The sequence below is a fragment of the Neofelis nebulosa genome, chromosome 8 (genome assembly GCF_028018385.1).
Source record: "Neofelis nebulosa isolate mNeoNeb1 chromosome 8, mNeoNeb1.pri, whole genome shotgun sequence".
Lineage (NCBI taxonomy): Eukaryota > Metazoa > Chordata > Mammalia > Carnivora > Felidae > Neofelis > Neofelis nebulosa.
In genome coordinates this window covers 16,066,671-16,180,488 of record NC_080789.1, presented here as the reverse complement: position 1 = coordinate 16,180,488, position 113,818 = coordinate 16,066,671, and the positions used below count along the sequence as shown (strand labels likewise).

The following is a 113,818-nucleotide window of genomic DNA, read 5'->3' as shown; positions in this document are numbered from 1 at the left end:
CTCTACTGTCCTTGCTTCTTTGCCTAATTTGCTCAAGATTCAAAGTCCCAGGTATGAACAAGCTGTTAGAAGAATCTAGGCCAAGTTCCCAGGCTCTGATTTGCAGGAGATGGAAGGAGTGAATAGCTGACCCTTGGACTCCCATGGTCCCATCAAGGTCACCCAACTAGAGATTACTTCCAAATGGAAAAGAGTTGTTGAGGAGCAGAAAGAGAAAAAAAATCCATAAAATACACATTTGTGAGGGCTTTAAAATTTGGATGTGAGAAATGTGTGTGACCACCCACCCAATCCCACATTGCCTCTGAGAATAATGCTAAAAGATGATTCAAGGAAGGGCAGCGGCATGTGAAGTCGACCATTATGGGTGTGTGTGTAGATGAACTGCCAAACAAATAGCTCCCAGATCTCAGTGGCCTCATATACCCACATTTCTCAAATTATAGTTCAAAGCAGGGGTAGGGTGGTGGGCTGGGGGAGGCGCTACTCCATTCAGTAGTAGAAGCAGCCCAACTTCCAACCGTCCTGTGACTGCTGTCCCCTAGCTCTTCAAAGTCTCCATTCCCTCAGAAGATAAGGAAAGAAAAGGATTGTTCACTTTTACCCATGGTTCATTGGCCACAACTCTATCATGCGGACTCATCTAACTGCAAGGGAGGCAAGATTATGGGTCAAGGAAGAAGAGGCTGATATGTTGGTAAGCATTAGCAATCTCTACCTCTGGTCCCTCCAGCTTTCTTAAATAAGCCCCATGAATCTTCTTTTCATGAAAATAGGTTTAAAACCATGTGCCCTTTCTGATCTTTTAATAGTAGTTCTCCAGAGCGCCATGTTGAGAGGATTTTGAAGCCAGATCCATGGTGAGCAGTAAAGAGTTCTGTGCCTGGTTGGCAAAGTATGCCATGGGTGTGGAGTGCGCCACCTTTGTGCAACATATTTTTATTTCTAACTCAAACCCTTCTCGAGACGAAAGTTCAACCTGTTCCACCTCTGGGGATGTTAAGTTCCAAAATTTTCTACTCATGGCTTAGTAAAAGTAGCATGGGACTGAGAATCACAAGACCGGAGTTTGAATTCATTTCCTCTACTTAATAGCTCTATGAACTCAAGCCAGTTTTTTAAATCTCCTTGAGCCTCTGTTTCCTACCCTACCTCACAAGAGATGTTGTGAGAATCAAATGAGATAATGTATTCAAAATCATCTGCGAACTCTGAAGCATAATGTAGTCAGAATACATTAAAATAACTGTAATTTATTAGTCCTAAATCTCTTTCAAGCTTCAGGAGGTTTTAGTATTGTGAGATGTGATGGTCAGGTACTTAAGTACACAAGAGCAGAAATTGTCATACCTCATCAGAACCATGGTTCGTTAAGCCCAAGATTGTCATTGGCAGAGAAACTCAAGGGTATGAAGAAGGCTGCAGTTATTGTCCTTAGTGCCAACTGCAAAGGAAAGTGACAAACCCAACATGTTCTTATTTTACTTGGTAATCACTAATGACTTTATCCTCCATGATTTAATCTAACCTTTTAGAAAGTACGTTTGCTATTACTGACTTGTGTCTTCTTGTTCTCTATTTTTGGGGTGAAGCTTTATCTTGTTCATTTCTAAGTTTATGTGTCTTTCAGATTTCAAGGGAAGGAACCGAGGGATTTATTGCAAAGCTTTAAAAAGAAGAAAGAAAACACAGGAATCTGTCTCACCAGCTGCACTTGCAGGCTTGATGGAGGATCTGAATATAATTCTTTATTTTTTATTATTTACAGAGTGTGGGTGGGAAGAGAGAGAGAGAGAGAGAGAGAAAGAGGGAGAATCCCATGACCCTGAGATCATGACCTGAGCTGAAATCAAGAGTTGGATACTCAAATGACTGAACCACCCAGGTGCCCTTAATTCTTTTTTCTTTCAAGTAAAATAATAATAGCCACTGAGCACTTACCATATGGCAAGGAATACCCTAAGCGCTTCATACACATGATCTCCTATAACTGCAGAACACCCTGTAGGGCAGGCTTTATCTTTATTTCTATAGATGCAAATGAAGCTCAGATTAGCTACAGAAGTTGTCCAAGGTTACAGAGCTGGTGGGTGTCTTTAAACCCACCAAAGAGTCTAACCCTGGAATGTGTGCGCTAAAACCTTTTGCTATATTGGTTTCTCTAGGTCATCCGATCAAAAGTACTTCTCACTGTTGTGATGCTACCAAATGCTTCCTTGGTGTTTTACTTCACTACTTCTTTCTGCGGCCGCCCTCCCTTTTGGTACCTCTTAATTAATAACGTCCCAGGAGAGAAGTGATTGGGTCTAACTGCCATTAGTCAGTACAGACACTCCTCTTCCCTACTCTCCTGCACTGGGTAGGGGCCACGTCAGCTCCCCTACATGGCTGTCTTTGGCAGGTTCCTGACCCAATCAGTTCTTACAGCATGGTTGGGTCCCATGACACAATGCAAGGCTGTTTCAGAGAAGGGCTTTGTGGCCATGTCAGGCAGCAAAAGGCTTCAGACCATCCACCCTTGATCAAAACGTAAGCTGTTTTTTCAGATTACAGTAGAGGTTTCGGCCCGTGTTCACCCTCACCTTGCTGTTTATGAAATGATAGGCTTCACAGAAGCCCTCTTTGCCCTTGCCTTTTCAGACTGAAGAGCCCATATTCTTTCTCCAACATTGTTCTAGCCTTTTCTAGTTCTATTGTGAATTTACTCAAGTTTGGAAACCAGGATCACACATGTTTTCTCCCAGTCTGGATGCATCAAGGTTTTGAAGACAGGATAATCCTTTTTTGTTTACAGTGTCTTCATGTTGAAGCCTCTCAGAATAAGGTCTTATTTCTTTAACATGGCATAAGGGCTAACAATGGCCCAGTCCCAATGGATCTTTCTAGTGTCACCTACAGACACTTCCTTATAGACAAGCCCTATGGAGATCACACTCAATTGCCAGAATGTGGTCCTATGTAAAGTCCTCAAGCCATTGGTCATGCTGTTTTTCTCTGCTTGAAATATCTTCTGCCACTCCATCCATCCAGGGTGCTATTATGATAGAGCAATTGAAAGCATGTCAGATAATTATGGATTTAAATTCTAGCTCTGCTTGGCGAATTTCTTAATCCCTGTGAACCTTAGTCCTCTTCGCCTGTCAAGTGGAGATAATCATACTTACCTCCCTGCGGTTGATCATTAAATCAGAGAATGCACACGAAGTGGTTATTCCAATGCCTAGCAATGAGTAAATGCTCAGTCAGTAAATGGAAGCCCAGCTTGGACACCTCTGCTTCCCCCTTTCTTTTGCTGTCCTTTAACCAATGCCCCTTTTTCCTTACCCACTTCTCCACCGCATCAGTCACCTTCTCATCTGGCTACTGCAACACTATATACTTAATTGATGGTACAATATTCCAAGATGTCAGCCATTTTTCTTTCTGTGATTTCCCTTCCCCAAATGCCCAGCCTTCTATTCAAACCACGAATCTTTTTGTACTAATATCTCAGGAAAAGAATGTGACAGCAGAAAACAGAAGAGTCAGGAGACTGTTCCTGGCTTTATGGTTTTTAAAATTCAGTTCCCTAGGGAATCAGAAGTCACGGGTTGACCTGGGGGCAAGTGCTGATACCTGGTAGGGGTGAGAGAGGGGAGGCAGGGGTAATAAGGGAAGGATTGCAAGGATTGTAGCAGCTGTGGTCTAAGCGCCCCAACACCACTCAGTGTCAGCTAACTGTTGCCAGTGTGGACTCTGGGTTCACTGCTACCTGATTCACCTCTTTTCAAGAGAAACAAACAAATCAAGGGTTTTTCTAAATGTGAAATACAATATCAAGTTTATTATCACTCACTACATTATTTTCTTTCAAATAATTTATTCAACAAAAATTTATTCAGGGGCAAACAGTGAGTTAGAACCTGGGAGTACAAAGACAGACAAGATGGTTTCTGTTCCAGGAGCTCCTGGTGTAAAGAATTAGATGCATAAACATAGGATATGGTATCAAGTGATATGTCTTATGTTAAAGAGTGATTTCCAAAGTGTGATCACTGGGCCAGCAGCAGCAGCAGCATCACCTGGGAACTTACTGTAAATGCAAATTTGCAGGCCCTGGCCCAAACCCGCCTAATATGCAAGCTGAGGTTGTTTTAACAAGCTCTGCAGGTGATTCAGATGCATGCTAAAACTGGAAAATCACTTTGAGAATGAAAAGCCAAGAGGACTTTGGAGCAGTAAGCCAACACATCTGAGCCAACCTTGAGATCTCTGCCATCTAAAAATCACTTCATAGTCCCTTCCAGCCTAGATTCTAAATAGGTTGCTCTCTGGTAATTCACAAGGATGATACAAAAGTATATGTGTCCTTTTAAGTGAACGCATAAGATCTTCAAGAATGGGGTTTTTAATCAACCTTTAAAATTTTTCTTTCCCTTCTCCTACTTTCAGATTTCAGCACAATACTTTGGAGATACAGGCACTGAAATTTACTTGAAGCAGCTAATTTGGAAATTAACCTCATGAAAGAGTTATACAGTCACGATGAGAAAATGGCATTTGTGTATTTACAAATTTTCATAATTTACTGTGGCAAAATATACAGAAAAGTTAACCATTTTTTAAAAAGTTTTATTTACTTTTGAGAGAGAAGGTGAGAGTGAGCAAACTAGTGGGGTAGGAGCAGAGAGAGAATCCCAAACAGGCTGCCAGCTGCCAGCACAGAGCCCGATGTGGGGCTTGAATTCAGGAACCACAAGATCATGACTTGAGCCAAAATCAAGACAGATGCTTAACCTACTGTGCCACCCAGGTGCATTAGAACCATTTTTAAGGGTGCAGTTCAGTGCCCTTAAGTACATTCATGATGTTGTACAACCATCACCACTGCTCCATTCCATAATTTTTGCATCTTCCCAAACTGAAACTGTGCACCAATTATACAATTGTTGATATCTTTTGCCTTGTTCTCTTCCAATGGGAGTTTTTTCTATTGATCTGAGTTCATTCTAAATTACGGCTATCAATCCTTTGTCTTCTTCCAACTCATGTTTTTAAAGGGCTCTATTCATGGTGAATTTTAAAAATATGTTCAGAAAATTCTGCATTTTCATGGAATAATAAAACTGTGGTTACAATTATATTATCAAACCTATGAATATTTTCCTTTAGGATTTCTGTGTTGCTGTCCTTGAAGGCTTTCACAACCTCAATCTTATGAATACACTTAATCCATAGAGGATTTAGATGTTTTTTTCTAAATGGCTAATCAGCTATTCCGACATCATTTATTGGATAACTTGTCTTTGCCTACTGATTTAAAATGTCATATTTTCGGGGCGCCTGGGTGGCGCAGTCGGTTAAGCGTCCGACTTCAGCCAGGTCACGATCTCGCGGTCCGTGAGTTCGAGCCCCGCGTCAGGCTCTGGGCTGATGGCTCGGAGCCTGGAGCCTGTTTCCGATTCTGTGTCTCCCTCTCTCTCTGCCCCTCCCCCGTTCATGCTCTGTCTCTCTCTGTCCCAAAAATAAATAAAAAACGTTGAAAAAAAAAATTAAAAAAAAAATGTCATATTTTCATACTAAATTTTTCTGCGTCCTGATCTTTTCTCTAGTCCTTCGAGAATATAACACAGCCTTAATTACCGTCCTGTTATGCTCTACTCTCCAGGGAGTTAAATCCCCCTCACTTTATGTCATTTTGATGGTTGTATAATATGCCATCACATGCACATAATTTTTTTAACCAACCTCTTAATACTAAGCATTTGTTAAATTTCCTATTTTCCAATACCATACAACCTGTAGTTTTGGATTGGATTAAACAAAAATCTCTGCAGCCGTGGCTCAAGTTGTGCAAATTACCCGTTTACCCTTTTCTCTGAACTGTTTAAACAATTAGAACGAATACGCTTTACTGGTCTGAATTATGGGATAATTGGCACCGAATCCGTCCCTGGTCAACATTATCCGACAGAGACTTCCAAGTGACACCAGGGGGCGCAGTTTCCCAGCTCCGCCTCAGCCACATCCGGGTTCCACCGCAGGTTCGGGCCGGGAGCAGGCGGAACGTTTCTATCACGCCACCAATTAACCTGCGCGGCGGGGACCATTTAGGCCTTCGCGCACCGCTCTTACCCGGCGCTGCGGTTTGCTTGGGGCAGCCGAAAGCGGGTGCGGCGGCTTTGCTGGCTTCTCCCTTCGTCGTGAGCAGCACAGCATGGACGTGCTTGCGGAAGAGTTTGGGAACCTGACGCCGGAGCAACTGGCTGCGCCCATCTCCACTGTAGAGGTGAGGGCTGGGCACGCGGAGAGCGGAAGGGGCCGGGAGCGTCCGCAGGAGGCGTTGCCCGAAGAGCTCGCGTGGCGGAGGGGGGTGGGGGGGCGGCGGCGGCGGCGGCTTCTGCGCATGCTCAGCGCGATGGAGCGGGTCTCTTCCGGAGCGGGCCGCCGAGTGCACGTGGAGGGGCAGAGCTCGGAGGAGCGGGACAGCCGCCCGCGCTCGGGGCCTTCGGCTGGGGTGGGGGTGGGGGCCTTTTCAGGGGTCGTGTGTGTCCGGGAAGGATTGGCCCTCGCTCCCACCTAGTGGGACGTAGTGCACGCTCCCGGGTTAGAGAAGACACTGAGGTCCAGGGAGCTTAGGCCACCTTCGTGGGGTCCCACTTTTGCCGGTGGTGGTGAAAGCAAATCGTCTGAATCCCAGGCTAGTAATCCTTTTAACTTGGAATTCAAGTTTGGGCTTTAGGAGTATTTTAAACGCCCTGGAAATTTACTCACAACACTTTGAAAAAAGAAATTGTGTATCAGAAGTTAGAGATAACTGCCCTCCAGTGAGCTGTCTAGAGAAGTTCAGCTGTGGACGTAGTCTTATTTTCTGGAAAACCACATGTAAACCCTCTGGGCCTCAGAGGCTTTACCGTCATGGAATGGGGGAAATGGAGAAATCGTGAAGGGAAAGCTTTCAGGTAGAGGAACAGGACACTTGAATATCGGTAGGTGACATAGTAGGTCAGACCGCCTGATGTTTTCCAGGAACTACGGTAGTATTAGAGTGAAGAAAAGTGGAGGAAGAGAGATGAAAAATAGGTCGGCGAGGGTCCTGATTATGAAAGGTTTTGATTTTTCATAGACCTCCGAAGGAGCTATGAAATGCTATTGAAGGGATTAAGCCGGAGAGTGACATGATCGGTGAATCTATTGGATTGTAATCTTTTCTTTACATTTATTTGACCGATTAATGAGGTTATGATTAGTCTGTCAGATTCAATACATGAGTGCCTACAACACATTGATGATCATCAGGCAATACTGGATTTTTAACTCTTTAAGAGTTAATAGTAAGAGCCAGCATTTACTGACCACTTGCTATGTGGCAGGTTCTGTTTAAGCCTAATATGCATTGTGTTACTGATTTTCTGAAATAAGCACTGTTTTCACCCATTTTGCCAATGAAAGACTTTGGAGGCCCAGAGAGGTTACATAATTAATCCAGTGTCAGAAAGCTGTTAAGTAGCTGATTTGGATTTTGGACTCTGCCAGTCTGATTTTAGTCTTCATCCTTAAGATGAAAAGACTGCCTTTTCAAAGACCTGAAGGAATAAGCTTAGAGGATTTGTAAATCTTGCCTGACTTCGCACAGCTGTGAAGGGACCAGAACCACAGTTCCAGGCTTCTGATTCAGGAATAAAAATTCCTCTTCCTGACCCCCTGTGTCCAATCCACCATCACATCTTTAGGCTCCTGCCTAGTAAACCCATTCAAGTCTGAAGCTTCATTTCTGCTATTGTCCAGTCTGCAGTCAAATGCTCTACCCCTGAGCTATACCCCCACACACAGCTATTGTCCAATCTGGAACCACTGTCCTGTCCTACTTCCTAGGCTGCCAACTTGTCTCACTCCAACCTGTTCTCTGCTCTGTAGCCAGAGCCATTAGTTTAAATGATCATATTGCTTCCTTGGTTAAAATTCTTCAATCTCTGCCCTGTGCTCTTAGGGCAAAATCTAACGTCTTGACCATGTTTATAAGGCTGTCCTCAGTCGGGTCATTATTTACTTACTTCTCCAGCCTCTTTTCCCACCACTTTCTCCATCCTGCCCTGAGATCTTTCTACTCTACTTTGGATTTTTCTCTCATTCCTCATTATAGATTTACATACAACAAAATGTACAGATACCAAGTGTTCAGTTACATTTGTTTTGACAGTTATGTATACCCAAATAACTACCACTCAGTACAAGATCTAGAACATTTCCATCACCCTAGAAAGTTCCCTTGTGAACCCTTTTGAGTTTATAGCCCAAGCACCTTTACTATTTATTTATTTATTTAAGACAGAGAAAAGGAGAAGGGGGAGGGGAGAGAATGAATGAATCCCAAGCAGGCTCCATGCCCAACGCAGGGCTTGATCCCAAGACCCTGGGATCGTGACCTGGGCCAAAATCAAGAGTAGGATGCCCAACTGACTGAATCACCCAGGCACCCCTCCTCCAAGTGTACTTTTTGATTTCTGTCATCATAGATTAGTTTTGACTGACTCCCTTCTTTTTGTTAGTAGACTAACTTTTTTTAGAGTAGTTTTAGGGCCGCAGCAAAATTGAGAGGAAGATACAGATCTATATACTCCACAAATCCCCTGCCCCCACGTCTCCTCTTTCTTGAAGAATGTTTTTTACTTTCTCCAGATTGTTTGCTTCCCTCCCTGAGCACTCCCTGCCACCCCTTTTTGCTGGACCTGTCTTTTGCTCAGGAGGTGTCCTGAGAATAAAATAAAGTATGAAGAATGCTTGGATCATCAAGAGATTAAAGTATATTCTGTTTAAGAAATCTGTGGTGTAGGGGCGCCTGGGTGGCTCAGTCGGTTAAGCGACCGACTTCGGCTCAGGTCACGATCTCGCGGTCCGTGAGTTTGAGCCCCGCGTCGGGCTCTGGGCTGATGGCTCGGAGCCTGGGGCCTGCTTCAGATTCTGTGCCTCCCTCTCTCTCTGACCCTCCCTCGTTCATGCTGTGTCTCTCTCTGTCTCAAAAATAAACATTAAAAAAAAAAAAAAAAAAAATCTGTGGTGTATGTGTGTGTGTGTGTGTGTGTGTGTGTATACATACATATACATATGTATGTATGTATATATATATGTGCATACACATATATGATTTCCATAAAAGTGGTTAAAATTTTAAAATTGTTCTTTTCATTTTGATTTATTTTCTTTTTCTGTGATAAAGTAAGTCATTTTTGGTATATTAAAATAACTTGTTGTAAAAATACTGTGATTGCAGCCACAGAGTTCTGATATTCTTGTTTTGCTTCACAGGAAAAATGGAGGCTGCTTCCAGCATTTTTAAAGGTAATTGTGTAATATTTAATACTAGTGGTTATTTTTCAGATGAAAAAGGGCAAATTCATCTTTTTTCAAAGATTAAATGTTTATCATCAACTAATAATTTTTGACTTTGCACAACTATGTGATTTGTTATATTTTGGAAATACAAGGAATTAGACCATGACTTAACCTATGTCTAAGGTGCTAGTTGGATGAGTGGTAATCTAATTTTAGAGAAAGGCTGTAGTATATGCAGTAGCACAGTGGTGTTGGCAAAAGTGGTGATGCTCCAGGTGGTCAGAGAAGGTCTCCCAAAGGAGGTGAGACATAAACCACATCTCGGGAGGACAGGATTTAAGCAAGCAAAAAAGGTATAATACCGAGAGCATGCCTTGATAAAAGTGCTCAAGTGGAGCCTCCACGGCATCTGTAGGGACCAATGACCAGTCTGTTTGGCTGGAACGGATGAGTGGATAGTCACAGAGACCGCTGAATATAAGGTTAGTCTAGGATCTAATTCAATTTTCAAGAGCTTATGCTAAGAAGTAAGGGGTACCACAGTGATAGATCATTTGACACCCACTAGGATGGCAGTGATCAAAAAGAAAGGTAACAAGTGTTGATGAGGATGTGGGGAACTTGGAAGTTTCCTGGTGGGAATGTAAAATGTTGCTTTGGACAACAGCCTGGCAGGTCCTCAAATGGCTAAACAGAGTTATCATGTGATCCAGCAATTTTCCTTATTTACTCAAGAGAAATGAAAACACGTCTTCACACAAAAACTTGTACACAAATGTTCATAGTGGCCAAAAAATGGACACAACCCAAATGACGGATCAACTGATGGATGGATAAATAATATGGTTTATCCATACGGTGGACTATTTGGCTGTAAGAAATCAAGTGCTGGTTTACTACAGCGTGGATGGGTGTTGAAAGCATGTTAAATGAAAGAATGGAGACTTGAAAAATGAGTAGAGTCTTATCTGACTTAGTTCTGTGTTACAGGCAGAAGGGAGAGTGCTGGGAGGGGATGCGGGGGAAGCTGTCAGGGTCGGAATTCTGACCAGATTTGAAAGCCATGTTAAGGACTTTGGCTTTTCTTCTAACAGCAATAGGAAGCTATCTGAGAGGTTTTAAGAAGAGTGACCAAGAATGAAATAAAGTTGTAATAAGGTCAAGGGAAACCTTTTTTTAGTTATAACTCTTTTTTTTTTTTTTTTTTTTTTTAAAGAAACTATATATAAGCAGAGGAGAAAGGGTGATTTATCATTCAAAAAAAGAGGACACAATTGGTGGCACAAGGTCCAAGAAGAGATAGAGGGTTCAATACAGACATAAGATTGGTTATTTCATTCATTCGTTCATTCATTCATTCATGCATTCAAAGTTGGGATTCTCCTTTACTCGCACCACCTTGACATTTATTTGTCCAAGAATAAAGGTATGATGATTTTAGTATATAACTGGAGACAGGAACACAAAGCTTATGAGGCTGCCAGTGCTGTTGGTCAACAGAATCAAGGCTCTGTTCTTGGGCTGGGATGGCACCTGTGAAGAGGGACAAACATACTTAGTTTTGTACAAGTACCGGATTGGGTGTGTTTGACTTAATAGCATTGCTTTACGAAGATAAAAATTACCTTTTGTGTTTTAAGTTGATGAGTCTGTAAGGTGGCCTTGATTTTTTTATAGTGGTGGTGTAATATCCAGAATGAGGGAGGCAGTGGCCCCATGGTGTGTTGGTCAGACTGTTGAGAACATTGTCCATGAGTTCAGGGTGCCCGTGTTAGGAGGAACACTGACCAACTGGAGCATGCCCAGGAGCAGGCCATCTGCTGTCGAAGGGTCTGGAAAGCGTGCATGTGAGACATAGTTGAATAGTTCCTGTTTGGCCTGGACATGACAACATGAAGGAGAGTTACAGTAAATAAACAGACTGTCGAGAGCAGGCCTTTCTCTCCAGAAGGACAGTTAAGTCCAAGGGCTGGAAACTGGAGGAAGGCAGACCTCAGATCAACATAAGGTTGAATTTCTTCCCCCAATAATTAGGACTGCTTCTGAATGGGATGGTTTCTTTGTAAACCAGTGAGATCCCAAAAAGGAAGTGTAATTAAAGCAAAGGCTCTATGATTATGTGTTAGGAATGTTCTAGCAGTGCTGAACTCAATTGTGCTTGAAGATTAATACTAAAAAAAGAGAATACATACGGTCCTTTTAAATTCTGACATTTTGGAGTCTTTGTTATTGTTTCAGTGTTCTCAGTAGCAGGACATGTAGTATCTCTGCAAATTCAAAGTATGCAGAGAAAATCTTGCCTTATTTGTTGGCTTATGGAGAGTCGTTAGGTATATTCAGATATTCCTATCTTGAATTCCAAGTGTCGGGCTGATTCTCAGGGAGGAAAATTTGAGGGGTATTAGTAGGATGGGGGAGAGATGGAATGAGGACACATACGTGTAAAATTCTAAGTGAAATTCATGGATTTTTTTTTCTGTCTTTGGTTTTGAGAAAAATCTGAAGAACATCTGTGGTTAGAGTCGGTAACATAGGGTGTTAATTTGTCACTAACCTACTTTTTATTTTTTGTCTGTTTAGGTGAAAGGCCTCGTGAAACAGCATATAGATTCATTCAACTATTTCATTAATGTGGAGGTAAGCAGCAGGGCCTAGAAGTAGAGAGAGGGGCGCCTGGTTGGCTCAGTTGGTGGAACATGCGACTTCTGATCTCAGGGTCATGAGTTGGAGCCCCATGTTGGATGTGGAGCCTACTTAAAAAAAAAAAGTAGAGAGGAGAATTGATTTAAGCTAGAGACATTCCTAATGGTGTTCTTTTCCCTACAGATAAAGAAGATAATGAAAGCCAATGAAAAGGTTACAAGTGATGCTGACCCCATGTGGTACTTGAAGTAAGGAATCAACTACTCTTGATTTGCTACTTTGATTACATCTAACATTTTTTTTTTTTTTCAACATTTTTTATTTTATTTTTGGGACAGAGAGAGACAGAGCATGAACGGGGGAGGGGCAGAGAGAGAGGGAGACACAGAATCGGAAACAGGCTCCAGGCTCCGAGCCGTCAGCCCAGAGCCTGACGCGGGGCTCGAACTCACGGACCGCGAGATCGTGACCTGGCTGAAGTCGGACGCTTAACCGACTGCGCCACCCAGGCGCCCCCGTCTAACATTTTTTAAAGTGAATGTGGTTGTTACCAAAACTCTATGAAAATAACTCTCCTTATCTGTTTAATAAGGAGGTAATTATCAAGTGCTCAGTTTTGAATCAGTAAACTAATTATAACAAGTAGAGTTATGGTTGAGAAGTACTGAAACTATTAAGGTTTAAACATTTTTTAGAACAATATTGAACTGCAAGAAAAATTACCGAAGTAATAGAGTTCCATATTATCCTGCGCGCAGCCTATGCTGATATTAACATCATACAGAACCATACCATAATTAGCAAACCCAGGAAATTAGCACTGATAATAATACTGTCAACTAATCTGCATGTCTTATTTCCAGTTTTCCCGCTCAAGTCTTTTTTTCAGGCCCAGGATTCCGTCCAGGGCTCTACGTGATGATTAGTTCTCAGGTCTCTCCTTAGTCTCCCCAAGCCTGTGACTGTTCCTCACACTTCCTTGGTCTTTTATCACCTTGTCACTTTTGAAGAATTTTGATCCAGCGTTTTGTAGGAAGCTCTTCAGTCTGAGTTTGTATGATGTTTGCTCATGATTCGATTGGGTTGTGCATTTTGGCACAGAAGTAACGTTTCGTGCCATTCTCACTGCATCATATCAGGGTACAGGTGTCAGTATATTTTACTATTGGTGGTTTTAACTTTTCACTTGATTAAGATGGTATATGCAGGTTCGTCCACTATAAAGTTACTATTTTTCTTTTTGTAATAAGTGCCTTAGGGGGAGATCCTTTGATTGATACTATGCAAATACCTACTGACTTTAGCCTGCAAGGACAGGTCTTACAAGTTATTGCTGTGTATTTGCCTGTTGGTGAGGATTTCTTGCTATCGTTCCTTATCCAGTAATACTGGAATTCTGTTGTAAGGAAGAGCTTTTTCTTCCCTTTATTTATCTCTTGAACTTTATTTATATTAATGTGAACTCTTGTATATTTTAATCTATGGATCGTAATCCAGCAGTATCATTTTATTGCTTAACTTGTCCCAGCTTTGCCCAAGGGAGAGGCTTCAGGTTGATTTCCATGTCCTTTTGGCACACTGCTGCTTATTTTCAAGCACTCCTTTACTTTCTGGCACCATGAGATGTGGTTGATCTGGTATTTTCCCTGTCTTAGCCTGGAATCCACTATTTTCCCAAGAAGCCCTACTCTTTTTTTTGGATAATAGTGTTTAAAAACCAAGAGAGGGATACTAAAGCCTTGATAGGCAGAGTAAGGAAATATATGTGTATATACTAACCTATGCATCCACACATCAATATTTCTATGTCTTACTCATTTTTACATATATTTTTAAAATCCCACTGTACGAACACCTCCTGTTTCAGTCCACCTCTGCAGGACTCATTCTAACTAACCTCTTTCCTTATTTGTAACTTTTATGTCTAAAATGAGAAACCTGGCTCTCATTGACCACTCTATTTTTACTTATTTATTCAATCCTAGAATATACGTAGTTTCAGAATAGCTAACTCATACCTCTGTGAGAATAAAATTTAATTAGAGTACAATATTCGTGTATTGCTTTTTTGTCTTTATCTTTACAATATCCAGCAGCATGCTGTTTCCAAAGCTACTTAGATTTGTCATTTCCTTTCTCACCTTCTCAGGGCAGTTACTTATGCATTTGTAAGGCAGGAAGGTTTGTTTTCCATTTTGGGTCCCCTTCTGCATCCTGATAGGTTTTAATTATGCATTTAACTTTTGGACTATGTGAAACATGGTTGTAAGAGTGAGAGCTATATAAAAAAGTATTTTCAGGGAATTGTCACTCCATTCCCAGTTCTTTCCACACTGTTGCCAGACTCCCAGTAGGTAACCAATCTCCTTAGTTTCTGTTTTCTTCCTGTGTTTCTTTTGCCATAACGAGCATATACAGATGGTCCCTGACTTACAGTGCTTCAACGTAAGAATTTTTCAACTTAACGATGGTGTGAAAGCTATATGCATTCATAGAAGTTGTACTTTGAATTTTGAATTTTGATCTTTTCCCAGGTTAGCAACATGCAGTACAATCCCGTCTTGTGATGCTGGGCGGCGACAGCCACAGCTCCCCAGTCGGCCCCGCAGTCACCAGGGTCAACAACGATACAGTTACGATCCTTCTGTTTTTCACTTTCTGTACATATTCAATGAATTCCATGAGATATTTAACATTATATTTTAAAACAGGCTCTGTGTTCTATGATCTTGCCCAAATGTAAGCTAATGTAATTTTTCTGAGCACGTTTAAGATAGGCTAAGCTAAGCTGTGATGGTTGGTAGGTTATGTATATTAAATGAATTTTCAACTTAACAACTTTTCAACTTATGTTGGGTTTATTGGGCTGTAGCCAGACTGTAGGTCAAGGAAGAGCTGTATCTTTTTTCCTCTTATAACCTCTTCTTTCTTATATGAATAATAGCTCTTTTCATTAAATAATCATCTTCAGGGAGCTATCTTTCCAGTATTTTTTAAAAAGAGATTTATAGCAATTTCTTTAAAAATACTCTGATAGTATTTTCCTTCCTTTGTAGAACTGTACGTACTATGACTTCAAGATCTCCCAATTATAATTTTTAATTTGTCGTTCTTAGCAAGATAAGTATTTGTCAAAGTGTAATCTTTGCATTTGGGAGGAAAATAGCTTGTTTATATGTTCGTTGAAAAGCTGTAACTGGTAATGGAATAATTTGCTTTTCAGATATCTTAATATCTATGTCGGGCTCCCTGATGTTGAAGAAAGCTTCAATGTAACTAGACCGGTATCCCCCCATGAGGTAATTATCTACCTTACCATGATTGAATTTGTTTGCCTTAACTCAGAGTCTGTGCCCTTAATATATGTTCTTGAAATGACTTTAAAATAGGGGAAAATATCTCTTATGAGACAAAGCTAACCAAAATAAATTAGCACTTGTATAATACTATATTAGGAAACAATTCTGCAGTGTTTAGTTTTTCATTTAATCCTAGTGAATCTGTGCTGTCATATAGGTATGTCTCCTGTTCGTGTCCTGTTCTGAGCTTTTGGGCAGCCGTCCCCCCTGCCCGCACTTGTTCCCTGCCCCAGCCAGCCACTTGTGCCTGGTACCATGTGCTGTCCATCTGCACAGGTGACTGAGCACATGTTTTGAGGGTCAGCAAGCATTGTGTTAGGCAGAGGAGACCAAGGACAGGGGCTCACAGACCATTAGAAGAGATAGGTGGGTAGGAAGAAAATTTAATTACCAGGATTTTAGCAGAGCTACAGACAAAGGGTTGTGGAACAGGTCTGTTGGCTTTTAACACATTCCACATTCTTCTTGAAATTCTTCTACTTGGTGTCCATAATTGGGAATTGATTCAGGAAAGAAAATGATTTTTGTAGATTTATCTAGTTTGTGTCGATGTAGAACTAAAATGTAAAGCAATTAGGGAAAGTAGCAGAGTAATCTTCATTAAACAAGTAAGTTAGAAAGCTAGGGTTGTTGTCTGAGCATTGTTAAACAGGAAGTACGATCAAGTAACCAGATATTTCACACAGGTAAATTTTGTTACTTAATCACCAAGTTTCGAGTGTCAGTTGAACATTTGTCTTGTGCCTCAGCATTGAGAGATGTACAAAAGAAATGAGACCCTCTCCTTCCTCAAGGAGCGCATACACTTGTGGAGAGCGTAAACTAACAGAATACTTGAAACAGACACCAGGGCTTGCACACTTGACTGCCTGGAAGGGTAAGATAGGTACAGTAAGTGAAGTTGTGTTGAGGTTTGGAATGTTGGAAAATGTGTGCACCAGTATGGCTTTCCCCGCTTCCCCATTCCTTCTCCATTTGCTGGAGTTTTCTAATTATTTTAGAACTAGGCAGCCAATTAGCAAATTCCACGTCCTTTTCTGAACTACATCACTGAGCATGAGAAGAGAGAAGGCAAAGTAGTTTGAAGTAGTTTGAGAAGCCTGAGACTGCAGTTGTCATAATTTTTCTTCCTGATGGTGGAGAAAACATACGGGCATTATTGCAGTAAGAGAGAAAGGGCATGAAGATTCTTGGAGGGATTTTGATCCTTGGAGAGATGGGGAGAGTCGGAGAGCAGGTGGGTGGGCAGCCAGGGCACCCACAGCAGGAGTGGGGGGGGGGCGCGGCTGCAGAGCCCCCAGCACAGCCCAGTCCTGTGATAACAGAGAGGCTGAGGGCGGCAGAGGGAGCTCACGGGAGTAGTTTGGGGCCTGTGGAGAGGGTCCCTGTGTTTACCACATCTGTTGAATTTCATTTCCATTTGAAGGAGAGGAGTTTGTTAAAACACACACATGTTTACCTATCATGGGTGTTACATTAGATTTTTAATAAAAATGAGATTCTGTCTGTAAGGTAGCCTGTACCAGGAACTATTCTAAAAATATGTCTTTATATCCTCGGGAATTAAAATGATTCTCATTCCCTTTGTACGTAGGAGGAGACCAAGGTGCAGAACTGAAGTGGTACAGCCAGTGTTTGGGCATAGACGGCAGGGTGCACACTCTGAGCCTCTAGGCCACACCGCCTTTGGAGTGGCCTGAAGGAGACAGCTCAATCTAATTAAATATAAAATACTCATCAGTAATAAGGGTATCTAATATTTTTGGATCTCGGGCATTGGGAAAGAAAGGCAGAAAAAGTTTAAACCTAACTGTCTTTGGTTCACTTGAAGCCAGAGGGAGGATTCAGTACCATGAATTGTATGGTTGACATTCAGAGAGATTCTCTTTTTGAGAGTACAAGCCACCTGATCACCATCAGTAAACAGGGAAGTCGTTGAAGATTTGGTGGAGTGTGCCGTGTCTGACTATGTGGTCACGGCTCAGAGAAGGGCCGAAGATTTGGTGGGGTGTGCCATGTCAGAGTATTTAGTGAGTCATCACCTTGTCAAACTAAGGCACACACCAGTAATCTCCAGAGTTCCCCAAATGATTCAGAAATTGTAATATGATGTGATGAACGATTTGTGCTATAAGATACCACTTGTTAAGGAATTTGGTGAACAGGGGCGCCTGGGTGGCTCAGTTGGTTGGGTGTCTGACTTTGGCTCAGGTCATGATCTCACCGTCCGTGGGTGTGAGCCCTGCATTGGGCTCTGTGCTAACAGCTCAGAGCCTGGAGCCTGTTTCAGATTCTCTCTCCCTCTCTCTCTGCCCCTCCCCCGCTCAAGCTCTGTCTGTCTCTCAAAAATAAATAAATACTAAAAAAAATTTAAAAACAAAAGAATTTTGTGATACAGTTAGTTTCTGTATGTGTATACTTTAGGTATCATACTGGTTGTTAACCACATTGGTAACTACATTGATTAATTTCCATGGACCCAGTTGTCAAGGAACAGTCTAACTGCTTCAAAGATGGGGAGCAGACTGATGATGGCATCAGATAGTGAGAAGAAAGTCAGTACCAGATTTATTGTTCCATTTTTGGGCTGATAGGGCAGAGATGCTGTGGGGATGTCTAGATCAGTGGCCAGCATCGTTCCTCGTGGAGAAGGTAGGCTCCTCACTCCCAGTGCCCTTAAAGCAACACATGGAACAGACCCAGTTCAGCATAGGTCATACTGCTACCAGAGACGGAGTTCTTGGAAGCTTCAGGACTCTTTGATTTCCAGGGAGAAGGAGCACTGACTGTCTGATTCTCTTTCAGTGCCGTCTGCGGGACATGACGTACTCTGCCCCCATCACAGTGGATATTGAATATACCCGAGGCAGCCAAAGAATCATCCGTAATGCCTTACCCATTGGCAGGTGAGAAATGACATCTGAGTTAGAGCCACACTGCCTGCATTCTAGCCCTATGGGGTGACCTTGAGCAAGTACTACAGTTCCCTTTGCCCCATTTCCTCATGTGAAAAATGCAGGAAATGGTGTCTGCTCCATGAGAGTCTTTTCTGGGGATCCAGTGAGTCAGCCCAAGCAGAGCACTCGAGCAGTGTCCAGTGCAATGCTGTGGTGGTTTTTGTTTTTAATTGTGAGATCTTTTCTGTAAAGCTAAGGAAAATGCTTTCATTTCCTTCTGAAATCCAGGCTGTTAGGGAACCATTAGATAAGATAGCATTTCAGTGAACCAGGCTGTTAGGGAACCATTAGATAAGATAGCATTTCCCTATAACTAGGGAAATATACTGACTCATCTGTAGAAGTGGACAAAACCCACAATATTGGGAATTTGATAATGGTGTCGGACTTTAAACTTCGTGCAAACCCTTCCTGGCCAAGTGTTTTTTTCACCCTTCAGAAGTGCTAAAGGCATGATAAATATCCACAGGTTCAGTGAATATGCACCATTTGTTGGTCACTTGTGATACACTCTGCTGGGTAGTCCAGTAAATAGAAGATACTTAGATACAACTCCTATTGGCTGTCTTCATTCCCAGCTGCCCAGGAAGGCAGGCTTGAATAGCTGTGGTACCATTTGGTATGTGCTGTGGTAGGTCCAGAGTAATGGAAACACACAGGTTTAACAAATCCTTCCCCCATAGTGTCCTAAAAGAAGGGGCTCTTTGTATTGCTTCTGTCCTCACTCTTCAGTTAGGAAAATAAGTTGGGATATTAGAATATTAATCTTTGTTTTAGCAGGACTGTTTATCAGCGTTAAGACCTTTCCTCTTTCTCATATACAGACCATAGTGTGTCCAGTTAAGTCTTGGATCATTAATAAATTATTACCCAGATGGAATATGGTGAAGGGAGGACTAGAGAGACAGGAGCAAAGCATAACTAGTACGATTTAGGATTTAAATCACAGTTAAGAGGAGGCAAGGAAGGGCATGCATGTAACTAGTGTTTGGTGGACACCTGCCATGTGCCAGACTCCGGGATAGGAGATAGCATTTTTTGCATTCCTTAAAGTGACCTTTGTGAATTAGAGTGCTCATATGTTCCATGCACTGTCTGCATTACAGACATTACCTTGTGTAAGTGTTGTGTGGGGTTTGTTTGAACTAAAAAGATTTCCATTTAATCCAAGTACATCAAATAGCACATGAGAACATTTGCCACAAAGCAACCCTCCCATCCCTCCTCCCCCAGTCTTATTCCCAACCTCGTGACCATTTCTCTTATTCTGGTGATCATCCCAGCCAGATCTTTAAACGCTGTGTTTATACCTTTATTTCTTGGTACGTCAACTTTAGACACTATTTATTACAAATTCTGAATTTCTCTGTTTTAGCCTGAAAATATCCTTAAGTGGACCTCTTTCTGAATGGTGACTTCACAGAACGCACAAATTAGCTTGATGGGGACTTTCGACACTTTGCACATGCCCCTCCGCTGTCCTCTGTAAATTGCAGGTGTGCAGCTATCTGTCCAGTCATCTTCCCTTGTTGGCAAGCGGCCTTTTCTTCTCTCTGGCTTTTAAATCTTTGTCTTTGATGATTGTATCTTGACTGCTGTGTGTTTTGATGTGGCTTTCCTTTTATGTATTCTGAGTAGATAGGATTGTGTGAGTTTATGGCTTTCATACATTTTTGAAAGTCCATAGCCACTGTGCTCTCTTTGAATAGGACATCTTGCCCATTGTGTGTGTTTTCTCCATCTAGAATCTGATTAGATGCCTGTGAGACCTCTTCACTCTGTCCTTCCCTCTTATGCTCTGTGATACATTTCTTCCCTCTGTCTTTCTGAAATATGTTCTCAATAATTTCTTCAGCTCTCTTTTAATTCAATAATTCTGTCTGCAGCAGTGGCAGATCTATTATTCAGCCTATTCATAGATTTTTGAATTAATATTTTTCATGTAGAAGTCTTGTGTAGTTCTTTCTTAAGATTGCCTGGTAAGTCCTGATAGTCTCTCGTTTCTTACTTTGATTCATTGTGGTATTTCTGCGTAACAAATGAGGGTCCCTTTGTTGACCATGAGTGAAGAGTTGCTGCCGTTTCTGAAGACCAAAGTTTGTCTGCAAAGTTTGAGGAAAACCAACATTGGAGTTTTTGTTATCTGAACTAGAAGAGCAATTATCTGAGGAAATACTTCATTTCACTTGGCTCTTGATGTAACTACCCCTCCTCTGCCTTTTCTAAAATGTGAAAGACGAAAGCAGACCCGTTCGTGACATTTTGCCAGTGACCGTCTTTATGTGATATTTTCTTTTACTTTCAACAGAATGCCCATAATGCTGCGTAGTTCAAACTGTGTTCTTACAGGGAAGACGCCAGCAGAATTTGCCAAACTGAATGAATGTCCTTTAGATCCAGGTATGTGTGATTCCTTGGATTGTCTCCTGCTCTCCCACCCTTTTGTGGGCTTGCTTTTGCTTTTGGCTTTAACATTTTTTCTGAAAAACAATACCCACCTGAACTTGGACAAAACTGTGTTCACAGAACGTCTGGAAATTTGGCCCCAACTTTATTCTGAGGTCAACATTTCTAAAAGGAGTACTGTTTCCTCTTTGATTGCAGGTTTGAAACTTTAACATTCCAACATGTGTTTTATTGTTACGGTTTGTCAGACTTTTGTCTCTGCCCCATGATTTCTTTTGGTATGCGTAGAAATTCAAGAATAATCTTATGAAGTTACTTGTTTAGCTAGGTGGAAAAAAGTTCACTTCAGCCTATTTTAAATGCAATAAAGGGGCAAAAACCAAAAGTCTTTTGTTAAAATTTTAAAAAATTATATGTTTGTACTCATTTCTAGGCAGTTTATTTTGTAAAGTTTCAAGCTTAGCACTTAACAGAAAAATATTTAATTCCTTAATTCACGTTGACTTAATTTGTAGTTGCTTTACTCTATTCCTTTAAAGTTACACTGGTGTAGAATCATAGAAGATTTTGAAAGAGGTTAACAAAGAACAAGACTTTCCTAGACTATAACAAAATGGTGCATAAGTCAATATATTGCTTTTTTTGTTTATATTCTGAAATTAAAATGAAGTCCACTTTATTTTATTCTGAATTGTATGCAAAAAAAGCTATGATAATGTTTTATGGGTTTTATTGAGTATAGAAATTTTAGGAAACATAATCTTAGTCTACTGTTGTCACTGATTTGTTAGAAAAGGTAGGCAATTTTGAATTTATATTGAAGATTGTTACTTATTTCTGTGCTTAAGAAATCTGAAGACTATTTAACACATTTTTTTCATTCATCTCTTGTGTCTGTCAGATGCTGATAATATGTATGCCAGTAAGATCTGTTCCCTGTCTTCAAGTTTATTTTCTTGTAGCGCATTTTTATAAAATCATTTGCTGATATGGTCATCAGTTCATAAAACGGTATCAGCAAACCCCTTCTAATTGAGTGTTGGTCAGTGCCATGGAGCAGAAGGTCACAGTCGTTACTAAATCACACTGTCAGAAGAACAGGTGGTGAAACTTTTCTTGTTTCCTTTTGGCAGGTGGCTACTTCATCGTTAAAGGAGTAGAAAAAGTGATTCTAATCCAAGAGCAGCTATCTAAGAACAGGATCATTGTGGAGGCTGACAGGAAAGGGGCTGTTGGTGCTTCAGTTACCAGGTACGGAAAGCAGGGATGGTATTAACGGAATTATCAGTATTTCTTAACATCATACGATTGTCTTTCAGGACAAAGGTAGCCGGTTATGTCTGGTAACAGGCAGCAAAATACTTATCTAACTGTTCAGTTTATTGTGTGAGGAGTATTGATGTAAAATTTTTAGCAATGAAAAGTGTGTAAGACCTTGGTCGAAAGGCCACTAGTTATTTTATTCAAGTTGAATTTTGTTGCATTAAAGGAACTTTGAAAAAAGAAATAATAAAACCACTCTTCAGTTTTCCATGTTGTTTTTACTCTTTGATCATTCTACATGTGTATTCCATTGAATATAATCACAGATTACTTTATATTTAATATTTTTTGGATTCTGTCATGGACTTAACATCTTATTGTTAGTGTTCTTAACCATCCTCTTTCACAGCATACTCCTTTTCCTACAGCAGCATCTCTTGTGTCCTGTAATTTCTTTTCACTAATTTATTGTCACTGGTAACTTGAAATTTGCAAATTAATGAGTTTTGGGAATAAAAAAAATCGTAGCATAGTTATGATGTCCGTATACAATAGTTTGTCTTCTGATGACCTGTAATGAATTGCTTAACTCAGACTTTGTGCCCCTTTCTGATGGAGAGGCAGCTAACAATAGTGGCCGTTTATTGAGCAGTCAGTAGGAGCCAGGCAGAGTAACGGTGCTCTACATTATTTGTCCCCTCAGCCCTCCAAGATAAGTGAGCTTATCTCCATTTTACTGCTGAGTAACAGGCCTTGGGCTCAGGGTCCTACTGATCGGAAGAGGTAGCCAGCATTTGAACCCAGATCTAATAATTCTGCGACCCATGTCTTCCTATTTTACTACTTTTTGGAACCAGGGATTTGGGATTTGAATCCCAAAGTTGTTCAGTAGCTACGAGGCACTTGGGTGGGCAATTACACATCTTCTCTAAGCCTTTGTTTCCTCATATGTGATTTGGAGACACTACTTCAAAGTAAGTATTAGTATGTAGGATATGAGAGCCAGTATAAGTGGGGTGGGTATGTAACATCACATGTATGTAGCAGGTGATCAGTAGGAGTTACTATTGTGACTGATTAAGCTTGGAGCTGTTATTGGTTTTTTTAATGTTTATTTTTGAGAGAGAGAGAATGTAAGCTGGGAGAGGCAGAGGGAGAGGGAGACACAGAAGCTGAAGCAGGCTCTAGGCTCCAAGCTGTCAGCACAGAGCCCAGTGTGGGGCTCAAGCCTGCAAACTGCAAGATCATGATCTAAGCCGAAGTCGGACGCTTAACGTCGACTGAGCCACCCAGGCATCCCTGGTTTGGGTTTTTAAAAACATTTTTTTAATTGTTTTTAAGTTTATTTTCTTTGAGAGAGAGAGCACATGCACGCATGTGAGTGAGTGAAGGACAGCACAGAACCTAGCACAGGGCTCAAACCCATGAACCATGAGATCATGACCTGAGCCGAAACCAAGAGTCAGATGCTTAACCGACTGAGCCACCCAGGTGTGCCAGAAATGTTTTTAGATCCATTGGTAATTTTGTAGTTAATAGAGATACCAATAAAAAGGGATTTCTTCGTTTCTTTTGGCTTCAATGTATAATAAGAGTGTAGATATATTTTACTGAATTGTTGATTTAAACACTCCTAGTACACAGGGGCTCATTTTGAGGTTTATCTTTGGAAATGTATAAAATGGCTCATGAATATACCCCACACTGAATCAAAGCAATTCAGGTGGAATCAAAGTGAAGTAAATCAGAATGAATTGGTGAGTGTCACTCGTTGACCCACAAAACTTTCACCATAATCTCAAAGCTAAAGAAACATCGTAGTAGATTTTAAATATTCATGGAAGTGGCGAGTTGTGCATTGTTAAAAGGCATCTGTTAGGAAGGACCTTTCAGATGGTTATTGATTGGTGAACCTTATTGATCATTGCTGTTGCATGCGACTAGCTTGAAACCAGGCAGGGACACAGTTTAACCAACTTTTGTTTCCCTGTAGCTCTACCCATGAGAAAAAAAGCAGAACCAATATGGCTGTAAAGCAAGGTCGATTTTATTTGCGGCACAATACTTTGTCAGAGGATATTCCCATTGTAATCATATTTAAGGTAAGGCTGCAGGTACCTACTGGAAATTGTTTTCATACGTTTCATACGTTTGTCTTCATATGTAATTAGAAATTTGGAGGATAAAGAGTTCTAGGAATAGAAAGATTTGTGGCATAGATAAATTGTCAGGTATGTAATATATTTTAAATTGAAAGCTACTAAGATCAGGATTCAGATATTAAAAAATACTATTTTTTAGTAGCTACACAATTAAAAACTTTAAGGGTGTAAAGTGAGAAGTAAACCTTCCACCCACCCATACCTGACCACCTAGTTGTTCTACCCAGGAACACCACTGTTACTGGTTTCTTGTGCATCTTTCTAAAGACAGTCTGTGCCTGTACTAGCACATGAGTACATGCTAGAGTTCTGTTCTGTTTTTTACTTGCATGCATTGCACACCATTTTTCATTTAGCTTGTTTTCTTTTTTGCAACTTCTGTCCTGGAGATTGTGTTATTAGCTGGTACAGAGCTACCGCATTCTGTTTGACAAACTGTTCTATCATGGCTGTACCACAGTTTCCTTAATCATCCCTCCATCGGTGGATACACACATCTCTTGCTGTTATAGAAATGCTATAGCATCACATTATACAGGGGCAGGGGTATCTGTAGGCTGAATTCCTAGCGGTAGACTTTTCTAGGTCAAAGAGTTTAAGTTTTTTTTGTTTTTTGTTTTTAGTGTTTATTTTTGAGAGAGAAAGAATGTGCATGTGGGGAAGGCAGAGAGAGAGGGAAAGGGAACAGAGGATCTGAAGCGGGCTCCACTTCTCACTGACAGCAAAGAGTTGGATGGTAGGGCTGGAACCCACAAACCGTGAGATCACAACCTGAACCGAAGTCAGACATTTAACCAACTGAGCCACCCAGGCGCCCCCCCCCCCAAGTTTGTTTTTTTGTGGACTCGGGAGTCTGGTGTGTTTCTACATAAATATGAATTTTAAAATTGATTTTTTTCAGCTTGTTTATGAACTGGTGACATAGAATCCAAAAGATATTTTCACACAGAAATTATGTTTAAATGGTATATACTCGTGACTGCACAGTAGCCCGTTTAACCTGCTCTGGGACGTAAATGTTCCCCACATTTTATGAACACTTGTAGTATTAGTCACTAAGCGAAATTTAAAAATACCATCATGTGATACAGTTGACCCTCAGCATTTGTGAATTTTGCACTTGTCAGTTATACGTGCTGAAATTTATTTGTGACCCTGAAATCATCACTGGTGGTGGTTTTACAGTTATTCACAGACATGGACAGGCTCAGAGCAGTGACAAATTTGAGTCCCCAAGCTCTGTGTTCCCAGCTGAGGTCGAAGAAGGTGACATTCTGCCTTCTTGTTTCCACTCTCAAGCTGTAAACAGGAGCCCTTACCATGGTCTCTTTAGTGCCATGTTTTTTCACATTTTTGTGTTTTTGGGGGGAGGGGATTTTGCCGTTTAAAGTGGCCCCCAAGCCAGGGGCTGAAGTGATGTCTATCTTTTCAAAGCACAAGAAGGCCATGATGTGCCTTATGGAGAAAACACATGTGTCAGATAAGCTGCGTTCAGGCATGAGTTAAGTGTTGTTGGCTGTGAGTTCAGTGCTAATGAGTCAACAACATACATTGAATAAGGTGTCCTTAAGGAGAAAGCCATGTCAAACAAGGTTCTGTATTGATGGGTGGAGGAAAACCTAACCAGAGGCCCGCAGGACACAAGTGCATTTCCCATTGGTGCAGTGCTTCAGTGTTCTCTCATTCAGGGTTTGCAGTGCCTCCGGAGAGCACAGCAGCCGAGGAGACCCGTGCCCAACTGTGTACGGGCCAGAAGTGAATCCTGACTAGGGCTGATCGAAATGCAGAGTTCAGTTTAAGTCAGTACTGAAGAGATCTTGAGAGTGAGGACGTGGGGTGATGTTAGGGGTTGATAACACTTGTTTCTCATTTAGAGTTAACTTACTTTGGAGTTAAATATTCCTGCTCAGCAGTTAACGATATCTGAAACCTTTTGGGGGCTGCCAGGGGAGAAAATAGCCTCTGAGATGGAGGTAACTAAGCTGGTTAAAAAGGAAAAAAGCATTTGGGTATACACCTCAGAGCAGTAAGAGAGAAGGACTTGAAATTGTCTTGTTGGACTTGTGACCCGGCCAGGGCCCAGGAGGCGGGGAGACGGGCCCCTTCCTGTCAGGCTCTAGTTGGTCGCTGGGAGGGATGCCCCGGGCTGTTCCTGGGTATTGATCAGCTGGGTTCTCTAACTCAGGAAATAACTGCATTCTGAATGCAATTACATGGAGAAGATTGTAGGAGATTTTTTTTAATGTTTAGTGCAACTTAATGTGCTTATAAGTTCTCTGAGATGCTGGCAGTTACTTTCCTTTTAGGACAGTGATGATTGACGATGATGATCACAGTAGCAGTACCATTATATTGGGGGGGGGCAAAGAGAAGTCTTAAAATGTACTTTCCATTATATTTCTTCAAGGTTTATATTTTTAAAGCATGGAAGTAATTTTGGCATTTCTCGTAAGGATCCCCTAGTACCCTGCAGTGTCTTGTGTCCATAGCGGTGGTTAGTGGGTAAAGAGAATTTCATCTGACTGTGTAGAATTACATCTCCAGCAGAGGGCAGTGTGTTCCTATGCATCAAAGGACTTTTACGGATGTTTTAGAGGCTTAAAGATGCATAGGACTGCATTCCTTAGACCAGAAATTACAAATTAATTCTAATGCTCATAGTCTTCTGTCATTCACCTGGAAAATATATCACTAGACACATGGACACATTAAAATCAGAAAACCTTTATTACTTTTTTGGCTAGGTAACAAAATTTTGATAAGACCGTTTCTTTCAAATTTATTATGTTGCAAATGTGTATGTGTATTTAGAGCCAACTTAAATCCTTTTTAAAATGGGCCTATAAGTTAGCAATATGCATTTTTAGGTAATGTGTAGTTGAGATTATACAACAGTTCTTGAATTGTACAAATTTAGAAAGCCACTGAGAAGCAGAATTCCATTTTCAGCTACACTTTTTTTCAGACCCTTTTTCCTTTGCTTTTGTAATATATACGTGGGTTTTATTTTATTTTTTATGCTTCACTTACCAGTGAATTGTGAATAGCTTTCTGTATCTGTAAATACAGAGCTACATCATTATTTCTGGTAGGCATTGTACAGAAGTGTGGGTGGTATAATCTATTTAATCAGTTTCTTGTAGGACAACATTCAGGTGCCATTTTTTCCAAGTTTTCCATCTTATGCACAGCCCTGTGTATTCTTCCACATACGTGTTTGTGCATGTTGCTGAATATTTTGTGAGACTGAACTCCTGGGAATGAAATTATATGTGTTTTTAAAAAACTCGGTGCATGTTGCCAACTTTCTTCCTGAAATGTAACCTTATATTCTAATCAGCCACGTGTAAGAATTGAAACAACCGATTAAAATTTTTCTGTTTGAATAAACTAAATACATTGGTCGCAGGTAGTCACATTTTGTGGTCTCCCGCTAGAGGGATGTTTTAAAAGCCTGATGGAACCTTGTTTGATAACTTCTAAGACTTTTCCATCTGGGGAGCAGCACGGGATTTGGGAGAGCTTAGCACCAGACAGACATAGGCCTAGTTCCCACTTCTCCACTTGTTAGCTGTGTGACCTCCAGACAGATTTCCCAGTCTCCCTGAATATTGGATAACTCCCCTATAAAGTGAAAATTTCACCTGAGAGGGTTGTTGTGAAGAGCAAAGGAAATCACGCATATTTTGAAAAGTGGATGGCCTAGAAAGAAGATACTGTTTCTCTTGCCTTCGCTCTCCTTATGCAGGAGCAAAATAAACTGGGCGACCAGGAAAGTCACATCATTTCTCTTTTTGTGTTGTGTGGCCCTAACACAGACCTTGACAGTCATTAGGACTTGATGGTTGTTGATTGTAACCAACAATTGGCTAAAAGTGACAGAAGCAGCAGGGTTTCCAGGTTTCATGCTGGGTCTGAATATGATGGCTAAAGCTTTTAAGACCTAGATCAGTCTTATTTATGGACTTGAATCACTACAAAGGTTCTCCTGCCCATGAATCTTTTCCCCCTTTACATTTTGAATTCCCAAGTATTCAGCAGTTGCACTGTGATGGCATCTGTAGTCTGAAAGTTTTTACGGAAAAGATCAGATTTCAAGGGAGCTGGGCATTGTTTCTTGGAAACCAACTTACATTAAAATTGTTGATCTTTGAAGAGAAAAAAACTGCAGAGTAAAAGAGGGCTATTACAGTTCTTTTATCTGCTAAGACCACTTTGAGTAATAATAGATTGATTTCTGTCTAAAGAAAGATTAGACACTTCTGAATATTAGGTATTTGAAGGACTTAATCCCTTCCCGTCTTTCACATGATATATTTCAGCATATCCCCATCAGTGGGCAGGTTTTTCTCTTCTGCTCATTAGCGTCTGTCTTTAAACGTCACACTTGTAGTCACACTTCGCGGCCATCCAAGGAGATTTCATGCCGCTTTTTAAAGAGCATATTCTCTTATTTTTGTTCATCTTATTGCTGATGGCCAGACTGGGTGACCTTCTGCTGAAACGTATTGTCTCTGCTAATTGTTCATAAGGTCATTATGTAGCACTTATTTCTGACTTATCAGGTGAAATGATTTCAGATATCTGGAGTACAAAGAGTTCCATATATAAAAGCTAGTTTTCAGATGTCTAAATTATGTCTGAGAAGCAAAATGGTTGGGCATTTTGCTATCGTTTCCATAGCAATATGCCATTTATTTGTAGCTGTGACATCCCAAGGCTAAACAGTCACAAAATCAGTTTGGTCTTTGGAGCTAGAGCGCTTTTGATGATGACCTGATATCACCCTGTGGTTCAGAGACCCAGTATAGGAAGAGTTTAGTCCTTGTAGAGCAAAGCTTTGGCACTGATGATTCTTTTTTTTTTTTTTTTTTTTTTTTTTTTAATTTTTTTTTCAACGTTTTTTATTTATTTTTTTTGGGACAGAGAGAGACAGAGCATGAACGGGGGAGGGTCAGAGAGAGAGGGAGACACAGAATCGGAAACAGGCTCCAGGCTCCGAGCCATCGGCCCGGAGCCTGACGCGGGGCTCGAACTCACAGACCGCGAGATCGTGACCTGGCTGAAGTCGGACGCTTAACCGACTGCGCCACCCAGGCGCCCCTGCACTGATGATTCTTTCCGCACATATGGTGTCATTTACCATGTGCTTGGCATATCTTCACTTCATGGCTTAGAAATATTTGGAGGGCCTAAGCAGTCTGTTTAGATCCATGTTAGAACACTTGAAAATTTTATGCAGTTATCAAATTACCGCTTAGATTCAGCCTTGGGACAACTTGAAGCAAAAATTCATAATGTCAAATGAGGAAGGACTTTTTCATTATTATTAAACACCAAAATGGGTGATGAAGTATATAGTCTCTCCCATTTGGAGATTTCTAAACTAAAAATTAATTATTAAAATAATCCAGGTGGCCTTAGTTCAGAAGATTTAGATGTTGACATGCCTAAAGAAAGGGGGTGGATCCAGAAAGCTACTGCCAGTTCAGCTCCGAGATTCTTTTTCTGTCCCAGTGAGACCTTGTCCTGCTGTATTATCTGGACGTACTCGGTTTAGCATCTGCCCATATAGCTCTCTTTTAGTGTTTGCACTTTTCCTCTGAGAGGGTAGTGTATTAGTTACAAAGTTTTATTATCAAAGATTTTAGAGAAGGGTGATTGGATTCTACTGCAAATTAGTTGCCCTAGTATTGTTTTTCTTATATTTTTATTCCATTGAAATCCACATAACATTCTTTTTTTTTTAATTGTTTAATTTACTTATTTTAGAGAGAGCGCGCGCATGTGAGCACAGGGGAGGAGCAGAGAGAGAGAGAGAGAGAGAGAGAGAGAGAGAGAGAGACAATCCCAAGCAAACTCCACGCTGTCAGTGTGGAGCCTGATGCAAGGCTTGATCTCCTGAACTGTGAGATCGTGACCTGAGCCAAAGCCAAGAGTTGATGCTCAGGCTACTGAGCCACCCGGATGCCCCAGAACCCGTATAATATTATTTTGAGATTGACAAGTGGAAGTTAATTTATGTTCTGATTAGCTTTTCACAGAGCAATAGTCTCTTCTGGTATCTCTGGCTGGCTTCTTGCAGACCAAGGAGGAAACGTATACAGCTGTCCGTACGGGCCATAGCTGTCAGAGCACATGCACTCAGTGCTTGTTCAAAGGATAATCTAGGGTCTTGTTTTTGTTTCATTTGTTTAAAAATTAGAAGTGATCATTTTCGAGGATTGCTCTCCTTTAATCCATGAAGTGCTGAGTGTCTTAACGAATTTATGTCATTTTTAAACAGTGGAGTTTATGCCTAGCATCGACGTGAACAAATGCATCATTTTAATTAGAGATAAAAGGACATGAAAATCAAAGTATACAAAAGAGATTTGTGTCCTGAGAGCATCTTTATTGTTCACTAAACAAAATAATGTTTGGATGAAACAAGTTACACGTTTAAAAAGGTTTTTTTTTTTTAAGTTTCAGTAGTGAATCTAATGCCAAAAGTTGGTCTGTTAGTTTTTGTGCAAATTCAGCATAGTTTCTGTCGTCAGAGATTTGGCAGTTGCTTGCCTGGGTGCCTCAGGCTCAGGGTCTTTCATGAGTCAAGATGTCAGCCAGGGCTGAAGTCATCAAAGGCTGGGCTGGGGCGTGGGAAGGTCTGCCTTCATGGTGGCTCCTCCACATCAGACCTTTCCATAGATGGCTCCGGTGTCTTCATGACACTGCCCGTGGCTAGCTTCTCTACCCACCCCCCCCCACCCCCACCCCAGAGGAACACTCTAAGAGAAAGAGCAAGCCAGAGGCTGCAGTGCTGTTTCTAACCAGGCTCCGAAGTTGTACTCTGTGGCTTCCACCTTTTTTTCTCTAGAAGCGAGTCATTAAGTTTAGCCCAAACTCGAAGAGGAGAATTAGTTTTTTACCTTTCGTAGAGAGGGTCAAAGAATTGGCGAACCTTTTCTAAACCGCTACGGTTTGCCTCAGAGGGGGGACATAGCATATATTTAGCTCCCCGCCCCCCGAAACCTTCGAACTTTCAGTAAGTTGACATCTGATCCTAAAGCATCCAGATGGAATTTCTGGATCAGAAATTGCTCAGAGTCAAACGGAGGACTGTAGCATTTTGAATCTTCTTGCTACAGAAATGAAGAAACTGAGGTGGACAAGGTGATGGGACGGTAGTGGTTGTGAGGTCTGTCTTTGACCTTGCTTCAGGATGGACACCTGAGATCCCTTGACCTAGAGAGGTGCCCTCTGTGTTGTACTCCGGCGCGTGTTCTCGATGTTCCTTACTGGAACTTGAGATTCAGTTTTCCCTTTCTCCCTCGTGTGTGGAGAACTAGGAACCAGAGCATCAAATCCTCACTAGATAGTTATTCCTGGTTCTGTTTTCTCTGCATAGCTAAAGGAAGAATTTTAATGCAAACATAACGTTTCCCCTGACTTCTAAGAAGCAGATTCTTTCTCCGCCAAGAGAGGTGTAGTGAGATTATGCTCTATTTCTTGATGTGGCAGAATTCCAGGCAGGTGTGTGAAGGAGTGAGCCTTCGTGCCATATGGAATCTACAAAGACCTGTGCTGCCGGCTGCCACCTTGAAACACTTAAGAGAAGCGGGTTTCCTAAACCTCTTGAGTGTGTTTTTAGTGTTTTAAAAAACCTCTTTTTAAACTTGCATAAAGGATAGTTTGATGTCTCCAGACTAGTGAGGTAAAACATCCTTTAAGAAAAATCCCTTTAGCCTAAATGTGAACGATTTGACAGTTCTCAGAAAAATTAGTCTTGTGACAAAATTAATTGGGGTTCTGTTTGTTTTCAGCAATGTGTATTTTCTGATTAGTGCCCTTTGGCTGTTTTGGGGTTTTTGTTTTTTGTTTTTTGTTTTTGTTTTCAGTTTGTTTTTGTAATTGTGACCAGTGTCTCCACTATACCTTCCTACCTCCTTTTTTCATGATGAAACTCCTAGGCTATTTAAACATTTTAGAAGATGACACACATGCAAAAAGTGCTTGAGAATGTTTGTTTTCGTCTTCCGAATCAAAATTTCTGTTTTCAGGTTCTTCTGCAGCTTGTGCTATGGCTGCCAATGCCAGATGGCACCGTTTCTGAGAAAAGAGCTAGCTTTTGCTTAGAAGTAATACCCACAAACAATGCCGAATTAGCATAAGCAAATGTCAGTGAGTTAACACAAAGCCAACACTCTTTCTATCTTTTCTTTCCTTCCTAGGCCATGGGTGTGGAGAGTGACCAGGAAATTGTACAGATGATTGGAACAGAGGAGCACGTGATGGCTGCATTTGGGCCCAGTCTGGAAGAGTGCCAGAAAGCTCAGATTTTCACACAGATGCAGGTGTGTCTTTTCATGTCGTCCTTTGCTATGAAAGGGAATTGGAGATTTAATGCTGCCCATGGATAAAGCATCGGATGCAGTCACTTCTTGGGGTGTAGGTGTGGGAGGGTGTTGGGGAGGACCAGTAGAGAAGCTTCTTTGACTTGTGCTTTAGGAATTGGAAGAAGGAATTTGCCTTGACAGATTATCAGCCTGTAGTGTCTAACTTGGAAGGGGGATATGTGGCCAAGAGGCTTTTGTTGTGATATAATAGCAAGTGTGCTTTTTTCATTTATTTGCCCAAATGATTTATGATTTTGAACTACAACAACTCCAGTGTAGAAGCCTTTTTTTCCCCCAGTTCTCCTCAATTTCCCTTTTATTCCCTACTTCCAGTTGCTTTCAGTGTCCAGTGTGGTCTGAATCCCTTTTTCTGAATTCCCAGTATCATCAGCAAGAAAATTCAAGATCAGAAACCCTTTACCAGGGTAGAGCTCTGTAGAGCCTTCATCGACCTGCTAAGGAATTCCTAGTTGGAACCTGGGGATTTTAGGACACAACACTCAAAGATGAAGACAGGGAGATATATATGCTAAACATAAGAAAATGAATTGTACTTCCTGCCCTGGTGACAGGGAGCCCTAATGCCCACATTTAGAATGTTTAGTCCCACATTTGTAAAGTACTTTGCTCCATGTAAAGTGGTGGCCTTACTCATAGCCCTGGGAGGCAGGGATTCCCTGCTATCAAAGCACAACAGACTGTTCTTACATATCCATACGTACATTGTCTGTTCTGTGGGTTACTTTCAACAAGGTGTAAATTCCAGGCTGCTTTTTCCTTGTTACCCAGGATGCTTGTAGAGGTAGCATTTTCCCACTTACATCTGTTAGTGTGTGTTGATATTTTCTTAGAGCCAGAAAAACATTCAAGAAGGTTGATCGTTGTATGTCAGTGTATATATAATCCCAAGGCACAAACCAGTAGGGATTATTATTACTGCCTTCCTCTTTTTATGCAGTTAAGTAATAGCTCCAGTTATTGGGCAGGTGGCATCAGGAGAAGTTGTTTGGATCTAGGAGGTTCTATCTGTGGTCTTTATTGAAAACGAAATATTTAGTGTTCATGAATCTTTGTTTCCAACTGGAATTGTACTGTATAAGGGTTCCAAGAACATGAAGAGGAAACGTTAAGAAACACCCAGGAGTTGGCTCAATGTGGGGAGATACTCTCTCCTTCAAAGCTACGAAATGCTGAGGAAGAGCAGTTTACCTTAATGGTAGTTCAGCAGATTCAGTGAGATCTGTGAACATTCATTTTATAACAGATAGCATCGTTGTTGCTCAGATAACCCTGTAACAGCATGGTGTGGCTTGTGTGAAAAGGCTAAATAGTGGGTTGAAAAATCATTTATTTTTTTTAAATAGGTGCTGACAAAGTGTTAGCTAACTGAATGAGAGAAGTTCAGCTAAAGGTGAGGGGAATATACAAACGGGGTGTAAGGTTGACATGGTTTGTACTCCGTGTGCTGGACTAGAACATTGATTAATTGTTTGCAGCTAATAAGAGGCTATAGAGAAATGCATACTCCGAAATGGTTGGTAAGTTGAACACGAGTTCGGGCAGTGTGGCTATTTGTTATTCTAAGTGAACGTGGAGCAGATCTGCGGTGTATTCTTCTATAATAGAACTTTTGACAACATGGCACTTAGTGGATTGCTAAACCACCTGCATTGTGTTTGTGTTTAATGCCTCCCCTCTCAGTCTCTCCTCCATTCCTTCTGCCCACAGAGCCTTTTGCTGGGCCTTGGTCACGGATGTTTTCTATCATCCTTGTCAAGGGCTGTGGTATAGAGAGAAGAAATTATTAGCCTTTTGGAGGATAGGATGCACTTGGGGGTGTCATCTTGGCCTAGTCATGACCAGACTGGGCTCTTACCCCAACCCTCACACTATGAACCCTTGGCAACATTATTAATTATTTTAGGGAAGAGCTGACTTTTGCTATATAGAAGGGATACTGGGCTCCCCTGTGTTCCTCTGTTTTTCCCTCAAAGTGAAGGATCTTTAGCCTCTTTCCCAAGGGAACTGGAAGACCAAAACTTAATGAGGACAGCTTAGTTTAGGGACGACTGAACTGCCTGTCTCTTGGCAGTTCCCACTGACCGTGGGCTTGCTTTCATTAGTTACTCGGGCCCCACTTGCTGCTAGGTCCCTGCAGCAAGGCTTGGCACAGTCTTAGTTTATCATCTGCTCTAATGGATGTTTAACTGAGAAGATCTTGGGTCTGATGTCCCGATCTCACCACGGAGGAGTTCTGTTCAGTTCCTGGCCCTGAACCAGTCAGTAGGAATCAAAGAAAAAGATGACACAACGTCTAGTTGGAGAGACATACCCATAAATAATCAAATTACGGTGTGGTCTGAAGTGGAAAGAAAGCACTTAGTTCTTTATCCATAAGGAATTCAAGTAGAGAAAAAGGAGTGGGGTTAGGAAGGCTTCAGAGAGGAAGTGATACCTGAGCTAAGTTTTGAAGCACAGAAAAGAAATTTCCCAGACATTCAACTGGGGACAGGAAGTTCAAGATAAAGAATCAGGAATCCTAGCCCTCTCTTCTAACGGAAAGCCAATTAAAACAAACAAACAAAAAAGTGCGTTCATTTGTTGCTACAGAATAATAAGAACCACATCATCTTCTTCTTGAAGAACTTTTTATTATGGGAAAACCTCAACACATACGAAGTATACAGATTAGTGTTATGAATCCTCATGTGCCCACCACACAGCTTTGATAATTACAAAACGCTTTGACATTCTTGTTTCATGTAAATGTCTACCTACTCCTCACCAGTTATTTGATTAGTTTTTAATACTTCATTTTTATATGTACATTTCAGCATACATAAATTCTAAGTCTTAATTGCCCAATTGTGCATAATTTTTTTCAGATGTAGAATATTTCTCCATTACCCTGGAACGTTCCTTCATGTCCCTTCTTAGCTACTTTTCACCTCTGTCCTCTGATTTTCTTCCCCACTGTTCTGATTTTTCACCACAGATTAATTTTGCCTGTTCTAGAACTTTATAGGTGGAATTATGCAGTATGTACTTTTCTGTGGCCAGTTTCTTTTGCTGAGCGTACTGGCTGATACTCATCCAAGTTGTTTTTATGTCATTTATCCACGCAGTTCCATTTTATTACTGAATAGCATTCCATTGTATGAATATACCACAGTTTATTTTTTCCTGTTGATGGGCACTTGGTTGTTTCACTCGGGATGAATAAAGCTGCTGTATGCATTCCTGTACAAGCCTTTGCCTGGACACTTCAACATTTCTCTTGGATAAGTACCTACAAATAGGATTGTTGGATCAAAGAGCCATTGTGAATATAACTTTTTATAAAGTTGGAACTGCCACACCTCTTTCCCAAGCAGTTGTACCATTTTGCAGTCCCACCCCCCTGTGTGAGAGTTCCGATTGCTCCGCGTCCTCACCAACATTTGGTCTTGTCAGTCCTTTTAATTTCAGCCATTCTACTAGGCGTTTAGTGGTGTCTGTACCATTGTGGTTTTAATATGCGTTTCCCTGATGACTACTGATGCTTAACACTTTTTCATGGACTTACTGACTGACTTTCTTGGTGAAGTATGTTCAAATATGTTGCTCGTTTTCCTCGTTGAGTTGTCTTTTTAGTATTGAACTTAAAAGTCCTTTAAAAAACATTCTGGATATAAATCCCTTGACAGATTTATATATCATAACTTTTTTTTTTTGGTTTGACTTACAGTTATTGATTTCTGTCCTGTGTAAAGAAATTTCTCTTACTCCAAGGGCAAGGATATAGTTCTAGTATTTATGCTTATGTCTAAAATCCACTTAAACTAATAATTTTATTTGTTGTGAGGTAGAGGTCAGAGTTAATTTTTTACTTTGTAGCTGCTTAATTGCTTCAACACCATTTGTGGAAAAGATTTTCCCTTGTGGATTGAATTGCTTTGGTACTTTTGTCAAAAATCATCTGACCATGAAAGCATGGGTTTATTTCTGGATGTATTTTCTTCCATTGATCTATTTGTTGTTATGCCAGTATCACACTGCCTTGAGTACCATAGCTTTCTAATCAAAAGTAGGTAATGTAAATCTTCCAACTTTCCTTTTTCAAGAGCACTTTAGCTATTCTAGGTCTTTTGCATTTCCAAGTAAATTGTAGAATCAATAGATTTTTGGTCAGTTTGGAGAGAATTGTAACAGTAAGCCTTCTTAACACTATTAAACCCTCCCAGTCCATGAAAATGACATAACCCTCCATTTACTTAGGCTTTGTTTTCTCCCAGCAATGCTTTGTAGCTTTCAGGATAGAGGTCTTAACATGATGTGCTTCCTTTTTGAGGGAAAAGAAGCACAGCTCCAGAATGTTAACTGTGGACAGTGGTTCTCTCTGGGAGGAGGATTGGTGGCTGCTTCATATACGTAATGCATGTGTGTATATACACATAATCTGTTCATTTGTATATTCTAAATTTCCTACAGTGATCATGTATCAATTTTGTGATAAGAAAACTATAAAATAAGGGAACCAGTGTATTGGACAGCATATAATGCTTTTTGTCATTGATCTGTGACAAATGTTGATTTTTGACTAAACCTCATGCAGCATTCTCTATAACCAGAATCCTTGTCTTTTTACTTATAGTGTTATGTATGGGTTGGTGTTTAATAAATTTCCTCTAGTGGTGTCATTCAAACATCATTATATTCTGTTTTTATAGGCGTTAAAGTATATAGGGAACAAAGTAAGGAGGCAAAGGATGTGGGGAGGTGGACCAAAGAAGACCAAAATAGAGGAGGCAAGAGAACTCCTGGCTTCTACCATCCTGACGCACGTCCCAGTGAGTAGCACTGAACAAGTGTGAGCTGTGGTCATTGTGGGGTCCTTGTGTTGAAGAATTTTGAATACAAGTTCACATTAGTTAAAATCTGGTTCTGTAAGAAAAGAGAGGGGCGCCTGGGTGGCGCAGTCGGTTAAGCGTCCGACTTCAGCCAGGTCACGATCTCGCGGTCCGTGAGTTCGAGCCCCGCGTCAGGCTCTGGGCTGATGGCTCGGAGCCTGGAGCCTGTTTCCAATTCTGTGTCTCCCTCTCTCTCTGCCCCTCCCCCGTTCATGCTCTGTCTCTCTCTGTCCCAAAAATAAATAAAAAATGTTGAAAAAAAAAATTTAATAAAAAAAAAAAAGAAAAGAGAGACTCTGAAAAGGACTGGACTGCCCCCATGGATATAATCTCCCATTATCAATGGTTTATTTGTACTTTGGGAATGTTAGTTGTATTCCATCATTATCATCCTGTTTACTCTCTTGTGGTTCTTTTGATCTAAAATTACAGTTTTTTATATTCATACCTATATTAGTGCTGCTACTAGATTTCATGGTTTTGAAGGGCAGAGATGGTGTTAGATGTTTTTTTTTTTTTTTAATTTTCACATATATTTCATACATATATGTACACATACATATGTGTGTGTATTTATATATGATATATATATCATATATATACATATACATGATATATATATCATGATATATATATCATGTATATGTATGTTTTTATTTATTTTTGAGAGAGAGACAGAATGTGAACGGGGAAGGGGCAAACAGAGGAGGAGACACAGAATCCGAAGCAGGCTCCAGGCTCTGAGCTGTCAGCACAGAGCCTGACGTGGGGCTTGAACTTACGACCCATGAAATCATAACCTGAGCTGAAGTTGGACGCTTGACCAACTGAGCCACCCAGGAGCCCTAATGGTATTAGATGTTTTCAAATGAAGCAAGCTTATAGGGCCTTGCTTATTTATTCTTTTTATTGTAAAATACATATCAAAATTTACCATCTTTAAGTATACAGTTCTGTGGCATTAAGTACATTCTCACCGTTGTGCTACCATCATAGATACTTTTTTAAAATACTAGATGGTTTATCTCCTAGACCTTGAATTTAATTTAATTTGATTTGTTTTTAAGTTTATTTATCTTGAGAGAGAGCATGCAAGTAGGCTTTGCGCTAATAGTGATATGGGGCTCAAACTCACGAACCGTGAGATCATGACCCGAGCTGAAATCAAGAGTTGGACACTTAACTGATTGAGCCAGCCAGGTGCCCCATAGACCATGAATTTTAGAGTTCACATTGTCCAGCCACCTTTACTTACAGTACAGATTCTCCAGTCCAGACAAGCTGGATGGTTTGTCTTGCCACCCAGCTGGTTAGTAGACAGAGAGCTAGAATCCATCTTTTGACCCTGGAACCTGTGCTTAATGCCGTTGACCCTTGAATAAGACGGGTTTAAACTGTATGGGTCTACAGAGAAAGACAGATACCATATGTTTTTACTCTTATGTGGATCCTGAGAAACTTAACAGGAACCCATGGGAGAGGGGAAGGGAAGGAAAAAAACAAAAAAAAAGGTTAGAGTGGGAGAGAGCCAAAGCATAAGAGACTCTTAAAAAATGAGAACAAACTGAGGGCTGATGGGGGGTGGGAGGGAGGGAAGGGTGGGTGATGGGTATTGAAGAGCACATCTTTTGGGATGAGCACTGGGTGTTGTGTGGAAACCAATTTGATAATAAATTTCATATATTTAAAAAAAATAAAAAATAAAATAAACTGCATGGATCCCCTTATATGTGTTGTTTTTTTCTTTCACTAAGTACAGTGCAGTACCATAAATATATTTTCTCTTCCTTAAGATTTTCTTAGTCACATTTTTTCCCCTCTTATTTTATTGTAAGAATACAGTATGTAACAATCAAAATATGTGTTGACTGTTAATGGTATCAATAAGGCTTCTGGTAAACAGTAGGCTATTAGTAGTTAAGTTTTGGGGGAGGTAAAATTTGTACATGGATTTTCAACTGTGCAAGGAGTCGATGCCCCACATGCCTATGTTGTTTAAAGGCCAGTTGTATTTACTTTTTATTAATTTACCATTAAACAGAGATTGGCCATGAGGGATGTGGGCCATGAAGGAGTAATCATTCCTCTCCATTTACTATAACATTACCCTTTCTTTTTTTTTTTTTTTTTTAAATTTTTTTTTTTCAACGTTTTTTATTTATTTTTGGGACAGAGAGACACAGAGCATGAACGGGGGAGGGGCAGAGAGAGAGGGAGACACAGAATCGGAAACAGGCTCCAGGCTCCGAGCTGTCAGCACAGAGCCCGACGCGGGGCTCGAACTCACGGACCGCGAGATCGTGACCTGGCTGAAGTCGGCCGCTTAACCGACTGCGCCACCCAGGCGCCCCTAACGTTACCCTTTCTAAGTGATAGAATTATTTATTAGACATTCTTACTAACCAAATACTGTAGTCTGGCTTATAATGAGTGTATTGTTCATGTGTATTCACGAAAGATCTAATTCTAGGGTTACATACTCTCCCTTCAGGAACTGATCATAAAGGAAAGTCAAGGGATCTGTGGAAGTGGACAGTGATCACCGAAATACATTCAGATTGGATTTTCTTATTTTAAAACACCTTGTTGGCTAAATAATATACAGATCTCTGATTCTGCCATTTGTATGTGTTTTGACTAATTCAAAGAATTAGAAAATTCTTAATATCAAAACTAGGTCTCAATAGAATTTTATTTTATTTATTTTTTTTTTTTTTTAAATTTTTTTTTTCAACGCTTTTTATTTATTTTTGGGACAGAGAGAGACAGAGCATGAACGGGGGAGGGGCAGAGAGAGAGGGAGACACAGAATCGGAAACAGGCTCCAGGCTCCGAGCCATCAGCCCAGAGCCTGACGCGGGGCTCGAACTCACGGACCGCGAGATCGTGACCTGGCTGAAGTCGGACGCTTAACCGACTGCGCCACCCAGGCGCCCCCTCAATAGAATTTTAAATTCTGGATGACCATTTAAAAGTCAGGACAGCTACAGTGAGTGTCTCTGGCTCCCCACTGCTTTTCCAGGCAGCCTCTCTTTCTCCAGCAGAGACAGAGACAGTCTCTTGGACTGCCTCAGTGCCTCAGGACCCAGAGAAAGGAAGTGGTAACTGCGAGTCCATGGGCCAGCCCAGGGAGGGTGGTGGGCTCCACCTCTTTGAGGGAATGGCATGAAATGTACGGGGAAGGAAGGAAGGAGTTGATAGTGGCTAATGTGCATTGTCTCAGAAATTTTCTCTAACTCCTAAATTACAGGTTAAAGAATTCAATTTCCGAGCAAAATGTATCTACACTGCAGTGATGGTGCGAAGAGTGATTCTGGCCCAAGGAGATAACAAAGTGGACGACAGAGACTATTATGGTAACAAGCGATTGGAGTTGGCAGGACAGGTGATTTAATTACTTTATGTCAGCGGGCCTGAGCTTCAGGTGTAGGTGTGGGGTTCAAGGTTTTTCAAAGCATTAATGCTTACTCAGAATCCCACTGTTAAATAAAAACGGAGCCTCTCTGGCCGAGGTGAGGTATAAGGGCTTATTTCTCTACCTGCTCTCTCTTTCCCCGCCTCTCCTCTGGGGGATTCGTAAAAGTTTGCTCTGTAGCACAAAGTGTAGACTCTAGCGGGGTCCCTGATGATCTTGCCCCACTGTACCTTTCTAGCCCTGTCTCATGCCAAGGCAGGCCACTTACGTCTTCCCAAACACTCCATGATGCTCTTTCAACCTTCCACACCTTTGAGTTCTGCCTTCTGCCTAAGTTGCCCCTCTCCCGTGTCCTTTACCCTCCCCCAACTGAGGAGCTGCTATCCATTCTTCATTCTTGGAGTCACCCTCTTTGAAACCTTCTGTGAACCCCAGGAGAAGTTAGTTGCTCTGTCTTCCAAATGCCGAAGACACTTTGTTCAGGTCTTTATTTATATGCTAAAGTCTACATAATTCTTTACCTGCAAGCTTCTTCCCCCCGCCCTAGACAGTAAGCTCATTGGGTACAAGAATACTTTATATTCATCTTTCTAATCCCCCTGTAAAGTGCTAGGCACCAGAGATGCATTGGTGAGTGACACTCTCTGAGGCATCTGCTCTCAAGAGTGCATTTTGGTAGGGGAGACAGTGAACAAGTAAACAGCAAAGAAATGAGATGATATTAAATGGTCATATGTGTTTAAAGAAAACCCCCAAATAGGCTAATGTTAGAGAGTTGGGGTGTTGGTGGAGGAAAGGCATGTTACTTTAGTCAGCATGATTAGGAAAGATCTCTGAAAAAAGTGCTGTATTTTAAGCTGAGCCCTCAGACATGCCTCTGAGAATTGAATGAGAAGAAACCAGTCTCAGGCTACCTTGGGAACTGCATTCCAGCAATAGCCCTTTGCACATGTGCACAGCCCTGCACAGTTCCAGCACCAGGGGGCTGGAGGAGGATCAGGGCAGCTGGAGTACATGAGGCAGTGGGGCTGGGGGGGGGGGGTGGGCAGGGAGGGTGCAGAGGACATTGGAGAACTAGTCTGTGGGCCATGGAAGGGGTTTTGGATTTCGTTTTCCTTGTAGTGGGAAACCACTGGAGAATTATAATCACGGAAGTGACATGATCTGATTTTTATTTTAGAAAGCGCTGATATGGAAACGAACAGGCCAGGAATGAGCCAGTTAAGAGGCTGTGACAGTATTGCATGTGACAGATGTTGGTGGCTAGGATAACATACTACAACTAAAACTTTAAAAGTAGGATTAAAAAGTGATAGCAGTTTTAGGTTTTGGAAGAAGGTTAGTGTCTGGACTCCTGGGGAAGTTCTGTGTGGTTAATGGTTGATGCTAGCAGGTGGGTTTTCCGCCACCTTCAGATTGACCTCTGTTCAGGGTATCTTGGGTATCCCCACCACCATCAGTCCCAATTTTTAGTTATTTAATTGGCAAAAATCATGCTGTTAAATGAGTTCATTAAAAAAATGTTGATTGTTTAGAAGCATAAGTAATGGAGTCAGGAGAGGAGAGACTATCCTGTTGCTTAAAAAATTAGAATTAAAAAGAGAGTTCCCGTGTGCAAGAAAACATTGCTTTATAAACAATGTAAAGACATAAAAGGCATTGTGTTGGCAAAAATGTGTAAAAACAATAGCTGCTAATTTCACACCCCATGGGATAAGGGAGTATAAATGTGCTTCAGCTTTAGATAACAGAGCTGGATCCACTGGCCAAGTGGGTTCACAGAGCTTTCCCTCCGTCTCTCTGCCACCAGAGGGCTGGCAGGCCAGCCGCCAGTAGAGGTGTTAGCAAAACCTACCGATTTCAGGCTTAATCTTTTCACCTACCTTTTCTTTTTCGGTAATGTGTTCATTATTTGCTGAGCATTACTCTATTCTTTGTCTGCAAATTTTTTGTTTCTAATGCAGCTTGCTTTGTATGGGTGAGATATGGAACGGCACCAAAAATCCGGCACCCTGGAAAGCCAGGGATTTCCACCCTGTGACAAAAGAATGCCGTCTTGACTTCAGAGATTGCCTAATCCCAGCTGTTCTGATAATGTAATTAAGGCTGCCTAATGTCTTTAATTTTGCAACCAGTTTGTGTGAAAAGGAGAATTTGGCACTCTGAAGGCTTAACACTAAATAGCAATCTCAAGACGCCTAATTAGAATTCTCTGACATTAAGCTAATTGGTGAAACTGTATTTCAGCAGCTTAACTTCTTTATTAATTTTTTTTAGCATTTTCATTGAAAATCAATTGATGAGCTGTCAGCATTTTTTCCTTAAATATAATTTGCTCTTTAGTGTTCCTGTCGCAAGCTGGCTGGAAGGCCTAATACTAGCAATGAAAGGTGTTGAATATTATCACCAGCGTTTCATCTCTTTTAATCATTTTACTCTTGACCTAAATAATGTGGCTTATTGTGTGACTTGGCCTTGTAGTTTCCTACTGCCCTGTGAACTGGAGAACGTAGTTTCTCTTAAACCAAAAATCTAGAGGGGGAGAAATTTAATGAGGCAGTAGTTCTGTGGAGTGTGCTCTTAATGTTTTACTTGTTTAGGACGAGAGGCGTTTCCTTGTGTTTGAATCGGGGGGCTATGGCGAATTCAGCTGGGATCCAAGAAACTTTGTCATAATTTGAGACACAAAAGTCTAAGTGTAAAGGACTAATTAAAATAGAGCTGAGCCTTTGTGGTTTAGGTTAAGGGCATTTGCTTCTGTTCAGGAGGCTTATTCAAGTTCCTTTTGCCAGTTTCCACAGGAAGTTGCTGCAATGGGCCTCTTCATCCTGCTCACCCCTCTGCACCTGCTTCCATTCCCATATTCTTTCCATGAGTGAAGCTGCTGGGTCTGAGTTGAAGAAAGGATTAAGCTCTCAGAGGAGGAAGTTTTCTTTTTAGAACACTTCTGACATGGTACATTCAAGTCCAAGGTCCTGGCTTTCCTCTCTGCAAAGTTGATTTTAGTAGAAAAGTGGAAGGACATGTCCTAACTTAATGGGGAAAAGCATAACATCACATTCCACTTTGGAAATTCTTCAGCAGTTAGTAGCTCGAGGAGAAAATTCATTTGCTTTGAATATCTTCTTCGTTATGAGTCCAGAAGCTACCTATGGGTTATAAACATTCAAGAATATAGTCAGTATGGAACTTGGATAATCTTCAGCTTACATGGTTTCGCTGAGTTCAGAATTCCCACTTTAGTAAATAGTGTATATATGATGCCCCCATGATATTACTTTAATGTTTTTTTAGGTGACTTAGATTACAAAGACATCAAGCTTTTTTCTTTCTCTGTAAAGGAAAAAAAAATGCCTACAAAAGGGAGAAAAAGAAACTAACGCAATTGATTGTACAGAGGCACTTAAGTGTTTGTAGTATCTATTATATTTGATTGTTGAAGAAGCGTACCTGCTGTTTATTTGTAGTGAGCCACCAGTTTAGTTTCGGGAACTTTTTATAGATGGTATTCTGCTTATCTGTTGCTGTGTTGCATGCTATCCCAAAACTGTGGCTTAAATTAACAACCATTTCATTATACCTCACAGTTTTGTGGGTCAGGAATTCAGGCAGGATTTGGCTGTGTGATTCTTTTGTTTTACATGGTGTTGATGGAGGTCAGTTGGTGGTACTCTGCTGTAGGGTGTGGGAAGGGTGGAAGGCTGGTCTTGGCAGAGCCTGACCTTTCCAGTTTTGTGGCAATGGAGTGACTCAGGGCTCCAAACGAATGTTTCCTGTGAACAAGACACAACCGGTACAGCCTTAATGACCTAGTCTTCAGCTTCGTTTACTTCTACCCGGTTGGGAAAAATCGGTTACAACCTCCACCCAGATTTGGGGCAGTGGGAAGATTTGGGCCACACTTCTCAATGTGTAGTTCAGGGGTCACCCAGAGATTTGTAAGTTTACATACATAATTGGGGTTTCCTCCCTGTGGTTCTGTGATTTTCCCCTTTCCAGCTATTGTGGTAGCACAGATCTTTTTCCTCTGGATCTTCAATCCAGTAAGACTTTGGGTCTCTCTCTGAGTATTAGCTTCTCAACATAGCTTTGACCCTTCTTGCCAATGTGGCCTCCCCTTAACTGAAAAGCCTTAACAACGGGAAATGCACCCAGTGCCATTCACTTTTGAGATATGTTGGCTTTCCTCCAGTTTCTGCCTGCTTTTAGACGCTCTTCAATGGCCTCAGATAGTTTTGATATTTTGTCTGGAGTTTATAACTATTAGCAGATGAGCCCATCTGATAGGAGCTTCTCTACCAATTCTGGAAACAGAACTGTTCTTGTCTGTTCTTATGACTTCCTATTACATCCCATTGACTTGGTTTCTGTGGTTATACTATTTCAGATAGTTACCATGGCTTAATATCATTTAATATTTATTATGTAATTTTTAACATGAAAATAAAAATGTTACATAAAGTTTTGAAGGGTACAAATAAAATCAACACCCTCAGAGCCACTCTCTGACTTAATAATTCTTAACAATCAACCGTTAATACCATTCCATTAACCGGTGTATTTCTTCCTTACTCTGTTTCTCTTTTCCCCTTGTCCTGAATTTTTGCACTTTTTTTTATTATATCCTCTGAATTTTTAATTTAAAATATGTAATATATATTATTAAAGTATAAGTTTTGCTTATTTTTGAGTTTTATAAAAATAGATTCATACCATGTGCCTTTTTCTGGAACATTTTCTTCATTCAGCATTGTTCTTAAGATCTGTATTGTTGGATGTCACTGTACTTCCAGTTTTGTATTATATTCCATTGTAGATGTGGAATATGATAGGATATAGATGATAAATAACACTTTATCCATTCTACCAGTCAAGACCTTTGTATGATTTCCCTTTTTAAAAAATATTAACATTCATATTTATTTTTTCGGGTGCCCATATGCAAGAGTTTCTACAAATAAGATTGCCAAATCCTAGAGTCAAGTTAAATCTTCAGTTTAACTGGAGAATGTCAAACTAGTTTCCCAAGTATTTGTACATTATACCGTATATGAGTTCCTGATCATCTCCATTCTATGCCTTAGTATCAAACTTTAAAATTTTTGTGGTATTAATTTGCATTTCCTTTATTACTAATGAGGTTGAGCCTCTTTTACATATGCTTATTGACCATTCCTGTTTTTCCCTCTTTGAAATGCTTTTTGGGTTGTTTGCATTTTCCTTATTGATTGAGAATTTATTTATTTATTTTTTGTAATTCTAGGTTTTGCTGGTGGTTTCCTCATGGTGACTTTCAACTATATATTCCTCTCTATTTCTGTCCTTTAAATTTCTTTTAAACCAGGAATTAAATTGAGAGACTAGATCAAATTCAAGTTCTTTTTTATTTTTATTTTTTTGTGTAGAATGCCATTGTACAGTTTGCTGCTATATCCTATCAGGAAGAATATGACTAGTTGTATCTATATTTGTTGCCATGGGAATTGATCACTGGGAATTTGGTCCCATGGTGCCATGAGAATTGATCATTGGGATCTTTCTCTCATGTGAGAAAGAGAAATTCCAGGGAAATATCCAGTATTTGGGACCCTGATTCATCTGTGAAGTTCCCCATCAATTTTTCTCCTGATGGTTTTATTTAACAGCTGATGATGATTATTCCATTATCCATTGTTTAATTAGGGCATGGAAAATAGTGATACTTTTTCTGCTTATTTTAGCTAGAATTTTTCAATAAAGAATACTTTTCAGTATCATCTCTTTGGTTTCTGAGACATAATTTATATGGAAAAGGCAGAATAAATGCTTGCTGGATTTTTTTTTTAGCCAGTTTACAGAGTATTAATTTAGCTCTCTAGTTACCTCCACAGATGAAGGGTTGTTTTTTTTTTCTTTCTATCATCATAAACTTAGGAATTTTAACATTTTAATTTAAATGTTAGAATTACTGTCTCCGTTAAAAAAAATAATAAAAAGCCTGCTAGTTTTTGATTGAGATTGCATTTGAATTTATAGATTTGGGGGAGAATTGACATCTAAATACTGAGTCTTCTAATCCATGAACATAGTATATCTCTGCTATTGAGATTCTCTTAATGTCTCTCAGCTTTTTGTATACTAACCTTGTATCTTACAAGCTTGCTAAACTCATTGGTTCTAGTAGGTTTTTTTTTTTTTTTTAAGACTCTTTGGGATTTTTTTTATATGGATATACATGGTATCTGCAAGTAATAACAGTTTTCCTTTCCAACACTTACATATTTTTTTTCTTGCCCTAGTGTACTGAATGGTAGCACCAATACAGTGTTGAGTAGGAGTGGTAAGAATGGGTATTCTGTCCTCTTCCCCAGTTTTATAAAGCAAAGCTTTCAGTTTCCTGCCCTTCCCAGTGGTATCTGGCCCCTGCCATGTACGAGTACAGAATCCTTGACCCAGGCATGTTTCCTGCTCCTCTCCCAGGGAAAGATGGTTTGGCTTCTCCTCCTCTTTCCTCTGGCCTTATACCTTTTCCTGGAATTGGTGACCAGAGGGTTTGCTGGCCTCCCTCCAGCGGTAGAATGCTGTTGCTTGTTACTAGATGTAAGACTTAGGGTGGGAGCAGGGGGGCTTTCCTCTCCACTGTTAGGGACAGATGACTTTTGCTTCTGTCCTTCTCTCAGTGCAGGTCACCTTTGCCCGGAACTATTGGTTTCCTGACTTCTCCAGTGACTTAAAGATTTTGCTTCATGTGAGAGAAAGTCCAGGGAAATCAGGTTTTATTGCTTGTTCCAGTGAAGGAATCTTTCTCAGGTCTTTTGCTTTACTTCAGTCTTCCATGAGCACTCCACAGCAAAGAACTTGGGGGTATGGATCCTCTTGTAGGTCTGAGGCTCAGAAGGCATCTAAGCTTCCATGGTAGCCCACATTTGGCTTGTAAGAAGTCCTTAAAATTTTGACTGATTTCTTCTTCTGTGGCAGGCTTCATCTCTGTCATGTGTCCCATCTCCCTTGGGAGAGACTGTTACCCTTTGTATTCAGCTCACCTGGGTGCCTTGCAGCCTTACCTCTCTGTTGAACCCCAGAAATGTATGACTTTGTAGTTGATTTATCTGTTTTTGTTATTAGAGTGGAAAGGATGTTGTCGTGTGACTTTCTGCATCCTACTGGATGTGGAATTTGCAAACTTTCTTAAGCTCTCTACTCCCTCCAAATCCTAGCTTTCCTTCCACCTCTGCTATTCATCTCTTTCATGAAATCATTCATTAATCCTGTTTTCCAATAATCTTACATAAGGGATTAAACACTTTTTTTTTTCTTCTAGCATTGGCTGAACTGTGTCGTTTCGGACTTTACTTTGGTCTCTATTGCCTTTACATCTTTCTCTGCTTATGTAGACTTATGCCTAGACCATTGGTCTGATGATTGGTGTGAGTCTGTGGTCCAGTTTTCACTTGTCTGGAGAGGAATGAGTAAAGATGGATGATGTGAGTTTTATCAAACAAATTGTATTTACTTTTTTGTGTTTTTCTCTTGAGATTATTTGCTCTACCATTTTTTGATGTTAAAATGTGTTTTTGAAAATGAGATGATGTCAGTACATGGGTGTTTTTTATTTTATAACCTTTTTATTGAGAAACATTACAGACAGAAAAATGCATAAAACATAAATTTCAGCTTAATAAATTGTTGTAAAACAAATAGCTTTGTAAATAACACTCAAATTGAAAAATAAAATTTCAACACTTTAGAAGGTCCCCACCCCCAACATATCCCTATTTGATTGAAATCCTCCCCCTCCAAGGTAAGACCCTTAGCCTCATTTTTATGGTATTCACATCCTTGCTTTTCTGTAGAGTTTGGCCATCAAATTCTAGTTCAATTTTTGCTGGTTTTGAATTTATGTAATGGAATGGAATGGAACTTTATGTAATGGAATATATATATATATACACACACACACACATATATATATATATGGCTTCTTTCACTCAGTACTATGCTTTTAGGATCCAGCCATGACTTTGTGGTTATTTTTTGTTCATTTTCATTGCTCTATAGTGTTCCATTATTTCGAGTATGCTGCAATTTGTCCAACTAAATTATTACTTGTTTGACTTCAAGTTTATAGCTCATACAAATAATGCTGTGAATATCTCCTGTACTGATGCACATTTTTGTAGGGCTGTGGTTCTCAAGGTGCCCTTCCCCCACCAGCAGCTCCGGCATCTCCTGGGAACTTGTTAGAAATGCAAATTCTTGGACCTATTGAATTAGAAACTGTAGGGGTGGGGCCAGCAATTTGTGTTTTAACAATCCCTGAGCGTGATTACCATGCATGCAGAAGTTTGAGAAGCACTGCTGTGGGGGTGTACCTGGGGAGGAACTGAGGGGGCTTAGGGAAGACTAGATTAATGAATGGCAAACTGTCCTCCAAGTAGTTGTAGCAATTTACATTTTTACCAGGGATATAGGAGAGGTCCAAAAGGCACCACATTTTTTGGTGTTGTGAGACTTTTTAATGGTAATTCTTCTCTGCCACTCCCCTTTTGGGTTTTAATTATCTTTATCTGTAAAATTGAAACTTAGGTCACTGGTCAGTGAAATCTAAAAGTCTGGAAGTGACTGGTCTAAATGAAATATATTTGAGTACAGAAATTTTGTCATCATTTTTGCTTTCCTCCCAGTGCCTATCATAGTGATAAGCGCATAGAAAAGTACATATTTATCCAGTTGAATTTTAAAATATTTTTTCATTGTTCAGCAGTTTCTCTGTCTCTTTTTTAAAAACAGTTTAATAAGGGCCTAAAGTTTATCATACAGACTAGTAATGCATTTTGAAAGTTCACTGTATACTTTTTTTTTCTTTTTAGCTTTTATCACTTCTTTTTGAAGATTTGTTCAAAAAATTTAATTCTGAAATGAAGAAGATTGCAGACCAGGTGATTCCTAAGCAAAGAGCTGCCCAGTTCGATGTTGTGAAACACATGCGTCAGGACCAGATCACCAATGGCATGGTGAATGCCATTTCCACCGTAAGTCTCCACGCATTTGTTGAGGCTTTTGTAACTTATTTATACCTCTGTTCAGTGGAATGGAAACTGAAAGTACTTTGGGAATGTAGGTGAAAAAATAACGTTTCTATTTGGAGGATGTTTACAAATCACACATTTTTGACCTTGAAAGACAGTCCATAGTTTAAATGTTATCACTAGGAATCTTGTTACTGTGTAACTTTATTGCCAAATTATAGTCTATGTTCTATAAGGCCGTAAGAAAATAGACTCTTACATAGAGGAAAAACCTTTTAGTTTAACTGAGAATAGCCCTTCTTTTAAAGGATACTTCTTCCCCTTGTTTTCTGTAATAAAACTGATATATTGCAAGTAGGTTTATTAATGACAGTTTTTGTCCAAAACAATACAAAATGTTTCATTTCATTGTAGGTTTATGTTCCTCGTAGGGCTAATCAGCTGTTCCTCATGTGAGTGATGAATTCAGGCCTCGGCAGCTGCTGTGTATTCAGGGCCCCTGGCTGTTCATAAAGGGTTATCAGATAGGTTTTTGCTCCCTTTCTTAAAGCATAACAACTATAGGTCTATCTGATGAAGTCTAGTTGTGTTTTGTATGCCAGACATAAAATTAGTTTTATAGATGGGAGTTTGCCCCGACAAAAGGATAATGTGCTAGAACACGTCGATTCCCTTAACAATGACAGAATTAGTGGCAGACTTGCTTCAGTTCTTGTCTTTAGAAACTAGCAGGCGGGTCTGTGTGAACTGTCCTTGCCGTGACAGCTACCTCTAACTTGACACGAACTGGGCCATTGTGCCTATTTAGGCACATTAAACTCTTGTGGCCCGAACTTGTGTGAAAGTAGCTCCCTGGACATTTGAAGAGAAGCCTCCAAAGAGCACTTGAACGCACATCAGTTAGAATTACTTTTCCTCGCTTTCTGACCCATGATTTTCAGGTCCTGATAGCTTTATGGAGTAGTTCTTTTACCCCTTAGGGACACGGCTCTACCTCCCAGAGATAGCCTGCTTATTTGAAAAGACCTTGTTGTAGGTGTACCCCAGTCTGTAGGCAGCCAGAAAAACTTGTGTTCTCTTCCTAAATTCTGTGTTACTGTAAGTAGAATATTTGCAACAAATACGTTTTCTCAGAAGAGCAATTTTTAGTCTCCTTGTCTGTTTCTCTCGTCTCCCTTCTTGTAATACTCACGCAGAAGACTAGAACAGACCCTCTTGTTGGACACCTTGGCTTCACTTCCCATCTACTTCCCGTTTGCCAGCAGCTGCTGCCTTATTTTAGCTCTGTGTGGAATATTTATTTACCTTCCTCACACCTACTCTCTGGGCATCAGTCCATTTGCTAGTTTACCCTCATTCAGAGCAGAAAAGGAGTTCACTGACGAAGCAATGCAAAAACTTGTGGAATAATAAATGTGTTTGCTCTGTTTCTTTGCTTTGTAAAATGTACAGAGCTTCTTCCTAGAATTTAACTCTTTTCCGTGTTACCAAGAACTCAAAGTTTCTGCAGTGATAGATCTTTATTGTAATGATGATTAAACGTTAGTTCGTTCGTGAGGGAACTGCCCCAGAGTCACACATTTTAATTCAAACAGATCACCTTATCTCCTTCTGAAACTCTAGCGGTTTTTCTCCGTTAGAGTTTTTAGCTTGGGATCTGTGAGCCCCCCTGTAAGTGAAATGTTTTAAAATTTTGTGCTCATGGTCCTACATGCATTTTTCCCAAGAGAACAGACACAGCTTTCATCAGATTCTCAAAAGAAAAATGAAGACTCACCGTTTAGCAGATGTAGTCCTTTCTTTTGACTCAGATTATTGAATCAGTGATTTTTTTGACATTTTCTACTTTACTTTTCTACGCATACTCTTTTCTACTGCTAGTTCATGTTACCATGAATTGAAAATTTAATTACTGCTAACCTTCATCTTTAAATTATCTTTCAGAATATTTAATGTATATGTTTATTTGCTACAACTATAAGGTGATAGATTTAATATGATTCAGTATATTGAATGCAAAGGAGATAAACTAAATTTAATGTTGAAGATTTATTTCCTGTGAATCTATTTTAAAATTGACATGACAGCCGCAGAGGATACATAATATTTCTTCAAATGAATATATATGCAGTTTTTAGCCTTGATTAAGAAGCTTACAGTTTATTCATTATCCCTGATAACTGCTATTGGAGTCATTTTTCTGGTCCTTTTCTATTAGTATATTTTCCTCTAATTAAGACAGATTTTGGAAGACATCCAAATAATGACACATTCCAACATGAAATTATCTCTTTGAGCTTCCAGCTACTTTTACCTTAAAATATGTGTAGAAATTGCTAGTGTTCTGTTAATTAGCTTATTGCTTCCAGTGGAAGTCTCTGGTTGAACTGGCTTGCCAGGATATAATTAGTTCTTCAGACAATAACTGCTATGACATGGTAAGGCTGATACATCACAGCATTCTGGCCTGGTTGCTAGACATAGGTGATATTCATTAAATCCCTAGAGAAATCCTAGGGAGTGACCAGGCTAAATTTTCATTTCAGTTGTGGTATTTTGATTCTTGAATATGCACTGTGGCTCTCATTTCACAAATAGTTCCTGTGATGAACTTCTTAGAGGGGCTGGAAAGTGTCAGGCAACATACAAACAGATCAGGGGTGGTCTTAGGTCTTTTTATATATTTATTTTCCTCTACAGGGAAATTGGTCCCTAAAGAGATTTAAAATGGACCGCCAGGGTGTGACTCAAGTGCTGTCTCGCTTGTCGTATATATCCGCACTGGGCATGATGACAAGAATCTCTTCTCAGTTTGAAAAAACAAGAAAAGTGAGTGGTCCTCGATCCCTCCAGCCATCTCAGTGGGGAATGCTCTGTCCTTCGGATACTCCTGAAGGAGAGGTAAGGGACCTAACGAGTCTCTGCTGTGTCAGAGGTAATATCTGTTGGTGGTGTTCTAATTCTGCCCCTGTCCCCCCCAGGCCATATCCTTTTTTTGGGTCAGTCACTCTCTGGCAGAGAAAAAATTGATGCAGCCTGTCAGGACGACATCGTGTCATTCCAAAACCAGTACCTACAGAGGCATTCGATTTAGTACCTCACCTAAATAGAAATATGATCCCAATTTTCTTGTTTTAGCTTATCCCAAGAATCAAACCATGCAATGAAGAGGGGATGAGAATGTGAGGGAAAATTGGGAGGCCCATCTTCTTTGTTCACGAGGATCTCTTTTTATTTTTTTTTTTTTTTTTATTTATTTTTTTTTTTTATTTATTTTTGGGACAGAGAGAGACATAGCATGAACGGGGGAGGGGCAGAGAGAGAGGGAGACACAGAACCGGAAACAGGCTCCAGGCTCCGAGCCATCAGCCCAGAGCCCGACGCGGGGCTCGAACTCACGGACCGCGAGATCGTGACCTGGCTGAAGTCGGACGCTTAACCGACTGCGCCACCCAGGCGCCCCGAGGATCTCTTTTTATAAACAACTCCTTATTTTCCTTAGGTGTGCTTGGCGGGCATCAGGTTTTTGCCAGGGCAGCCAACAGGGAGCACAGAACCAAGCAGCTTAAATAGGTTTGCTCCCCCAGCATCACCATTTCTACATCACGGCCCTTTCTCCTTCATGCTGACCATTGTTGGTTTTACCCGATTCTGTTCGTTGTGAACTGTGAGTTTCCGGAGGAAGGAATCTTGTTAGGTTCACATTCTACCACGAGTTCCTAGCACAGAGCCTCGTCCACGGTAGAGGCCCCTTAGATATATGCTGAATGCATAAATACATTAGTTATGACATGTAAAAGAGTAGGAATTTGTTATGACTTGGGAGAGGTGAAAATAGAAGGCCAGGCAGAGTTACAATTTTTTAGAAAATTATCATTCGTCTCCTAATTTATCTTAAACCCTATGGAAATGCACACTACAATTATGCAGCTTGTCACATTTGCATAACTTCTACTTCTTGAGCTTTGGAGCACTGAATTTCCCGGAGATGGCTTCAGCTAACTTGTGCATCACTGTAGCAGATGGTTTTGAAGAATGGAAGACAATCTTTACATGTCCCATGTCTCAACTGTTCTTTTTTTTTTTCTTACTTGCTGTGTTATGTCCTTGTTCATATTTCATCTTAGATTTTTGGGGGGTTGTGTAAAAATTCAGAAATATTTTATTTACTTTTCATTTTGAAGAAACTTCAGATGTACACAAAAGTTGCAAAATTGGTACAAAGAATTTCCATAACCCCTCACCTAGATTGTTCAGTTATCAGCCTGATGAAATTAAAATTGATAACAGTATTGTAATCTATAGATTACAGAATACATTACAGATTATAGAATCTATACCTTATTCAAATCTTGTCACTCATCCCACCAATGTCTTTTTGCTGACCCAGGATCACTCACTGCTTTCGGTTACCATGTCTCCTTAATCTCCACTCTGGAGCATTTCTTGGGTCTTGTCTTTGCCTTTTATGACCAAGAAGCTTCTCATGAACCATGAGATCGTGACCTGAGCCAAAACCAAGAGTTCGATGCTTAGCCCACTAAGTCACCCGGGTGCCCCATCCTTTACTGTTTTTAGTGTCCTCTTAATGACTGGCCTTCTGCTGTCTGGGAATAACAACTTATGTAGTCAGCTTTTTTTGAGGATGCATTAAACGATGCCATCATTTTTTGCCATTTTAAATAGTACTACGCTGACCACTTCTGTGGCTAAATCTAGGTTTATATCCTTGCTTATTACTTTAGGGTAAATTCCTCTGGATATACGTTTTTGAGTCTTTTGTATCATCCCCAAAGTGTCCCCTACAAGGCTGTACTGCTTTATGTTGCTGCCAGCAAAGCGGTGAGCTATTTTCAGACACAAACGGTACTTTGTATTACTAATGGTCATTCTTAGAAATGACTGTCCTTTGCTTTTTAGGCATGTGGTTTGGTTAAAAACTTGGCCCTTATGACACACATCACAACTGACATGGAAGATGGACCCATTGTTAAATTAGCCAGTAACCTGGGAGTAGAAGATGTGAATTTATTATGTGGGGAAGAGCTCTCTTATCCAAATGTGTTTCTTGTCTTCCTCAATGGTGAGTATATCACAGATATACCTGTTGATCCTGATCAGTCTCTGGGTGGGGAGTAGGAGGGAAGCCATTATTATCCAGGTATTTAAAGGACAAAGGTACTTCAATTCTGGGCCCAGGGGCCTTAATTTAAAGGTAGAAAAATGGTAACAGAAGCAGTCTAACCCACTGGCTGGGGCATCAGGTGCTGAGGATCCCAGGCCAGAGCTAAAGGTAACGTTGCAGACACTGGCTGCGTCCTGCCCTTCCACAGATAACCGCTAGGCCAAAGTGGAAAAGGCTCAACATGGCCTTTAAGTTGAAGGCCTTGAACTCTTTAAGTTCAACTTAAATATGTGAGACATTCTGCAGAAACAGATCAGCCCTGACGGCACGTTGACTTCTATTCAGCCACTCGGTGATGGATTGTCAGCAGCCTGTCGCGAGAAGTCCCTTTTTTTCTGCTCGTGTTCCGTTTGCTTCTTTCATCCCCTCTGAGTCCTCCAGAGCCTTGGCAGCAAGCGTGCCTCATCCTTGTGATTTGGTGGTCTGGGTACCTGTCCCGCCACACATCCTGCAGCCTCGTCCTGACCGCCTAGCTCCCGTGCTCTTCTCCTTTTTCCTTCTGTTCAGGGGGCATTAGTCCTTCACTGTGTGGGCAAGTGAGAAGCAAAACAGGGCTGTTCAGTACATCCCAGCGACCAACACCGAGAGAGCTCTTCCTCTGCAATGTCGCCGGGGACGTCTCTGCATCCTCACGCTGACCCCGGGGTGCAGAGTCCATCCTCCTCATTGCACAGATGACGATGATGGAAGAGTGGTTAGTAGGAGCTGGGCAGAGCTCGAAGCGCTTTACGTAGGATCAGGTTCACATTACTTAATCCTCACATCAACCCTTTGGAAGGGATAGAGCCAGTGTTCAAACCCAGGGAGTCTGGACCTCGAATTCATGCCCTCAGCGTGGTGCTGACCAGTGAGGAAAAGGAGGCTAACTTTTGCTACTTCAGCAGGCACGGGGCAGGGCTGCCCTGAACTGCTCGGCTGTGCTGCTTTCCTACAGCCTGTGGACCGGCTGCCTGAGTCAGTAACTGAATTTTCAAATGACTACTCAGTGCTGCTTATCGTCTTTATCAGGTAGATATTTTAAACCAGTATAGATCTGTTTTTCTGCCTGTTGTAAATTTTTCTCTTTCTGCTTAGGTAACATCCTGGGTGTCATTCGGGACCACAAGAAGCTAGTGAACACGTTTCGACTGATGCGAAGAGCAGGATATGTCAATGAGTTTGTTTCCATCTCGACAAATCTCACGGATCGATGTGTCTATATTTCCTCTGATGGGGGAAGGCTGTGCAGGTATAAGTTGCTAAAAAGAGTTTTTTAAGTTTACTTCTGAAAGAAATACGCTTGTTTTTGTTTTTGAATCCACTTCAACCTGTTTCATTGTCGAGATAAACTGAATTCAGTTAGCAGACCCCTCATGAATATGCATCTGGGTACTGAGGATTCAAAGATTAACAGGAATCTGTCTCTGCCCTCAGAGAGCTCAGTCTCTGAGCTCTGCCCATTCAGGGCAAAGGCAGAAATAAGTACTAATAACAACCAACCACACTAATAATAATGCTAGCTCGCTGTTACTTAGCATTTTATTAGATACACTATGTGTAAGACTTTAACTACATTCCGCCCTGTGGGTTGGATTATTGGTTTTTTTTTTTAATTTTTTTTTTTTTAACGTTTATTTATTTTTGAGACAGAGAGAGACAGAGCATGAAGGAGGGAGGGTCAGAGAAAGGAAGACACAGAATCCGAAACAGGCTCCAGGCTCTGAGCTGTCAGCACAGCCCCCGACGCGGGGCTCGAACTCACGGACCGCGAGATCATGACCTGAGCCGAAGTCGGACGCTCAACCGACTGAGCCACCCAGGCGCCCCAATTATTGTTTTCATTTAACCAATGAGGACCTGAGTTTTAGGGAGAGTAGATAACTTACCCAAAGCTAGATGGTGGCGGGTCTGTTTTTCACTTGGAAGTCCTCACAATTCATTTGACTCCAACAATCATGATTTTTACCCACTGTATTCTGTTGTTATGAACTGAACTTTAAAGGATGAGTGGGATTGTGTTCCTTGGATGAAGGAGGAAAGGAGAAATGCTGAGGAATGGCAAGAATAAAAAACGTGGAGGCATGAGGAAGTAGCATTAGGCCCAGTAGAAAGTAGGTGTCTTAAGTCATTCAGTACATCTTAAGGGCCTGTCCTTCACGGGTACTGGCCAGGAGGTGGGGGCACAAAGACGACTATGACAGGGTGTCTGGTCTTTGGGGGATATTCGGGGACATCAACTGAGGATGTTACCTTATTCATAAGCCTCTGTGTTTTACTGTGGCCCTTCATTGTGGACCTCAGGTAGTGTTAGGGCACAAGTTAGTGAGCCAGCAATGGTTGGAGTGGTGAGAAGGGCTTGGGCTTTGAAGTCTGTCACAGCTGAGACTGGGCTGCCGTTGTCTGTCCAGCATCCAAGTTCTTCCAGTTACCCTCCTCATTTTCCTTTGGAGACTGCTCCTCCCTCTTCTTGGGATGGTCTGTCAGGTACCCTCTCCTGCTCAGCCACAGGTCAGGCACATGACCCAGGTAGACCAGTCACACTCTCTCCTCAGAGGATTTGGATCTCAGATAGAATAGCTCAAGGAAGAAGTGGTTGGAACTGATTCGTCCTGATGGCAACACATGCAAGAGACTGCCTGTTACTCCTTCCATCCTGGATCCTTAGGGTCTGTCGTGAGGCTGGGCATTTCACCATTTTTCCCCCTAATTTTAGAGCATGAGTGAGGGAGAGAAGGGCAGAAGGGGAGAAGGGGAAAGAGAAAGAGAGAGTATATATCTTTTTTTTTTTTTTTTTTTTTTTTTTTTTTTAACATTTTTTATTTTATTTTTGGGACAGAGAGAGACAGAGCATGAACAGGGGAGGGGCAGAGAGAGAGGGAGACACAGAATCGGAAACAGGCTCCAGGCTCCGAGCCATCGGCCCAGAGCCTGATGCGGGGCTCGAACTCACGGACCGCGAGATCGTGACCTGGCTGAAGTCGGACGCTTAACCGACTGCGCCACCCAGGCGCCCTGAGAGAGTATATATCTTAAGCAGGCTCCATGCTCAGTGTGGAGCCTGACATGGGGCTCAATCCCATGACCCTGGGATCACTACCTGAGTCAAAATCCAGAGTCGGACACTCAAACAACTGAGCCACCCACCACCCACGCTCCCCTGTTTTGGGGATTCTTAATCCTTCTAGTAAATTCTTACACTTCCAGTAAATTCCTTTAAATTTTTTGTTTTGTTTTAGTAAGTTCCATTTTTGTGTAAATGAGCCAGAATTGGTTTCTCTTCTTTGCAACCAAAGAACCTGAGGTGATGGACGTACCTGAGTTTGAATCCTGACTTCCTACTTACCTACTTGGTGGCTCTGACTTTATTACTTTCCGTGGCTGAAAAAATGTAAATAATAATAATGCCTCCCTAGGATTATCCCAAGAGCTGACTGATGGAAGGTACGGTAAGTGCCTTGTAGGTGCCAGGCTCACATTAGATGCTTATTTGTAGCTATTAACATATTCAGTCAGGGGTAGGGAAAACCATGACATTTTCTTAGGTCATTCTGTTTGAGGAGTTTTCTCTTTCCTTACATCCAGTGTATTATGAAATAGTCTGAAAGAAATGAATTCTTTTGTCAGTAGTCATTTTATAATGGCATGGCGTAGAGCTGGCAGGATGAATGTGTAGAATTTATCGAGTGAGTAGGAAGTGAGGGAGGGGCGCCTGGGGGGCTCAGTCGGTTGAGCGTCCGACTTCGGCTCAGGTCATGATCTCACGCCCTGTGAGTTCGAGCCCCGCGTCGGGCTCTGTGCTGACAGCTCAGAGCCCAGAGCCTGCTTCGGATTCTGTGTCTCCCTCTCTTTCTGCCCCAACCCTGTTCAAAAATAAACATTTTTTTTTTAAAAAGTGTTTTTTTTAACAAAATTAAAACAAAAAGAAAGTGAGGGAGCGGAGTGTGACCCTTGCCCTGCACCCGTGTCCGTCCTCACTTGGGCATCTCTCCGCCTGAGCTCCGTGCAGCCCTCGAATGAGGTGGCAGCGTCTCAGCTTCCTTCCCCGGAAGCCAGGATTTCGAGGTAATGTTGATTTGCATGAAAAGTTCACTCAGTTCATTTCTCAGCGACTTGTGTTCCCCTTTTGTAATTGTGTAGCTCTTCTTCTTAACTGTTTAAAAGCGCTCATTAGTCCTCCAGTAGCTATTTGGACTTTCGGGTAGGGCGCACAAGTGTCTGGGGGTGGCTCACTCCCCGCTGTAAGAGCTGCTTATCCAAATAGCGACAGCCCTTGACGTTTCGGTGCCGCGTGCCATCCTTTGTGTCGGCGTCTCCTCGTGGTGGCGAAGCCCTCGGAAGCAAATCACCCCTGACAGTTACAGGTTAATCTACCAGAACGTGGAAGCCAAAAGCTTTCTCTACCTTACACCCATTCTCTCGTTAAGAAGAAACTCTATTTTCTTTAAACGTGTAGCCCCTCTTTCGGTTCGTGTGTAGCTTTACGTGACCTGCCAGCGTAGCCCAGCGGTGTCTGTCCAAAATGGAGCCACTCTGAACAGCTGATGTTCATCAGACCTTTGCTACAGAATGCCATTGTTGTCCTCAGTGACAGTTCTCTGCTGCCGACCTCTTGGGTGGTAGATCACGTATTCCTATGTGAAATCTGAGGAAATGCCTTTGGTCTGATGCATCTACACGGTTTTTAAAACCAAGACATTAAAGATTTGTTTCCTCTTTCAATCTTACTGAGTATTGTTTTTGCCTTGCCTTTTCATTTAAAACTAAGTATTTCCTAAGACACTTGGGGGAAATACTGTGTGTATATATATGTGTGCACATGCACATATACACACATGGGCTGGTGTGTGTGTCTTTTTGTGTATATGTGGGAGAGAAAATAGGCCTCTGTGCACTTCACACGTGCAGAGACTACCCGGTGTCCTCAGACAGTCCAGAAATCAGGTTGATTGTATCTCTAGCTTCCTTCATTTTACTGTAGTAAACTTCCTTGCTGACTTAATTCTTCTCTTGAACTACTGTGAATTTGTTATTTTTTTCCATTCCAGACCCTACATAATTGTTAAGAAACAGAAGCCTGCAGTCACAAATAAACATATGGAAGAGCTGGCTCAGGGGTACAGGTAAATGGCCAAAAGCAAAACTTCTCAATCTCCTTGATACTCATGCATATATGATTTGACCAGCGGTGGCATTTTTTGATCTGAGCTTTTCAGAAAAGTATGTTGTCATTTATAGTCTCTTAATTCCTCTCTACTAAATGTTTCAGCCTTTTAAAAACCCATTCCTCTCTGTGTGAATTTGCTTAGACTTTGTAAAATATTAGCAGTTTATATTGCGAGGACCACAGGGTGTTGGCGTAAATTAGCACACTGTGAAGTAACGGGGATATGTTGATTTACACATGGTGGGTCTCTCATCACAGGAGCTTTTTAAAGTCCTAAGAGATATTTTCAGAAGTGGGGGCCAGATTGACAAGTGTCATAGATGTTTTACTGTTTTTATTTCAGTGATTTGAGATCACTGTATGCTCCAAGAGTAACATGTTTCAGGCATCCCAATATAGTGACACTTTCTGGGAGAGAAAGATGCCTTGGGTGTAAATGAAAGCCAGCATCCTCCATTATCGCATGTAAAACACTGCAGTGAAATGCTGTTCAGTCATGTACATGTCACCAATATTTTCCCAGGAATTTTGAAGATTTCTTACACGAGAGTCTGGTTGAATATTTAGATGTGAATGAAGAAAATGATTGTAACATCGCACTCTATGAACATACAATTAATAAGTAAGTAGGATCCGTCACAGCCATAATTAAAACCTGTTCTGATTATAGAAAGAGCTTTCTTTTCATTTCATCTTTTCTGTTGTGTTTCCTCTTAGTAGGAACTGTTAGAAGTATACTGTCTTATAATAAAGCCTTACCCATCCTTTATCCCGCTGTAAGACTATCACACCAACTGCTAACAGTCTTTAGATTTCATTATCTTTTCCATTCATTTTACACTTAGTGTGTATTTTTTGAAAGGAATTGCTTCTCTGATTTTGATATTTGATTACTGTCAAAATTGAACTAAGAGGTCAGGCTACGTTAAAGATGTATTTCTCTCTTCTAGAGAGGACACCTGAATTCTTGTCAGTGCAGGAATTCCAGACGTTATATGTTCTAAGGATGTCTCTAAACTTATGTGCAATATAAACAAAAAAACGCTACTATGTTCACAATGTTTCAAAAATAATGATATTTTTAGAAGCATCTGTTCTCTTTAGAGGACAGTAGAGGACATTCATAGAACTTCCTGTCTGATGCCCAGGACTGATGATACTGCTTACCTGAAACAGGAATTTTCTCAGTTATATTGTTTAATAGGTAGGAGTTTGTTACTGGCACCTGATAACTATTTACGTCTTCAGTCAAGAAAGTACTTTTCTGTTTTCTGCCACCAGATGAAATGTACCACTCCCTTTTTGTCTTATTGTGATTTAGTAAATAATGCTTTTCAGTCGGAATCTTTATTCCTTAAAGGTGTGACTGTCTCAAAGTACTATTTTTATAGTGCCATGTGAAGACGGAGTGGACATAGAGGAGAACCGTTCCGTAGTAACCCCTGTAGAGAACTGTTCTGTAGTAACCCTGTGAATAGCAGCGCGTCCTTGTCGCTCAGCCTCCTCTGCTCTCCTCAACACCCACATCCAGTGCCGTGGCTCATCATGTCGGCCTCTGCCGTATCCCTGCAGTCTGACCTCTTTTCCCCACCTGCACCTACCGTGCCAGTCCAGGCTGCTGCCATTGCCTGCCCGGGGCCTCGCAAAAGGTTCCTGACTCTTTGGCACTACTTCCCGCACAGTCTGTTCTTAATAGATGAAAGTGGTCTTTTCCCGACTCTTCTCAAACCCCCAGCGGCTTTCCCTCTCCCTTGGAAGTCCTTGCAGAGGCTTCAAGTTCCTGCACCATCTGCCTGCCCCACCTCGTGCCTGCAGCATCCTCTCCTCCCCCTCCTCCCTCACTGTGTTTAACCACACTGGGCTCTTCACACCTCAGGCGTGCTTCTGCCTCAGTACCTTTGCGCTGGCTGTTCCCTCGCCTGGAACACTCATACCCTGCATGGCTCACTCTTTCAGCTCCCCCAGGTCTTCACTCGGGTGTCACCTTCTCCGTGCTTTTTCCTGATGACCCCATTTAGAATAGAAACCTCTCCTCTGTGCACACCCCTCTTCACTGCTGTATTTTTCTAGTGCTTATTACCTTACAATAAAATCTGTGAAATGTGTATTTTATTGATTTATCTGTGTATTTATCTTTCCGCTAGAAGCTTCACAAAGGCAGGGATTTTTCTCTGTCTTGTTTGCTGTGATAAGGGAATGCAGCCATTAGAATCAGTACCACCCAATCACCAAGCTGACCCATACATCAAATTCATTTTATTTTAAAAATAGAAAAAAATTGACATCCTGTAATTCATACTTAGGATCTTTTTTTTAAATGTAGACAAGCATAAAGTAAAAAGAATGAATCCCCTTCCTTCCCCATCCCACCAAACTCCAGCCTCCAGATGTAATCAGTGCTAATGGTTTAATGTACTCTTTCAGATTTTTTTCTAAGGGAATACAAACATACCTACACGGTCCCTCACAGTGTATGGGACCAAGGCAGCATAGTTTATGTTTAAACTTGATTTAAACCTACCATCATTACCAACTTCATCATTCTGAACATTTTTTATATTAGCATATGTGTATATACCTATATAAATACATTACTTCAGTTTCTTTATATTACATTGTCTGACTACACATAAATAGTTTATTTAACCTGTTGTTGAATATTTAGGCTGTTTTCTGATTTTTCTGCTGTTGCAAACGACAGGTTACAGAATCTTGATTTGAGCTACATTTAAGGCCCTTATGCACATTGACTAGAAAGTCTCCTATTTCCTGTTCAGGACAGAAGATTATGGTGGTTTTAATTTCAAATAATAGTATTCCTTTTTGTTTTATAGAAGTCAAAATCAGAGTATTTGGACTTTGAATAATTATCAGAAGATACATGCTCTTAGATGTATTGTTATGAAAAGGTCTTTACCTTTTTCATTTTCAGCTTCAATCTGCATAGTTTTTATTTACATGAAGAAATTGGCCCATATTTCAAATTGGCCAATATTTAAACAAAACTGTACATTTAAAATGAACTGTTATTGTAAGCCATAAAATGTCATTATAAGCAGTTTCTCTTTTAAATAAAACAAAACCAAACCTAGAGCCCTTTCCGTCTCTGCCGACAAAGGCCTAACATATCTGAGAGAGTTGGGGTTCTGCCAGGTCATAAGGTCAAAACTGTGTTCTTCAAACCAAGAGCCACATGGACAGCATTCTCTCCAACCAAGCTAGGAACATAATTCATATGTATACTGGGGGGAAAAAAAATCATGATGGATGACTGGATAAGTGGGAAATCTTTTGCCATGTGCATTGCAACTAATTTTCCACAATGGGTTGGCCTATCTTGGAAATCACTTCACAGGTACTATAAACCATTGACATTATTTTTTTTTTCTTAGTTTATTTATTTTTTGAGAGAGAGAGCAGCGGAGGGGCAGAGAGAGAGAGTATCCCAAGCAGGCTCCACGCTGTCAGTGCAGAGCACGATATGGGGCTCAAACTCAGGAACCAGGAGATCATGACCCAAGCTGAAATCAAGAGGCAGATGCTTAACCCACTGAGCCACCCAGGTGCCCCAGCCATTGAAATGACTAAAATTATGTCTTAGAAATGCTTGAGGAAGGAATAGAGGATCAGCAGAGACCACAAACACTGGATGTGATGTCTGTTACTTTCAGCAAGACCCAGAAACAGTCTGGCTACCCTTTCCTTTTAAAATACCTGAGCTGCTGTATCATTTAGCCCAAACTGGTATTTTTGCAAAAATGTGTTACAAAAGTAACGAAGATCCTAACACCTACTAGATAAAGTCTTCCTTTGTGTCCAGTACCTACAGCTCAGCTGTCTAATAAAAAAATGTCATGCAAGCCCATATATCTACGTTTTCCAGTAGCCACTCTGAAAAAGAAACAGGTGAAGTTAATCTTAATAACTGTATTTGACCCAGTATATCTAAAATGTTGTCATATCAACATGTAGTCAATATAAAAATATTGAGATTTTATGTATTTTTTTCCTTATTATAAGTCTTCAAAATCTGGCGTGCACTTAACGCACATCTCAGTTTGAAGGCTAGATGTTCATTGGAAATACCTGATCTGGTTTCATAACATTTACATTTGAAAAAGTAGACTCACAAGTGTAAGTTGTTACAAACATAACTCAGAGGTTTTGAACAACTGAACTGAGTTATTTAAATTTGAGTTTTTAAAATGTAATTGAAATTAAGTAAAATGAAAAATCCCATTCCTTAGTTATACTAATCTAACTGAACAAGTGCTGAACAGCCACACTTACCTGGTGGTTGTGGTGTTGGTCCCCTTACATCTTCTAGTAACTTCTTCAGCAGGATCTATTCCTCTTGAAAATGGTCATACAACTTTGTCATTGATACAAGTTGGAAAAGGGCAGAAAAGCAACGTACTCAGCCATGTGGATATTTTTGGTATTGCATTTTGATATGCCCAATATAGTGATTTCTTTATAAGGGTTATTGTTATTAGTATGTAATAATGTTTTATTTTCTTACAGGGGTATTTTGTACTATCTCCCTTCTCTTACATTTCTATAAGTAATAAGTTTCTATTACTGAAAAAAATAATTCATTTTATAATATTTTATTTTTATCAGTTTTACTAGCAGCAAACATTGAGGTTTTATATAAATTACATGTATTTGTGTATAAACTTTTATATTCATATAGACTTATAAATTTTATTATCTAGGTCCTTGGGGGACTTTTTTTTTTTTATTTGAGAGAGAATGAACGAGCAGGGGAGAGGGGCAGAGGGAGGGAGAGAATCTCAAGCCCCATGCTCAGTGTAGAGCCCGATGTGGGGCTCGACCCCAGGATCATGACCTAAGCTGAAATCAAGAGTCAGACGCTGAACTGACTAAGCCACCCAGGCACCCCCATTGGGACCTTGATAGTAATATTTTTATACTCTTTAAGAGCTATTTGTTCTAGTCCTTGGTGTCTTAGATGTCTAATTTTTAATTAACAGAGATACCACCCACTTGGAGATTGAGCCCTTCACTCTTCTTGGCGTTTGTGCTGGCCTCATCCCATATCCTCATCATAACCAGTCCCCAAGAAACACATACCAATGTGCCATGGGGAAACAAGCCATGGGTAAGATTTCCTTCTTGAACTTGGTTGCAAATACTTGGAAAAAGGCTTAAATCTTTATCCTTACTCCAGTAGTATGAAATGCTTGGTTAAGTCAGACATTGCTAATTCCTGAGTGTTACTGACCTCAGAGGGTTGCCTGTGAACTCCGCAGGGCTTACAGGTGCCCCGCCATGTTTGAAGCGTAAACAGAAATAGAGAAAACCTCTCTGAACTTGTTCCTTTGACCAAACAAGGAGATATATAATAGATGTCACAGAATGACAAGGCGGTAAACATGAAGAGAAAAGCTCTATAAAATGTCAGTTGTGAACCAGAAGAAATGGAAGAAAGAGCAGAAAGACACGAGATGGAGGGAAGAGAGGGAGGAAGAGAGCCGAAGATGCATGGTATATATTAGAATGTGCTAGTGATGGTCAGGGTGACAGTCCTTGCACCCATTACATCCTCACCCTTGCTCCCATAGCTTCTGAAACACCAGTTCGTGTCATACAAATTTCTGAATTCGTTTTTCTTCCATTTTCTTTCCTCTCTCCTCCATGTATCTATTAATTTATCTGTTCTCCATCCATAACACTTGTTGAACATCATGTGGAGACCAGACAGTGAGTCTGGGACCTGAACATGGAGAGGTGAGACAGAGCCCTGTCCTCAAGGTGTTCACAGTCTAGTAGGAGAGCCCAACAAGAACAACTATAATTCAAGATACGTGATAGGTGCTGGAGTTGACCAACAGCTGGAATCTTAGGGAATGAGAGCTGAAAGGTCACTAGAGGTTAGAGAGTAGGTTGTTTCCGAAGAATAGAACTGAACCGGGTCTTGAAAGACCCAGAGTATTTTTCACAGGCATGAAAATAGAAGCAGGCGTTGCAGGGGCATCTTGGTGCTTTGGTATGGGTGTTTAGCCTAATATGGGTATGGTGGCATACTGGGAGGGGCACCACATATTAACGATTTTTGGTTTTATCTTGAAGGTGATATGGCGAAGATACCAGGCCAAAACAAGAAAAAGTTTTGCTTATAAACTTTTTCTGAAATGTTTCTTAAAAATCATTTAAAAATGTTTTTTAAATCCTAGTGAGTTTAATAAGTTCTATTTTCATTTATGTCTGTGACATCAATATGGTATGCCATTTCTGGTTTAAAGTATGATACAAGGAGCTTCGTAAAGAAACTGAAAGGTTTTTGCATGGCCTTTGAGTAACCACCAGAAAGCATTTAGCTTCTCAGTTGCCAGCAATCAGCTGCAACTGACCGTAGCTTGACAATTAAGGAATCCTACATCTCATCCCAGATAGTGTATGTTTCTTTTCAAGTTTTTATATTGCGCTTTGGTTGGCAAAACATGTTGTCCTGCAACCATTTACCTGAATGACGTAATGCCTGGACAGTTCAGAATAATTCCCAGTGGGAAAATCTAAGCCGAGGCTCATCAATTTCGCCTTTCCCATTCATCCTCAGCAGCAGTGTAGGCTGATTTCCCGCTTGTGCTTGTGACTTGCTAACAAGTTGAAATATACAGTACTGAACCTTGTGTGTCATGAAAGGGCTATCACTTCTATTGGGTTTACCAAACCATTTTGTTTCATGATGTGAATCCTGGCTGAAACAATACACCTTTTGTGTAGAACCTTCAGCAGAATTAACGGAAGACTAATCACTTCATCGCTATAATGCCACTCTTTGCTTGTGTTTGAACATTGAAACAGAAAGGGCTACGAATCTGTCTCCACTTGGTGAATCTTTTTTTTTTTTTTTTAAATAAAGAAGAGACTTGAAGGGAAGAAATAATATTTTTATTTTTGTAACTCGTCTCCCTACCAGAAGAAAAAAAAAAAAAAAAAAAAAAGCCTTTATTTTGTGGCCATGAGTATCTGCAACGTTTGGTTAGTTACCACACACAGTTAAGCAGGATCAGTGTGTACAGAAAGCCAATTCAGTGTCTGTAGAGTTCTTTTGTAGTTTTCTGTGTGAAGGTTTTTTTTCTCGTTTTGTTTTGAGTGTCATTTGCAATTCATTGTCTGTGTTTTCTGAGGTTGGTGTATTCAGCTGCTCTGACCCTGGGTCCTGCACATTTAGCTCCTTGGATACAATCCTCTGACGTTACTGCTGACGCTAGGAAGACAAAAGCCACAGAATATCTTAAGTAATAAAAAAAAAAAAAAAGCCTTTGTTACTGTTTGTTATTATAAAACACCTGACTGGGAAGAAAAGCATCAAGATAAAAGTACATTCAGAGTTGGCACATTACATGACCACGTTTCTCTTCAGACGCTGAAATAGCTGTAGAAGTACCAAGCTAGGTCTAGATGAAAACTCCCAAAAGGAACAAGGCCAGCAGAGGGAGAAGACCCACAGCAGAGGCCCAGGTCTGTAAAGCAGACCTAGCAGTTTGAGTTGGACTTCTCGGAGTCATTTTAATTCCATGCAGTCTCGGCTGCTGGTAACTAAAAGTCGTGCTATCCCATTTTAAGTAGGAGCCATTGCTGAAGACTGTATACATCTCAGGGATTCTGTGTGAATGTTCTAAAGTATTATTTTCGTGCCGTTCATCCGTTAGTCCATATGGATAGTGGAAGACAGTAGCCCAGAATTAACATACTACATATTCTAGCCAACCTGGAAGATTTGCTGTCTACTTTTCACTACCAACCGTCTGCCCCCAGTGAACAGAGTGAGAAAATGAGAGAAAATCATTTTTCTGTCACTACCAAGGAGACCAAGATGAGCACAAAGCACAGACTGAAAGCCTCACCTTATACATAAGAGAAAGCTCACTTTAGTCGTGAAACCCCAGCAGAGGTGTTTCTTAAATCTAAGGTTCTTTAAGTTGTTAATAAAGTACAGGTTTCCACACACCATCTTACTGTGCTACTAAGAAAGACCTAACCTTCCATGAATATGGCTCTGTTGTGACAAGGTTCCGAGCAAGAAGCCAGGTAGACGTGTGTGGAATTGGTGAGGGTGACCTGGGTCACTCAGCGCCCCAAGTGAAGGCTGTGTGTCGGACCTGCATTGTACGTACTCCCTGGAACCAGACTCCAGTCCACGAGTCACGCTTTCATATCCTGCCCGTTTTATTAATTGGCAATCCGCTAGTGGAACACTTTCTCCTAGTTAAAGGGATCTTTCAGTCACTATCAGCTCAGTTCATGAATATGCATCACATACCTCCCCTAGGTCCGGTCTCTTCCCAGCCCTCCTTCACCTCCAAATTGCTCGGACTTTTTATCTGTTTATTTATTTATTAGCTCAGGAAGAAACGTAGCTTCTGTTTTAGTTTTTGTTTTCAGTAGATGCTGTTCCCGAGCAGATAGCTCCTTCTCTTGTATTCCCCACTTCACAGTAGAGTGGGTTGTCCTAGAAGTAGCCTAGAAGATTTTGAGATCTTAGAAATACATAATATACAAAGATCCTCATAAAATTTTGTTTCATTCTACATCTTCCTCTACATTTCATTCAACTTTCGGTTTGATTTTCTTTTTTTAGAATATTTATTCTTTATCAATTTGGTGGGTACAGAATGAAAAGACGCCTTGACCAAATTATCCCTGACAATTGTATTTAGAATTTCACTGTTTGTCCAAAAAAAATTTATTTAAATCCTTGTCAGTATTTCAGATGTAAGATTGTATGATGTTTCCTGAGACTAGAATGCTAATAATGAATACTTAATGGAGATAAACTGTCGTCCGGTTAGTAGGGTTAGCTTTGGAGGCGGAACAGGTGACAATGCAGAGGTCAAGGGATGTATGTTTGTGTTACTGCTAATATTAGTAGTATTGTTAATGAATGATGCTGCTTACTGACTACTCAGATGATTTATATGCATTTCTTCTTTTAATCATAATAATAATCCTGTCAGATCTAATACGTACCTTTTGTGTTTCTGGCAAGGAAACAGACTCCCACTTTGGTTGAGTAACTTCTAAAAGGTTACCTTATATCTTCTGTGCAATGTTATCTATAGAACTTACTAAAATTCTTCTCAACTGAAACTATCTTATTTCCTCACTTTTTCCTCTTCACTGCAGACCATGATCAAGGTGGCTTCCCTGCTAGACTGTAGGATATAAGCGCCTTCGAGACAAGATTATGTCTGTTATTTATTACTGTATCCTTGGTGCCTAGCATAGTGCCAGCTCAGTAGGTATAGTAAGATACACAGTCTGAGGCAGGCTGCAGGCTCTGAGCTGTCACCATAGAGCCCAACGTGGGGCTCAAACACACAAGCCGTGAGATCATGACCTGAGCCAAAGCTGGACACTTAACTGACTGAGCCACCCAGGCGTCCCAAAAGTCTTCATGACTTTGAATGACCTGAGATTTCTTAGAATTCAAAAAGTGCAGGCTGTGAAGAAGAAAAAAATTAATCATTTGGACTTTCTCAAAATTAAACTTCTGCTCTATGAAAGATCTTAATCCACAGAATGGGAGCAAGTATTTGCAATATAGATATGTAACATCAGATAAAGGGTTTGTATCCAGTATATATAAAGAACTCTTCAGTGACAAGACAGCTCAGTTAAAAGATGGCAAAAACAAAAACCAGACACTTCACAAAGGGTAATAGTAATAGGAATGACCAGTAAGTTCATGAAAGTATATTCGTTGTTACCAGTCATCAGATAAATGTAAATTAAAACTGAGACACCACAACATGCTTATTAGAACAACTAACATGGGAAAGACATATTAAGTGTCAGGATGCAGAGCAGCTAAGAAGCACATACAGTGTTGGTGTGAACATAAATGGTATAACACTTTGGGAAATTATTAAGTAGTTTTTTAGGTTAACCTTACCAAATCCCACTGCTCTGTATTTACCCAAGAGAAGTGAACAAAGTCTTGTGCATGAATGTTAATAGCAGCTTTATTCACAAGTGCCCCAAACTGGAAACAAGGCCAGTGTCCATCAGCAGGTGAATGGGTAAATAAACTGTTTATACGTGCAGCAGAATACTTCTCAGCAATAATGAAGAGTGAATATGATACAGCCACATGGATGGACCTTGGAGTCATTATGCTAAGTGAAAGCAGCAGCAAAAGAGTGTCCCTGCTGCATGATTCCCTTAATATAAAATTCTAGAAAGTGTGAGCTGTAATGATAAACAGCAGTGGTTGCCTGGGGTCATGGATAGGGAGGGATCTTTTTTGGGAGTGTCGGAAGTGTTCTGGATCCTGATTGTTGTGGTGATTTTACAGAGGCATAAATCTGTCAGAACTCCTCAATACTTACACTTTAAATGATAAAGTTTGTTGGTTTTAATAATGTTCTGAAATAAAAAGAAACTGGACAAAGGAAGACAGAAAACATAAATTCATTAAACTTCATTTTATGTTTTTCAGTATGCATTTCCTTATATTCTCCTAAGCTACATGTATCTTTACCAACCTTTTTTCATCCTACCTTAAAACATGTCCTCACTGTTTTAACCTACATCTACATACTTTGCTGTGCCAACCTGCAACTTAGGAAAGTTATGGTCAAGAAAATGCGATTTTGTAAGAAAGATTATGTCCTGGGTAATGAGGAAATGAGACTGTAGTTAGGGCAAAATAGAGCAGTGGGAGGGAGAACCCAGCTTCTGGTCTCCTTGCATTAGTTATTACGTAGACGCAACGCCCTTTTTAAGGAAGCTGAAAACAGTAAGAGGCATCCTATTTTGAGCCTGTGCTTCACCAGACCAGTCTTTTAATTTCTGCATGACATTTTCTCACAAAGCTTGCTTACTGGCAAAATAGTCATCAGGCTTTTTATAAAAATTATAGAGTGTGATGGCATTTTGAAGTTTTATGATAGAGAAGTCATAGTTTATAAATCCTGTTTTAACCAACACACCACACCCATGAGTGCTGTTAAAAATGTATATACACATGTGCTCCTACAAATTCTTCAAAAAGCCTTTAAGGAGAATTTGTAATGAGATCATAAGCACCAGACATTTGCTAAACCATTTTGCTGTTCATCCATTCAGTGGTCAGGTCAGTTGTAATGCCTGAGAATTATGTTCTGGGCCTGGTAGTACAATTTATAGCGGGATCTCCTCTGTTTCACCATTGTTTGGGGGTGCAGCCATCAATGCCTTCCCTGCTGCATAATAATGCTTGTCTCAGGTTTCAGAAGATGGGTTTGGCAGCCTGGTGGGACATTGCCTGAACCCTTGTCTCAAGCTGGGTGGAGGATACAATTGGAGCTGAAATCTCAACATAAATTTTAAACGATTTCATGTAAAAGGACAAACTTATTGTCAGTGAACTTTACCACGATCCAGGCAACAGTGATTTTATTTCTGAAACAGTGATCCATTACCAGGTATCCTGCCCAGTTTATTAGTTGGCACTAAAATAACATAAATTAATTGGCAGTTTAGTGTAAACTCAACAAAAAGTTCATGAGATTCAGTTTAACTATTTTTTTCAGCTGAATCTTGATAAGTTTTCTAGAGATTTAAGTGCAAATATTTATTATAAAATTATGCAATTCAGTTTTGTTTACTGACACTTACTGAGCCTCTATAGTGAGCCCTGAAGGTTTCATGATTTCTTTCAATAGTAATCGGCAAGGAGTCCCATATCATTTTTGCTGCGTGAATATGTTATTTTCATCCCTGAATTGAAATCACCATTGATTTCATGACATGAGTACAGAGGAAAAGGTGAAGGAAGTAATGAGTTTTGATATCTGCTCACCTTAGAGCTTAACTCCATTAAATGGCACATGGGCATCTTGGGACATGTGGGTGTTGAGGATGTGTCCCTATGCAAGCATGTGAAAGAGAAAAAGTGACTTAAGCTACCTTCTTAGCCACTCAAGGGAAAAGAAGAGACACCTGGGAGAAGTTAAAGAGGCTCAGTAACCCACACATAAGTTCAGGAGTAGGGCAAGTGTGAGTCCCCATTTTAAGGTCTCTGAGTAGGAGCAACTATGTATTCACAAGACCATGAGAGTGAAACCCTTTTTTGGTGCAAGTCTCTGATCCTTAGTGAGCCCCTACGGGGGAAAGGGACAAAGAATAACATCCTAATTTCACTTCCAGTTGACAGGAACAATTCCCAAGGTCCCAACAGGTGGAAAGTCTGATTGCTAAGGACAGAAAAGCCTGTACCTGATTGGACAGGACCTTGGATTTCTTAGAGGAAGGGGCCACCATGCCTTTCCCCGTTTTATCTCCCCTGTTGGGTATAGAGTAGTTGTGTGTTCATTGCTTAGTAAATGAAGAGTTAAACAAATGGGTAAATCCACTCTTCTCTGCTTTCACTTTCCTCCTTTTCGTTCCTTCCTTTCTTTTCCTCCGTTTTCTCTTTTCTTTTTCATTTAGAACTTTTCTAATGGTTGATTAATTTTTATGAAATATATCCTTACCTGTCAGCACTCGGCAGTGGTTTCTAATTACCTTCTCATCCCAGTAGCTGGAACTGTATGCATAACATGCTAGAACTGAGTTTAAGAAATGTGGATTTACCTATGCAATTATGAAATGTGGACTACCTATGAAACCAGTAGAGACTGGTTCCTCAATGGGGTTAGGTTGGTATACTTTGGGTGTGATTTTTCCTCTTTGTAGGACTTTTTTTTTTTTTTAAGATTTATTTTTGAAGCGGCAGTTGGGGGGAGTGGGGGCGGAGAACAGAAGATCTGAAGTGGGCTCCCCACTAACAGCAGTGAGCCGGATGGAGGGCTCGAACCCACAAACCATAAGATCACAACCCGAGCTGAAGTCAGATGTTCAATAAACTGAGCCACCCAGGCACCCATGCAAATGTTTCCTCTTTTATAGGACTTTTAACCTTATGGAGGAAAATTGCTTTTAAAAGTCGTTAGCCACTATGAGGGTATTATTGCTTTTGAAATGTTTAACCTGAAGGTTTTCTTCATTTTAGTGAAATTAATACCTTTTTTTAATCTCGGTACACATGGCTGCCTAATTATTTTACATAATAGAATGTACACTTTGTTTTGTCCAATATCAATGAAGGTACCATTGGATACAACCAGCGGAACAGAATCGATACTCTCATGTATCTGCTAGCATATCCACAAAAACCCATGGTTAAAACAAAGACCATTGAGTTGATAGAATTTGAGAAACTGCCAGCTGGACAGAATGCAACAGTTGCCGTGATGAGTTACAGTGGCTATGATATTGAAGATGCCCTTGTTTTAAATAAGGCTTCCTTGGACAGAGGTAAGTGGGTCTACAGAGCTCACGGTGTGCAGAATTAGGTATAATAAGGATAATCAGCTAAAAGTCACCTGGTGTCAAAATGTTAATGTCAGTTTCAAGTGATTTGAATTTTGTAACATACAAACAGGAGGTGGTTAAGTTTCAGTGTTGACTTTTTTAATGAATATTACATAGAGGTAATTTTTAAAATGTATTATTAAGTGTATCTTTGTTGTTGTTATTTTACTTTATTGGGGACTTGAGAGAGTTCCTCAACAGAAAACATGCAAGAATTTGTTTATTTCCTAGCAGGAATTATAATAGATGAAAAACGGTTTTTGGATAATCTAGTTAGTCAACAACAAACTGAGAAGGCCATAGCAATATTTCTGTGTTAAAGGGTTTTTTAATTGTATGTCTCAACCCCATAATGTTAGACCTTTTTGTTAGCAAAATGCTAAAAGTTAAAAATACCCATGCACAGACCCCCAACCTACCAGTTCCTGTGCAATCTTTTTGTCAGTTTTCTGCCAGTTTACTTTTGCAAGTCACTGCTCATGGTTTGTTAGCTGTCACCTGACCTGAAGTCTGACTCCTCTCTTCATAATCTCTCTCTTTTTCCTCCCTGGCATACTCACTCTGCCTTCCCCTTTACTCTCTGTAGTTGCTAGGCAGCCGTAATAGCACTCCTAGACATGTGTCTTTGGCATTAATGTTGGCTGCACTTAATTTATGCCTCTTTTTTTTCCTCCAGATGACAACAGCCATGCTTTAAAACTAGATGTTTTCCTTTCTGATTAACTGGTAACGTTTATGTGGAAATCTGAAGACTTTGTGATATCTGTCAGAAACTCTGCAACACCATTTAATGATCTGAGTTTACTGTCCTCTAGCTTTTAAGCTATCACCTGTAAATAAAATGTCCATTCACACTTGGAGGAAAACGCTTCTTGATTTCAGGCAGCTCAGATTCCCACTGCACTCTAACACGTTGCAGTTAATGGCCAGTGTACGGAATTTCAAGATCATGTAATGTTTCCAAAGCAGCTGGCTCGCTGAGCGGAGTTTATTATGGCCACACACAATTTACCAGGAGCCATAACGACTGAGACCTTTCTCGGAGACATACTAACATCCTCATCTCCTGTCCAGATGTCGAAATTTGTTACTTCATCGCACGGTCACCTTCATATTTTAAAAGTTACATTCGAGCACGGAGGCTTTATTTAGAAACCCACTTTTTCCTGATTTTCTAAACCCACGTTCTTAGATTTCTTATTAAGAGTTCTGCCTTTGGTGGAGAATCATAAGTGAAGGATTTTACAGCCATGCATTTATTTCATCAGGAATAGCTGACATTTAATCCTGAGGTGTCTCCCTATTTAAGTAAACTCTGACATGGCTCAGTATATCCTAGGGCAATTAGAGAGAGAATGCAGTTTAGAATAACTGCTTGGCCAAAGGGAGAAAAGAAAAGAAAAGAAATGCAGTCACAGGGGCGCCTGGGTGGCACAGTCGGTTAAGCGTCCGACTTCAGCCAGGTCACGATCTCGCGGTCCGTGAGTTCGAGCCCCGCGTCAGGCTCTGGGCTGATGGCTCGGAGCCTGGATCCTGTTTCCGATTCTGTGTCTCCCTCTCTCTCTGCCCCTCCCCCGTTCATGCTCTGTCTCTCTCTGTCTCAAAAATAAATAAAAAACGTTGAAAAAAAAAAAATTAAAAAAAAAAAAAAAAAAAAAAAAAGAAATGCAGTCACAGAATCTTGGGTGACTCCACAGCAGATGGGTCTTCTTGAGGGATTCAGTGCGGGAAGTTTTTCCTCCACCTAAAGGTTTCCTTCTGTTCCTTTTGCTTATCTTTCATAATGCTTATTTATTTATTTATTTATTTTTAAATTTTTTTAACGTTTATTTATTTTTGAGACAGAGAGAGACAGAGCATGAACAGGGGAGGGGCAGAGAGAGAGAGGGAGACACAGAATCAGAAGCAGGCTCCAGGCTCTGAGCCATCAGCCCAGAGCCCGACACAGGGCTCGAACTCACGGACCGTGAGATCGTGACCTGAGCCAAAGTCGGATGCTCAACCGGCTGAGCCACCCAGGCGCCCCTCATAATGCTTATTTAGATTGTTGGTTGGTGTCAGGACTTTTCCCTCATTCACTAGATAAATGTGATCCAAGAGTATAATCAGAGTAAACTCTCCTCTTCGGGGCACAGGCAAATGATTTCTCCTGTTAAAATTATTTGCAGCTTCTTTTCATTTTCTCTCCTCTCTGGAGAAAAATTAATCTTTTTGTGCCCTTGTTTGGGACTTCCTCTGAGTGCCAAAATTGGAAAAAGGAAAAATTTTCAGAGAAGGTTAGCAGAAGTTATGTACCAGAAGGGTGTGTGGGAAGAATCTTGGTTGATCAGTAGACATGGTGTGTTTCCACACTGCTACCCAACTGGCTGGGCGACCTAGGCCACGTGACTTCCCTGGACCTCATTTTGTAGCACTCGTAACACTGTACATAGAGCAGTTAAGCTAGGTGGTCTCTGGGGCCCTTTCCGGTTCCCATATTCTGTGGCTCTGTGCCCTGAAAGAATCACAGTGATGTTCAGGTTTCTCTTACCTTTCTCCATCATGACAGGATGTATTCCATGCTGAAACATGGTTGTAGAGATCCCAGTGTTTATGTGGATAGTAGGTGTTGGAGAGTTTCTGAGCCAGTTCTTTGGGTTATCAGGTTGCTATTTGGCCCATCCCAGATGACCCGAATGTAGAGCAAGTTGCGGGTCATTCAGTAACACAAATACATGTTTTCTCATAGTCGTGTTGGTGGTTCTGACCCCCAGTTTGGTTTCATTTTAGGCTTTGGGCGCTGCCTTGTATATAAAAATGCTAAATGTACATTGAAGCGCTATACCAATCAGACTTTTGATAAAGTGATGGGGCCGATGTTGGACGCTGCTACGAGGAAACCCATCTGGCGACACGAAATTTTAGATGCGGATGGTATCTGTTCTCCAGGTAAGAGCCCTTTTTAAAAACAATTTAAATGTATACTCTTTGCATCATGAAAGTTATGCATCAGTATTTCTGAACATTTGGTAACAGGGAAGAAAAAAATAACAACTTACAAAACCACTTTCCTAACCCAAACAGCTTGGTCATTTTTGATGAATTTCCCTTCTAGTCTATTTTTCTACGCATATATTTTTACATAGTAGTAGTTCTATTCCAGTTATACTTTTCTACTTAAAATTTTCAAGCACAGAAAAGCCACTTTAAGGAAATGTTTAAAACAAAATGCTTTAAGAGTGTAAATGCCATTTCCCTGCATCTACACTGGCGTTTTTCATCATTTGTGCATTTAACATGCAGACTGACTTGAGACTCTTCTTCCCCCCAAAGTGTGACTCCGTGATAATTACAAACTCGCAGTGAATTGTGTTGATGCCACCGCAGCCCCTGCCCTTGAGTCTTACAGTCCAGCGTGGGAGGCTGACAGTGACCAGAGAATCACATGTAAACATATGTCACACCATAGCCAGGTTAAGGAACCCTATAAAGATCTGTGAGGGCATTTAATAGCAAGAGGATCTGACCTAGGCAGGAAGCGCAGGCTCGCCTTCCCTAACGAAGGGCGCTGAGATCTGGAGGATGCGTGGAGTTAACTAGTAAGTAGGGGAGCAGAGTGTGTCCTGAGCTGTGGTGTCCTGTAGCTATAGATGGTTAAAGGTTCTGAAAGGCCGGTGCGGCTCAAACAGGGAGAGGACGGGAGGGCAGTAAACAAGAATCTAGAGAGAGGAAGAGCAGGAGGTGGGGCAGGGCCCAGACACAGGCCTTGCATCATGATGCTGTTTTCATCACGATCCTAAAAGCAACACTACAGTCAGGTACGCATTTTGAAATGATCGTTGTGACCACAGCGTGGAGAGAAGAATAGAAAGGGGCCAAAACAGAGGGAGACCCAGCGAGAGCTCTGGCAGCAGAGCAGGAGAGCGGGGCCACAGCGAGGCGGAAAGATGGGCTGTGGTGGGGACGTTGCTGGGAGGGCAAAGCCACGTGATTTGTCACGATGGTGCCTGGGTGGTGGGTCCTTGCATCTGCTGTGGTGCCCACAGCCGCGTGGCGCACGGCTTCCTCTCCTCCTGGCTGCGTTTCTTTCTCGGAGAATTTTGCTCACTGTTAACCTGGGTTTTGTGTCAGAGAGCTAGCACCGTGACAGTACTGTAGAGTAGTCGGCCTTGGAGCTTACCAGGAAAAGATGCAAAGAAAGGTGAGAATAGCAGGAAAATCAAAGAAGTATTTTGATTGCCTCGTTGTCGGAGTGGGCAATGAGTGAGGACTAGGTGAAATAACTTAATACAAGTAAGTGGCCCAGACTTGTTCTGACACCCCAAGATATATAAAATTGCCATTTATTGGCACGAAGTTTCTCCTGTTAGTTTGGTTCTCTAAACCAGTTTCTTGATTTTTTTACACACTGATTTTTCAAATGGGCTGCCACAATTACTGACGAGCCCTGTTGAACTCTGGCTCATACCATATCGACCTTTTCCTTCCTTGTCTGCATTTCATGGATCAATCTAATCACCTAGTTCCATGCCCCAATAATGTGCGCATTCCACAGAGGTGGTAGCAATTGGACTGTAACACCCTTCTCTTTTTCTTAGGTGAGAAGGTAGAAAACAAACAAGTGCTTGTCAATAAGTCTATGCCCACAGTAACTCAGATTCCTCTGGAAGGAAGTAATGTTCCACAGCAGCCACAGTATAAGGATGTGCCCATCACGTATGTATTGGTTTCACCTTGGAAATACCTAGAAAGATTCAAAAAAAAAAAAAAAGAGAGAGAGAGAGAGAAAGGCTAGGGGAAATTAGAAGTTAGCTCTTGGAGGGTTGGAGAATAGAAATTACAGTTGGGGGTAATAATAGTTGTCATGAAGACAGCGTGGCGTGGAAGATAAAAACAAGCTGTGGAATCATGTAGGCCTCCCACCATGGGTTTGAGTTGTGGGCCAAATAGGCAGGACTTCCAGGTAGAGGGAACAGTGAGGTGAAGGCCCCTTGGACAAAACAGCGCCCAGATTTAGAGGACCAGTGTAGCCTGCTGGGGCTAGGTTGTACAGTACTTGGGAATTCCTTCGGTAGAGAGTGATAGGATCAGATGTGTGTTAAATAAGTAAATTAAACACACTGGCCACAGTGTGGCATCACTACTGCACGGGACTATAGCTGGGTTCAGTACTGGTCATGTGGTATGTTACCTTATGTGGATGAAGCACTCACACCTTGGCCTCAGGTTTTTCATCTGTGCAATGAAAGAGCTACACTCATTAATCTCCAGATGTCTCAAATACAGTGAAATTGGAGACTTCATGAGATGAGCCATGGGCCAGTGATAGCAACCACACTCTGACATAAAAACAAAACCGGAAGAAGTAACAAGATGCTTAGTCTAGCCAGGGTGATTGGAGTTAACTGAACTCTTGAAGTGGGGGTCTGGGGTGACACGGGAGAGAGAGCTGGGTTCCTGGGCCCTGGAAGGTAGTTCAGCAGACCCGTTCTGACCCACAGCTGAGCCCTGCTCCCGGCCAGTCACTGTGCCACTTGTATTGGAAACACAGCTGAAGTGAACCACGACCCTCCCCTGAAAGGAACCACACATAGTTAGCGGAGGCCTGCACAAAAAAAGAAGTCCAGTGAATATCCTGATCACAGTGACTTCGTTGAGAACTTTCTCTGTACCGGTTATGGTTGTGGGCAGTTTACCTGTGTTAGTTCACTTGTTCTGGCCACCACTCCATGAACCAAGTGCTCCTAATAGCCTTGTTCAAAAGACACAGAAACTGAGGCACAGAGAGGTAAAGTAATTTACCAAGGTCACACAGCTGCAAGCAGCAGAGTCAACATTTGAACTCCCACAGTTTGGCTTCAGAGCCCAACTCCTGCCCTCTGTGCTAAAGGCTGCAGTGCTGTGGGTGCCGTGGATTTGTCTGTGGGGTGAGTGGGAGCGCAGAGGAGAAACTGGGCTCTCCACTTCGGGGAGGGGTGAGGGCCCTGGCCCCGAATACTACAAAACAAAAAGCTGTTTCAGGGTGAGAAAGGTGGTTATGCTAGCTGGTTTTCATCCTGTCCTGGAGGAGGAGATCTTTTTTCTTCTTCAGAACTCGCGTCCCCTCCTCCTGGGTTCTGCATTTAATCTAGTCTTTTAGGGACCTGACTCTCTCATTTTCTCTTCTGTCCTTCCATGTCTTCAGCCAGCTTTCTGTCGATTCCTTCCCCACAGGCTAGAAAGTGTGCTCCCATATTTCTTATCTTGAAAAGAAAACGAAACCTTCCTCAGGGCTCTGCGATCCTTCCAGGCTGCCAAGCATCCTGTTTCTTTGTCTGCCATGAGGGAGTAGCGTGGGAATGGTGTGTGCGGTGTGGGTTAAGTTGCCTTACGCCTGCCTCTCACAGTGTTTCCTAAAGGTTAGCCATCTCAGACAAAGACTGGAAAAGGGAAACGGTAACCTTTGGACTTAATGTTGAAAAATGAAAGGCACGTTTCAGAGTCCAAAATGGCAGGGTCAAAACATTCTGTGGTTGATCTTAAGTAAAATACGGCCTGTGGGTGATAGGTTCACAAAGGGCAGTTTGAAAACTCTGTTTTAGTGACTTGCTGTTAATATTAGCTACAAAGGGGCTACGGATTCATATATCGAAAAAGTGATGATCTCTTCAAATGCTGAAGATGCTTTTCTGATCAAAATGCTCCTGAGGCAGACGAGGCGTCCGGAGATTGGAGACAAGTTCAGCAGCCGCCACGGGCAAAAAGGTAAATTGTGTCACTCCTCGATTTGTTTACAAAACTGAAAATAGTATTTGTTAACCACGTATATAAGAAATGTGTAACTTTCCCCTGTTAAAAAAAAATATACAGTGTGTTGGAAAAATCATTACATTGTTAGCCAGATTTATGCTGGTTTTATTTCTTAGACTTTGCTGCTTTTACTTTAATAGCATTGAAAAATGTACCATAAGGTTGCTTCTCTTTGCCATTTATTTCATTTTTTTGCAGCTGCTCCACCCAAAATTATAATTACGAATACACTCTAGACGACGTACCTCCTAAGATACAGGTAGACGTTCAGAAAATAAATAGCAGCACCTCTTTTTTGTGGAAGGTGCGTATGTGTTCCGCTGTCTGTCGGGTCCTAGTACCGTAGGGCGTCAGCACGAGCAGACCGCTCAGAATGGTCTGCGCCTGTGTTTAATGGTGAGCAGCCTGTGTGAGGTTCCCAGCTGGGGGGCTGTGGAGCTGAATTAGAACGCTGGTGTCTGGATCCCAGCGCGGCGCCCTCCCCGTCTGCTGCACGTGGCCCCTCGCCTAGATATGTTTCTCCATGTGGTCCCACTGGTGAGCCCTGCTCTTCCTGGGAGGTTACTGCTGAGTCTTCACGCGGTTGTGGCTCGGCGGTGTCTTGTTTTCGTATCTTCAAGAAACAGAGCACTGTGTCACTACTGATGAACTTGCTTTCTGTAGGCTCCCTCTTAGGTACGCATACCCGCATACCCTTGGCGGTTCAAAGGGGAACGTTTGCCCTGGGGGTCGAATTTGGGCCGCGTCTGCCACTTAACTAGTTGAAGAACAGCAGCAGCAGCTAACACTTTTGTGGCACTAACTGTGTGCCCGGCAGCGTTCTCAGCACTTCACACACACCAACTCGCTGGCTTCTCTCTCACACAGTCCTGAGAGGTCGCTGCTGTTTTTGTAGATGAGGAAACAGAGGCACAGTGACCTGAGTAGCTTGCCCAATGTCCCCAGTTGGTGGCGGAGTTGGTTTTCGAACCCTGGCAGTCTGGCTCTGGAGTCCGTGCTCCTGACTGACATCCCTGCTGTCCTGAGCGTTAAGCACTTGGCATAGTGCCTGGCACACGGTGGGTGCTCAGGAAGAGACGGCAGTGACCACTGACATTGGCTCTTTTGCATTCTGCTCTCCAGCTTTGTGTCTCCTCTTTACTCCTAAATTCCTAGTGCCATGTCCTCGTGGTTTTAACTGATGGGCTTAAAGATAACGGCATATTCTCGCTGATCTCAACTTTTATTTGCTTGCCACACAAGTATATAAAATATTACAATTCATTTACTCAAATGAATCCAGCCATAGTTGTCATTCCTTCCATCAGTGAAACTGTTCCAGACTAACACTGTTTTTTAGTTGACAGACACGAGATTGTTTTAGGCTGTCAGTATTTTGTTTAAAAAAAAAAAAAAAGATTTTATCCATGTGAATTTGACACTTCTAATTCATACAGTTCCCTAAAATGCTAACTCTTAATACCTTTTGAGTGTTTGTAAACACTTCTTGAGATTCTAGTGTTTTCCAGTAATTAGCAGTGAAAATCAACCTCTCTGTATTGAAACTATTTCTCCCTCTCTCTTGGTCTAGGCAATTGCTGAGATACACTACTAAGTCATTCGGGGGTAACCATAATCTTATTTATAGCCTCTATTTTTCTTGACCTGTTCCCTGGACTGGGACAAAGCTTGAAACTCTTCTTATAAAATATTGGCACTGGACACTTTATAAGAATGCACACTGTAAGAGAAGGTCTCCATTTTCTGAATCAGTTTACAAACTTCAGATATCCCAAATCCTCGTGTTTTATTCCACCAGAGTGTTGTGCAAAGAGAGGAAGGCTGGCAAACATTTCCGTGATTATCCACTGTGTTCTAACTCCACTAAACTTCTTGAGAACAGGGATCACATTCTTAAATTCTTATAAAGCCTGATAGAGCCACTCTCATGGAGGGTACCTGATAGGTGTGTGGTAATGGTTAAATATGTGAATGAACTGAAATAGGGAAATGAAAAGGACAGATTCTGCACTCTTGATGGATTGATTTTACTCAGTTTTTAATCTATACATAGTATGTGAGTATGTGTGTGTATAGTATAGACAAAGCAGTACTTTTGAAAATGAGAAACACACTTGATTAATAAGCTCCTATAAATACAGACCTCTACAGGTGCAAGTAATGGCAGTGAGTCTTTCTGCTGTAACATTTTTTCAAACTAATGATATGATAGGGATAATGTTCATTGACAGAAGTGGTTTCCAGCCTGAAGTGATGTGAAACTGCAGATTTTGGAGATCGGTTGAACCTTACTGGGGCTTGACTTGTACATCTCTATGAAATGGGAAGAAGCTCTCCTGGGGTTAGGTGACCTTTCACTTGCAGTGAGGAGTTTATCTTGCTAGTATTCTTTTCCAGATGGCTTTTAATCCAAGGATGAAAACCTTCTGATTAGCCTAGATTCCCTTGATATTCCCTTGTCTTACAGCTTCATCAGATTTATTGAAAAGATTGGGGGGAAATGGACAAACAAAACATGGGTAGTTTAAGCCTTAAGAGAGTAGTGGAGGGAATGATGTAGAACGCTTAACATAATTTTTGTTTCTTTTAAGTGTAGTTTTTTAATCAAGTAATAAATGCACGTGGTTTAAAAGATCAAATAGTACAAAAAAGGGGGTTTTGAACTGAAAAACATCTGTCCCTGCCTTTTCTCCAATTCTGCTTCCCAGAAGAGATTTCTTCTCATTTTTATTCTTCTATTTTGAAATCATATTTTTAAATATTATTTATTTATTTATTTTGAGAGAGAGAGAGTGGGGGTGGCACAGAGAAAGAGAGAGAGAGAGAGAGAGAATCCCGATCCGGCCCCAGTACGGGGCTTGAACCCACGAATCATGAGATCATGACCTGAGCTGAAATTGGATGCTTAACCGACTGAGCCACCCAGGCGCTCCTCAAAATAACATTTTTAAACAGCTATTTATGTTATTCATCCATGTTTGCTATTACCCATTGATTTTCTGTTACGATGGATAGGAGGAGCTGGAACTTGGCTGTCTTTCCTTCTCACTCCCCACCTCCATTCCCTGCACAGGTTTATCGTAATGTTAGGTTACTTATTTCAATTGTATTATTACAACTATATAAATGTTGTTCACCCACAAACCAAGTAGTTGAGGGCATTTTCTTTATGGTCTAACTTTATTTTTTCAGAAATTAACAATCTTTTTCTATTTTGCTTGATTTTCTGATTTCTGTTTCCATTCTTCTATACCATCAATAGTCTCTCAACACAATTTTCCACACGATCAGTTGTCTGTTAGGACCATTTTTCTCCCCAGAAGACCTTCTCTGTAGCACCCCCATTCTTCCTGCTCCAATCTGTGGTGGTTTTCCTCTGAGCCCCAGCTTCCTAGCCAGTGTCTTAAGAACTGATCGCCACAGGTCACAGGAGTTCTGGGCAGAACCTGGCTCAGGGCCGCGAGCAGCCTCATCTTTGTGCCCCAGAAATGTTTTCAAGAAAGGGTAGGAAGCACTCTGTGCTGGTTTGCTTTAATCCCATATCACAGACCAAGGACTTACACAACAGAAAATGTATTGCCTCACAGTTCTGGAAGCTGAAGTCCAAGGTCAGTGTATTGGCAGGTTTGGTTTCTCCTGAGACCCCTTTCCGTGGCTTGCAGGTGGCCACTTTGTCCTGTGTCCTCACACGGCCTTTTCTCTGTGCAACTGCCTCCTCATGTCTCTCTCTCTTCTTAAAAGGACACCAGCCATATTGGATGAGGGTCCACCCCATGACCGTATTTAGCCTTAATTACCTCTGTAAAGACCTTGTCTCTAAACAGGATCACATTCTGAGGTATCCTGGGTGATCTAGGCATGGGGGACACAGTCCGTAACACACTCTAGTGGCAGTCATTTGTGAAATTCCCATCTGAGCCCCCTGTTTCTTGGCTCATCCCATGTCATCCCACCACCACCTACCCCCACCACAGTGGAATAGTCTGTTCATTAAGTTGCTGAGAAAGGATGGCAAGAAGTAACTTTTGTAAGATCATGTATATCTGAACATGTTCTATCCTCCTAGCTGATTTATACCCTGGTTGGTTATAGAATTCTCGATTGAAAAATTCTTTTCTCTAAGGATCCTGACAACATTGCTGTATTATTATCTAGATTCCATGTTACATTATTCTTCCTGATCTGTGTGTGCGCGTGTGTGCGCGTGCGTGCACAAGTGTGCTGTTTCTCTCTCTTCCCCTTCCTCCCATCCCCTTCCCCTGAAGTTTTTACTATCTTCTGTTCTTGGAATTCTAAAATTTTCATTCCTTGTCCTAGGAAGTCAGGTACCTTCTTATTCTGGAAGTTCAAGTTCCTTCAATTTTCAGATATTTTCTTATTTTGTTGATAATCTCCCTTCATCATTTTCCTTGTACTCTCATTGTCCATTTCCTTCTCTTGTTTTTCTTTCTAGGATTTGATTGACTTTATTTTCCATATTTTTTTTCATGTTTGTTTATTTTTGAGAGACAGAGCGTGAGCAGGGGAGAGGCAGAGAGAGAGAGGGAGACACAGAATCCAAAGCAGACTCCAGTCTCTGAGCTGTCAGCACAGAACCCGACATGGGGCTGGAACCTACGAACTGTCAGATCACGATCTGAGCCAAAGTCAGATGCCCAACTGACTAAACCACCCAGGCACCCCAATTTTCCAGATTTTTTAAAACCTATTGTATTTTAATTTCTAATCAAAAATATTAATTTATAGTCTTTCTTATAGCCATAAGTATATATTTTTAGTATTATATTCATTTTTAGTTTTAGTTGTTTGTTTTCCTTTTCAACTGTGTTCTGTTCCTAATTGTCTGTACTCCTTGAGGGGTTTCTTCCCCCTTCTCATTTGTTGTTGGGAAATTTTCTCTAATACCCGAAATGTCCATGAACCCTAAAAAGCAATTGGAAGCTTTATGGCCCAGGAATAGAATTTGTTGACTGGTGGACATCACTATAGGGGAATCAGGCAGTGAGCCATGATTATTGCCGGTGCCAGTTTCTATTAGGATCTTTATAACTTTTGCTAGAAGGTTGGAGCTGGGAATGAGGGTCGCGACAGTACTTAAGACCATCAGCTGCCCTTCAGGGAGCCAGGTAGGGGCAGGGGGCTGGGACCCACTCTTTAGTGCACAGACTTTGATTTAATTCCTCTGTATCAGGCTGGTACCTTACCCTACCATCTGTTGTGCTTGCTGCCCTGGGGTGTCAGGTCATTGTGGTTCAATTCTTAAGGAAGGGTTGGGGGAGAATTGTGGTTTCTGGCTATTGAGGGTAGGGAATAAAAAGTCAGGGGCGCCTGGGTGACTCAGTAGGTTAAGCATCTGACTTTGGCTCAGGTCATGTTCTCACAGTTCGTGTGTTCAGGCTCCGCCTCGAGCTCTGTGCTGATGCTCACAGCCTGGAGTCTGCTTTGGATTCTGTGTCTCCCTCTCTCTCTGCCCCTTCCCTGCTTCTCTCTCTCTCTCTCTCTCTCTCTCTCTCTCTCTCTCTCTCAAAAATTAATTAAAGAAGAGGGGCGCCTGGGTGGCGCAGTCGGTTAAGCGTCCGACTTCAGCCAGGTCACGATCTCGCGGTCCGTGAGTTCGAGCCCCGCGTCAGGCTCTGGGCTGATGGCTCGGAGCCTGGAGCCTGTTTCCGATTCTGTGTCTCCCTCTCTCTCTGCCCCTCCCCCGTTCATGCTCTGTCTCTCTCTGTCCCCCCCCAAAAAAAAAAAAAAAAAAGTTGAGAAAAAAAAATTAATTAAAGAAGAAAGTAAAGAGCTGATGATGTCTTATATAGACATTTATTTTTACAAGTATTTATTAAGTATCTTCTAAGTGGTGCTGTTCTAAGCCCTGGTAACAAGAAGTGAACAAAAGGCAAAATTGCAACCTTGTGGGGCTTCCATTCTTGTGGGCAAGAGAGGTAAGGATACGTGTGGAGATAAAACAAAAGGGGACAATAGGAAGCATGTGGGGGGAAGGCATGTGGTTAAGAGTTGAAATTTTAGGTAGCATGGCTGGGGTGCTGCACCTTATTGAAAAGATGGGAGTGGGAAAGGAAGGGAGCACACCCTCCCTGGCCAAAGAGCGTTGTAGGCAAGAGGAAGGCCTGAGGCTAGAGGCCAGCATGGCTGGAGCAGAACTAGTGAGCCCAGAGCAGTCAAAGCCATGCCGTGAACTTTGGCTTTTCCTCCGAGCAAGGTGGACAGCTGCTGGAGGAGTCTGAGCAGATGAGAACTATGATCTGACTTACTCTGGCTCCAGTGATGAAAACACAAAGCTGTAGGGAACAAGGGAAGGCGTGGTACCAGCCGAATGCTATCACAGTAGCACAGGCGGGGTTGGTGGTGAGTGGGGAAAGCGTGATGATGGGGAAACAGTGAGGAGGGGTCAGTTGAGGCACCTTTTAAATTCCAGCACCCACTGGAATTGTTGCCGGGTGCGGTGACTGAGCCTCACACCTCCTCCCGCTCTTCACAGTACTTTGTGTCTCTGTTTCCAGAGCCTTCCAAGGAGTGGGGGTGAGGGCTGAGCCAGTTCTCCGCTCCACACTCTTCTGCAGGCACTTGGGTTTACCTTGCTCCTTGTGTTCACCATTTACTGCTCTTCACTCGTCAGTTCTCACAACAGAATTCTTATCTCTTGCCTGTTGTTTTTCTTAAAGGTCTGGACCTTAATTTTTGTCAACTTTCATATTAGGTTTAGAGAGGACGTGGAGATAAACAGATGTGTCCCAGCTGCCATGTTGACTGGAAACCCCTGTGTCTGTTATCTGAGAAAGCTCAACACAGGAGTGCCTGGTGTCCTCGGTTTTCTTCCCTGCACTTGACAGAACTGAAGTTAAGGGCTCGCTTCGGCAGCACACGTACCTTAGAACAGAAGTAAAAATTGTGTCTAACTTATTTTAACACCCAGTGAGAAGGATATTTAGAGCACCAACCTTGTATCTGGTGTCCAGAGCTTCTTGTTTTGATTGGCTGTTTTAATCATTCCGAAGATTGAAAACTGACTTAAAAACGTTCAAAGCTCACACACTCAGAATTATGGCATAAATGTGACAGTCGTTAGAGGGGATGCTAATTGCATTCTCTCAACTCTTAATTATCTGAGAATAGCTTATCTTTTGCCTGGGTTATTAACTGTAGTCCAAAAGCCCTGAGGCATGAGCGAGCTCAGTACCTTCAGGAGACAGAATGAAGACTGTTCTGGCCACTGAAGCTTGAGGAGGAGGAAGCACAGGAGAGGGGTGGGGGGGCACGCCCCACAGGAACTTGTTCCACGTGGACTGGGAGCCGGTTGGGCTGTTGGGTGGTGAGCAGAAGAGAGGCATGAGGAGATCTAACTGCCAGTCCTAGAGGTCACCTTGGATTCCCATGGAGAGCAGATTGAGGAGGGGGAGGAGGGAAGCAGGTGGTCGGTGGTCCAGGCAGAGAGGATGGCTGTGTGTGCTCAGGAGGAGCACCGGACAGAGGGAAGTGGTAGACTCCAGGTGTGCTCCGAAGGTCCAGCCAGCAGGACTTGCTGGTGGCCAAGATTTTGGGGGAGGGAGGGCAGAAACTGAGGGAGAGGATGAGGTCTGCGCAACTGCTGATGTTTACCAAGCAAGGAAGACTAGGGACGAAGTGTTCAGAGTTAGGCGGGGGTTGAGAGTTTGGGCTTCAGGTCTGAAATGTTTAGGAGACTCTAAGCGAAGATGGTAGGTGGGTGCTTGGGATAGGTTAAGGCAAGAGAGAAGATTTGGGAGGCATTTGCATGTAAATTCATAGCACTTTTTATCTTCTGCCTATTAATAATTTGTAAGCATTTTCATTCCCCCCCTTTAACCTTTACAGATCTAGTTCATGTTGTTACTTCTACTCTATAGAACCAGAACGTGGAGACTCAGGCGAGTAGTTTGCCTGCTTCCGCTCAGTGCTGGCAGAGCCAGGATTTGAATCCGGGTTTTTGATCTGAGTACATTTCCCATTCTGTTAAAGCTGGTTAAAGGTGGCTCCTGTCTCTTCTGATATCCCACTACCACTCTGCTCCCAAGGTTGCCATAGTCTCTAGGAATCCCCCCTTGGGAGAGACAACCTATTCTTGAAACTGAAATCTAATATTTCTTACAGCTTTTGTGTATCTCCTCCTTAAGGTGGTCATTTTCTCAAAACTCCCATTCTTGGATAAGCAGTTTTACAGGGCTTGCCTCTACCACCAGTTTGGAGTAAATAGTGTCCCCACATACTTTATTCCAGAAATGTCTGCCAAACCCCCATCTTAAGACATACTCCTAGCGTAAAGCTGTATGTTTCAGGAATCCCTTCCTATCCAGGATCAACTCATTATAAAACACTGTCCCCATTTCCTTCTTTAATCAGTCCTCTGGCCAGGCTCTCATGGCCTTGGTTAAAATTCTATCAAGAATTTGAGCAGATATGAAAGGAAGTATCGAGCCCTCAACTTTGAGCATTCTCCTGATTCCTCTGGCTAGCTGTGACAGAGCCAGCAAAGAGGGAAGCCGAGGGACAGTGAGGACAGTGGGCTGGTTTGGAACATTCACGTGCAGCAGGCACAGCTGGTGGCGTCTGTGAGGAGCCATACGACCCAGCCCTTAGTGTGGGGTCCAGGGAGGAACAGCAGGAGGTCTAGAACAGCTGGATGTTGGCGAGTGAGACGTCATGAACAGGATGGAGAAGGCAGTCCACAGCCTCAGCTGTGGTCGTCTGTCATTGTCATGAAAGGAGCTGATGGAGGTTCAGTAGTATGTGAATCTTCAGGACATGTGTCGCACCATGATCCCTGCATTGATTTGTTTGCCTTTTGGCCCAGACACACGCCAGAGTAAGAGCAGTGTTAGCTGGGCTTCTTTTCACTATTTTCAGGCAGGATCGTTTGGAAATTGTATCTTTTCCTTTGTAGGAAGGAAGCTGACATGTGTATTCTGTATGAGAAAATGTAAAGATCGTTTGATTTAATGTACCTTTATGCCCATTTCTGTTTTCCTCCTGCATTTAGAGCATTGTTTTTGTTATCTTTGGTGTTCAGAGAGCAAAATGTAACCCTGCACATGGCCTGATTTTTGTCCTTTGTTAGTAGTTAACTTTTACAGAGCTGTTGTTATTTTAGCAAGGATTCTTTCAGTACACATGTAGTGTGTCGATCGTATTTCTACCCCTGTTGCTTCCCATAATTTCCTCTCTGACAATTAGAGGAGCCTTCAAAATCTAGTTTCACAGAACCTGAGTGTCTATCCTGCTCGAGCCTGATCAGTTTTAAGGTGGTGGGGTAATGAGTAGCTAAATGAAGCAAATGTGTGGTGGAGGCTGTACCGTAGTAGCATGCTGTGTGTTGTAACCGAGCTCACGGAGAAGATTGAAGAGGACAGAGCGGGCAGTGAGCTGCGGCAGGAGTGTCAGCACCGAGTAGTCAGTTGGGAATCCGCACCAGTGCCGTGCGATAAGCAGACAGTGAGGTAGCTGATACGAGAAGGCCCACGAAGAATCAGAGTGTTGGAGCCGGAGCTGTTAGAAATGCGACAGCCTCAGCAAACAGTGTTGCCTTCTGTGACCTCCGGAGTGGAGGAGTACTAAGCCGAGAGCCACATGTGGGGAAGGAGAAGTATTTCACGAAGGCAGAGGAGGCAGGATTCGCTCACAGCACACTCTTTAGATAAGGGAATTCCAATAGTCTTCTAATGAGAAATTCAAAGAATGTTAATGAAGTACAGCCTTCCTTTGGGTCTTTGGGAAGCCTGTTATATGTCTCCTCACTAAATGCCACTGAGTCAGCGCCCCCTCCCCCCCCCCCCAAGAGCTGGGTCTTGAATCAAGAAGCTCTAGAGCAGTGCATTCTTTACTAAAATTGCAAAATACGAACTTGTACTTGTTTACAAAAGAAGGACAGTTTTATTTAGTCTGTTTTCATCTCAGTTGGGGAGAAGTTTTAAAACCCTGAAGTTTTGTTCTCTTTCCCAAGTATTCTAGATTTGTAGATGCCTTAGAAGGACTTGGCAGAGTGATGCTGCATGGGGCAAAAGAGTAGAACGTGGTTCTGGAATGTTCTTTATGTTTTCTCATCATAGTCTTCATCAGTAGAGTTGAAGATAGAAAAAGACGTTCACATATAATGTGATTGGAGTCATGTTTAAAACAAGAGTTTTTATTAAAATCAAAATTACGTATTTAAGTCTCTTGAACTTTGGTATGTATAAGTTCTATATGAAGGGAACTCATCCAAGGCAGACATTTTTATCTTGAGCTTTGTGTTTTCTGATGGTTACTGCATTTATTAGAAGGACACGGGCACGTGGGTGGCTCAGTTGAGTGTCTGACTTCAGCTTCGGTCTTGATCTCGTGGTTCATGGGTCCGAGCCCTGCATCGGGCTCTGTGCTGACAGCTCACAGCCTGGAGCCTGCTTCAGATTCTGTGTCTCCCTTTCTCTCTGCCCCTCCCCTGCTCATGTGCTGTTGCTGTCTGTCTGTCTGTCTGTCTCTCTCTCTCTCTCTCTCTCTCTCTCAAAAATAAACATTTAAAAATTTTTTTTAAAAAAAGGGCAAGCCGATTTCCCCCTTTTTAAAAAAAAATTAACAGAAATTATGTTAGCCTAGGGAGTTCCCAAGTTGAGTATCCTTGCAGTGTACAGGCAAACCAAATTATTATATTTCCAGATTTCCTCCTACTTTTGCTGCCATTCACAACGAGGGAGGAAAAGTGGACTCCTTTGATGTGGGGGGTGGGGGGGGGAAGCAATATATCACTTCCCTGAAAGAACATTTCTCAGTCTCTCATGTGAAAAAGGATTAGCACCTCCAACAAAGGTCCTGTAGACCACAGAATTGGGCAGCAATACCAAATAGTATTCCTGAGGAGAGGAAAAACTGTATTTGAGCAAGAGTGTTTGTCCTGGCAAACAGAAGCTTTTTAATAACTGCAAATCTGAGATAATGGCCTGCGCTCCTCGGAATCTCCCCCTAAATCCTCAGACAGCCAGTTTAAACAGAGCAAAGCCAACCTTTGTTTTAAAATAGAAGTATAGTCTTATCAAAATACAGTGTTTTCATGGACTGGTTCAGAGTATCTTTGGTTCATAAGGATCACATATTTACAGATAAAATGGTTTGCAAGAGTCCTCTGTGACCCTCGCCTGTCAGCAGCAGTTCTGTTACAAAGCCACTCGCTTCTCTATTTTGCGTTAATAAAAGTTACTCATCACCTTGCTGAATTAACATATTAAGATTTTGGTTGAATGTGTATTAGAAGAAAAAAAAAAACTACCCTGACTTCCCAACACATCACAGAATCCTTGTACGGTTGGGAGAAAGAGGCTGTGGGAAGTAAGAACATGTCAATTCTTGAGTGGCAGAAAAGCTGAGAGGAAAGTTCGTTGGTTAAACAAGCTTTGGTTAAAAACTTTGCTTTTTCCGGGTCTTAATTTATTTCCTTTTTCTGGATTCTGTTTTCTAATACTGAGAGAATGAAAACACTCTGATTGAAAATAATAATAATAGTACCTTGTACACATGTAGCACTTGAGGCCGCCTAAAATCCTCTCTGCCAGACTGAAGCTTCAAAGTCTGGATGTCTTTGGCTCCCTACTTTGCTTGATCCTGCCTGAATGAAAGATTCTAAGTGGGAGGGGAGAAGGAGGCCGAAGGAGCTAACAGTGTGAGCCCCAGAACAAGGTGTAGGATGCCAAGTGACCCTTCAGAATTTTGGTCTGAAAACAAATTCTGGGAACTCTTAGTTTAATGCTAGAAATCAGGATTATTTTATCCACATGGACCCCTTAATTGTAAGAAGATTTTATTTCATTTACTTTCTTAAGAACAAATTTTGGTCTTGGGTCGCTAGCTAGTAACCCTCTGACCTTTCAGTAAATATCCAACTAAAGCTTTGAAATTAGGGTGTTTAGTGTTTTATGGCCCAGAATAAAAATCTCCAATTCTGTTTCCAAATAGTGTAGCCTCAACACATTTTATTAAGCTCTTGACACATTGAGCCGTGTGTATTTTGTAAAGTTCCTATGGTTATTGTTTTACAATAGCTGCTTCCAGAAGCATTGTAAGGGTTTCAATTAATCAGCCCTTTGTGTGCTTCAGACTATGCAAATTTATCACATCAAACCATTCAACTGCTCATGGGAAAGCCGTGTAAAAACTGTATTGTCTTCTAGCGCCTCCTCTCATTTAGAGTGATGTTTTAATAAGAAAGCTAATCAAGTTTTCTTATGCATTATTTATCTGTTAAGATGTAAGGAAGAGCCAAATTAAAATTATGTCAACTGGGATATGGCAGGAGATGTGATAGATCTGGAAGTGATTCAACAGCAAAACAAAGCTAATATGATTCAACAGTTTTTGTCTCCTCCCCTCCCCCTGGGGATTATTTAAGGTGGTGGTGTGAAAAATAAAAGAAGGTCAATTCAGTAACTGGAAAGGAGGGAAGGAAGAAAGGAGGAACCACCTGTGTTAGCCTTTATGTTTCGATTTAAAGATTCACATTTCAGACTATACAAAGGCTTATCGAGATGAGTTTATTCAAAGCAAAAACGCGTTTTACTTGATACAAATGGTCAAACTGGAAAGCATCCCCGCTGCTCACCCCCCCTTTCATCACTTAGTAAACCATTTCGCTCTGGAAGTCTGCAGCCCGGGGCCTGTGAGTTGTAAAGTTGGTAGGGGACACCATCCTGATGATGTCAGATGATCTCAACAGCCCAGCCGAGTGAGCTCCTTTTCGGCCCCTTCATCCAGTTAGTGCCACAGCTACTGCTCCTTCTGTTCATTAGGCTGGTCTCCTCTGCTTTGCTAGTTTGCTTCCTGCTGAGAGTAATTAGGTTTCTTATATAATAATAATTCCTTGTGTTTAGATGCTGCCTTTCTCTAAGGACCTTAAAGTACCTCTCAGACATTAGTTCATCTGGTCTTCTAACACAACTGCCTCATGAGATAGGTGCTAATTGTTCCCATTACAAAGACCAAACAACCAAGGCTCACCAGAAAGTGGTGCTTTCCCTCCCACAGGAACACTGTATTGCTTGAACCTCAGGGAGTCAAAGGAAGGTCCCCTGATTCCTTGATATTCTGCCTTGATCTGAGAGTCCAGGGGGTGATGAGCCCTTCGCGGATGGAACCCTCTCCTCCCCGCCTCCCCAAGTCTGCGAACCTCATTAATACCAAGTAATACCATTACTTCTCTACAAAACACCAACACTTTTCTTACACCGGGACAGATAAAGAAAAATCACAGCAGCACTTCACCCCTCCTTAGTGCTGAGAGCGTTAAACTCTGCAGAATAAATAGCTTATCTAAGAGGTGAGTACGCGCAGAAGGTCAAAGTAGATCATTTTAGCCTCTGATTAGTATTATTTCAGCAGAACCCACTGCCCAATGTACTCTGCATCATTTAGAACATGAGAATGTCTCCAGCTGAATTGTATAAATGTTTTCGTTTTCAATATTCAGTCACTGAAATCTGTACAGGACACCTGTCAGGTGGGGTTGAGTCCTGAGCCCCCTCCTGCCACCTCTGACACAGCCCTCAACCGGAGCATATGCTTGGTAACTGAGGGACAGGATCCTCTTTCCTCCCTCAGGAAAGGAAGGGTCCTAAGATACCAGCCTCAGAGTGGCCTACATCATCCAAAAGTGCTTACACGAGACAGTAGACTTACTAATAAAAGTTAAAGCAAGGGGGACCTGGGTGGCTCAGTTGAGTGTCTGACTCTTCATTTTGCCTCAGGTCGTGGTGCCAGGGTTGTGGGATCGAGCCCCACTTCCATGCACATGCTGCCCACCCCCCTCTCTGTCAAATCAAAAAATATTTTTTTTAATTAAAACAGTGAAGCAGACTGTGATGTTCAAGTGAGACCTGGTTATCAACAAAATAGAAAATGATTTGTTAGTCTGTTCTCAACACACTGAAGTCACATCAAAAAGAGCCCTCAGGGCGCCTGAGTCACTCAGTGGGTTAAGTGTCCGATTCTCAATTTCGGCTCAAGCCATGATCTCACGGTTTGTGAGTTCAAGCCCCACATTGGGCTCTGTGCTGATGGTTCGGAGTCTGTGATTCTCTCTCTCTCAAAATAAATAAAATTAAAAAAAAAAAAAAAGCAGCTCTTGAATTAAAAATGTCATTACACTTTTCTCCTGCCAGTTCTATTCCCTTTCCTGTCTTGACATGGTACTAGAATGCTTTTGTTTTTCCTTATCTTTTGTTTTATCTTTTATTTTTTTCTATTTGAATTAAGAATGGTCCATTACACTAAAACTAGTTTTTAAAAAAAGAAGCCAAAAATGACTTGTGAACAAGTCATTTGCTGTTTATAATTAGAAATACTTTCTAATAATGATTCATTGGATTAAGTCAACTTTCTTGGGGCAAACCTATTCTTAAAATGATTTATATGTTGTTCTGCAAGGCTACGGAAATAGAAATAACAAATTGGCGTAAGATCCTCCAGTGCTTAGGGGGTGGCACACAGACAGCTGTGACAGTGGGTCCCCAGGTTTGCCGTTCCTGCGTGGCTTGGGGGTCAGACTTGTGGGTTTAGACTCCCTAACTTCTTCACCTTTACATTTGAAATTAATATTGATGTTGATGGAATAATACATCACCGATGGGGTATCTGTGGAACCGTTGTGCTCTGACGTTGTGTTCTAGTCTCTCCCTGTTACCTATTTTCAGCTCCTAAAAGGTCTGGAGTGTAGGCTGGGGTCTACTTCCCAGTTGGCCCCTGTAAGTCCATTACACATTCCGGGCCCTGTTAAACTGGTGCATTTGCATTTCGCTGCCAGGAGGTTGTGCTATAAACAATGGGGTTAAGACACCAGCGTGAGCCAGGGGATGAAATTTTATTTTAAAATCTGAAATGCTGTGTAAGCATTTAAGGTAGGAATCGGTAATTGTTTCAACAACAGCTTCCATTAGATATGGTTTATTTGTAGTCCATCGTCTTTTCAAGGATCCAGGGGAGTGTTAACACACTGGAGCGGACTGCATATCATTTACATTTTTAAACTAGCATTAAGGGAAAGTGACCATAACTTCTTAAGAGTTCTAAATGTTGGGAGAAATTTTATGCCTCCATCCTCAGAGAAAATAGTTTTCATGTTTCATTTGAAAATAAGACAAGAAACCTTCCTTTGCTTTGATGAAGGATTGGAATAATTCTGAAACTGAGAAGTACCTTTTTAAAAAAAAGAAAAGTCTGGTTCTAAGCCTGCGAGCTCTCTTCTCCCCGCCCCTAATGAATTCCGTAAAATACAAACTTTTAAAAATCATCTGTCTCATTTGAGATTCAAGATCATCAAATTCTGTCTAAATATTTTGTTTTAACTTCTAAGCTCATTATGGTTTCTTTGTGTTAACTTGTATTAAAATCTGTCAGCTATGACTGGTCTCATAAGCACAGTCAGCGGACCAGAATAAGTTAATTATTTACTTGTGTCACTAGTGCTCTTCATCTAATGAAATGCACAGCTGTGTTAGATCTGCAGTTGGATGTGTAGCTTCCATTGTTCCGCGAGTCAGCAGAGGGTAGAAGCCCCAGTGATGGAGAGCCCTCAGTTCTTTCTGCTGTTCTGGCTTTCTGTGTCGATTTCATGGATCTTTTATCATTCACTTTCACACAAAACAAACAACACAGGGCTGTCTGCTATGGGAACCATCTTGGCATATAAAAGGGTTTTCAGAGCCTAAAGTAATTTTAAGTTAGCTAAGATTTAATTTTTGGCTTACAGGTGCCCTTGATTTGGATGTGGCCAAAGCAGTTCCTATAATGGGATGGAAAAAAAAAAAAAAAACCCAAAGTTACTTACATGTATTTTTAAATGCAGGGTCAAAAAGGGGCTGATATAATTACTTCCCAAAAAGGAAAACCGGTACTACATTTTAATCGGGTTTCAAGCAAAGTTATTAGAGATTCAGATTTCAGGGGAAGGAGCATTGCTTTTGTTTTCATAGCTAAGTTAAGTTGGCTTGATTAACCGCGTCAACTAAAACTAAAAATACCAAAATGCAAATCACCTCTCTCCTCACCCTCCCCCCCATTATAAGTATTCCCTGCTTCCTCCGGAGCTGCTCTACCTCCTGCCCCTCACTCCCACCTCCTCATGTTGCCGGGGGTGGGGGGGGTGGTGCAGTGGACTCCGGCTCCCCCCCTGTGAACTGCTACTGAAGGGTGCCGAGGTCTTCCTTTGGTTTTGTTTTGAAGGGATATAGCCAAACCCTCCACCTCCTCACCAGCCAAAGTGACATTCTCTCCAGAGCACATCCCAGGACCGGCCTCTGCAGGAACTGCCATTTTTAACATTTTGTTCGCTGCTACACAATGTTGTTGTCGGTGCATCTAGATTTACAATTTGATCTCTTTCAGAGTAGATTTCCCAGTAGCCCAAGTGTTTGTCAGATAATTTCAGTGTGGGCAAGATGGATTTTTGAAGGGAAGGAAGAAGGGGTCACACACTCTGCTTGATTTAAATTCTAAGACCTCGTAGTTGAATTTGAAATAAACTGAACTGAATGATTGTTCCTGTTCTTCATGTAGGAAAGCATACGTTCTTTATAATAAACAGTACAGTTTCAACCAAAAAGCCAATTATGGTACCTACGTGCTCTAGAATTCAATACCACGAACCTAATTACCATATTGTAGGCAGCCGCTGGAAATCGGGATATTAATAACCAATACTGAAAGCACATGGCTTTCTTTTTCTTTAGACTTTAGCTTTTGGTGATTAGGACACATCACAAAAATTTTATTTCAGAATAGTTGGAGTAATTATGTAGAAATCAAACAGGAATGAAGAATTTCTTGGAGAGCAGTTTCTGTGCAGTAGGTGCACATACTTGATAACTTTATATACAAGCGAAAGGGAATTTTATCTTAGTAAGTGTGAAAGGACTTTATTTCTCCACCCAGTGCCATTGTACACTAGTTTTCCAATTTCAAATCGTGTAGGTTGTGGTTAACAATCTAAAAGATGCCCCATCCCTCCTACCAAGAAAATGAAATCAGAGGAATTAAGCAACAAAATCCCCTACAGGTTGGAATAATATGAAGAGAGTAATAAAATAATGTAAGAGACCATCAGTAGTGTGCATAGAACTGGTAGGTTTTTGTTCTGTTTTCATTCTTAGAATTACGTTTCTAATTCCAGTCTTTTCTTCCAAGAATAATCTGGCATTTAATTTTCTTGTTCAACTTTACAGCTTCAATCAAAGATCATTTTCCTAATGTGTTGCAAGTGGTAGGAATTAAAATTCCTTAGGGCAGTTTAGGCTCAGCCAGGGAAGCCCTGGCAAAAACTAGCCCATCAGCCAGTGCTCTGGGTGCCCTATTAGCAAGTCAGCCTCACACGGATCCTCCTTATCACAGTTTTTTAAAACCACAATGTGAACACATCTGTCAGACAGGTAGTTCTGTGTTTGGTGGAGGAGTCGGATTCCTGTGATTTGGCGGTGGGAGGTAGCAGATCGCAGACTAGCTGACCAGGAGTGAAATCGAAATCGCTGTTGACTTGAAGCTTCAGGGGCGGAGGCGGGGCCGGGGCCCAGCGGAGTTGTCGCACTTGGGTCTCCGTGGCGGGAGAGGTTGGGCGAGCAGCCTGACAGCACCAGCGGGTGTCATGCCAGCAGGCCAGTCCACAGGCTGCAACGCTCTCTGCGAGGACGGCCGTTTTCAAATTGTATCATCTGGCAAGATGGTGGGAAATGGCTCTTGTGACTCTTGATGGAGACCATGCAGAAGGCTGTAGAGATAGCGGTGGGGAGCTGCCAGTTAAGCACTGCAGTCTTCTTTTCTGCTGATGTGCTTTACATGGCATGAGATCTTCTCTCCCCCAGGTGTTTGTGGCTTGATCGTCCCTCAGGAAGACATGCCGTTTTGTGATTCTGGCATTTGTCCGGACATCATCATGAACCCACATGGCTTCCCATCGCGAATGACGGTCAGTACGCTTTTCAGAGGTACTGCATTTTAGGAAGAAGGCAGGAGTGGGTTTGTAGGGAGTGTTGGCCGTGAGAGCCTGAAAGTTATTTTTAGAAAGAGCCCTTTGACCCTTTTGCCAAATGAAGAGGTTCCTAGCTCCTGACAGTGCTAGGTTACCCTCCTCTAGAGAGGGAGTGCAAAGCATGCCGGCCCTTCCTTCAAGAGCAGTCTTCTGGGGGATGCACGTGCCCCTCAGCAAAAAGAACCTCTTGTGTTAACCTTACTGTAGCTCCCTTCCATGGTTATTGTTTTGCAATCCTGGCTCTACCACTTACCGGCTGTGCAGCTTGGGAAAGCTGCTCAGCCTCTCTGTGCTTCAGTTCCCTCATGTGTACATTGAGGGAAAGAACAGTGCCGATCTCGTGGGGCTTTTGGGGGCATAAACTTGGATCCCACGCGTCAGGCTTTTCCAAGCGTCACACGTGAGAGAGTGGTAACTATTCACTGCCATCTCACAGCTGTTTGGGGAAGTAGGCCACAGCTAAACAGACAGAATTCCTGTACCCCAGGAAGCTGCCCACTAAGGCTGTTTGACCCCACAGGTGGGAAAGCTGATTGAGCTGCTGGCCGGCAAGGCCGGGGTGCTGGACGGCAGGTTCCACTACGGCACTGCGTTTGGAGGCAGTAAAGTGAAGGACGTGTGTGAAGACCTCGTCCGCCATGGTTATAACTACTTGGGGAAAGACTATGTTACATCTGGCATCACAGGGTAAGTGTGTTTTTAGACATTTTAAAGAAAAGCGTGATTTTATTAGAGTACGAGGTAAGAGCCCTTGTGGTACACCTTAGGATAAGTTTTACTCTTTTAAGAAATCGGACACAAGAAAATCGGAATTTGTGATGGAGGGGTTAGCTTAAAGCCACAGTGGTAATCGTTTTGCAATATATGAGTGGATCAGATCAACATGCTGCTCATTTTAAACTTGCTCACAGTAGAAGTCAGTTATATCTCAGTAAAACAGTGCTGGGGGGAGGAAATCCAAATCAGAAAACTGACAAGTTAAGGAGTGCTGTTCTTACTGGTGAGGCTATCATTTAAATTTTTTTTTTTCAACATTTTTTATTTATTTTTGGGACAGAGAGAGACAGAGCATGAACGGGGGAGGGGCAGAGAGAGAGGGAGACACAGAATCGGAAACAGGCTCCAGGCTCCGAGCCATCAGCCCAGAGCCTGACGCGGGGCTCGAACTCACGGACCGCGAGATCGTGACCTGGCTGAAGTCGGACGCTTAACCGACTGCGCCACCCAGGCGCCCCGAGGCTATCATTTTAAAAGTAGAAGAGAGTTCATTTACCAAAATAGGATATCGATACAACTTTTAATTGTATATAATGTAAAATCCCATAACCACTGAACTTTCTCTGCATTAACAGGATGAATATCAGGTAATTAGTGCTCTGAGTCCTAGCATTTGTGTATTCGTTCACGATGTGTGCTAGGTACTAGGTATATAATGGGAAACAAAATAAACACGGTCCTTGAACTAGGGAGCCAACCACTAAAATCTGTTACTAGACTTACTGCAAAAATATGACAAAAGGTAACTTCTTAGCAGGACCTACCCTGACTTCCCAATTTAAAACTTACACTGTACTGCCCATTTTCTACTTGAAATTTCTCTGTCGCGTTCATCATTATCAGACACCCCGTGTAATAATGCTGCCTAATACTGTTACCTGTCTCCTCCATGAGAGCAGGGCTTGTCTGTTTTGTTGACTGTTTTATTTCCAATGCCTGCATACAGCAGGTGCTCCATAAAGATTTTGTCAGTAAAGGAACCGAGAACAAATCAGTACAAATAGCTCTCACCGAAATGAAGGGAAAGAATGGGTTAGGAGATGTCTCTGAGGAGGTGGGTGATACAGAGGATGAGAAGGGTAGACCATGTGAAGAGTGTGTTTCCTGCAGAGGAGAAGTGGGTTTGACATCTTCCAAGGGACAGACCTCCGCTCACCTGAGGTGAGTTTGCGGAAGGGAAAGCGCCTTCTCCTGGGCTGAGCACTGGCTCCTCCTGTTACCCTGGGCAAACAGACAGGGTCTTGAAACTTGACTGACACATCCTTTTAAAGGATCAAATTAGCTGCTTAAGTTAAGACACACATTGTGTTTTACACCGGAGAAAACTCTGGGACATGGTGTTTATACTGTTTTTCTGAGGCTTCACCCTGCTTGAACACAAGTGAAACTGGGTGTGGAGACGTGCGTAAGGACCCAGGGCTTGATTTGTGCTGCATGTAGATCGGCCAGATAGGATTACAATGGCTGGAATGTGCATCTTTTGAAAATATTGAGTGCTTTCTAAAATGATCTATCCGAACTGTGATAACATAGATTTCCCTAGGTGTATCGTGCCCGAGATGTTCTAGAAAATCACATTACAGGAAGAGAATAATGGTCCATTTCCAAAGTGACGCACTGAAGGTAGCTGACGTCCACTTCAAAAATTACAGTTGTCAGGGCGAAACTGATGGTCTTGGTCTTTGTTCCTCGTCCATAAATAATGGAGTGGACCAGAAACTGTGCAGATCCAATGAATGGATTTGATGGGCCTTCTAAACATCATTTTACTAACAGATTTGGATGGGTTATGCTCTGCTTCTGATAGATTACTTCAGGGTCTGTCTACACCATCTTCCCCTACGCCCCAGCTAGTGTTTTCATGTGTTTGCCATTCATCTCAAGAGGCAGAGTTTGAGAAACATTAGTTTAGCTTATTAGTTGAAAGTTCTCCAAAGGGCTTGCAAATACATTCACCCACCAGCTTCACCCCTCGCCACATCCTTGAGATAACCAGGAGGGAGAATTGCGCACGGCTCTCTTCATTTGGGGATGGGGTGGCATTAGGTGACAGAGTTCCATAAATTCTGCCACGAGCAACCATGCTGTGGGGGATTGGAACCTTGACTCTCAGAGCTGGAAAGAACCTTGCTCTGACCTCCTTGTTGGACAACTAGGAAGACTGAGGTAAAGAGGTCCTGTAATTACTGGGTGACAGAGCTGGGACAGGAGTGGTGTCTCCGGACACCCCGTCCATTGTGTCCTGCACCCCACTTACCTGGCTGTCCTTAAGCCAGTGCGGTGGCCAGACAGCTAGAAAAGCCTATGGCGCTGAAAGTGGTGGAAGACAAGCCAAGCAGGAGGGAGGGACCAAGAGCTTTGATGGAACCTCTGCCACACAGCTCGCTGCCTTTGCTCTTCCCACTTCGCACATCGTGCTGTGGCCCAAGGTACGGGGTTCAAGACGGGCCAGCATGGCAGGGAGCGCCCTGGATCTGCCTCAGCCCGTTCCACAGCTCTGATAAACCTCTCAGACCCTCTGTGCCTGTTTCTTCATTTTAAAAATAAGCCCCCTGTCTTCTGAGGACGTTCTGGGACGGTTCACATTGTTCAGAGGCTTTAATCCCCTGCCTGCTGTCGCTCCAAACTACAGAAAAAAGGTTTCTCCTGTCAAAGCACTGAAATATTCACTGTCCTTTACAACTTTCACTATAGTTTTTCGAAGGATGCATCGAGTCAGCTGTATTTTAACAGACGTTTACTGAGCACCAGTTATGTGCCAGGCAGGGTTAGTAGTGCTGGAGCCACAGTGGCAGAGGAGACCAAGTGCTTACCCTGAGGAGTTTACTTCAGGTGGGGAAGACAGGCAATGATCAGGGAAATACTAAACGTGGATTACAATACCAAGTGGTAATCCGTGCTCTGAAGAAGCAAAGCCAAGGTAAGCGTTGAGATAGCATAGGGGCACGGTGATGGGGTGGGAGCAGGACTCCTCTTTAGATAAGGTGGTGAGGGAAAGGAAAGTCTTTGAGGAGGCGAGATGCTTGACAGCCACGTGAATACCTGGTGGAAGAATGTTTTAGGCAGAGGAAAGAGTAAATGCGAAGGCCCCGAGGCAGACAGGCTTCCTACATTTGAGGAGCAATGAAGAGGCCGGTGTTACTGGAGTGGAATGAGCAATGGGGAAAGGCAACAGGAGATGAGTCAGAGGTGGGCAAGAACCAGATTATGTTAGACCTTATTGCTGTGTTACACAATTTGGATGATACAGATTAGTGCTGAGATTTACACTTCAGAAGGAATCACTCTGGTTTGTCTGTGAAAAGAAGATCGTTAAGGGATATGAGCAGAAGCAGGGACTGTGTGCAAGAGTCCAGGCAAGAAAAGGCAGTAGCCTGATGAGGGCGAGGACAGTGAAGGAGGGACCTTCCTCTACATACTTTTTCATAGTCTGTTTAAGGTTTTATTTCTTAATTAAACAGTGTGTCTTCTAACGTATCCATGGTATTTTTATATTTCCAGATCTTGCCTTTTCATTCAGTGCACAATGAAAATCATTCTCTGCCACTCATCCATAAACCTGGTCTGAAGCAAGGCCCTGCCATTGAGGGGTCCTGGAAAAGGCTGTCTGTTGTTAGCCCAAACTTGGTCTCTTAGCCCAAAACTCTGACCTTTTCTTTCAGCGAGCCCTTAGAAGCGTACATCTATTTTGGCCCCGTGTACTATCAGAAACTGAAGCACATGGTGCTGGATAAGATGCATGCCCGGGCGCGGGGCCCACGAGCTGTTCTTACCAGGTAAGAGAAAAGCATTCACAAAAAGAATTTCTAATGCAGTCGCGTCTACCTTGCATTGCCCAGATACAGCAATAAGCTGACTCCGTGAAGTTTCTGTTTCCCTGAGATGTCAAAATTTGGAGTGCTGGGCATCAGCAAAAGTCATATATGTCTGGTTAGCATGAAAAAATAGCAGCCGATTAAAACTCGTTTCATAGGCACAAGAGCAGACCCATTGAAGGTCTTGCCAGTAGTCGCCTAACATGCTCATTGACCTTGTACCTGTTTGCAAACGTGGTCTCATTCAAAAAGGTTCATATATAAGAACGTAGACACACTTACACATCATAGATGCACACGTGGATACTGCTGTGGGCTGCCATGTGTACACAGAAAACACATACGTACTTTGTTTGGGAGCCCAAGCCACAACTCATTTCATAAAATTTCTGTTATTGGAGCAGAAGGCACCTGTACTTGCCTGCTCATTCGAATAAGCTCCAGGAGGTCCACCTGTGCCCCATTCGCCAGCGCATCCTCAGTTCCAAGCACAGTGTCTGCGTGTTGATGAATGGGTATAATTGTTGGGAAGAAATTGCAGGTACTGTTTCACGTGTTCTTAGTGCTTAGTTCTTAGTATTACATTGCTTGTACTATATCACGTGTACTTAGTACTAGTTGGAGAAGCATAGTCCAGGGCAGTAGTTCTCAACCACAAGCAAGTTTACCTCCGGGGGAGATTTGACAATGTCTGAAGACATCTTGGAATGTCACAACCAGATGGGACAGGGGGCAAACTACTGGCATCCAGTGGGTGGAGGCCAGGAATAATGCTACATACCTAGCAATGCACAGGGCAGCTCCCACCATGAAGAATTACCCAGTTCAGCATGGTTCTCATGCCAACATTGAGGAATCCTGGGCCAGGAGAGGGAACACAGGCCTTGAAGCCAGAGAGACATGGACGTAAACTCAACTCCACCCTGTGGCTCTGCCACAAGCCTCAGACACATCACTTAGCTTCTCGCAGCTTCAGTTTTTCTCCTACGTGAAGTGGCGACACTAATGCCCATTTCACGGCATGCTGGTGAATGTCAGAGGTTTGAATATAGAATATATGTATAGTGCCCATCGATGGGGGATGCTCAGGAAATATCCAGTTCCCTGCCTGCCTTCACTGATCACGGCATAGACGTTACAATAGGGACAGGACCGGCGATGAAACAACTGGTATGTGAGTTTACTTTTATAGACCAAGGGAGGGGGGTGGAGGGCTAAATCCCATGATGCAGATGCATATGGCTGTTGAAATGACAGACACGTGTGCTCAAAATTGCAGAAGAGGGAAGAGAAGTTGAGATTCTCAGGACACCAATGATCCCAGCAGTGAGACCCTGCTTGGGTTGGGTGTATCTCTCCCCTGAGTGCGGTCCCTCCAGAGCCTTCATTTCAGTTATAACATCTAAGATCGATTCCAGAGTAACAAGCGTCAAAACGGTTTTTGCTTCGTTGTGTAAAAAACTTACTACTTTAGTACTTTAGTGCATTCCGTGGGAAGACTGCCAAGAGTGCATTTACCCATTCCTAGTCCCTTATCTCACTTCTGGGTTCTGCTCATGTATGATCCGGCCACCTTCACTTGTCCAGTGGTCAGGGAGAGAGGGACCCTCCTACCCCAGGTGTTCTGTCAGCAGGTAAAGACGTACATAAGTTGTGCTCAGTAAGGAAGTTTCTACTAATGGTGTGTTCATGTAGACTGTTTGTTTCATTTAGACTGTTTGTCAGTTTTTTATATGTAAATTGTCTTTCAACAAATAATCTACAACTCAAGTCTAGTTCCTAATGTAACCTTTAGCAACAACATAAGGTAAAATTTGAGCACATGTTGGCCCCGCTCTGTTTACCTTTCTCTTTGGAAAATCGGTGGCAACGGTAAAAAGTAAAAGATGCTGTGGGATAGAGCAAACAAGGTTTGTGGTCCACTCCTGCTCAAGGAGTGTCACCCCGAAATCAGCCAGCCAGGGAGATAGCTCACTTTTTCTTTTTTAGACATTGTGGCGTCACTACCTGGGTGGAGTTGCCTGTGTGGTTTCAGAATCCCCCAGTTGTATCTCTGAGTCCTAGATTCTCAACTTTTTCAAAGTATTCTCAAGCACGGCAGATACATCAGCCCCAGGGAATCCATTCAGGGGACTCCTAGCTCCCAGCTGAAGTGCCCCCTCTAAGGAGGAATAGTGTGTTTTCATACCTGAAGGGGACACACAGGACTTTCCCTGTCTCTGGGGAACTTCCCTTCTGGCTCAGGCACTCTGTCCTCCCAGATGATTCCTCATCTAGTCCAAATTTTATAAAACTCCATTTGCTTCTTTCCATGTTTGTTTCTTAATAACCTGGAGCCGCTTCTCCCTGGAGCCCTGGCAGGAACTACTGGGGACCCAGGTTTCTTCCACAGTCTGTTCTGCTTAGTTTCTCCACTTGAAATAACAGAACTGAAATAACCCTGAAAATACTCAAAAGACCATCTTCCTGACTTGAGGACTGTGCTATCCTAACAATAGTGATATCGCGATGGTAGTAGGAATGATAGCTCTGCTGCTTTATACGATTATATATTAACTTATATCATATAATATTACACAATTATTTTTTATTATCAATTATAATAACAGTAGCAATCACTAGTATTACATCTCCTCTCATTTAAGGCTCTTTGGGAGCCTTAAATTTTACATTTTGCAAATGCGGCTGAGAGGCGAGCTAAGCCCCCAACTCCAGGTCACCGTCTAGTTAGTGATTTGGACCCAGGCGAACCCTCCTCTGAAGCCGTGTGCTCTCCGCCAGCGTGTGATGCGGCCCCTCTGTTTGTTTAATGTAAAAATAACACGTTTGCCTAACTTGTTTCAAAGGCAGCCCACCGAAGGTCGATCTCGTGATGGCGGTTTGCGTCTTGGAGAGATGGAACGTGACTGTTTAATCGGTTATGGAGCCAGTATGCTTTTACTAGAGAGACTAATGATTTCAAGTGATGCCTTTGAGGTGGATGTCTGTGGGCAGTGTGGACTTCTGGGGTATTCTGGCTGGTAAGTGGATACCATATGGCTCTCACACCCCTTGCCTCTTAAATCACAGCTCAAGAAGTGACCCTGGAGCACACCCACATATTCTCCAACCTTCCCCATCCATGCATTCCTAGAATTAGGGATTTTATATGTACCTGTTTAGTCTGTCTACCTCATGTTCTGCTTTCTACACCACTAGAGGTTAAGTACCCAAGGAGTATAGACTTTGTTTTCTTCTTAATGTTATCTCGAACACTTTTTTTAAGTTTGCTTATTATTTTTTTTTCAGAGAGAGAGAGAGAGTTGGGGGTGGGGGGCACACAGAGGGAGAGAGAGAATCCCATGCAGGCTCCACACTGTCAGTGCAGAGCCAATGTGGAGCTCAAACTCACGAACTGTGAGATCGTGACCTGAGCTGAAATCAAGAGTCGGTTGCTACTCAGGTACCCCTCAGACACCTTTTATAACACTATTCACCTCTAAAAAATCCTAGCAGATTCACAGTTATGAGAATTATAGCATTTTATAACTAGAAACTCTTTTTTATTTTCTTAAGATTTATTTATTTTTGAGAGAGCGCAAGCTGGGAAGGGGCAGAGAGAGGAGGGGAGGACAGAAGATTCGAAGTGAGCTCCGTACTGACAGTAGCAAGCTCCACGTGGGACTTGAACTCGTGAGCCATGAGGTCAGGACCTGAGCCAAAGTCAGATGCTCAGCCGACCGAGCCACCCCGGTGCCCCTGTAACTAGAAACTTTAGAGAACATGTGTTGAACAGCCTTATTCAACCCCAGGCCCAAAGAGCCGTGTGTGTTGTTCCACGTTATATGGCAGATTGGGAACAGGCAGGACCAGGACCTGGTACCCTGACACCTGTTTGTGTGCTCCCTGCGTAGCAAACTGCTACACACTTGGGACTGAATTCCGTGATGGCAGCAACGAGGTCTGTCTCAGTCATTCATTCATCAGCTTGAGGCTGCTAAGTGCCAGACACTCTCTGGGCCCCAGAATATGGGGGTGAATAAGACCAGTGAATGGCTGCTCACAGGGAACTTATCTCCTAGTTCCTTCTAACTGCATTCTCTCTTGTTTATACCTCCTGTAGCCTGGGGTCTGGTGGTTGATTAGTGAAAAACAATTACTAAATGATAACTAACCCTGCATATGGAGGGTAGCGAATAGATAAAATATGTAAATCATGAAATTTGTCATTTCTGTGCAGAGTTGAGGACACAAAGTCCAGCTTAAAAGATGAAACTATGTATTTTTTGGTCTTTCCTCTTCATAAATGTTCCACTCTCCTGCCAAGGAACAACTGGTCTGCTTCGGGCCAATCCTGACCCGGAGCCCCGACTTACCTTGTAGGCAGGAGAGCCCGTAGCTTGCCAGTCTTGGCTTGCTTTTCTGTCAGAGACGAGGTCTCACGAGGTCCAAAGCAGGTGCTGCAGGAACAGGAGACAGTCTTTAGTCCCTTTTTTTTTTTTTTTTTTTAATTTTTTTTTTAACATTTATTTATTTTTGAGACAGAGACAGAGCATGAATGGGGGAGGGTCAGAGAGAGGGAGACACAGAATCCGAAACAGGCTCCAGGCTCTGAGCGGTCAGCACAGAGCCCGACGCGGGGCTCGAACTCACGGACCGCGAGATCATGACCTGAGCCTAAGTCGGCCGCTTAACCGACTGAGCCACCCAGGCACCCCAGAGACAGTCTTCACTCCCTTGTCACCCCTCACCTGCATTCCCAGAGCCCCTTTTCCCTAGGGAGGCGCCATCCCCTGGGAGATAGAATTGGGCCCAAGTGAGTTCCAGGGATACCTGGGCCACCTTTGCCCCACTGAGTCTCCCCTAAAAGCAGGGACTTCTTGCTATCCTAAACCTCCAGTCTCTTTGTTATTCTGAATAAAGCCAATCAAGAGTCAGAGTGAGGGGCATCTTAGGACGTAGTGTATACCTTGCTAGGTTAATGACAAAACCTTTTAGCCAGTTATTTTATGGTTTTGGTGTAGAGAAGTTGATGAGACTTGTCTGTGAAGAAATCACTTCATTTAAAAACAGACACAGGAGGTGGCCGTTTGCAGCTCTTTCCTTTCCTGAGGGTGCGGAAATGGGTGACATTATTAATCTAAGCATAAGCCTGGCTCTTTCTTATATTGGTGACTCGGGGTGGGGCGGGGGGGTTGTCTCAATTCTGAGACGTCTGTCCGTCTTCTGAAATGCATATTGAATTTGCTTTTTATTGTCCTGGCTGTGTAACAACAGCCGCACAAATGTAGTAGGAAGCTCCCTGGGACCGATTCCACTATGCTGAAATCTTCCAATTTGGCACAAGAATTTTTATGTAATTTACTTTGAAAAAATGGTACAGAAGAGTCACTTTATTAACAATAGGGATCATGAAACTTCCAAAAGAATTTCCAGGGCGTCTGGGTGGCTCAGTCGGTTAGGCATCCAACTCTTGGTTTCAGCTCAGATCATGATCTTGTGGTTCATAGGATCAAGCCCCGTGTCGGGCTCTGCAGTGACAGTGTGCGGCCTGCTTGGGATTTTCTTTCTCCCTCTCCCTCTGCCCCTCCCCCGCTCACTCATTTGATCTCTCAACGTAAACTTAAAAAAAAAAAAATGTCCTTTCCTTTTCCATCCTCTCTGCTTTTTTTCCTGTGCCCACCACCTAAGACAGAAAGAGAGCAGTAGACTAGATTCACTCAGACTTTGAAAACCTTCCTGTCTCTTTCACTGAATATTCAGGGAAACTAATGAAAGCAATTATTGATCTCAATATTATTCTGTTTAATTCTTCTTTCCTGCTTCATTTCTGTCTCATCTAGACATCATGTGATGGCAGTGCCTGATTTCGAAGCTCAGGTGTTCCTTGTGTATTTTAATAGCAATCCTTTGAAAAGGGGCTAAATCAGGTTACACGCCTTAAGGTCTTTCCTGTAATTAAACAGACCTGGATATGCTGTGTGTCTGATTTTGAGTGGCCTGCTTGTCCCCTTGTTGCCAACAGAAAAAAATCCTACCGCAGTGTGGTCGTCTAGCAGCCTCCGCGTGTGCCGCGCTCTGGCAGAGGAGCATAATGATGCCGTGGCTTTGCCATCATTACCTGCCTGTGCGTGCGGGGTGTGCAGGAGGGGGCACGGCGTGTGTGGGAGGCAGTCGCTCTTTAATGAACAGCACAATGAAGGCTGAGTAATTAGAGCAGTTCAGAACCTCGAAACTGGCCTTTTGTCAGTGATTTGCACATTAGTAAGGCATTGCTATGGGGATGTTTACAGCAAGACTGTTGTTCTGCAGAAGACACGAAGGGCATAAGTCACAAAAGAGAGGTCTGGAAGGAAAACAGAAAAAAGAAAATCCCTATTAAGATAATTAGCTCATAGAGGACATTTTACCGGACAGCGATTTCTCCTGTGAAGCCACAGCCACCTCCTCCTTTTGCCACCTTTACCCTAAGAAGTGAGTTTACGTAACTGTTGTTTGTGTCAAGTTTCTTCCTTTTGAAATTGTTCAGACACAGGGTAAGGTAATATAATAGCTTTTAATTTATATATGTGTATAAATATATGCATTTATATATGCACATACATACATGCATAGGAGCATTTTAAGTGATGGAGAAATATTTAATAATAGAAAAGATTAGTGGGCTTTCTGGGTTATGAACCAGCAAGTATGGAAGTTCTGAACAGATAAGCCTGGGTTGAAGTCACAGAGTGACCTAGAATCAGCAAGAAGTTGCTGCAGTTAAATCCATTTCTCCAATTTAATTAAAGCATCCACATGATGCCTGAATAAATGAGGTCAGCCAGGCACATTAAAAACATAGTTCTTAAACAGTAATGTATTGGGGCGCCTGGGTGGCTCAGTTAAGTGTTCGACTCTTGGTTTCAGCTCAGGTCACGATTTCGCGGCTACGTGGGTTCAAGCCCCACATGAGGGGCAACGCAGAGCCTGCTTGGGGTTTTCTCTCTCTCCCTCTCTCTTTGCCCCTCCCCAACTTGTGCTGTTTCTGTCTCAAAATAAATAAACTTAAAAAAAAATGTATTAAGGAGGTCTTTAGAAAAAAAACGTTGTTACATATGACTTTGGGGGCTTCATATATTTCCTGAAACCCATCCGATGACCTCCTTGGGACCAGGGTGTTGAGCAAACTTCTTTTTTGACTCCGGAGTGTGTCCTGAACGCCTTTATAGTTCAACAAATTTGAGTGTACATCATCACGATTAATGACTGCCCAGCATCCTTCTGTGTAAATGTCCTATAACTACAAACCAGTTCCCTCTTGGACAGTCTCCTGCTTTGTGCTGTTATAAACCGTGAACGTTCTCATGCGCTCATCTTTGCCACTTGGCGATGAATCAAATAATATGCACGTTTACACTTTTACTCGTATCGCCTTACTGCCTTCCACTATGGCCCTTCCTGCTCACGATGGAGTCCCCTCCAGTTCCTAGTCAGCACTGAATCCTCTAAGCCTCAGTCCATATTCATTTCTTGCGCTCATTTACGCACTCTGTTGACTGCCCCAGACCCTTGAGGTACAGGATGAAGTCCTGTGTTCATCTGAAACCGCAGAAGATAGTTCACTTTCTTCCTGGGGACTCTTCATCATTTGATTTAAAACCTAGGTTTAGTGAACTAGCTCTTCCTGAAGGAAGAGAAAAGACAACCCTCCTTGGCATAGCAGGCATGTTGATTAGGAGCACGGGCTGTTGTAGGGATCAATTGGGAATACGTGCACACAGGGAGAGAACGTTGTAAGTGCAGTAGCTTCTCCTACTGATAGAACCAAACTTGAAGAGCACTGGAAAAATAAATCGCATTTGATTGGACACCACATTCCATATGAAAGTCTTATCTTCCCCATCACACTTCAAGTGTCTCAGGGACAGATCAAATTGTAATTGTTGAGCATCTTGCCGTGAATAGTACAGTAATAGATTTTCATCAAATACATGGAGATTGAATCGATTTAAAAAGCTTTCCACAATGCCAAAGTCTAAATCTGAGTAACTTCGAGATGGCTCAGATTTCTGGGCCTCATTCAAAATAAGTAAATAGGCAGATGTTTTGCATTTTAAAGAGAATGGTCTAGAAGCATGGTAATAACTGAATAAAATTGCATGCTTTTAAAACTGCAGGAGGGGCGCCTGGGCGGCTCAGTCGGTTAAGCGTCCGACTTCGGCTCAGGTCATGATCTCGCGGTCCGTGAGTTCGAGCCCCGCGTCGGGCTCTGGGCTGACAGCTCAGAGCCTGGAGCCCGTTTCAGATTCTGTGTCTCCCTCTCTGTCTGCCCCTCCCCTGTTCATGCTCTGTCTCTCTCTGTCTCAAAAATAAATAAACGTTAAAAACTTAAAAAAAAAAAAAAAAAAAAAAACTGCAGGAGTGATACTTGTTTTGGTTTTTTCTTTTGCTTCCTTGGATGCTGCTTTTCGGGAGGTGGGGTGGGGGGGGCGCATATCTGCACATATTTGATAGCAGGACTGAACCCCGACAAACAGAATAGAACTGATGGGATGGTGGTAGACTTTTGTAGAGAAACTTTGCACTTCTACACGCAGGCCTTGGTTTCTGAGTCCCCGTCCCTCTAACACATGCGGACTTGGGTTTCAGGTGCCATTACTGCAAGTCCTCGTGCCACGTGTCCTCCCTCCGCATCCCGTATGCCTGCAAGCTGCTCTTCCAGGAGCTGCAGTCCATGAACATCATCCCCCGGCTGAAACTGTCCAAATATAACGAGTGAGGATGGAAACGGTGATTATTTAAAGAGAACAATCGCTATGTCTGACACGGTGGAAAGCAGAGGGGATTGAGGATCCTGCTCCTGTGAACAATTCCTTTGAATGTTCTCCCTCAAAAAAAAACAAAAAAACAAAAACAGATGGAGAGGCTTTCTTACACTGAAGACTGACTCCGCGGCCTTGGGCCCTGGGAAGGACACCACCAGTATGGACTGGGATGCAGTCTCTTCGTTCCTGTACTGAATTTGATTCACAAGTGGACGTGACCTAAAAGATAAACTTTTATTTATGTTCTGGTATCTTGAAATCAACTCATTAGACTTTCCTCCTTAAAAAGAACATTTTGGGTTAATATTCCCCACAGTGCCTTCCCGGCTAACAGAACTCAAGACTCTATGACACCTGTAGGATCTGAAGTCTGTTGGAACAGTTGGCATGGCCTCTGTCGAGAGGGCTGATTAGGAACAGTGTGTGAAGGGAGAGGACGAGTGTGAAGGGGGGAAGGTCGAGAGCAGCGGATGGAGGGACGGCTCTCTTACCTGCTACTGTTGTGGGCATCTCCCCAGCTATTGAGTCTTGCCTTTAGATGCCCACACATTTTCATCTTGGTGAAATGTAATAAATGTATTCCTGCCATCTTAAACTTACCAAGGAGGTCCCCTTCTCTTATGGACCCAAATGCTCTTCTTTTGAACCTCCATGATCATACTATGCAACAATATTTGTTGAACCCCTGAAAATAAGCCCATGGGTGCTTTGTGATTCATTTGTGCCTTCCATTCCTGCCAGGATGTTAGCCGTCCATTTTCTTTTTAATCTGACAACCTTCTTCACCCTTATTTCCTTCCAATCTGTTCTGAATCTCTCTGCCCTGAAGGCAGGTAAACAAGGATTGTTTATAAAATAAGTCAGAAAAGCTTTCAGTAATGGTCTAGGGCTCCATCCGTGGCATGTCACACTGAAGATGTTTCATAGAATGTTAGTAGGTACCATGTGCCAATAAGAAACAAGTGTCCGATAAGGTTGGGAAACTGGATGTAAGTTAAACGTATCCAGAACTTTTTCAGAGCCTTTGCCAAGCTCTCGGACTCTCCAAAGGAGGGATGTGCCAGGAGCCAGGCTAGTCACTGACTTGAGAACCCAGCCTGAACAGCACTTCATCTGCTTCAAATGAAAAGCTCTAATTCTGGTGTAAAAGTCCTAGAGGCTTTACAGTCAAAGCAGAATGGATGAGGGACACACAGTAGGTGAGTGGGCCTTCTCAGCCCTCACCACATGTCTCCAGTCATTTCAGGGGCTCCATAGGTGTGTTACAGGGGCAGAGAACTTTGAATGCTGGGTCGTTGGTTTCCTTTCTAGTTCTTAAAATTGACAGTGCCTAAAGATTGCTGTGCTAGATGCTGTTATGCGTCGCGGTACGAAACCCGAATTGTACCTTGTGGGCTGTTTAAGGGGTTTTCTAGAGTGATTTTGACCATTTCCCATGATGGGACAACTCCACTTACCAACTTCGCCGGGAACACAGTTGCCCTCCAGTGTGTGGCACACCATTTTGGGGAACAGTCGGGGCCGGTGTGGGAAGAGCCCCTGTGTGCTTGGTACAGGCCCGAGCACGCCATTTATCATTCCGTGCCCGCCATGTGTGAGGCAAGGTACTGAGGATAAAAAGAGGGCAGGCGACGGCCTCCACCTGGTGCTCAGAAACCAGTGAAGGAGGCAGAGACTTCAGCCCTGCAGTCAGTGCTGGAAGTTAACCCCAGCAGTGCTGAGGGTGTTCCTGAGGCAAGATGATCACCTGTGCTTTGGAGACTTGAAAACACTTGACAAATGTGAGTATTCCCTTTATACAGCCAAAGAAACTGAGGCACCAAGTGGCTGAGTCCCCCAGCGCCCCACCTCTAATGGGGGAATAGGATGGGCCTTGGGACCAGGCTTCCTGACTCTGAGCACATTGTTTGGGATTCATCTGTGATTCTGATTTTCAGTCACCAAATGGGACATTTTATTCAAGTGCCACTGAATGGTTGTATTTCTTAAACATCTTTTTTCCCCCAAAACAATTCCAGGCAATTCTGATCATTCTGAGGGCAATCGCCTATCCTTTTAGGAAATTCTCTGTTCTCTAACAAAGATCTAGAAAGTGTGGGTTCCAAACAGAGACCTCCTTAGAGGAAAAAATTGTGTCAGGTTGATATTTCAAAAACCAGCAGATTCTACACTTGAATAGGTGT

The 113,818-nt window shown here is 42.1% G+C and overlaps 1 protein-coding gene across 1 annotated transcript; it reads left to right on the top strand.

The window, feature by feature from the left end:
- Positions 1-5,604: 5,604 nt before the first annotated feature.
- On the top strand, positions 5,605-112,234 carry POLR3B (RNA polymerase III subunit B). The gene is made up of 28 exons (XM_058741533.1): positions 5,605-6,268; positions 9,286-9,318; positions 11,893-11,949; positions 12,139-12,203; positions 15,179-15,254; positions 18,120-18,220; positions 20,580-20,671; positions 21,811-21,928; positions 23,934-24,042; positions 32,313-32,435; positions 37,187-37,306; positions 40,617-40,751; positions 49,631-49,792; positions 52,490-52,690; positions 54,710-54,872; positions 56,049-56,202; positions 59,999-60,073; positions 60,641-60,739; positions 65,115-65,242; positions 73,219-73,428; positions 76,255-76,413; positions 78,063-78,180; positions 80,066-80,208; positions 98,091-98,194; positions 98,778-98,944; positions 102,697-102,810; positions 105,696-105,869; positions 111,460-112,234. Exons 1-28 carry the CDS (start codon positions 6,197-6,199, stop codon positions 111,587-111,589), a joined length of 3,402 nt encoding a protein of 1,133 aa, XP_058597516.1. The 5' UTR covers positions 5,605-6,196; the 3' UTR covers positions 111,590-112,234.
- The last annotated feature ends 1,584 nt before the right edge of the window (positions 112,235-113,818 follow it).

Bases quoted from the DNA above. Each gene is read 5' to 3' on its own strand.
- POLR3B (XM_058741533.1), top strand. From the start codon at position 6,197: ATGGACGTGCTTGCGGAAGAGTTTGGGAACCTGACGCCGGAGCAACTG. The intron at 98,945-102,696 runs GTAAGTGTGTTT...CTTTTCTTTCAG, and splicing joins GTTACATCTGGCATCACAGG to CGAGCCCTTAGAAGCGTACA. The intron at 105,870-111,459 runs GTAAGTGGATAC...CTTGGGTTTCAG, and splicing joins CTTCTGGGGTATTCTGGCTG to GTGCCATTACTGCAAGTCCT.